Source organism: Vulpes lagopus, chromosome 7 (genome assembly GCF_018345385.1).
Source record: "Vulpes lagopus strain Blue_001 chromosome 7, ASM1834538v1, whole genome shotgun sequence".
Taxonomy (NCBI): domain Eukaryota; kingdom Metazoa; phylum Chordata; class Mammalia; order Carnivora; family Canidae; genus Vulpes; species Vulpes lagopus.
In genome coordinates this window covers 14,806,740-14,950,341 of record NC_054830.1, presented here as the reverse complement: position 1 = coordinate 14,950,341, position 143,602 = coordinate 14,806,740, and the positions used below count along the sequence as shown (strand labels likewise).

Genomic DNA, 143,602 nt, shown 5'->3' with positions numbered 1-143,602 from the left:
ACACAGATAGAGGAAAGTAAAGAGAACAGGTAGCTGGGAGTATCATTGTTTCCTCACTGTTTTCCGACCTTTATATAATGTGGTTATAATGTAATATACTGAATGTTTATAACATATGATATATTTTTTTCATATTTTCATTTTTAAAAATTTTTTTAAAGATTTTATTTATTTATTCATGAGGGACACAGAGAGAGAGGCAGAGACATAAGCAGACGGAGAAGCAGGCTCCCCAAAGTGAGCCTGATTCAGGACTTGATCCCAGGAACCCTGGATCATGACCTGAGCCAAAGGCAGACGCTCAACCACTGAGCCACCCAGGTGCCCCTGTTTTGAACATTTTTAAATACGTAACACTTTTATTATTCTATGAGGGCAATAAAACACACAGACAAAATTTCCCCTTATTTTAATGTTACAAACCCATGCTATTGTTTATATATGTTACAAACCCATATTATCACAAATGTACAGACCCATATCATCTCTCATATATAAATACCTTATAGCTGATCGAGTTAGGTGTGCAAGTCCAATGATGTATTCCTCTAACTGCTAAAAAAACAAAAATTATCCCAAACCGCAGTGTCCTGTGTTGTTTATCCTGAACGATCACAGCAGGATTTTGTTAACTAAACTGAAGGATGGGGCAGGAGATCATTGTGTGTGAAAGACAGTGCTTTGGACTCAGTTTCCAAAATAATTTTCACTCCTTAGAAAATATAAATATATTCAAAGAAGGAAGCTTCAGAGAAATCGAGAACAAATCAATTTGAGCTAATTTCAAATACAGAAAAAAATAATAATAATTTCAAATACAGAAAAGGGTATGGCACAGAATATCAGCTATGTTATATGAATATAACATATTCATAATATGTTATAGCATGTTCATACGCGTTTATAAAACATGGATCTTGGGATACCTGGGTGGCTCTTGGGATACGGTTGAGCGTATGCCTTCGGCTCAGGCCGTGATCCTGGGGTCCTAGGATCGAGTCCTACGTTGCGCTCCCTGCAGGGAGCCACCCTCTGTCTATGTCTCTGCCTCTCTCTATATGTCTCTCATGAAAAATAAACAAAATATTTTTAAATGCATCTTTTTTTTTAAAGACTTTATTTATTTATTTGAGAGAGAGCACGACAGGGGGTGGGGGAGAACAGAGGGAGAAGGAGAGGCGTTGAGTGTGGAGCCTGACGTGTGGGACTCTATCTGACCTGAGTTGAAATCATGAGTCAGGCACTTAATCGACAGAGCCACCCAGGCACCCCAAAACATGCATCTTTAAGAAGAAGCTCAACTGAACATTTTTCTCAAGATAAAATAGATTTGCATCATATATTCTCTTATGTTCAAAGGAGGAACCCAGCCTCCATAAGGAGAGATGCCACTAGTTCTGAGCCTCTCCCCTGTGCTAGGTACTTTTCTTGTTGCTGGTTAAATAGCAGTAAATAGGACAGAAAATAACAATTGTTATCTTTTCTTCCCAAATTCCAATTGTCCAAAAAGTCAGCAAATCAGTCTAGAAAACACAGGAACTGACTGTCCCTCTGAATGAAGGAGAGGTGTCGGAGCCTGTGGCCCGTGTTGGAAGATTGGGCAGAGGGCAGGTTGCCAGGACACAGGGCTACGGTGGTACAACTTTGCAGGAAACTACTTGTCCCCCCTCCAAACAGATCCTCGTCTTCTCCCTTTGAAGACTTTCCCTTCTCCCTTCTCCCTTTGTTATTGCCTTCCCCGCAGACCAGACAAAGCCGGGAGGCCCCCACCTCTGGCTGAAACCCCAGAGAGTGTCACCCACTGTTGTACACAGCGGCGGGCTTAGAACGCACACCTTGAAGACTGGGCCTCGCCCAGCTCTCACTTTACCTGGTGTTCTTCTTGGGCTGTTCACTAGCCACGCCGCTCAGTTCCCCAACAGCAGTCAACAGATTCTGCTCCTGACATGCAAGGCTTATAGGAAGAGTAATTTTTAGTAAAAGCATGAAAATGCACATTATTCTTTCTGGGAGCATCACTGCCCAGCACAAAAGGCTTAAACAAAAGGGGAATCCTATCTCCTAGGGGAAACTAACCCTTTTTGTAGAAACCAAGGACCCTTCCGCAGAGCCAACTCAGGCAGGGCAGGTAGTAAGTCCAGCAGAGCAGCCCTCAGGTGAGCACTTCCGTGGACAGACAGACAGACACTGAGTTGGGTGCATTTATCAGAGTATCCCTTCTACACGGGTACCACGGACTCCCCTGCTCAGGTGGGGAAACCAAGGCCAAGTCTGAATGATGACCTGCCCAGCTGGAAATACGCAGGTAGTAGGTTCGGGTATCTTGAGGCTGTGTTTACATCTTTTCCAACCTGGTTTTATTCATTGTTGGAAACAACAGACAAAGCTTCCAGAAACCTATTCAGCCACAGTGCCTAATGCAAAGTACGGCTCTGCTCAGGCAACTTACCTCCGCGAGGGCCGTTCTGCTGACTGCGTCTCGCAGCGCCCTCCCCCCTGGCCGTGTCAGACGCAGGAAGCGCATAGGTCGTTCCCATAACAGGCATCCCTGATTTCCCCCCCAAAAGGTAAGAGGCCAAATTACTTGGAAAGTGTTTTAAAATAGGAATCTGATGGTGGCTCCTTATTCTCGACAGACGTCCCCGACCCGATCTCCTAGCGGGGATGATGAGTCGTCCCTGTGGCAGGGGCTCGCACCGGGGCGAAGCTCCCCGGGGCCCCCGCGGCCGCACCTGCCCATCTCCACCCAAGACTCCCCAGGTGAGTTCTTGGCATCTTCCTCGGGGTCCCGCTTGCCCCGAGGAGAATGCCAGGCGGGTCTAGTGTGTCCGAGGCGCATCAGAAAATAAAAGTCTGCAGGTTTGAGGTGTTAAGAGCCACCGTGGAGAAAGCCAGCTTCGTGGCCCCGAACTGAGCGGCGTGGCCTGGTTCCGGCTCGCGCGGTGGCCTCGGGGAGGCCCTCGCTCGGCCTCAGTTTCCCCTTGCGCAGACGAGAGTGGTGCAGGTGAGCCCCAAGGCGACACGTCGCAAGGGCATCGTCCCCCGCGGGGCCGCAGCTGTGCCCCGAGCCCGCTCCTGCGCCCGGAGTCCGAGGCCCCGCCGCGCTAGCGACCCTCGCCCCGCTCGTGCCCGCGCCGGCCCGGGCCCCAGCCTCGCCCTCGCGTGCAGCCCCGCCCTCGGCGGAGCCTCGGCCGGGAGGGGCGGGGCGGGGCGGGGCGGGGCGGGAGGGGAGGGGCGGGGCGGGGCGGGGCGGGGCGCGGCGCGGGAGGCGGAGCCGAGCCGGGGAATCCTGCTGCCGGCGAGCGCCGGGCCCCGCAGAGCCGCCCGGCCGTCCGAGGGCGCCCGCTCCGGGGGCGGCGGGGAACCCCAGACGCAGCCGGGCCGGGAGGGATCCCCGCGCCGAGCGAGGAGCCGCCGCCGCCGCCGCCGGGAGCCGGGAGCCGCGAGCCGGGAGCCGGGAGCCGCGAGCCGCGAGCCCGAGCGCCCCCGCCCCGCCCCGCCCCGCCCCGCCGGGCCCCGCCGTCCGCTCTCCGGGCCCCGCCGTGCGCCATGCAGCCGCCGCCCGCCCCGCGCGCGTAGGCGCCCGCCGCAGGCCATGCTGCTCCCGCTCGCCGCGCTGCTGGCCGCCGCCTGCCCGCTGCCGCCGGGCCTCGGCGGGGCGCCCCCCAACGCCTCGGTGAACGCGTCGTCCGGCGAGCCCGCCGCCCCGCGCCTGCTGGCCTCGGCGCCCCCCGCGCCCCCCGCGCCCCCCGAGCGCCCGGGCCCGGAGGCGGCGGCGGCGGCGCCGTGCAACATCAGCGTGCAGCGGCAGATGCTGAGCTCGCTGCTCGTGCGCTGGGGCCGCCCGCGGGGCTTGCAGTGCGACCTGCTGCTCTTCTCCACCAACGCGCACGGCCGCGCCTTCTTCGCCGCCGCCTTCCACCGCGTCGGGCCGCCGCTGCTCATCGAGCACCTGGGGCTGGCGGCGGGCGGCGCGCAGCAGGACCTGCGCCTGTGCGTGGGCTGCGGCTGGGTGCGCGGCCGCCGCCCCGGCCGCCTCCGGCCCGCCGCCCCCGCCCCCGCCCCCGCCCCCGCCGCCGCCGCCGCCGCCGGGGCGCCCACCGCGCTGCCCGCCTACCCCGCCGCCGAGCCCGGGCCGCTGTGGCTGCAGGGCGAGCCGCTGCACTTCTGCTGCCTGGACTTCAGCCTGGAGGAGCTGCAGGGCGAGCCGGGCTGGCGGCTGAACCGCAAGCCCATCGAGTCCACGCTGGTCGCCTGCTTCATGACCCTGGTCATCGTGGTGTGGAGCGTGGCCGCCCTCATCTGGCCGGTGCCCATCATCGCCGGCTTCCTGCCCAACGGCATGGAGCAGCGCCGGGCCGCCCCCGCCGCCGTGCCCGCGGGGACCACCGCCGCCGCCGCCGCCGCCGCCGCCGCCGCCGCCGCCGCCGTCACCGTCACCTCGGGGGCGGCGGCCAAGTGACCCGCCGCGCCCCCGCGCCCCCGCGCCCCCGCGCTCCCCCGGGGCGCGCCGGCCGCTGTGCTTCGAGCCCTAGTGACCGCCAGGTCCTCCTCTCCCGGGCCCCGGGCAGGGGCCTCCGGGGGCCCCGGCGCCTCCGCCCCGCAGGCAGGTGCCAGCCCGGCGCCCAGGGGTGGCCCAGAGGAGCGAAACCGGGGCCCGCTCCCCTCCGATGTACCCCCCAGCGCTCCCCTCCCCGCACCCACGTGCCCTAGATTCTTGGCAGAAAACGACCAAATCCTGTGTATTCGTTTTATATATTTAATAACTGTTTTAAATGAAAGTTTTAGTAAAAAAAAAAAAAAAGAAAAAATCCAAATTGCTATTGCTGTAGTAAGAGAAGCTCTTTGTATCCAGACATAGTATTTGAAGTTTGTTGTTTTTTCTTTTTTTAATTTATTTAAAAGGGGTGGGGAGGGGCATGGGAAGGATTTCACACCCACATATTGTTACGGCTAAAAATGAACTTTTATGAACCTTTTCCAAGTCGATCTATCCAGTGACGTGGCCTGGTGGGCGTTTCTTGTACTTCTGTGTTTTTTTGTTTTTTGGTTCTTTTTTTCTGTTTTGGTTTGGTTTTTTGGCTTTTAATACAGACTTTTTCCTCCAGAGATGCGTACGTAGCTTTTTCTTTATTTGATTTAGGAAAAGGAATCCAGGAATTATACAAGATGTTGCCCTGAAAACGGAGGGAGGGATTCTCCAGAGTCAGAGAGGGGTTAATAATGCCTGTCTAGGAGAAGTAGGAGATGAAAACTATATTACCTGCCCTAATGGCCATTGTTTCAGGGCTCACCAGGCTGCCCCCCAACACCCACCCATCCTCACCCCACCCTCCTCCTCACTGACCTTCCTCAAGATGGCATACAGGGTTTTATGCGATTTGTCTTTTTTGTCCCTTCCCTCACAGGCTGTGAAACACCCAGTAAAATGCCAAACTGGCAAAGTCCATAAATTCCCCTGTGCTAGGTATCTTTCACTGAAATGGCTCATTTTATTATTTATTTATTTATTTATTTATTTGTTTAAATGGCTCATTTTAAAAAGCACATAGATTTCCTTTGTGCAGAAACGTTAACCTATGAGCACATTTCAAAAGCTAGTTTTAAAACCTATGGTACTGTTTTGGCATTAATAAGATTTTTTTTTTTCTTTTAAGGTAAACTCTTGGCAGCTTAGTAGGTCTTACAACCACGAGGCTTTCCTCACTCCTGGTGTCCATGTTATTAAGGTGTCTTCTGGGCAGTAGTTTCAGATTCTTCCCGGTTTTCAGAAGAAGGATAAAAGAAAAATCCTTAAATTGACTCCATATAAAAACCATTTTAAAAGCCTTTTAAAAAGATTTTGAAAGCTACTTTCCCTTCCTCCGGTTCCCCCCATTTTTGAATGAATAATTGATACTATTCCAGAGCTGTAGATCTCAGTGAGATCTCTGGACCAGCAACATCAGCATTACCTGGGAACTTTTCAGAGATGCAAAACTGAGGCCCCATCCAGGACCAACTGGATCAGAAACTCTGGGTGGGGCCCGGCAATCTGTGTTTTAGGAGGCCCTCCAGGGGATCCTGGTGTGTTTCAAGTTTGAGAACTACTGTGTACTAGCAGAAGGGAACCTTCAAAATATGTAGCCTCCTTTTATCTCGGGATGTCCCTATCATTTTTTTTTCCCTATCATTTTTTTTTCCCTATCATATTAAAGACATGAGACCCCTTTCCACAGGAAACTGAAGGAGAGGTTGGGTCATTGCCCTGCAGCTTCAACTGCCCATCTGGCTCTTTGGAATCCAGGGCTGTCTCCAGCCAAGGCCAACCAAGAGAGAGGAGGGGGCGAGGGTGATGGCCTTCCCCTATTCCTGGTCCAGCTACTTAAGTTCAATGTGATGTAAATCTGCTAGCCTTGCAAGTCACCGAAAGTCTTTCGCTCCAAAGTGAGGTGGTCCATGAGCTGCATTCTTTTCTAACCCTGCAGTATCTAGCAGGAGAAAGCCAGCAACTGCTAACGTTGGTCAATTTTCACATAATCACAGTGCTTGTGATTCTGGAAGGCACATTAAGTGTTCCTGGTATAACACATACACACAGGGATGCCTGGGTGGCTCAGTGGTTGAGCGTCTGCCTTCAGCTCAGGTCATGATCCCAGGGTCCTGGGATGGAGTCCCACACTGGGCTCCCTGCAGGGAGCCTGCTTCTCCCTCTGCCTCTTTCTGTCTCTCATAAATAAATAAAAATCTTAAAGCAAAAACAAACACACACACATACACACACTCACTCTCCCTACTTTTTCCCAAGATAGAAACTGAGGACCAGAGAGGTTCAGCATTTTGTCTACAGTCACACAACTACATGATCGTGGAGGCAGAGCTGAGACTAAGCTTTGCTCTTCTGCTTTCCTAACTGGTATTTTTTCATCAGCAAAAACTTCCTTTCTCAGAATTAGGAGCTAGTCACTCAAGGTCTGCTCCTCTGTCCACCCCAACCCCCGTCACCATCAGATTCTGTGCAGCCATATGCCCAAAGAAGCCAGAGAGCATTTATTTTAAATAAGACACTCAGGCACTTAACAAAAAAAATATACGTGTGTGTATAATATATGCACACTATAGATACACAGACATGCAAACATACATAGGATGGGCCCTAATGTATACTTTATTAGGGTGGAGTTGAACTAACAGTATCTATTGCTGCAAAAATAGACCTTCCTAAGGGGACGTTTCCAGAATTGCTCATGGAACCCGCATGTGCGTCTCTACATGCATATATGTTCTGCATATATAAAACTGATGGACAGGATGATTCCTTTTTATGCCGACTTTCGCTGCCCTCTGAGGGCCAGAGCCCCAAGCAGGAGGTTACAAAGTCAGGATGAAACCAGTGTCCTTTTGGTCTCTGTTTAGTTGGGATTGCCCACCAGGCAGAGTCAGTAGGGCCCAGCAGGTGCAGCGGTGGGATCTGTGCCCTCTGGCGATTTTGACTTGCATCATCTCAGTAGTGAAACACTCCCAAGTACGCATTTTACTAAAGGCCAGCCGGTATGTGTGCATGCGAACCGAATCCCCAGATTCCAGCCCATTCTTCAAGCCTCCTAAGGACATCTTGAGCTGTTAGTGACATAGCTAAGTCCCCAGGATAAAGCATCACTCCCAGTTATTTTTGCTTCTCTTGAGAGAGTTTACCCCCGAGGATCATCCATACCCACCCTCCAAAATCCGGCCACTGCTGTAGGCTGCCCTGAGTTCTGCGTCCATCATGAGAGCAACCCCTGGGCTGGATCTGAATGCCCTGGTCTCCCCTAGCGCCTGTGGCAGCTGAAGAGAACCACCTAGTCCAAAGCCACACCCTCTTCCTAGGGCACCGTGTCCAGTGACCCATCAACATAGACACCTGGCCCTCTAGGGAGAGCTCTGAAGGGTCCTTCCACCTTTAGAACCCCTGGTAGCGTTGGCTGAAGCTTCCACAGAGACTCCAGGGACACTTGGCTTCTCCCTCTGCCCACTCCCGCCTCCTCCTACCCCTTCCCTCCCGCGGGCTGTGAATCCAACACCACCACCTAACAAACCTCCTGCACACTGATCTCTAGCTCACAACCCGCTTCTTCGGGAACCCAACCTGTGCTGGACAATTTACCTAATGAGATGCAGAATTGTTCCAGCCACAAGGAACATCCAAGCAGCAGATCTCATAAGTGATTATCATTTGTATTCCTTTTGCACAGATCATGCATTTCTACTTTTTCTCTCCCATTCGGATGGTTCTGTAATATCCACAATCAGCGATGATAAGGGCAATATCCCCTAATGCCAATGCTTGTTTAATCATCACATCTCCTAGATACACATGTCAAAAGAAAGCCTGTTTCTTTTCCCTCTCAGATGATGGTATCAGTCAGGATAGGCTGGGTTACACTGTGGTACTTTGCAATCCCAACACCTCATATGCTTAACACAATTAAAACAGGGCAGCAGTTTTGCCCTTTGGAATCACTCAGGGATTGAGGTTAAGCGTGACTTTGGCCTCAAATACGGTCACATTGTCTAGTTAGGAGGAAGGAAATTCTGGAGGCTCTCACATAGGTGAGAGCTGCGCTCTCAATGCTCCAGCCAAGAAGTCCCATCCTTTTCGCTCATTGATTGGAACGAGTCATATGGCCTCACCCAATGACAGAGAAGCCAAGAAGGTCATGTTTCCAGTCCCCAGAGGAGAGGAGAACCTAGGGGTGGCGGTGGTGATGGACAGCATTGATGCGAACAACACCCAATACCACTGTGACCTACGGGCCACGCAGGAGAACTCCAGGACTACACTGAGTAGACAAAGGGTTCACCCCAGAAGTGCCATCCCGAGACTCTCCTCCTGTGACACCTATATCACCTGCCCACACTGGCAGCTAGCCTGTTTCTAGCGATTTTACAAATGAAGGGGAACATCATCCTCGTGGCTGCTCCAATGTTTGGACAAAGTGGGTCCCCCAAGAGATCAATCTGGAAGGTTTGGACAGAAATGCTCTCTGGATCCCCATGATATAGGAGTCATCCAGGAAGCAAGATGGGAGAAAAGTTTGAATAAAATGGGGAGAAAGGAATGGAGAGGTCAGAGCAGACACCCCTCACCCTGGACCTAGACCCTCCCCCCGCTGCACAGAAATGGTTAATTCACTGACCTTCAAGGTAAGAAAGGGGCTGGGCTTCACTGGGGAGAAATCATCCATTTCCCAGTTAGAAGAAGAGGTGTAAAGTTATAGGGACTGGGAGAGCTAAGAGCAAGGCAGACTTTTGGGCTGAGCCTTTTCCTGGGAGCACTGAGAGGTCAGGAGGGCAGAGACCAGCGCCCTAGACCCCCCGGGTTGCTGTGGGCTGGCTGCTGCAGTACACACCTCGTACCTTGTCCTGGGTGCTCGGGGAGCTGTCTGTCCCCTGCCTGGTCTCCTGCCAGTGGCCCTTCTGTCGCTCCCACTTGCACTCCAGGGCAAGCCTCTAAAGATGGTGCGTTGGCCTTCCCTGGCTGTGCCGCACCTCTTCCAGGGGGCATCTCCCAGGGCAGCATTCGGTCCTCCTGGGTGACAGTGCCACACCACTTTGCAGCGTGGGAGGACTGCTCCGGGGGCACACAGTGGAACAGAACACAGGCCTCTTGCTGCACTTGCTATGGGCAGGCACTGACCAGGCTTCACCTTCTCTCCCTGGCTCTTCCCTGCTCGGGCTCTGGTTTAAGGGCAAACTGCTCCAATCAGCCAGCTCATACTCGACATCACCTCGGAGACCCCGAGGTCCTCCAGACCTTCCTTGCCAGGTATTGGTCTCTGGGACTTCTTTTACTCTCTGTCTTCCCTGGGCTCTACCCTGAGGACTAGATCCCTACTGGTCTCTAGCTCTCAGGAATTTTCAAGAATCCACTTTTCTCTGGGCCTATGCCCTTCCCATCAGCTCTGAATAACTCCTTCTCAGCAGTTATCCTGATGCCCCACCTGGCCAAGGGCTCTGAAGCAGCAGACTCATTCTCCTTTATCTGCCTCCTGAGAAGCACCTCCTTCTCTCACCCCTTCTCTTCCAGCTAGCAGCCCAGCCTCGGCATCCCCCACACCAGCGCTGACACCGGTGATTTCTGCCGCACTCAGGACAGGACGGGTCCAAGAATGTTTCAAGCAGGGTGAGGAGTCCCTGTGGTCCCCTAAGGACTGGTGGCATGCCTGCTGCACACCCCGGACAATTAAAGCTCTCTCCTCACCGTGCACTTAGCATTTTCCTGGTGTTCTCACTGCCTGAGTATTCCCAGAACCATCTCCCAAAGTCCTGGAGTGAGCGTCTGTGCTGCTGAGGACGTGTTCTCTCCTGGGCTTGCATAGGGGCAGTGATGAAAATCAAAATACTTCGCATCTTGATAACACCTAAGGCCCCATTTGGATTCTGTGTGCAAATTGTCTCCCACTAAGCTTTTCTGACACTCAAGGAAAAAAGCTACCTCCATTTGGGGTGCCTACCAGGACCCGCTTTTTGGCTCTGTGACCAGAGTCCTTGCTGGGCAGTTCCATCAGACTTCCTGAGGTCTACCGGGCATGGGGTGGAGGGGCAACCGATTGCCAGCCGCTTAGCTCTCCGCCCCTCCCAGATCTGACCCCTGGGTTGCAGCTTTGAACCCTATTGAGAACTTTAAAGAACGCCCACTCCTTGGCTGTGAGGCAGCTTCTCTGAGATCCTGCTGTTCCCCAGCAGTCTGCAGCAGCACGGTGGCTCTAGTCCCGAGATCCGATCGTGAATGCCAGCCTTCCTCTTGGGCTTTCTTCCTTGTATGCTAGCCATCCTGGACTTAAGTCGTGATGCACGCTGGGTCATGATCTAGATAGAATAGCAATGTTATCATTAGAGTACTTTGGAATCTTATTGCAGAATATTTTATGATCACAGGTATGTTCTGGTTCAGGTTAAACTCTGGTTCTTCGAGTAAGAAAGATCTTGATTTTCTGACCATAGGCTTTCACACTATACGGTCCATACATCAACCCCCATGTTCCTAGAACACTCTGCGGCTGCTAAAGAACTACACTGGCAACAACAATAATATTATTTGTAATGGTTATTTTGGACTGGAGTGGTAAGGAGAAGGAAAAGCAATAAGAAGAGAAGAGAGAAAGAAAATTAAAACATCAGCTTTAACAACAGAAGGATGATCGCCCCTCAGATCCCATCCCCCTCCTATACACACACACCCAAAGTAAAAGACCCCATAAGCTGAGGCAGGTGGAAGATGGAGAGAAGGAACAGCATCCTGGGGACTGACATGGGGATGGCTGCTGGCTGGAGGACACAGGGATGACAGTTAGGAGTGGGTTCTGCTGGTTTCCCTCCTACCAGAGCTACCCCTATGGGGACCGCTCCATCAGCTGTCCTCTGCCCCCAAACAGTTCTCTCCTTCAGCCCTGGAAGGCTCGAATCTCCAAGTGCAAGAAAGGAGTCTCGCCCAGCCTGAGAGGCACAGCCCAAGGTGTCAACTCCTCGCTGTCACCATGTCGCCAAGAAGGCTCTTGTGTTGGTTAGCGAGTCTCAGAAAGGACACTTGGCTCCAGAGCATCATCTTTGCACCCTTGCTTGAGCACAGATCATGTATATTCATTGAAGAAGAAGTATTAGAAATGTTGACAAATAAAAAAGAAAAGAAAGAGAGCTCATGTTTCCACTACCCAAAAATAAGCCCTGTAAGCATCTTGGCGCAATTACTCCCGGTCTATTTTTACATGTGTATGTGTGTCTGTGACTGATTATTTATATTAAAAACTGGAATTATGCTATGCTTGACTGTCTTTAAAAACTTTATTATACAAGTGCTACACTATAGAAAAATGAGAGGATACCCTTCATTAGATAAATGATCAATATTAGCAACAAAGTCATACTGGCAAGCACAGATTTATTTATTTTTATTTATTGACAGATGGTCAAATGTGTCTGCTATATTTTAACCCTGGGGTGCCTGCCTCTCAACGCTCTGCTTTCTGCACTCAGGGCTCTTTGGTGGTCCCCTGCCTCTGCAGAAGGTAATGCAGGCCTTCTGAGGGCAGGTGGTATATAAAGGTTGATTCCTAAAAAGTGGGGTGGAAAGTGGCCATACAGGATATTGAAACCTATCCAAGGGCCAAAGGCCTGATGGAGTGCGTGTGTGTGTGTGTGTGCGTGTGTGTGTGTGTGTGTGTGTGTGTGTGTAAGGGGGTGGGGAGGTTTGTTATCTTTCTCATCCCAAGTTTATCATCTCCAGACACATATCAAAGCCAGATCAAACTTCCCACCCCTGCTGGAGCAATGCGTCCACTTTGTGACTAAGGTTCCAGATGAGGCTGATAAGGAACACAACTTTAGAGTATGAACAATGTGATTCATCTCCTCAGGTCATAACCACGGAGCTGCCATGTATGGTCTGGGTTTATTTGATGTCTTTGCTACGAAAATGAATTCTGAGATTCAGTAAGCAGGAAGGATATTGCTCCTGTAGAATGCTGTCCCCCAAAGCTGTCCCGGCTCCACATGGCCAAGCAAAGCCACACAGATGCCCTGATGCAGGGGCAAGTGCTAAAGATAGAACATCTGGGGAGAGGCCCTGAGATCCGGCCAGCGACGGGCAAGGGGGCCAAAGACAGGAACCATCTGTGGGTCAAAATGTATTCAGCGTCACTCTTGATAATGGGACTGTGTCGAGGTCTTCTGTGATGACTCTTGTCTAGGACTGGGTTCCCTAGAGGCGGGGTCTGAGGTGGAGAGACTCACACATGGAATTTATGGAGATGTGCTCTCAGGAGGAGGGGAGTGAGGGACACAGGATGAGGCAGGGGAAGGAGCAAAGTGAGGATGTGTCCTCAGCCAGGGTCAGCTCTGGCCTGATCCCACGGGAGCCCTGGAACAGGAATTGTACTACAGCATTGCCCCACCTCGATGCACCGGCCTGGTCTTTTGTATTCCCATATCAGACAATTGCTGGCCAAGGTCTGGGTGCAGGGGTGGCATTAGCCTCCCTGTGCAGTCACATAAAGGGAATCTGGGCAGACCACCCACAGGATTCATCGCACACCTCCCCTTACCTCTGAGTCCCACACAACGGCGGTGTGGGGTGGCGGGGGGTGAAGCTCAGACTTGTTTAAACTCCAAACTCCCTGTCCCACTTGTGTGCTGACCTCTAGGCCGTTGCCAGTCTCAAGTGAGGCCTGGCTGGCTGGCTTTGCCTCTGGGTGTCTTGCACTTGTGCCAACTGAGGTACAGCTGGCTCTGTCATGCTGGCACCCCCTGATAAAATCTGAAGTGCCTGCCTTTGCCTCTGTGTTCAAGTCTTGACTCCCCAACACTTGCATACAAGGGAAGTCCCACAGAATTAGTACTGGTACTAGCATTAGCATTAGTATTAGAGACAGTGCTACTATCTCCAGGGGAAGTTGAATTTGGGGATGCCACTCACACTCTGCTGGGGAAGGAGAGACAACCACCCTAAAGATTGTTCTAGGTAATTCTGTCTCCCTCCAGAGTCCCGATGGGCTCTGTTCTGCACTAGGGGTTGACAATGTTTTACTGGAAAGGGCCAAACAGGGAATATTTTTAGCTGTGCGGGCCATACAGTCTCTCATTACTCAGCCTTGCCATTGGAGCTCAAAAACAGCCACAAATCATATGTAAATGGATGAGTGTGGCTATGCTCTAGTCAAACTTTATTTAGGAACACAGAAATTTTAATCTCATATAAATTTCACATCATGAATTATTTTTCTTTTTATTTTTTTGCACCTATTAAAAATGCAAAAAGAGGTTTGCCTGTGTGGCTTAGTGGTCGAGCATCTGCCTTAGGCTCAGGTAGTGATCCCAGAGTCCTGGGATCGAGTCCTGCATCGGGCTCCCCATGGGGAGTCTGCTTCTCCCTCTGCCTCTCTCTGTGTGTCTCTCACAAATAAATACGTAAAATCTTTAAAAATAAATAAATAAAAATAAAAATGCAAAAAGTATTCTCAGCTCACAGGTTGTACAAAACAAGCCCATAGGTCATTTGCTATAGTTTGGGGACCCGTGCTCTATACCACTTCCAAGGTTCAGATGATCGAGGAATCACACAACCAGGCAAAGAGCTGAGAGCAGTGAGGAAAATAGTGTTTGCACACAGCATTCGATTAGCAATAAAGGCCATGGGAAAACATCTGATCCTTCCCTACAACATGAATCTCCTGCCCATTAAGATACTCAGAGCGCTCGGCTTCTGTGTGTTGATAGATCCTGTGATACGACCTTTTTTTTTTTTTTTTAAGATTTTATTTTTAAGTAATCTCTACGCCCACCGTGGAGCTCAAACCTACAACCCTGAGATCAAGAGTCGCACCACCAACTGAGCCAGCCAGACGCCCTGATCCTACAGTATAATCTTTAACTTTGGTGAAGCTCCAGGCAGCGTGTTTAGAAGCTCTGTGTCCTTTTCTGTCTGCCTGGCTGGTAGATTACAACATGGGACACGGCCGACGAGCCACACCACGCACAGACACCAGCTCTCTGCCAGGCGTACGTGACCTGAGCATCAGACAAGAGCCTGGTTGCTCAGTGAGCAGCACGGGCAACGACGGCAGGAGCTGGCAGCCAGACACATGGGTGTGACGGTATAATGATGCAGCGAATTAGTTCTCAAACTCATCCACAGTGGAGAATGCCCCTCCATCCCGGGGCATCTGTTGTTATCGAATACTGCCTTTTGCAAGGGGGTGGTTTTCCTAATATTTATCTTTTATTTTTAAAATTTATGCAAAATTTGTTTGCTACCCCACAGTCTGTTTGTTTTCACAAAATGGAAGTATTTTACTTTATCATCAAAGAGTAAAATCTGTTTCTCTCCAAGCGCACCATCGATGCCCGGGCATCGGAATCCAGGCACGAGGACCCACATGGGCTATAGAGCCAGACGGATGTGGGTCAGGACTGGAACTGACACTGTTGATGACTCTGGAGAAGTTAGTTAATCCTTCTGAAGCCCAGTTGTCTCATCCATAAAACAGGATTGACAAGCATATCTACAGAGATTATAACATGTGGCTTCTCCATCGGAACAGGGTGAACCACGCAGGGCATCCAACTTGAAGGGGAAGAGATTTTAAAATGTGTTCTCAGGGCGCCTGCATGGCTCGGTCAGTTAAATGTCTGACTCCTGATTTCAGCTCAGGTCATGAGCTCAGGGTCCGGGGTCCGCTCCATGCTCAGCACGGAGTCTGCTTCTCCTTCTCCTTTTGCTCCTCCCCCCTGCTCTCTTTTTCTCTCTCTCTCTCTCTCAAAAAAAAAAATCTTTAAAAAAATAAAATGTGTTCTCTTCCCCTCTCTTTTATTTTTTACATTTAATCAATTTACTTACGTAGGGCACAGGAATTTGTATTGTCCTGGTTTGTCTGGGTATAGTTTATGTGCAACGAGATCACAGGTGCACAATCAGTTTTGACAAATGCATCCACGTAACCCAGACCCTATTAAGATTCAGAACAGTTCCATCACCTCAAAAAGCTCCCCCGTGTCTCTAACCTTAGCCATAATCCCCATGCCATACAACCCCATGTGCACACAACACACACATGTGGGAATAACCACTATTCCCGTCTATTGCCATTGGTTGGTTTACCCTTTTCTAGAATTTCATGTAAATGTGATCATACTATGGGCTCTTCTGCATCTCTTTTGCCCAACACATCTCTGAGATTCAACTATGTTGCTATGCATTTCACTATTTTGTTTTTTATTGCTGAGAGGGATTCCATTTCATAGCTGGACCACAGTACACCCATTCTCCAGCTGATGGACAAGACACCTGAGCTATTTCCAGTTTTGAGTTACTTTATTAAAGCTGCCATGGAAACTTACATACGTGGACATATGTTTTCATTTTTCTTGGGTAATACCTGGAAGTGGAATCGGAAGTCATAGGGTAGACATAGGTTTATGTTTGTCTATAAGAATTCCATTTTTCCCAACATTTTTGTATCGTTTTACACTCTTATCAGCAATATATGAGTTTGGTGTGCTCCAGCATCCTCAACATTCGGTGTTGCCAGTCTTAATTTTAGCGTCCTGATGGATGTGTAGCACTTTCTCGTTGTGGTTTTAATTTGCATTTCTTGAATGACTGATTAGATTCAGGTTTTTTTTTTTTTTTAATGATTATTGGCCATTCATGTATCTTCCTTTGTAAAGACTCTTGTCCAATTTTTAGAAATTAGTTTGCCTCCCCTTTGCTTTTGAATCCAAGTCCAAGGGTCTGATATTTTCACAAGATAGAAAACCATACACAGCACTGTTGGCCCTATGGTCATTAAGTTTGGGGTTTCTCTGCAATATTGGCTGTTCAAATCCACCTTCTGGGAGCTTCATGGCCCTCCAATGAGAGTCTGACCTGATATATAAGATGTAGGGAATCTGGATCACCCTAAAGAACAACATCAAAATTAAATGTGAGGCTCGGGAAGCTGGAATGGTGGGAAATATCCAGAAACCAAGTGGAGTGTTAAAATCAAATCAAGCTAAAAAGTTCAACCCCAGGACACCTGGGTGGCTCAGTCAGTTAAGCATCTGCCTTCAGGTCAGGTCATGATTCTGGGATTCTGGGATTGACCCCCACATCTTGAGCTCCCTGCTCAGTGGGGCACCTGTTTCTCCCTCTCCTTCTGCTCCCCCAGTTTGTGCTCTCTCTGTGTGTCAAACAAATAAACAAAATCTTAAAAAAAAAAACATTCAACTCCAAAGAAACAAATTCAAAATCTTCCTTTATGACCCTTTAGGTGAATGAGTAATTGATGTGATGAGAGAAAGGACTGGAACAGACCTGTAGAAGACCCTGTCATCTAGAAATTTCTCATGTAAATGTGCCTCTTCAGCTCAGACTTGAAGTAGGGGAAGCCCATTTTGGTCACTTGACACCATCCTATCTCCCCAGAGCCTGCAACCTGGAAGGTGTCTCTCTTCTCCATCACTGGGAACACCGCGGTGTCCTGGCTGCTCCAGTGAGGGCCCCGCCACACTGGTGCCCTGACCCAGCATCAGAGATCCTATGGGACCGGGGCAGATGTGGCGTGGGCACCTCTGCAGCAGGAAGGGGTGTCCAGTAGAGAATGAAAGATGGATACCATCGGCACTGGAGGCTGGGACAGAGGACCCAGAGGGGAGGCGCAATCCTAGCAAGCCAGGGGGCGCCCAGAGTCTGGTGTCTGGGGGCAGAAACAGGCAGAGGCCCAGGCCGGAAGGTGGCAGGGCTTTAGAGGTAAGAACAAGGCAGGGGCACCTCGTAGGGCAGGGGAGACAGCAGGCAAAGAAGAGGGTGCGCACCCTGACCGGCTATAAGCTCTTGCTTCCCCCCGAAGGACTCGGTTGGCTCCAGAACCTGGGTGGTGGGGGGCTCTGAGGCAGGGTCCAGCCACACTCCCTTACGCCCTTCCCCTGAACGCACCACTAACCCTCACTGCCCAGCACGTGCTAGGCCAGGCAGCCAGGCAGCCAGGCTCTGTGCTAAATACAGAAGTCTCCCGTCTAGCCTCGGAGAACCCTGTGAGGGAGTTCCTAGCATTACCTGGATTTGCAGATAAGGGACCCAGGGCACAGAATGGTTAAGCAGCTTGCCTAAAAAGGTTTCCAGGTGTAGCAAATAAAAATACAGGGTGCCCCGTTAAATTTTAATTTCAGGGCAGCCCAGGTGGCTCAGCAGTTTAGCACTGCCTTCGGCCCAGGGCCTGATCCTGGAGACCCGGGATCGAATCCCACGTCAGGCTCCCTGCATGGAGCCTGCTTCTCCCTCTGCCTGTGTTTCTGTCTTTCTCTGTCCCTCTCTGTCTCTCTCTGTGTGTCTATCATGAATAAATAAATAGAATCTTAAAAAGAAAAAGAATTTCAGATAAACAGCATATCATTTTTTAGTATAAGTATATCTCACTCAACATTTGGGATATACTTGTATCGAAATAACTGTTTACTTAAAATTTAGATTCAACGGGGCACCCTGTACTTTATCAGACAAACCCACTTGTAACTGCTCTGCCACATCAAAATTAAGGATGGCAGTAACTGCCATAGGCTGAGAACTCAGGAGTATGTCACCTCCCGCGCCAGCGTCACTCAGCCTCACCTCCCACCCTGTGACGACAAGGGAGAGGCTCTGAGACCTCATGTCCCTTCCTCAAGGCTACTTCACTGATAAGAAATAGAACCAGGACCAAGGCCAAGTGTGTGACTCCAAAACCCAACGTGGGACAATAAGCCCCTCCCTGAGTGTAGTAATAATCCCAGAATTTTGCCACCTTGGAGTGCTAGAGATGTGCCCACAGCGAGCTCTCCGGAACACTGTTGAATTGAATTAGAAGCAAGAATCTTATACACCAGTGGTTTCTTTCCTTCCAAAATCTTCCCAGCCCAGGCTCCAAGAACATTCTGTGGAATTCCTCTGTGGCCTCTTTGACCCTCAGGTTTTGTTTGTTTGGGTTTTTTTTTTTTTTTTAAGACTATACAACATTTGGGCTCTTGAATTCTTCTTTTTATTTATTTATTTGTTTGTTTGTTTGTTTATTTATTTATTAGAAATCTCTACACCCAACATGGGGCTCAAACCCACAGTCTTGAGTTCAAGAGTCATACACTCTTCTGACTGAGCCAGCCAGGTTGTTTTCTTTTTGAGAGCCCCTATGCCTCCGTGAGGGCTGGCATTCCTACTGGACACCCTTCCAGGTAGGCCCTTGCAAAGAAAGGGGAGCTGCCCTGGCCTGGCTGCTCTATGAAGCCTCACCTGGATTGGAGCACCTAGAGGCAGACACAGGTATGCCTTCCACTCGGGGCTGCCAGAGAGCCAGTCCTGAGAAACTAGAGGAGCTCTGGACTGCTGTGGATGGCCCCAGGATGGCCTCTCTCCATCATCTCCCACCCAGGATGCCACAGACCCACCCCTATCCCGCACACACACACCCCACCAGCACTGACATGCCTACCTGCCCGGAGATACAGCAGCCCCCTGAGGCACCTCCCCAGGAGGCAGAGGAGCAGGGGTATACCCGAGTGTGGGTTTTAGCTCAGCATTTCACCCCATAAGTTTAGTTTCCTCATCTGTAAAAGGCGGAACGTGATACCTGTGTTGCAGCAGGAGAGCCTGAGATGGGTTCCTTCTGAAGAGTCCACAGGCGGCCCCTGGCATGGACACAGGCTCAGTGAATGCAGCTTATTATTGCTGGATTATTGTTTGTTGTTGTTGTTGTTGTTGTTGTTGTTGGAAAATCATCCAGAACAGTCATCCCTGACCTTTTGGAAGCACTCTCTCTCCCACTGCCTGGAGTCTGGCTCACCCCGGGGGCAAAGGGGATGCAGAGGGAGGGGTATTTCTGCCTTTCCCTTGATAACTCTGCTGAAATGGGGAGTCCTGGCACCTGTAGGGCTCAGAGGGAGCTTCTGGGCTGAGGGAAGTGCCTGCAAGGTTCCTGCTTCTTCGATGTGGGGAGAGGGCTTCAGGTTCTCCTCTGGTTGATGATGAGTATTTCTGCTGTGCGGAAGGCAGCAAACAGACAGGGGCTCCTGCAGGAATGCCCCAGGCCCATCTCGTGCAGCGTCCCAGCCCGTTCTAAATATAGATGCATGACCAGAGTAGTTACGGGGTTCAAAATGAGCCCGAGTTTCTTATGACTCACATCTGCCTCATCCAGGAGCCCCCAAATCATACTTAATTAGCCAGATGAGATGGCAAGATCCCTCTGGACTCCCTTCATCCATCTGCACTCAGAGGGAAGCCAAAGACCCAGCAATGTTTGACATTTAGCTGGTGAAGGGATTCCTACAGAATGGTATGAGAAATGGGGTCCATCAGGGGGGCAGAGGTGGTGGGCAGTGAGCCAGACCAGTCATGTCCAATACTGGCCCTGCCACTTGCTAGGCCTCAGTTTCCTTGTCTGTAAAATGGGAAGCATAAAAGTACCTCCTCGTAGGTATTGTTGTAAGGATTTTAAACAATAACATACCAAAGCATTTACTTCCTCTCCACACTCTTCCAGGAGCACAGATTCCGACTGGAATCCTGGGTGCTGTGTACTACCTCGGGTTAAATACTCAAACTCCGATTTCTTGTCTATAAAACAGGCACAATCATGCCTCTTATTGCCAGGCTGTAGGGAGGAGGAGTGGAAATATCTGTGAGGCACCAGGCACACGTAGGACTCAACAAACAGTGCTGGTTGTGCTATTACACCAAAGCGGCAAATCACTCCCTGTCCATAATCAGAAAGTACTTCCTGAGTATCACTGTGGGCTCAATAGGTGGGTACAGAGTGTCTCCAGCAGCTCTGGACCTTGCTGTCATGGGACATGCAGCCTGTCCTAGTCACCTCCAAGGACCAAACGTTAACTCCATGCTTACGGGTAATGGATGGAAACACGTGTACGTTACTCTCACGCTGTTCGCTGTTCTCAGAAGCCTCACCAAAGGGTGTCAGTGACACCGGCGGCCTCAGTGGCCTGAGTGAGCCGGGACCGGCGCTGCGACTGTCCTATGGGAGCTGAAGTGTCTTCTTTGTCTCTTTCTTTCTAAAGTGTATAGTTGGGTGTAGATGTCGGGAAAGCTTCACCACCATCATGATCAATGAATAAACAAAATGTGGCATAAACATACAAGGAATTATTATCCGACCTTAAAAAGGAGAGATATTCTGGGGTGCCTGGGTGGCGCAGTTGGTTGAGGGCCCGACTCTTGGTTTTGGCTCAGGTTGTGATCTCGGGGTTGTGGGATCGAGCCCTGCATCAGGCTCCACGCTCAGCACAGAATCTGCTCACGTTTCCCTCTCCCTCTGTCCTTCCCCTTTCCCCAATAAATAAATAAATAAACCTTAAAATTTAAAAAAAAAAGGAGAGACATTCTGACATCTGTGACAACATGAAGGAACCTTGAAGACTCTATGGTGAGTAAAATAAGCTGGTCACAAAAAGACAAATAAAAAGACAAAAGTGATTGAACTTACATGAGGTACTTTGAGTAGTCTGGGTCTTAGAGGCAGAAGTTACTAGAGGCTGGAGGAAGGAGGCAGTGGGACTTATTGATGAATGGGTACAGGGTTTTCGTTTGGGGTGATAAAAACGTTTTGGAAACAGAGTGGCGATGGTTTCAAAATACTGTAAATGTGATTAATGCCACTGAAAAATGGTTAAAATGGCAGATTTTATGTTATTTATATTTTACCACAATAAAATATATTTTTAAAATAATGAAAATAAAGGCTTATCTGGCTCCAACTGAGAATTGAACTTAAAAGATGAGTTTTGCCCTCCACCCAGTGGATTGGAGCAGAACCCTGCTCCCTGAAGGGAGCTCCACCTGCCTACCCCTCCCCTAGCTGCTCCCCACACACCCACCCCCACCACGACAGGAACAAGGGAGCTGGGGCTCCTCTTTTCTGGTCTCCAGCACTGACCTGGGGTGTGACATTCTGGAAGGAGAGCTGAGCAGACCCTTTATTCCGGTCCCTCACGCAGAAATGAGACCCTGGGTTTCTGGCTCCTGATGGACCTGCCACAGGCCCTGTGGGCAGGCAGCTCCCAAGGTCAGGGTTGCCACGCCCAGAAGCCAGTGAGAGTGGGTCACAGCTTCTCCTACTTCCACTAATTCCTTCTTCTTTTCTCTCGGGTCTGAATCGTGCAGGAAAAAAAATGATAAAACTATTCCCTCACTCTCTCCTGCCATGGAGAACTATTCCTTTTGTTATTATTCCAAGACTCCCAAAGAGTCCCGGGAGCTGGAAGCAGCTGTGGGGCTTGGGTGGAGTTCATCACCGGGGGCAGACCCAGACCCAGGGCAGAACATAAAAGATTCAGGTTTGACATTTCACAGATGGAAACAAATTTCTGCACAGTCATGGCTGGGCTCAGAGAGAAAGCACAGGATGAAAACTCCCTACGATCCTGGTGCAGGTGGGAGCAGCAGTACCTGCCCCCGAGACACCAATGCTGGTGTCATCTGATGTGACCTTAAGGCAAAGCTCTCACACTCTGGGAGCCTCAGTTTCCTTGTCTATAAAATGGAGGACACCAAACCCCAACTTGTAGGGTGATGGGCATCTAGCATCCCCCACGGCACACAGTGTAGCTGTAGCCCCTTCTAGTTTATCAGCCATGTCACACTTTGGGTGGACAAGGGGGCCTTCACTGGCCCCCTGAAGTGTACTATTATTAATAGTGGTTGTTTATTGAGATGTTACATCACCCCACTCTGCTCTGCGAATCAAAAAATACGTACATAGAAGATTTTGGGAGTTCCCCTACCCGTACCACCTCCCCATGCATGTTGGCCCAACTTCCAAATGTGGTCGTTTCTGAATCTGTCCTAGGACACTCTCTGGCTGCTGGAGCCCACTGTGTCCCAGCACTGGATAAGCCGGAAGAGCTGAGGCATCAAGACACCCCAGGGGCAGCTTCAATCAGGGACTGCTGGGCATCAGTGCGGACAAGCCCCAGCTCCCTCGAGCCTCAGGCCAGCTAGTGCTGAGAAGGACCCAGTGCCTGGTGTCCCAGTGGCAACACACGCGCTGGATGTGCCACTCCCGCCGTCTTCTTCCTCTCTCCCTTCAAGTGGTATGTCCTGAGATTCCCTCCCCAACAAACTCTCGGGATCTGCTTTGGGGGAACCCAAACTCAGATAATGCATAATCTCATTTTTTTTCTTTGCAAAGAACTCAGGGAGGTAGGTCCTTTGATCTGTCCTTTACAGGTAAGAAACTGAAGTTTAGAGACGCCTGGCAACTTGTCTTAGGTCCCGCGGTGGTTAAGCTGGGGCTCCAATGCTAGCATCTGGCTCCAGCGCCCCCAGCCAAGCCCTCAATCATGGCAAGTCAGCAAAGGCGCCCGAGGCAGTGGCTTGCCAGGGAGGTCTGAGGCTGCAGAGGGTCAATCTCCACCACCTGCCCCCCAGTCCCTTTGGTCCCCACCTCCCCTGACACCAGCTGCGCAAGAGGAGAAAGAGACAGGGAGGAAAGAGCTCCCACCCACCCCACCCCACCCCACCCCACCCCCGCCCGCAGAGCACCCACCACCAGGTGGCGCCCTGCAAGGAGGCCCACAGACAACCCAGATGCAAGCGCGTGGTGGCGATTCCACCTGACCCAGCTGCTTGGAAGAACCAAGCTGTCCCTCCTGTGCCTCTGCGCAGAAGGCAGGACCTGAATTTGGAAGTGTCTTTGAATTCTCAGAGCTTCCAGGGCTTCTGAGCTGTTCAGGCAACACACACACACACACACACACACACACACACACACACACACACACTTCCTCCAGCTGTTGCTGTGGAGGGCAGAGCACACTCTGCTATCTGAAGCTGCCCAGAGGGGCCAGTGCTCTAGGAAGCCCCCTGAGGTCATGCAGGGCAGCCCCAAACCCCATCTCCATTCAGCCCTTGCACTGTGAGACGTAGGCACCCCCACTTTGCTTCCTCCTCCCTCTTGGCCCGGGGGGACCTGGAGTGTGCGCTGGATGAGTCCGGTGCGTCGGCACCGTTATTTCTATTCCCTTTGAGCTACTCACCTCACCTGCGCCCTGTGAAGAGCCATGGAGAGGCTCAGGGAAGCCCACTCCCCATCCTCTGAGCGGGTTCCGGCCCCCCCAGAAGTGACCCTCTGTGACTTCCAGGGATCCCACCTGCTGTTCCAGTTCCACTCCCAGCTGATGTGCCAAGGGAAACGAGCCTGGCTTTATTTTTTTACTTAATTAGCTGTTCAAACCAACTCAAATTCCTAAGTACACCCACAGAGCCTGCTATTTTTTCAAATTTATTTTAACATTAAAAAATGTAACACTGGCTGTCTTAGGTCAGGCTCCCCAAGCAGACGTTGAGATGAGCTAAGTGTGTAAGTGACTGATGAAGGATGTGCCCTCAGGGAAGACACCCACCCCCCACCAGGCAACATCCCCTGGAGGGTGGTGGCTTCAGTTTGGTCCCATAGGGAGCGCTGCAGTGCAAGTGGCGCCTCAGGACCCCCTCCCAGGCCTGCCCTTAGTGCACCTAGACAAGACCTGCATGTTCTCACACCCCACAAGTCATTGGTTCAGGGTCACCGTAGAGAGGTCTGAATCCTCAGGTAATAATTTTCCTAATGGCCCAAGACTGGATGTCCGAAGAAGAGGCACAGGGACTGGCTGTTGGAAATGGTGGTGGAAACATACACACAACACAACACCTACACACCAGTAAAAGGGGATCTAAGGATTCTGGGCAGAGCAGCAACCTTGTCCTGTAAACCTGTCTTATTCCATACGGGAATCAAGATGGGTTAACAAAATTAAGCACAATACAAAGAAATGAAAATGGTTAGGGGTGCCTGAGTAGCTCAGTTGGTTAAGCATCTGCCTTTAGCTCAGGTTGTGATCCCAGGTCCTGGAATGGAGCCTCACATTAGGCTCCCTACTTAGCAGGAAGCTTGCTTCTCCCTCTCCCTCTGCCTTGTGGGCTCCATCTCTCTCTCTCTCTCTCTCTCTCTCTCTCTCTGTCAAATAAATAAAATTTAAAAAAAAAAGAAATGAAAATGATTGTTGGAATTGAGGCAACAGAAAAGATACATGGTAAATACATCCAGAAAGAAATTTAGAATATTAAGATATGCCTAGATAAAGATCACCCTATTGGCACTGAGCTTCCCAGTGGCCAAAGCAAAGAGGAAAAATTAACCAAATGCAAGATTTATGATGCCTACAGGATATAGACCCTCTTGCTGGCCCTAGGGTTAAGATTTTTCTAAACACCAAGTCCTTGCACACAGGAGAGGCTGGATAAGAGCTGTCCAATGGACATAGAATGCACATGACAAGTGCGATTTTGAAATTTCTGATAGCCATATTTCAAAAAAGAAAAATGAAGCAGGCTCCCAAAACTCCACAATGAGGGGGGGGGGTCAGGTGTCAAAGGGATGAGAGCAAACTGAGAGAGCTTCCAATGGCCAAAGCTAGAACAATTTGAGCAACAACCTGAATAAAGTAGTATCCAATAACAATATAAAGAATAAAATAAATATCCATGAGGCCATATTGATACTAATAAATGATTGAATAAATAGATATTTGAGGGAGAAGAGACATATGTCCCCTCCAGAAAACCCATTACCCCAGTCTAGTCATGAGAAAACATCAGATAAATTCCCCCTGAGGAACACACTAAGACTACATGACCAGTACTCCTCAAAATGATCAGGGTCATCAAAAACAAGGAGAGTCTGAGAAATTGTCACAGCGAAGAGAAGACTGTGGACACATGGCAACTAAATGTGATGTGGTAACCTAGTTGGGATCCTGGGACAAAAAAATATCATTAGATAAAAACAGAGAAAATTTGAATAAAAGATTAGCCAATAATAATGTATCAATACTGGCTCATTCATTGTGATAAAAATATTATACTATTGTTAAAACACTCATAATAGAGAAATGGGACATGAGGCATATGGGACTTCTCCATATTATCTTTGTAATCTTCCTGCAAATCTAAAAGTACTCTAAAATTAAAAGTTTATTTTTAAAAAGAAGTAGGTGCCATTAATTGTAATGACGTATTTTACTTAACCCTATATATCCACAATATTATCATTATAACCATTATCAATATAAAATATTTACTAGGGCAGCCTGGGTGGCTCAGCGGTTTGGCACCTGCCTTCAGCCCAGGATAATGGTCCTGGAGACCCAGGATCGAGTCCCACATCAGGCTCCCTGCATGTAGCCTGCTTCTCCTTCTGCCTGTGTCTCTGCCTCGCTCTCTCTCTGTATCTCTCATGAATAAATAAATAAAATCTTTAAAAAATAAAAAATTTAAAAATAAATAAAATAAAATATTTACTAATAGGGTAGCTTGCATCCTTTTTTCATACTGAGTCTTTTAAATGCAGTGTGCATTCCACACAGTACATCTCAATTTGGATGCTAAATAGTCATTGGAAATATTTAGCTGTATTTAGTTAGGTTTCATAAAAGTTATAGTTAAAAAAATAGTTATAGTTATTACTATTTATAGTTAAAAACTCACATACTGGAGTTGTTCCAAACATACCAAAAAGTTTTCCCATGGGACGCCTGTGTGGCTCAGTGGTTGAGCGTCTGATCCCAGTCCAGGGATCAAGTCCCACGTCAGGCTCCCTATGAGGAGCTTGCTTCTCCCTCTGTCTCTTTCTGCCTCTTTCTGTGTGTCTGTCATGACTAAATAAATAAATAAAATCTTTTTTTAAAAAAGTTTTCCCATAACTGAATCAAATATCAGTTTTTAAATTAATTAAAAATTTAAAAATACATTAAAAATTTCATTCCGTAGCCGTACTGGCTCAATAGCCACTATATGACTAGTGGGTGCCATTTTGGACAATGTAGGTATGAATAGCTAATAATAATATGTCCCAGCTTTTCTGGAATAGTCCTGATTCCAAACATTCTTCCCAAGGTCAACTTGCTCTGCTCTGTCTTGATTTCCCTGGCTCCAAGGAAGATAGCAATGTCTTCTATTCTGTGTAGGACCCAGACCAGAACAATGAGGCCTACTGAGCTGTTCCAGAAGGCATTTTGTCATTACATATCGAAAGCCTTGATGGGGCATTTGGGTGATTAAGCGTCTGCCTTCAGCTCAGGTCCTGATCCCAAGGTTCTGGGATTGAGCCCAGGAGGTCCACCCACCCCACCCCAGGCCCCATGTGGCATCCTGCTCAGTGAGGAGTCTGTGTCTCCCTCTCCCTCTGCCTCTCCCTCCTCGTGCTCTCTCTCTCTCTCTTTCTCTCTCATATAAAAAATAAAATCTTAAAAAAAAAAGCCTTGAATATCTGCACAACCAAGGAACCTAAGAGGTTCCTTTGTACGAGTTTAACCCAAGAAACTAGAAAGGTATACTGAGATTCATGAGCAAGCATTGTTCACACGAAGATGAGTTTAATGAAAACCAAATTGAACATAATCTAAATAAATTAAGTAAATGTGTTAACTAAATGATGGTGCATCCATCCCAGCAAATCTTATGCAGCCATTAAAAATCATGAAATGGTACTAGGAGGAAAAGCAAGAATGTCAATATTGTAGGTCAAAATAGTCAATGAGAAAGAGGCTGTAGTTTCAGGATGACAGATTTGTATCTAAATCAGGCCATCCCCTCCCCTCCAACCACCCTTCCCCTGGACAATTGCAAAAACAGGTCTGGCTACAGAGTGAAAAACACCAGAGCAAGTGTCATTCTGGGGCCAAAGACAAGGTCTACAACAAATCAAACCATATCTGAGCCTTCAGCATCAATAATCTGAGAAGTCCCTGACCCACTGTCCTTTATCCCCTCAGTCAGCAGCAGCTCTGGAGGCTGTGGGAAGGAAAGTTATGTCCCTGGGGAGAAATAAACAGGGGAAGAAGAAGATGATGATGCTGAAGGGAGGTTGTAAATCCGTGGCTTCAGCACTTTTGTTAACAAGCACTGGGCAGTGCAGAAATCCTTGTCAAATGGTGGCTGTGTTCTGCCCCCATTTTATGGCACTTAAAAAGCACATGAGAAAAACCTCATATATTGGAGATTTGTAATCAAATGTTGAGGGAAGTTGAACTGATCACGCTTGAGTCAATATTTAAGCATTTGGGGAAATCAAATTTGTTAACTTCATATATTTTCTATTTGAGCGGTAATGACTACTGTGAACATTTAGAACTATTAATTGTTTAATGCTAATAAAGTAACAAAGTGGTGGGTGTTCCTTCCTACAAGCAAAAGCGCCTTATACATTACAGAGTCCTGCCCACAAACAAGATGCACAAGTGTGCGATCACAGTAACACACGCCAGCAAACAACACACACAGAAAACCGACAGGAAGGAAATAAACCAAGATGGGAACACTGGCTGTCTATGGTTTGAGAGATGATGGGTTGATTTTTATTTTCAATTTTACAGTGCTGTGCCCCAAACTCTCTAAAATGAAACCCTAGTACCATTATAATTGGGAAAAAAATGGAAGATGTTACTATAAAAGTCACAAGCATCTTGTGAAGGTGGAATTTGCGCAGATGTGCAAAGTGGGGCTGCCAATAAAATCCCAGTCAGCTCCTGAGGCCCCGTTTCCACTGCAGGCAAAAGACTTGTTCTTACCATTATGGTACCTCAGACTCTCCTGGGGTAAGATTATGTTTTGCATAATTGCTTTGTCTTTGGGTTTCTCCACACCTGCGAAGGATTTCCTTCTCCCTCTTCATTCCAAGATGGCAACTGGTTGCAGGGGAAGCTTTGGTATCATCAGATCTTGCGGCTCAAGTATATGACGCCTGAAGGTTGGAGGCTCTTCCTGGAGGCCTTGGCCTTTTCTGGCTCTCACTGAGACTCCTGATTCCTGGAGGACTGTATGGGAAAGCCATTTGACCCCCAGTTTGGGAAGTCCATCCTGCAGCTTTGGTCACTTTGCCACTTGCCATGGTGATGTCCTAGTGAACTCACCAGGTAATACCCCAGCTACTTTTTGGGTCCCCTGATGGCACACAGGAGCCTCTGGACCTCCTCCGCATTTCATACTGGAACATACATTATGAACTGGGGGTGCTACCTCACACCCAACCTGCCAAGCACCTCTCTCAACCATTTCTACTCCATGACTTGGGTGCCATGATGGATTCGATGTCAGGCTGACCCAAAGGCTCCACTGAAAGATGCAACAACTCCTTAGGCTACAAGCAGGAAGGTAAGGCACCAGCCCTGATGTTTTTGGAGACTTTAAAACAACCTGGGTATTTTTACTCTCCCTTCCCTACTGGGGTTTGCTCTGGATGGGTAGGGTGGGGAGAACCAGCACCTCAGAACCTGACGCTGGCTTGCCTTTTCTTGCCCTGTTCCTCATTTCTTTTCCCCAGTCACAAAACAGCTGTTCTTCCTGTGAGGCAGAGACTTCCCTTTTGTCATATCTGTGTTCTGCCCTCCTCTATGATTCACCAAATGATCGCTCAACTCTTCTGAGCTTTGATTTTTTGATGTGTGAAAATTCCAGCCTTGGCAGTTTTAAGAAAACCCGTTCTCTCTCCGAAAAGTCTGGCTTTTAAGACCATTGTCTTGCTATGAGATTTTAAGCAGCTTCAAAACTCAAAGCAGAGAAATGACGTCTTTGATTCACACTGTGGCCGCCTTCCTCTCCTTTGGAGAGCCCTGCCTCTGCCTCCTGGCCCACACTTACTGGCACAAGGCACTAAGGAGGGAGAGAATGGGCTATGGAGAAACGAATATGGGGGCACCTCGGTGACTCAGTCAGTTAAGCATCTGCCTTCGGCTCAGGTCATGATCCCGGGGTCCTGGGATCAGGCCCCACATCTGGCTCCCTGCTCCTCAGGGAGCCTGCTTCTCCCTCCCCCTCTGCCTGCTGCTCCCCCTGCTTGTGCTCTCTCTCTGTCAAATAAATAAAATTTTTTTTAAAAAAAAGGGAGAGAGAAAGAGAGAAATGAATATGTAGTAGGTGATATCCAAAGCATTATCCCATCGCATTATTTAAAAACAGATATAAATGCAAACAAAAGCCAGCTATAAATATCACTTAGTGATATCCTCAGATAAGGAAAGGGTTGTTAAAAATCTTCCTATCTAATGCTGGTGAGAATGTGCTGATGCAGGCCCTGGTGAGAGCATAAATTTGTGAAAGCAGCTCGGCATCTAATTTAGCAATACGCGTTACTAGCAAACTCCTCCAAGGCGAACAGACAGACATACCCTTTGCAGGATAGAGATACCCTTTGCAGGAACGGATGCTCCTGGGAAACAGATCTGTCTTTATTTTCAAGCAGAACACCCATGGGCTAGGGCTGTTTTATTCCACCCCTTACACCTGCGGAGTGCACAGGTCTGTAGCCAGAGTCTTCAAAACATCTGGGGTTGCAGAGGCAGTAATAGGAGACATAAACCCGCTCACCCCTCCATGAGGACAGCAGAGGGCTTGTCGTGCCAGCAGAGCCCTTGCCCTGTGAGGCTGTCCCTGTGAGGACTCAGGGGACTGGGGGAAGCCTTACCCCTCTCTCTGGAGGCGGCTGGGGTGCCTCCTGGTCTCCGTGACGAATCCCGCCTGTTTCCACAACCGTCATCACTGCAGAGACTTTACTTTCTCCACCCATGTCTGCTGCATCTTTCCATTGGACATTTCACATCCTGTGGTGATGCAGGTCACAGTGGCTTCTTGACACAGCCTTCCTGACAAGACTGTCTTGGGGGGCTCCTGAAAAGACTGGGCTCCTACAAACAAGTGGTCAGTAAAGTCTCCAGCCATAACCGTGGGGAAATATTGAAAACTAGATCTGCCCCTGCAATTACAACCATATAATCCACATTCCCATCAATGCCTGAATTGCTGTCAGCCTCATCGGGGTTCCCAGAAATGCTTCATCATCCCTGTCAGATAAACCAGCACCTAAGATAAGAAACCCCAGGTCAGTGAGTGTGTTTCCTGGTGTTACTCTGGTTACATTCATTTGATCTGTTCATTGAGCAAACACCTACTCATTGAACACCAGCTAAATTCTTTTTCTCTTTCTCTCTCTCTCCTTTTTAATTCTCTGTCTTAATCGTTGTGGAGCAGGTACTCGGGCTGAGGCCGAGCCTGCTTTTGGATGACCTGGATGATCAGAAGGGAAGTGGGTGAAGAGGTGGGCCAACCTGACTCACTCTTTTAAATCTTGAATGAATATTTCTACTTTCTTCAAGCCAAAAGTCTGAATTCACCTTTGCAGGAAGTCTGCTTCTTTGGGTGGGCAGGGGAGGACTTTCATGGATGTATTAGTCAGGACTTTTTTGATCCTCGAGACCATAAACCTATTTCAAACCAGCCTGGGCCAAAAGGGGAATTTGCTGGATTAAGTGATTCAAGCCCAGGAAGTAAGTGGGACCTGCCACGGGCGAAACAGAAGCTAAGACTCACTACTCTCTCCCTCTGTTCATTGTGCCTGCTGTTTTCAGTTCCTTGGCTTCCCCTACAAGGACAGAACCAACTTCACAACCACCCTTCTCTTCTTGGTCCCCACACCTGCACATTCCAGAAGAGGTGGAGGGAATGCCTATTTTCCATTCTTTGTGAGAGATAGAGAAGGTGAAGCAGTTCCAGCAGTGACAGTAGCTGAGGGCAGAGGTGAGTTAGGGGACAAATGGAGAGCGTCTCTAGGTCTCACGGGCTCCACAGAGCCCCAGGAGCTGAGGTGAGGATCAGGGCTGCCATGGACTGTTGTGTAGGTCATGCACTACACAACCCTAGGTACACCCATGCTGGTGAGGGCTGAACCAATCTCTCTGGAAGAAGTTCCATAATTTGCCCATGCTGAGAAAACAGACTACAGATGACACAAGCCACAGACACTTGAGCAGGGTATGCAGCAACAAGAGCCAATGCCCAAAGCTGGGTCAGCTGAGCTATCCCTCCACCCAGACCAGTGGGAGCCTGCAAAGGACAACTCTGTGGAACCCTCCTCAACTGCTCTCATACTGAGAGAAAAAGACTGGGCTAGAGGCCTTCCTGAGGGGACAGGACCCTCATTAGGGAGTGTGAACTCTAAACTGGCCGAACGACATAGTTGTATGCAAAGTTTTTGGCCAAGTTTTTTTTTTTTTTTAAGATTTTATTTATTTATTCATGAGAGACACAGAGAGAGAGAGAGACAGAGACAGAGACAGGCAGGGGGAGAAGCAGGCTCCACGCTGGGAGCCCGACATGGGACTCGATCCCAGGTCCCCAGGATCATGCCCTGGGCCAAAGGCAAGGGCTAAACCACTGAGCCACCCAGGGATCCCCCTTGGCCAAGTTTTTATTAAAGGATCAGAAAAGTGCACCAATCATAAGTGACCAGTTTGACGCGTTTACATGACAGAATGAACACAGGCATGTATCAGCACGCAGACCGACACTCGGAACCAGCAGCTCCCCGCGGCCCCTAGGTCGGGAGTACCCTCTTCTGTATGGACGAGACAGTTCAGTGAGAAGTCAGACAGCGTACAATATAAATTTATACAGTTTGAGCTTTATACAATAGAAGGTGCAGTCGGTATTCTTTCGTGACTGGCTCTAAGGCGCCCTGAAACGGTCATGGGGTGCGCCCCCCCGTGTGAGGGCCCCACCTGTCGCGGGATGCGCCAGGGCTCCTGCATCCCACCCCCTGCTGTGTGGCATCTCGCGAAGGGGTCCGGCTCTGCTCAGGCCGCTGCAACAAAATACCACAGGCCTGCGGCCCTGCACAGCACAAGGCTATTCTGGGGGCTGGAGGTGAGACCAAGGGGCCGCACAGTCACTTTCTTCTGAGGCCTCGCCCCGGGGTTTGCAAGACCAACCAGAGCCTTCTCGCCGTGTCCCCCGTGTGTCCCTCTGCGTGTGTCCCAATCTCCCCTGAGAAGGACGCGGGGCAGACCCGCCCAGGTACATGCAAACAGTCCCTCTTTAACTAGACTACCTCTTTAAGGCCCCATCCTTAAATACAATCACCTGCGAGGTCCTGGGGGGATGAGGACTTCAACATAGGAAGTTGGGGTGCAGCCCACCGCCGTGCCTTCCATAGTGCTAAAGCCATGGGCCAGTTTTTGGTTTCCAGCAATTACAGGCAGGGCTACATTGTTGTGCTTTTTTTTTTTTTTTTTTTCCAGACATAGGCACCCACTTCGGCTCACCCTGTACCTTGGAGGGGCATTTCTGGGGCAAATGGTCTGCACGTCCTCAGCTTTAGAGAACAACGACTAGCAGTTGTGCAGCACGTTCCAGTCCCACCGTGCTCCTGGGCGGGGGGGGGGGGGGGGGGGGGCGGGGGGACGGGGGACGTCCAGGTGCCCGGTTCTCACCAACACTTGGAAGTGTCTCCTATCCCTTTAGCCAGTCCGGTGGCTGTCGAGTGGCATTTTATCAGGGTTCTCTGTTGAGCCTTGGATGGGCTGAGGTGTGTTCCCTCCAAAATCACAGGCCTAAGCCTCAGCCCCAGTGTGACTGTGTTTGGAGTGAGGGCGCATAAGGAGGTAATTAAGGGAAAATGAGGTCATCAGGATGGGGCCCTGAAGCAACTGGGTTGGTGTGTCCTAAGAAGAGACCCAGAGAGGATCTCTCCTCTCTCCCTCCTCCTCCTCCTCCCTCTCCCTTCCCCTCCCTCCCCTCTCTGCCTCCCCCTTCCTTCCCTCTCCCTCTCCTCCTTCCTCTCCCTTCCTCCCTCCCCTCTCTCCCCCCTCTTCTTTCCCTCTCACTCTCCCTCTACCATGTAAAGACAGGGCAACAAGCTAGTCACCTACAAGCCAAAAAAGAGAGCTCTCACCAGAAACCAAATCAGTGGGGCACCCCGATCTTTCACTTCCCAGCCTCAGAACTGTAAAAAATAAGTTTTATTTGTATTATTATTTATATTTATTTATAATTTAAGCCACCCAGGCTAGAACGTTCCGCTATGGCTCCTGGAACTAATACCAGCCCCCATTTGTTTATGTATTGAACATTTTAATTTTCTCTTTGGAAAGTGCCAGTCCAAGCCATTTGTCTATTTTTCTACTGAGCCGTCAATTTTATCTATTGACATGTATGAGTTTTTTTTTATGTATTTTGAAACCTCTGTTGGATATACTTATTACAAATATCCTCTCTCAGTCTGTAACTTCTTTTTCACACTGTTGAGGGTATCTTTTGATGATCAGAAGCTCTCCATTTTAATGCACTTCAATTTATGCAATTTCCCCCTCATGGCTAGTGCTTTTTGTGTTATATTTAAGAAATTTTTCCCTCTTTCCAAGCCTGTTAATTTTAAATGCAATCTTAAATATAAAGAAATGAAGTTTCAAAGCAGAATGAATCATTTAGAGAGAAAATTCTCAGTAACATTTTTATGTACATCTGAGTTGTAATGTGAAATTTCTAACTGCACAACATCTATTTTAGACTTAATTAGATTCCGAGAATGAAGTTAACCGGGTAGGCACTTTTTAAAGATTAATCACAGAATATAGGGTTGTGAGAAGTTAAAAGTCTTGCCTTGCATCAATTTGATTCAGATCAACAAATATCCAGTGAGCACAGCTCTGTGCTAGGCTGGCTGCTGGGAAGTAGGAATGTTAGCAAGGAGGGGAGTGGCTGAGTCTGCAGGGCCTGGGGCCTGGCGGGGGAGGCAGTGTACACCAATTCATCCCACGTGGGTGCCCAGGGAGAGCCTCTGTGGCCCAGGCACTGCATAGCCTCAGAGGAGAAAGACATATCTGCCTGAGAAGGGAGGCCTCCCGTGAATACGGAGGGCATTTCTGGCCAGGGAGAGAGAATGAGGTGATCCATGTTGTGTGTTCAGAAGGGGCTGGATTTGAATGGGGCACATGGAGTCTGCCTTCCAAGGCTCCTGGGTGCCTCACTGACCAAGACTCCACAGCAAAACTGCCACCCATCCCTTCCTAAGCCTGTGATGGCAGCAGGTGACCGGCTAGGCAATCTGGGATCCCGGATCCAAGGACCAAAGTCAGGATGCTGAGTGGGCTACGTCCCTGACTCATCGCCAAGATCTGCTCCTTGCGGGGAGCAGATGAATTTTCAACTCACCCCGGGAAGACCCCCTGGCAGAGAGGTTGGTTTGGAAGGCCCAGACATAAAAAGAAAACTGTGGAGAGGAAACTTCCTCTGCTAAATCCCCCAGAGAGATAATTACCTGCCCTTTGAGATAACCATGTTTTGATGGTAAATGCCTTGCTTTTTAAATAAGGCACACCTGGCAAAAGAAATAAATTCAAGACTGGTTGCAAAATGAAACAAAGACGCTCAGTGGTAAATGAAGAGGAAACGGGAAGAGGGTTTGATTAAGCACCAGTTGGATCCAAGGCTCTTCTAAATGCTTTATTTATATTTTCTCATTTTACCAGAACAAAGGTAGGGCATAATGTTGACCATTTTACAGTTTCCAGGAGCAAGCAGAGATTCAGAGATGTTAAGTGACTTCCCCAAAGTCACACAGCTCGGAAGATGACAGAGCCAGAAATCACACTTGGGTCTGAGCCCCACGTTCTCTGGCTAGAATTACAAAGAAACAAAAGGGCGGGATGCCTGTGGGGCCTAGTTGTTTCAATGCCACCTGAAAAAAAGGATAAACACCCCAGGGAGGAGAGGGTGGCAGCTTAGTGTGACTTCAGGAGACATAAATGATTCCATAAACTGGTCTCTTCTGGCCAGAGGCACCTGGTTTCTATGAGTCCACCCTTCCTAAGAGCCACATGGGACTATCCTTGCCTTTCTGCTGTCCTGCCTCTGAAGGACCCCGTCTTGACCTTTCGTTTATCATCATTCTCTAGGCTTCTACATAGGATCTCTTTTTTGTTGATAAAATAATAACATTTAAAATAATTAATTTTATTTTTATTATTTTTAAAGGTTTTGATTCTAGGCCTGTTGCATATGATTATCCTTAACTGTGCTGCATGACAATTGGTGCTGAATCACTTACAGGCCATCTGGGACTGTCCTGACATGCCTCGGGCTTGGAAAACAGGCCCTGAGAGTTTCTGCTGGTCTCCAAGTCATTTTTTTCTCCCTGGGTTCACCCCCAGCCTTTCACTCCCCCGTCCTCCCCATCCGCTCAGCCGCCGTGTAATTAAGTGTCTCACTGGTGTGTGCCATGCTCAGATCAAAGTACACGCAGGATGTTCCCATCAGCCAAGTGTCCCCGAGCTGCCCCGCATCCCCGTCAGCCTTCTGATGGGTTTCTGCACGGTCTTCCCTCTTGAGAACTGTTAGCTCAAACCCTTTTTTGGGAAAATCTCACCCAGCTGGAAAGCAGGAGAGCTGAAGAGGCTTTGTGTCTGAGGCCCTGCATATTAAACAGGGTTCAGGAAGAAATGAGCCTGGGAGAGGAGTGGAAATTCAAGCAGGTAGGAAAGGTGGCTGCATGCTGATCAGGAAGGAGCAGAGTCACAGACCCAGGCTGTCTTAAAAGAAGCCGGCCTTGGACGAAGGCTCAAAACAATGATTTTGCCGTGCGTGGAAAAGGTGGTTGTGGCTATATTCTCAAAGACGGATGCAACAATGTCTCCTATCCCTCTTTGTCCCCCTTGTGCTTCTAAAACCTTGCCCCACCCATCAAGAGTGGGGTTCTAGGGGCACCTGGGTGGCTCAGTGTTTGAGCGTCTGCCTTTGGCTCAGGTTGTGATCCCGGGGTCCTGGGATTAAGTCCTGCATCGGGCTCCCTGAAGGGAGTCTGCTTCTCCCTCCACCTGTGTCTCTGCCTCTCTCTGTGTAAAATAAATAAATAAATAAATAAATAAATAAATAAATAAATACCTTAAAAAAAAAAAAAAGAGCTGGGGTCTGATTCCCCTCCCCTTGAGCTTTTGTGACTGGTTCAATGAATGATGTTTCCTTGAAATGATGCTGCGTGAGACTTCCCAGGCTGGGCCCTACCTAAAAGGTGATCCATATTCCACCTGTAGCCCTCACTTGTATGTGTGGGGTTCTTTGAAGATTTTATTTATTTATTCATGAGAGAGATTGTTAGAGGGAGAGGGAGAAGCAGTCTTCCTCTTCTGCAGGTAGCTGATGCAGGACTTGATCCAAGAACTATGGGATCCTGACCTGAGCCAAAGTAGATGCTTAACTGACTGAGCCACCCAGGGGCCCTATAGTCCTCGCTTCTGAAGCCTTCAACCAACTGGAAGCATCTTGACCACCCTGAGGCCACCATGCTGTAAGGAAACCTAAACTAGGCTGTAAGGAGAGGCCACACAGAGGCCCCGATACCACCTGAAAGGAGAGAGGTGCCTGGCCAGACACCTGCTTCTCCAGCCACTGTCTGACAACAACCAGGTAAGAGACTAGGAATCCCATGGGGGCACCCTCCTGGGCCTCCTAACATACTGTGATTTCTAACCCTCCCCTCCTCACTTCCTGCCCCAGCTCCCCCTCCTCCCGGTCAGGGGTCATTGCTAACAAGGCTGTTCGATGGAGCCTCCCCACGGCCACTGCCCAATTTCAGACACCAAGGTGCAAACCATGGGCATGCCATCAGTGGTTCCTGGGCAGAGGCCAGTCCTTTCCATAGCCAGCACCCCAACCCCATTGTACTCTCTGGCCCCGAGGCAGTTGCAATTGGATTCAAGTCCTCAGACTCTCTCCCTTGAGCAGCCTCAGTCTCGAATCCCTTTCTCTCTCCAAAGTCAAAGAACAGGTGCCATAGCATCCTTCCCGCAATCCTTGTGTCCCCTCGAGCCTGTCTCCAAATAAAACCCATTCTTCCCCCCTCCATACAGATCAGAGTTCCCATGTATCCAAGAGACACAGGATGGGAGCAGAATGTTGTTTGAGCACCCAGGCCCTGCACAGCCCACCAACCCTGCTCTCCTAATCAGAAACATCTCAACTAATGGCCTCGTCTCCACGGTGCACAGCAGACCCCGAGGAACCAGAAACCAGAAAAGCACTATCTAAATTGCATTTCATGAAACGAGGGTGAAGGAATGGAGATGTGCTGGCTCCCAGTTCCGGGAAGCTTTCCTGGTGGGTATCCTGGGAGCCTTGTTGCAAGTTTCATTTGAGACTGTCACGGACACCAGTGCCATGATGGGGAACCTAGAGGGACAGAGTTATCTGCAAATGACTCGATTTCTAAATGCATGCAAAAGATGGCCTGCAGACAGGGATGACTACAGTGGCGTGGACTGGCAGTCGGTTCTGAGCAGGTTAACCAGTCAAGGTCTGCATGACTGGTTGGATCCATGGGTGGGAAGGAATTTCCATTCTTTCAGGGTGCCAGGGGCCCGAGAGGGCTCCTGTGACTGGACCAGACGTCTTTACACCCCTGCAGAATCTGAGCCGAAATCTGCAGCTGCTTCCCACTTGGAGTGTCTAGACCAGACACTAAAGATGATGAAAGTATTTCTTGAGACCTTCAGAAAATTAAAGACACACTAAAGGAATGAAAAGTGGAGAGAGCTTTAAAGAATCCGTGACAAGGAAGGATGCATCCGGTGTTAGAGGAAGTTGCTGGAACAGGAATTGGAATGGAAATGCCGAAGCAGAACCAGCTGTGATCAGACTGCAAACGAAATCTCATCAGTGAGTCTCCCCGGGTGAGAAGCAGCATAGTCACCGCAGCTTATGCTCACGGCCACTCACACTGCATTTCCCCAGCCTCTACCTGCCCCGAGGCTTTTGAAGAAATAACCAGAAGGTCCTAAGAACAGGGAGAGCTGTCCGTCGCCCCCCCTTCCCTCTCCTTCCTGGGCCGAGCTCTGTGTACCCCGCCCCCACCATCTTCATCACCTGAAGACCAGTAAATTGAGTGTCACCGTGGCACATGTGGCTGCTGACCCAATCACTCGTCCAAGAAAATCCACTTTTATCCTGGTGGCCACCTCCCTCTGTGGCAGCTACATGATCCATCAGTCTCTGGCCGGTGTCGGTGACGCCATTGGTTGGTTTGGGAAGGAACACATGATACAATTCCATCCAGGGAGAAATGAGCAAAAGTTTATAGGGGGCTTGGGGGTGCTATTTTGTCGCTGGTTAGAAGGGATTCATGGCAAGAGATGCCACTCGCTGTCATCACTGGACGCTGTTGGGTCCGCTCCTGCTGCTGCTGGAATTGAGGTGACCAGCCTGGGACGAAGCGAGGCTGAAGATGGAAAGAAGCTGGGTCTTCAGTAGTGTCATTGAGCTGCTGAATTATCACCCTTGGAGACATCCACACTTGGGTATTTTTATTGCTAAATCCACTTCCAGTTGGTATTTCTGTTGCTGGTATTTGGAAGTAGATTCACTGACAGAACCAATTCACTTGCCTTCCCTTCCATTCTTCCGGCTTATGCCCGGTTGCCTTGGGGGAAGGGGTACAGGTGCTCCATCTCTTCTTCATTTTTTATTCCTTTTGTGAACCCAAAGATGGCTCTATTAATTGCTGATAGGTCTAGGTGACACCTCACCCTTCTGCCTCTTTCATAGAAATAGAGACTTTAAGTTTTAAATTGAAACAGGACATCCAACTTCAAAGCTTGAGCTCTCATTTCAAAGGTCACAGACACCTTTGAAAATCTGGTAAGAGCTAAGAAGGAGTGCCTTAGAGAAATGTGTGTGTCCACACAGCATGGCCATAGGCTGAAGCTTTCAGAGAGACTCAGGAACCACTATTATTGAGAATCTCCATGGTTGCAAGATGGTCATGGTGCTGTGTGCCCAGCCGGTCCTAGATGTTCTTATTCGAGAGATAGGATGGTGATGGTCACCTGGGTGGCTCAGTGGCTGAGTGTCTGCCTTTGGCTCAGGTTGTGATCCCAGGGTCCTGGGATCAAGTCCCACAACAGGCTCCCTACAGGGAGCCTGTTTTTCCCTCTGCCTGTGTCTCTGCCTCTCTTTGTGTCTCTCATGAATAAATAAATAAAAATCTAAAAAGAAAAAAAAGAAAAAAGAAAAGAAATGGGATGGGATGGGATGGGATGGGATAGGATGGAATGGCTAAAATTTTCTTCAGCAGAATTCAGGAGAAGGTTTTAAAACAGAGCAAGGGGTCAGAGGCGGGCAGGGGCATACTGTTCTTATGAGAGAAGTCATAGGGAGACGGAAGTGCATTCTCCAAGGGTCTGTAGGGGATGGGGTGTGAGAGGAGGAGAGAAGAACCCTGGAAGACAACCTAGTGGTAAGGGGGATACCTGGAGCCCCCCAGACAGCAGATGGCCACGCTGCAATGAACTTCTCTGGATAACCCCCCAAATCTTCAGCGACATCTCTAAACCTCCACACCCATGCAATGTGGGGAAAGGTGGGCTTTCCTACGGAAAGGAGGATGGGCTAAGGTTTCTGGGATTGATCCTTGCGCCAATACACACACGATGGCGCCTGGGGACAGAGAGAAGCATAAAGGAAAAGCATTAAAAAACAAGGATTTGGAATTGGGATTTGCAGTAACTATGAGAAAAACTCTGAATTATCTAACCCATCACATAAAATGTTTAAGTCAAATGTGACAAACCCCCAGGGGTTGGGCAGGGCAGCCCCCAGTGGTATTTGGATCACACACAGCCCTGAGTTAAACAATGTGCCCAGAACGACAACGGTTCTCAAGTGACGAGCTGGGGTCGCAACTCATTCTCAGATCCACCAAACCAGACAGAGATGTTCCCAGAGTTCCTTGTCTTCGCTACTGGCATTGCCACAATATTACCTTCTGGTTTTAGCATCACAGTGCAGTAATTTGGCTACGTGTATCACTCTTGCCCCCGTATTAATTAAGAGTCTATTCTTTGTGTAACAGATTCAAGGTTGGGTTTCGGTTTTCAGATCCTGACATTCCTCTCTTCTCCCTCTGGGATCTCACACCGAAGCATCTGTGTTCACCAGGAAGGAGAACCAACTGGGAAACCAGATACTGCTGTGTGAGTCTGGGTGACTGGGTGCCCTGGTTTGCATGGAACATGCCCAGTTTGTATCTGTTTCCCCAGGGTCAGTATGAAACCCGTCTTTCTCTCTCAAAATGCCTGATTTGGGTGACGAGTTCTAGAGGGGCTCAGCTGAGACTCCCAGTGCAGAGTTCAGGTACCAGCTGCTCTGAGGGAGGCAGTTCAGATGAGCAAACCTACACGGACACTTGGTCCTCACCTCTCAACCCCCGGATTTCAGGCACCTGGATCTACAGCCTTCCTACTGGGAGAAAAGTGGGCCAGAACGAAAGGCCAGCCTTGTCAGACGCGACTCGTGCATGGAACAGAAAGTGAAAGAGGATGGGTGGGAGCCTACCCTGGGAGAAAACAGGTTTGCTCCATCCTACTCACCACATGGAAATGGGACAGGAAGGAGGAAAGTCACTGATGTGCCCTCACCTCTGATGGCAAAATGTCTCCCCAGCAGTAACAGTTATGAGTTGTGCCAATCAGATTTCCTAAGTCTTGAGTACCAACAGAAAAGGCCAGTGAATGGAAGAAGAGAGGGGAACAGGCCCACAGCGGGTGCCCAGTTCTGGTAGGGGAGAGGCCTAACTCCTCCTGTTGTGGCCTCAGACATACTTGCGTGGATTCTGGCCTTGGCAGACCAATTTCATGGTTTCCGTAGACCTGGATTTGGGCTTCCTTGACTTCCTGAGTGGGTGATTCCTTGCAGTAACTGCACTCTGCCCTACTTGAGAAGATGCGAGGCTGTTTATTTTTCTTGGAATCCAGGGTGTCCCCACCTCTGTCCCCACCCTGCAATGCAGTAGAGCCCAGCAGGATGAGCAGTGCCAGCATGGTTATGAGCTCCTGAGGAGACCCGGGCAAGTGCCTTCCTCTCTTTCTGCCTGGTGTCCTGGAGCCGGACAAAGGCTGACTGCCACACACACTACCTGGGGTGGGATGCAGGTAGAATGGGATGCGGTGGCTCATACAATGTCTCTGACCTATGAAAAATCTAAGGAGATAGGATGATTAGAAGGCCAGTGGAATGGGGTGACTATGGCTGAATGCCACTCATGCTTTCTTTTTGTTTTTGTTTTGCTTTTTAAAGATTTTATTTATTTATTCATGAGATGCACAGAGGAAGAGGCAGAGACATAGGCAGAGGGAGAAGCAGACTCTCTGTGGGGAGCCTGATGCAGGACTCGATCCCAGGACCTTGGGATCAAGACCTGAGCCAAAGGCAGATGCTCAACCACTGAGCCACCCAAGTGTCCCACCACTCGTGTTTGAAGAGAAAAAATAATAGGCTGAGGGCAAGTGATCATCAGTTCAAAACATGAAAGCCAGAGGGTCTCTCCCCACCCCCACCCTGTAAGCAAAGTGTAGATGGAGCTGGGGAGTAGACATAGGATCTTACTGTAGGAGCAACAGAACTTCAGCCTGGAGAAACTCAGGATGGGATTCTGGAGGCAGATAGGTGCATTTCAAAGACTTGACCTCTGATTCTCTTGAACCCATCGTGCCTGCAAGAGTGCCTCACTTCCCCTCTTTAGAAGATGCTTCTCCCCTCATGGCAGGGTACAGAAGTCTCCCAGGAGACAGAGGCCTTAGGAGGCAGTGGCTGCCCTCTTCGGGAATCTGTCCCAACTGCCCAGCCACCAGACCTACCAGGAGGGTCCTGATAGCTTGACAGGTACCAGCTTAGCTTGAATGTTAGCATAGCTGCTTTGTTGGCCCCATGAAGTGAGAAGAGGGACTGTGTGCTGGGGAGCTACAGGACTGGGCCAAGACATCCACGCAGATCTGGGAGACGGTGCCTGGAAGGAGATCCTCAAGACGCTAGATCAAAGGGGTCAGAATGAAGTCCAAGAAGGAAGAGTTTGTCGATGTGAACATAGGCTTTAACACCCAGAGAAGGTCCCAGGGGCTTGAACTGATACTCTGTCAGGATGACTCTTGGAAGCCTGGAAAAAGCAATGCCCACATTAAGTGAAAACAATATGTCAAAACTGATGTGGAAGATTCTAGAGAAATGGATCAGAGGCCTCAGGAAGTGAGCAGCTAGCATGGATCTAAGATATGAGGCCCTCCCCCAACCCCCTGCCCCCAGCTGATTACGTTCCTTGGAAGGCCTGGAGGTCACCCCATTTACCAAAGCAGTAAGAAATGTTCTGGTAGGGGCACCTGTATTGAAGCTTAGTGCTGGCTGTCCACAGCAGGTAGGGGATAGATGTAAGAGGTCTTATTACAGACCTAGGTTCCCTAGTCACAGTGGGGGTGATGAGATCTGGGGGTAGTAGAGGTCAGGGGCTAGCGCTCAGCCATCCAAATCAAGTTGGGAGTGATTACCAACATGCATGGCCAAGTTAGAATGGCAACCAAGAGTGCCTGAGTGTGGATATCCATAACGAAGATAATGCCCTTAGGCCTAGTGAAGATGGGTGGGCAGCCTTATATATCCAATCAGAAGTGCCCAAGGTTGAGCAGAAGGCCAAAGTCAGCCACTTCATATACAGTCACAATCCCTTGCTCAGCTTCCAGATTTGAACAAGTTCTTAGACTCAGAACCCATCTCCCACCAGGCATAAACAGGACCAGAGGATACAAGTGAGCCTCATATGCAGGTGGCACAGACGTCACCCATCTCTGCTCTGCTCATGTCTCTCCCTCAGCTCACCCTTGCGGCCCTGTGACCAGCTGCCAGAAGAGGAAAGGCCCACACCCGGTTCATGTGGGGGTTGGTCAGAGTGTGGATCCTGTGGCACTGCAGCCCCCGTAGGGGTGAAAGACACCAGAGAAAGGAATTTTTCCTGATGGGCGGGGCTTGGGCAAAGTAAGCCGATCATCCACCAGTGTGGACAGGAGAATATACACAGACCCGTGAGCAGTGCCAACTGGCTTAGCTGGTTGATCGGTGTCTGGGAGGAGCAGGATTGGAAGATGGGGGACAAGGAGGTCCCAGGAGGAGGCATAAGATGGGCCTACTGGTATAGGCACGGTGGTGAGGATTTCTGTGCCACATGTTCATGCCCATCAGAGAATATCTGCTGCAGAAGAGGCACTACTAATTCAGTGACCAGAATGGCTCAGCCAGTAGATGTCCTTTGGTGCCTGTCCCCAACCACCCAGGGTTTACACAAACAGCCATGTGGCAGAAATAGGTGTCTGCATGGGCCAATAGTATGACCTTATTCTTCCCAAAGCTCATTCAGCATCTCCTGCTGCTGCTGAGGTCTACTTGCCAGCAATAAGCACCAACTGAGACCCCAACGTGGTAGTAGCCCTGCAGGAGGGCAAGTAGCCACTTGGGGGGCAGTTGACTCCCTAGAGGGGTCAGTGACCCACGTTGTCCAGGATGGACACAGATTCCAGATATGCACTTACCCTGCCTGCCTGAAGGGTCTCAGCAAGCACCACAGCTATTCACGGCCCTTGACAATGTCCATTATAGGAAGCCCCGAAAGGCTCTATCTAACTTAGTTCCAGAGATTCATTTCAGGGGTGAATAGGGGACAGGAGATAAAGAAGTAGAGAGTTGAGATCCCAGGAGATTTTTTTTAAAGATTTTATTTGTTTATTCATGAGCGAGAGAGAGAGAGAGGCAGAGACACAGGCAGAGGGAGAAGCAGGCTCCATGCAGGGAGCCCAACGTGGGACTCCATCCCGGGTCTCCAGGATCACACCCTGGATCTAGGATCACACCGGAAGGCGGTGCTAAACCGCTGAATCCCCCAGGCTGCCCGAGATCCCAGGAGATCTTAAAAGGACTCCACTTTCTCTTGAAAGATATAAACTCCAGGGCCCTGGGTGGCTCGGCCAGTTAAGCGTCTGCCTTTGGCTCAGGCTATGATTTTGGGGTCTTGGGATCGAGTCCCACGTCGGGCTTCCTGCTCAGTGGGGAGTCTGCTTCTCCCTCTCCCTCTGGTCCTCTACTCATGCCCTTTCTCTCAAATAAATAAACATAATCATCAAAAAAAAAAAAAAGGAAAGACATAAATTCTGGCAGAGGGTTTTGATGGTGTGCTCCACCCTTCCTGGGGCTTTCACCAAAACCACATCAACTGAGTTAAGTGCAAGCCCATGTTTATTGTCAGCTCTTGTGAGCTGAGGCAGAGGTTTGCCTGTTTCGTGGAGTATTTCAAGCCAAAACATTCTGTGGACATGAATTATCCCAATACCCATGTCAACGCTTCAGTTCTACTCACTGGAGAAGACTTGGTCTTTGTAAAGCAAGCAGTTAAGAAAGAAGAGAAAGGATTTCTATTTTTTATTCTCTAAAAGGTTTTATTTATTTATTTGAGAGAGAGAGAGAGAGAGCCCTAGAGAGATAGAGCAAGTACAAGTGGGGGGGAGGGGGAGAGGGAGAAGCAGACTCCCCACTGAGCAGGGAAGCTGATGCAGGGCTGGATCCCAGGACCCCAAGATCATGACTTGAGTTGAAGGCGGACACTTAACATACTAAGCCACCCAGGTGACCTATAAAAAGGGACTTTTAAATATATTTCAATGGAATGTTAAAAAAAAAAAAAGTGCTCAATGCCTACCCATGCATATGCGTATGTATGGTGTTTGTAGCTACGGTGTAAAAACATGGCTGGAAAGGACTGGCACTGACTTTGGGGTAGGGGTCACCTCTGGGCAAGGAGGGACAGAAATGTATGGTTACTTCTTATTTCTGAAATACAATAACGTGTGGAGCCAATGTGGCACTATCTTAACTTTCGGGAAATCTGAGCAGTTGGTATATAATTTTCTGTATATTTGAAGTATTTTGTGACTTAAATGTATTCTTAAAAGTGTATCAAAACTTGCAGATGGATAGTATTAAAATAAGGGAGGCTCTCTGGTGGATGGGTAGCGCAAGGCCCCTACTGACCATTTCTTTCTCTGTATAACAGAGAAAGCTTCACGGCTTGCTCACAGCATCTAGCGCGGTCTTTCTTTCTTTCTTTTTATTTATTTATTTTTATTTTTTTTTTTTCTATTTATGATAGTTACAGAGAGAGAGAGAGAGAGGCAGAGACAGAAGCAGGCTCCATGTACTGGGAGCCAGACGTGGGATTCGATCCCGGGTCTCCAGGATCACGCCCTGGGCCAAAGGCAGGCGCTAAACCACTGCGCCACCCAGGGATCCCAGCGCGGTCTTTCTTTAATGCAAATCTGACCACATTAATTCCCTACTTAAAAACCTTCCGTGGCTCCCTGCTGTCCTCAGGATAAGCTGATATGCTTTGGGTGCAGCAAACGCAGCCCTCGATGATGGCCTCCTGACCTCAGGAATGTCACCTTTCACCACGCTGCCCTGCCCAGCCACCTGCACTGCATCCTCCCCAGAGGCCCGAGCTCCCTGAGTGTGCTCTGGCTTGCAGACTCTCTCACCTCCTCCTCCTCCTCCTCCTCCTCCTCTTCCTCCTCCTCCTCCTCCTCCTCCTCTTCTTCTCTCTCTCTCTCCTTCTTCTTCTTCTTCTTCTTCTTCTTCTTCTCCTTCTTCTTCTTCTTCTTCTTCTTCTTCTTCTTCTTCTTCTTCTTCTTCTTCTTCTTCTTCTTCTTCTTCTTCTTCTTCTTCTTCTTCTTCTTCTTCTTCTTCTTTTAATTTTAGAAAGATTTTTATTTATTCATGAGAGATAGAGGCAGAGACACAGGCAGAGGGAGAAGCAGGCTCCCCATGGGGAACCCGATGTGGGACTCAATCCCTGGACCCCAGGTCACGCCATGAGCCCAGGATCACGCCCAGATGCTCAACCACTGAGCCACCCAGGTCTCCCCTCCCTCGTGCTTCTTCCACCAATCTGTCTCAACATCATTACTCAAATCTTTCTCTTCATTCTTCATCTTAGACATCTCCTCCTCCAGGAAGTCTTCTCAGATAGAGCCTCCTGGTTGCTTGTCTGACCACCCAGCACCCATTCACCCTGCCTCCGCAGCTCAGTTCTGGTGCATCTGGTGGGGCAAGGCTGCCACCAGCCCCGCTGGGACCATGCTTGGCCACCAGGACGGCCTCTGGTACTGAGCACAGTGGGACGCCAGGCAGCTTTGACTGAGTCAGAAACAGCCATCAGACCTGGAGCTGGGAGAGGGGGAGGCTCTCTCATCTGCCCCCTGGAGATCCCAGGAGGGAGCCCGTGGGAGCATCGGGCAAAGGTGAGGGGAGAGTAAAACCACAGAGCAGGTCGGGGGGGGGGGGGGGGGGGGGGGGGGGGAGGGCGGGGGGGGGGGGCGTGGGGGCGTGGTTGGGGGGGCATTCAAGCCGTGATGAAAGTGCCCCCGAAGGGGATCTACCTCTGGATCCTCGTCTTATTTAGCCAGTTACTCCCTGCACATGTGCCCACATCCACCTTTTCTGTAAACCAGTTTACTCGAGATTTCTATCACTTGCCATGAAAACGCTTGGCCCAGTATCCTCGCACTGCCTGCCTCCCTACAGACAGTGGTTCCCAGGCTGCTCCATGCCCATCCCCGGACCTGGTACCACATTTCTTTGTTTTCCTACAAACTAATGTGATGCTAAGCTCCTTTACCTGAACTATGTGCCCTATCACTCATCTCCGTGCCTCCTTGGGGCTCTATCAAAATTCCAAGGTGTGTGTAGTCCCAGGAAATGTAGTCCCAGTCTTGGTCCCTGGGAGCACCCACATGACTGTGACTACCTGAGGCTACTACTGGAGAGCACACTGTGCTCTCAACCACCCCCTTCCCCACCCATCCAGCCTGGCGCTGCTGCTTCAGTGACCAGGGATGCCTATCACAGCTGTGTCTCCTGGGAAACCTGCCTGGGAGGCCTCACTATGCACCAGCCTCACTTAATGCCCAGCCTCCAGTCGCCCCACCAGCTACTCCCCTGGCCCAAGGGGGGAGCTTCCATAGGCCCAGGCCCTCCAGGCCACCGCCACATATGCTCCTTGGTGGGAAGAAAGGCCTTAGAGAGCCTCCTTACCCCTCAGAGGGGCCCTGAACCAGAGAAAGGCTGCTAATGGTGTGTGTGTGTGTGTGTGTGGATGGAGGCAGATGGTTGTTGGTTTTTTGGTTTTGAGGGTTTTTTTGAGATGAGATTTACATAATATAAAATTAACCATTTTTAAATGAACAGCTCAGTGGCATTTAGTACATTCACAACGCTGTACACCATCACCTCTATCTAGCTCCAGAACTTTTTCAAAACCTCAAAATAAAACCTGTTCCCATTACGTATTCATTCTCCATCCCCCTCTCCCCTAGCCCCCAGCAACCGCCAGCCTGGTTTTTGTCTCTGCAGATTTATTTGCCTGTCCTGGACATTTCATATAAATGGAATCATATAATATGTGGCCTTTTGCAACTGGCATCTCTCATTCAGTGCAATGTTCTTGAGGCTCACCCACCTTGTATTGTAGCACAAGTCAGGGCTATGATATTCCTTTCTGTGGCCAAGTAACATTCTATTGTTGGGATATGCCACTTTGCTATCCATTCATCCACTGATGGACACAGATGGGGTGTTGGGGGTCAAAAATCATCTCTACAATTTCTTTAAATGAGCTCCCAGCATTTGCATGTCCCACGATGCCATCTAGATGTCCAGCTATGTTTGGAAAATCAGACCTTGCAACCTGGGGCCCAACAGACCGCCAGGACGATCCTAGGGGTCGGAGCAGTTCTTCAGCACCCCCCACCCCACCCCGCCAGGCTTCCCCATCCTGGATTTCATTCTCAGTCCCTTGCCCGGCCCCACAAGCTCTCTACAACTCTGCCCCAAGATAGGGGCTTTGGGCGGGGGGGGGGGGGGGGGCAGCGGCAGAGACTGCCCTGGCCAGGCCTAGCCAGGGAGTCAGCCAGGGCCACATCCATTCTGCCAACCGTGTCTTGTCCCCACGGGAGGTAGCACCCAGGTGTGGCCCTGCACAAACTTCCATGAGCCCCCAACCCCCTCCCAGCACATCATGATTTCTCGCTCTTGCTCAATTCAGAGGCACGGAAAAGGAAGATCAACTTCTGGGTTGGGGACTTGCACACCCCACCCCACCCCTTCCTTGAGGCCTGTCTCTTCATGCGCCCCTCCTCCCCCACTGCTTTTCTCATGAGCTTCCCTCCCTGCACCAGGTTTGGCATCACATTTTCCCAGCCAGTGGCTGGAAAAGTAAGAACATGATCATATTATTATTATTGTTTTAAAGATTTTATTTATTTGAGAGAGAGAGAGCAAGATAGGGAGTACAGAAGCTGGGGCGCAGGGAGGGGCAGAGAGAGAGAGAGAGGGAGAAGCAGACTCCCCACTGAGCAGGGAGCCTAACACGAGGCTCAATCTTGGGACTCCAGGATCATGACCTGCACCAAAGGCTTAATCGACTGAACCACCCAAGCACCCCAAGAACATACCCATATTATTAAGACAAAGGCTGTTGAGTGCACTCTTCTGAGAGGGAAGAAGCAGTGGAAAGACCTAGAAACAGAGTCTGCACCTCAGGTCCTGAGTCCAGCAGCAAGCCCTCATTGTGAGGGAGCTCCTGAACGGAGGCCCCAGGAAAACCAGGCCAGGCTCTGGAAGGGCTGGGCTTCCCTGAGACCCTCTGCACCCCCCGCCACGCCCCCCCCCCCCCCCCCCCCCCCCGGGCCTCTGACAAGCCTAGCCACCCTCTGGGCACGAGGCATTAGCTAATGAATGTGTTCACACTCAGCAGTAATTACAGGGCTGTCTCTACAGAGACCTACTCAGAGCAGCTCACTTTTTAAATAAGAGCAGGAAATTGCCCTCCAGGGGAGGAGCAGTGCCTGGAAAAACACCAACCTTGTAAAATTAGGGGGCCTTTCCTTCAACCAGTTGCTGAAAATGGTACCTTTTGAGGAGGACTTGTGTGTCTATGACTTAATTTCCCAAAATGCACCCAACAGGGCCCCACAGAGCTCTTTATCCCCCTTCAGAATGGAGTCCTAAAATCCTGATCTTCACTTTCCTAGAGGCAGAGGGGAGCTAATCCCAGTGAAAGCCCCAGGACCTGGTAGCTGGGATACTCACCCCTGTACTGCCTGAGACCTTGGTCTCCTCCGAAGACAGAATTTCCCCACTTCACTGGGCGGATTTGAGGCTCAAAGATGGTCAGCAACTTGCCCAGGGTCTTCCAGCTGCTATGAGTCAGAGTCGGCCTCGTCCCCCCACCTACAGAGCCAACTGGCCGGGCTTGCCTGCTCAGCAGTAGCCCTCAGCCTCCTTTGGTTTGGGCATAAAAACGCATCTGCAGTTCCATTAACTATGTATCTCGTCTGGAAGCCTATGGTCTGGGCTTGTGTCTTTTTCTTTCAACAGGTGGATTCCCATATGGAAAGCCTCTCTGGGCAGATGGACCCAATGAACCTGCTCGGGACTGAGCCTCTACTTCCCCAACCCCAGCCTCTTCCTTAGATCTGGAGCTCCATTTAAAAGAAAAAGTGCATGTCATGTCCACAGGGCTAGTGAGAACAGTGGCTTAGGGACTTCGTAATGGAGGGCAGGGGTCCTGATGCGACACAGATGCTCCTGGCTCCTATGCAAGTGGGGTGACTCTGGCCCCAGCCCCACCTGGTCCATTAACCTGTTCTGGTGGTGGCTCTGAGCCAGCAGCCCGGGGCTGGGTGCATGGAGAGATGGTCGGACAGGGCTTCCATCCCCGCCAGGCTGCCATCAGCATGTCCCGCCAGCACACTGCTAGGGCAGGAGAAAATGATGCCAGCCCCCAGGAGGGAAGACACGGGGATACAGAGCCCCCTGCTCTTCACCACAACCCTATGCACCCATTTTCCAGATGGAACTCAAGTAACCTGCCCCATGCCACCCAGCTAAGGCCAAAGAGCAGGTGCCTGAAGCCCCAGGGGAAAAGGGAAGCAGGAGGCTAGATTCTCTCAACCTCAGGTAAATGTCCTCTAAGGCAGATCCCAGGGTAAGGACTGATGGCCTAAGTCTTAGGGGGGCAGATATCCTGATGGCCCCAAATCCAGTGCCTCGTGCAGGGCTCCACGTCCCAGGTCGTCTGTATGTGGTTGGTGGCAGAATATCAGAAGAAAAGAGGCCTTGACCACTTGTGGCTGGAATGCCTGTTCCCACGGGCTCCATATGAAGCTCCATTGTCCATCTCTTTCTTTCCAGATTCCCCAGCTCCCGGGGGGGCAGCTCTCCACCCTAAGAGAAACTGAGACATGGGTGAGTCAGGACATTCCTGCCCTGCCGACTCACCCAGCCTGCCTGGGATCAGAATCAGCCAACACCCATCCTGAACATACTGGTTTCACCGCCCAGCTGCCACCCTGATTCCCACTCAGCTCTGCTTTTAAAGGTGCCACCTGCCTTGCTATTCCTCAGGGGCCCATGCTCTCTCCGAGGCTTTACGGGTCCACTTCAACCCTCCCCCAGAAGCACAGATCCAAAGATCCTGGCTCCTGGGAAGCACCTCCAGTTCTCAGGAGCTGGGTAAGTGAGGACTGGTTTCTACTCCACATGCTTCCAAAAGGACCAAAGTCAGCTGTCTGCAATAAGAAACAAAGAGGTGATCTACTATTGAAGCCAAGAATGAAAAAAAACAATAACAATGTAAGGAAGTCCATTAGTGTCTGCTTGGCGGGAGGCAAGAATCTCTTGTATCAGAAATCTTGGTTTAGAGAGAGCACTGCAATTTTCAGAAAATCTTGCTCTGAGCCTCCTAGCAGGCAAGGTGAAAAGTGATTTGTGTTGCTCTCATTACAAAAAAAAAAGCCATATCTTCTCAAGGACCCAAACTTCCAGCAAATTTTCTAACCCAGAAAGAGTCTTCAAAAAAGTAAGTGAGGAGAGGAAGAAAGGGAAGCAAACTTACTCCTAGCTTTGATGCCCCGAGTACGAAAATCTGACTACTACTAAATTAATTACCACTTAGAGAGAGTGTTAAGTAAACATAGGCAGCGGCATTTATGGAAAGTTTTACAAAATAAGCCGGGTTACTTTCCCTATGCAGTTTCAAAATCGAGTATGGAGCCTGGGAAAATGCAAATCGCTGACCCCAACCCTGGACCTCTAAAATCAGATCTGGAGGGAGGGACATTTTCCCTTGTATTCCCCTGTGAAATTCTCGGGCACCCTAAAATTACAGAACTGATTTAGAACTTCCTTTCCTTTAGCAACTGTCTTCTAAGTTGGACCCAGGGAGAGGAGATCCCCTTCCACCCCCTCCCCAACTATTACGGTTTTGAGCCGCAAAAGAGAACCCCACTCCCAGGACCATGCCCACTGTGAGGACACTAGAGGTTTGTCAAGCCTGCCCACACTGTGCTCTCCACCCCCAGCCCTGCCTGCTGTGTTAGTCCAGGCCCTCTGAGAAGCGGATGCCAAGAAGGGATTAATGTGCAAAGATTTCATTAGGGGAATTGCATGTGTGGCAGGAAACAGAGAACAGAGGAGTCTGCAAAGTGAGTCGGATCCCAAGTAGGGTCACAGGATTTAGCAAATAGCATGCGCAGGGAAATAAGAATTTCAGGTTAACAGCAGATTTTTTTTTATTTTAATAAGCATGTCCCATGCAGTATTTGGGACATACTTATGCCAAGAATTGGCTGTGGTTTATCTGAGATTCACATTTAGCTGGGTGACCCATGTTGTTTCTGGCTACCTAACTCCGAGTAAAGGAGAAATGTTGGCAGAGCACCTTAGATTGCTGTGCTTTCAAATGGAGTTTCCAAAAAACCATCAGGAAGTTGTGAGACAAAGTTAGGGGACCTCCATGGCATCCATGGGCCAGCCTTGGTATCCCTTCTGTACTCAGTATTGATGGATACCTGGGAAGCCTCATGGCCACGGCACAGATGAGGGGGTGGATTCAAGAGCCAGCAACCAAGAGCCCTTGGTTGGTTTACTCCCTGTGGTTGGAGGTCTTCCAGGGGCTTGATCGCAGAAGGATCAGCCGCAGCTGCCTTGGGACATCTGTCTTCTAGCCTCAGCCTGACCTCCTTGAGGGCCCCACCTCACAAGGACTCTAGAAAGAGAAATGGGTGATATGGATGAGTACTTCTTCACCCTCGGGTCAGTGTAGGTGTGTGTTGACTGGATCAGCCTAGTCCAGAACCAAGTCTCTGGTGGGGACTGGGGCTTTGAGCAGGGACGCTGACTCAGCCCTTCGGAGACTTCCCCCTGCATCCTTGGCAGATGTGACCACACCGAACCTCTTTCCTACAGACGTGGAACCCCAGGTCTCTGAGCTATTGCATCTGTCTCTGGGAACTGAGATACCAAGGGAAGCAGAGAAGAGAGGTCCAGAGGTCAGAGCTGTCAGTGTTCCAGGCCTGAGCAATGCCCCCCCCCCATAAAATAAATAAATACATCTTTTTCTTTTAAGATTTAATTAATTTATTTATTTGAGAGAGACAGACAGCGAGTGAGAGCACGAGCAGGGAGGAGAGAGAGAAGCAGGCTCCCCACTGAGCAAGAAGCACCAACTCAGGGCTCAATCCTGGGACCCTGGGATCATGACCTGAGCTGAAGGCAGATGAGCCACAACTAAGCCCCCCAGGTGCTCGTAAATAAGTCTTTACGAGAAGAAGAAGAAGGAAAAAGAAGGAAGAAGGAGGAGAAGGAGGAGAAGGAGGAGAAGAAGGAGAAGGAGGAGAAGGAGGAGAAGGAGGAGAAGGAGGAGAAGAAGGAGAAGAAGGAGAAGGAGAAGGAGAAGGAGGAGGAGGAGGAGGAGAGGAGAAGGAGAAGGAGAAGGAGAAGGAGAAGGAGAAGGAGAAGGAGAAGGAGAAGGAGAAGGAGAAGAAGAAGAAGAAGAAATGATACTGTGTGATGCCCAAGACTGATAATAAAAGGCATTATGGCTTCCTCCTTGCTTTCTCTCTTGGACCGCTGCCCAGGGGGAAGCCAGCTGCCCTACCAAGGACGTACTCAAGCTGCCCTGTGGAAAGCCCAGTGGAAGGGACCTGAGCCTCCAGTTGCCCCTGGCCTGAGTGAGCCTGGTTGGTATTGGCCCCTCCACCCCCAGTCAAGCCTTCAGATGACTGCAGCCCAGCGATCACTGTGAGAACAACATCGAGAGGGGAATCTGAGCCAGAACCACCCAGGGAAGCTGCTCCCAGAGTCTTGGCCCACAGAAACCATGACAGTCAATGTCTGTCGTTCTAAGCCACTGGGTTTTGCGATGATTTGTTATGCAGCATTAGATAACACATATCAGTACTACTGTCCCAAGTTCAAATCCCAGCTCTACTTAGCAGCTCTGTGCCCTGGGATGAGGTAGCTAACCTCTCCGTTCCTTCTGGCTGTCCCCAAACAGCAGAGGGAAGCCACCACTTGATCTTCATGTCCCAAAGTATGCACCAAGCTGGAGTCAGAGCTGGCCAGCTAGGGTGCCCTGAGGACAGGGGCCTTCCCAGACACCTCTCCTGGTTCCTTTAGGGAAAGGAGAGAGATCCCGTCTCCTTCCAAGTATCTCCCATCTTACACCTAACAAGGTCTTTCATACTAGAAAGTTAAAACGTCATCAACTTTATTCTCTGACAAGGCAACGGGTCCTGGGCCCAGCAGCCTGGGCTTGGGGACGGCCCTTGGAATACAAGTGGGGAAATTCAAGATCATGCATCCAAATCTTTCATCAGCTCTGTGCATCCTTCCCCTAGGTTCTGCATGCTTTGAGGGGCTGACCCTGCAATGCTCAGAAGATTGTCTCCTTGCACCAGAGCCATTCTGCCCTTATGCAGAACTAGAGGAGCCTGGGAGCCCGTCATCTTCTTTCCTCCTGGCAGCCTGAGGCCAATAACTGACTTATGTGAAGGATAAAGCACCAGCTCCTTTGCCTCTGGGTGAAACAAGCCCAGAACTCCCCCAAAAGGATCAGGCCAAGGCTACTACTTCACGCAAACTCTTCCTTTGGGGGAGCTTCCTCCCCTTCCCTGCGTGCTGTTCCCAAGTTCTCCTGAGAACACTCCCTTAATAAACTGATGGCACATAAATCGTTAGCCCAGGTTCTGGAAGAATCTGGCCTGAGACTGTGGGGAATGCACTTCCCAGGCGTCATGCCAAGAGTTACCACTATTGGACACATCCATCTGAGCTGGGCTGTGCCCTCCAACTTTACAGCTGAATGTCAACAGCAGCACTTGGGGTTCCAAGTCACATCTGGAGAAACTGGGCATTCCAGGGTTTAAGAGAAAAGCCCAGGGCCCCACGGCAAAGCCAAGTGCCAGGACTCTGTCTCAGATCTGTTCCCCCAAAGCCACACTCCGGGCTGCACTTCACCGCCTCCCCCATCTAGGCTGGTTGGGAGGTATTTCTATGTGTTTGCTTTCTTAACCCAGAAGAAACACCAGCCCACTCATCCGGTTGCCACTAAAACCACACACATGCCAAGGAAGAGGCAGCCTTCAAAACCCAGCCCATTCCCAGCGCTGCTGGGATCTCAGAGGGCTGGTTCCATCCCCGGCAGAGTGCCAGAGGCAATGCTGCCACCCGTTCCCTGCGGGATGGAGCCTGGTGTTAAATGTGGCTGCTGGTGATGGCGGACGCCCCAACACCATGCCCCAAAGGCCCTGGCAGGGCAGAGAAGCACGCTTTCAAAGGAGGCAGCCAATGGGATCCCTGGGTGGCGCAGCGGTTTGGCCCCTGCCTTTGGCCCAGGGCGCGATCCTGGAGACCCGGGATCGAATCCCACATCAGGCTCCCGGTGCATGGAGCCTGCTTCTCCCTCTGCCTGTGTCTCTGCCTCTCTCTCTCTCTCTCTCTCTCTCTCTCTCTCTCTGTGACTATCATAAATAAATAAAAATTAAAAAAAAAAACAAACAAAGGAGGCAGCCAAGCCCAGCTCCAGACTCCCTAGGGAGAAGTTCTCAGCTGGAGGCAGCCCCCCACAGGCACTGGGAATGTCTCAGGGGAGAGGCTGAGCCTTCTCCTTCCCTGAGTCTCCCCAGGTAATCTTGGCACCCTCATGCTCATCTCCACGATCTCTCTCCCACTGTGTCCTCCAGTGACTCTGAGCACAGAGCACAGTGCTGCTTCCTCCTCTGGGTCCTTGGTTGGGCTGTTCCTCTTGCCTGCAGGACCCTCACCGTGCTTCACTCTGCAAACACCTCCTGAGCTGTTTATTATGCTGATGGTATTGTGATGTACCGGTTAAGGGCTTTCCAGAGATGAAAAAGATGCAAAGGCACATAGCTTTCTAATGGTGCATTTTCAGGCACCTGCGGGCCAGAAGAGAAGCTGCTTTTGGGAGTAGGGACCTCCCCAGTGAGTTGGAAAATCAAGACCTGGATGATTCAACTTGGATGGTCTCACATAAACCAGATTCTGGGCTCAGCCAAAGCTCCACCAGTCCATCAGCAAGGAACTCCATGCAACCTGGGCATTCAGGGTAAAGAACTCTTGATAAAATAAAGCTTCCATTCAGGAAAAGCTGTATGTGGAACTATGCCAGGCCCTTCTATGTTTTACAGTGGCCCAATTACACTCACAACTCTGCAAAGCAGATGCCATTATGCCCATTTTACAGATGAGGGAACTGAAGCACAGAGGCATGGCCACCTGCCCAAGGATATGCACTCCATTCCTGGTGGTGCCAGGACTCCAACCCAGAGTGGACGTTCCCAGGATGAAAAATAACAACTGTGACTTGCTGCATGTTACAAATCTTTCTCTCTGTGTCGTCTGATTTGATCTCTTTTTTTTAAAGATTTTTAAAAATATTTAATTTATTTATTCACAAGAGACACAGAGAGAAAGGCAGAGACACAGGCAGAGGGAGGAGGAGCAGATTCCATGCAAGGAGCCTGATGTGGGACTCAATCCCAGGACTCCAGGATCACGCCCTGAGCCAAAGGCAGACGCTCAACCACTGAGCCACCCAGGCGTCCCTTTCTTAAGATTTTATTTATTTATTCATGAGAGACATAGAGACATAGGTAGAGGGAGAAGCAACCCAGGACCCCGGGATCATGACCTGAGTTGAAGGCTCAGGAGCTCCAGCCCTGGAGCCAACTGGTGATCATTTCCCTAGCCCTCAGATGAATGACGTGAATGGATCTACTTGGGGGTAAGAGCCCTTCCTGGTGCCCTGGCCTGGGGGGTGGAAGCTAATGTGAAAGAAAAGACCGAATGGAAACCCCTGAAAGTGCTCCCCCCAAAAGTGCTCCCCACCCTCATCACATCCCTACGAGCATGGCAGACTGGTGCTGCTCTTAACATGGTAAAAGCTGTAAGGATGGTGGTGCCCTACAAAAGCCAGATAAACTCTGGAAGATGACAGTGAACTTCCCCAAACTCAACCAAGTAGTAGCGCCAACTGCTGTTGCCAAATGGTCTTGCTTGAGCAGATTAAGAAGAGCTTACATACATGATATGCAGCATTAGTCTGACAAACACATTCTCCTTGCCCCCCAGACTTAGCAGAAATGATTCAGGTGGTCATAAATAAATGATTCTACCTGCAACAAACTTCTTCCTACCTGGAACTTTTTCCAAAAGCAGAATGACTTCCTCAGGCCAGATTCCTGGAAGAGAAATGACTTGTCCGAGGTTGTGGGGATTCTTATGCCTCTGGATATTCAATCTTTGTCAAATGACCAGAGACTTTATTTTGGTTTTTTGTTGTTGTTGTTGTTGTTTGTTTTTTCTTTTTTTTTAGAGACTTTATTTTGAATTGCAATTGTTGTAGTTGCTGCCATTATCGTTGTGAAAATACAGAGCAAATAACAATCACCCATATTTTCCCCCATCTAAAGATAATCACTATCAGTAACATGTTGGTGTATTTTTTTCCTGTATTTATTTTTCTTTGTGTAAGTTTCAGGGTTTATTTGTTTCAGTGCATGCGCGAATTAACATTTAATTATAGTGGTACTCTCTATAAATCGGAGATCACAATTTTCTTTGAACATTATGGCGAAGCATTTTCCATTTATTGCAAACTCTTCATCAATACCAAGTTTAAGAAATGCATAATTTCCACTTGGGGAGACAAATCCTCATTTACTTGCCAATTATCCTATTTGGGGCACTTAAACTGATACCCAATTTTTGCTTTTAAAAACATTTTCTATGAATAAATTTACAAGTTACGACTTAAAAAGCAATTTGTAAGTTGGGTAAATAGAAAAATTATGGAAACTCATAATAGAAGAGTTGACTAATTGGTCTTGATTGTGGAAAAGATTAATTTAAAAACTCTTTCCTTAGACTCACAAGTAGAATCTGAATAACCAAGGGTGGTTTTTTATTTTGGGTTTTTGGTCTTATCTCATTTTCTGACAATCAAAGCAAACCACTGATGAGGAGTCAGGACACCTCTTTTCCCAGTAGCTATACCTCCTGCGGTATGACCTTGGGCAAGTCACAAGTACCCCCCCACCCCCAGCACCACCCCTGACCTGATCAAATGAGCAAATGGATGGTGCTGACCCTAAGCACGGCACTCTCCCTGGCTGGTTCCCTTTCCTGTGACCACATCTTTGTAGACAGTGCCTTTGCTAAGCTCTCCTAGACTGCCACATTTGAGCTGCCATCTGCCTCTGGCCCCCTGTGACTTACACGGCAGCCTGGGGACACAGGGCCACAGTCTGCAGGCCTGGGGACAGATGGCAGCAGTGCCCCAGAGCAGAAAGTGTACTCGATGCACAAGTCATTAAAAATGATTCACGTTGCTTCCTCTGTACAGACACGGAAAGATAAGCAAGAATCTTGTTATGCTGGAAGAAAGGAAAAACCCGAGGGGCAGAACAGGTGATAGCGCGCTGTCATTTGTACACAAATAAAATAGAGCCAGAGACACACAACACATAGTCTTAAAAATGAGGAGCTCAGGACTGGGAAAGCAACAAAGGGTGACACAGTCACCAGCGACAACCGCGGAAAATGTGGGTACTTGTTCCCCAGGTAATCACTTTATTTTACACATGGATGACAGTGTGCTCACTGAAGGGGTCCCCTGGGAAATGACAGGCATGGTTGGACAAAACAAAGGCAGTTTCCCCAAATGCTTCCTGGACCCCCAGGCTGACCTGTGGCTGAGACCCCCACCCCTACCCCACCACCCCCGACGCTTGCCCAGCCCTATCAGCAGGTCCAGATGCAGAGCCCTTAGAAACCATATCGAGGGGTGCCTCAGTGGCTCAGTTGGCTAAGTGTCTGACTTTAGCTCAGGTCATGATCTCAGAGTCCTGGGATCGAGCCCCTTATCAGGCTCCCTGCTCAGCAGAAAGTCTGCTCCTCCCTCTCCCCCTGCCCCTCTCCTTGCTCATTCTCTCTCTCTCTCTCTCAAGTAAATAAATAAAATCCTAAAAAACAAAAAACAAAACAAAACAAAAAAAACGACAACAACTATAAAGAGCTGGAAGGAGAGAGAAAGGGACAGGACCGGGGAGAGAAAGAGTAGGCATGGGGGAGGAAAGGGAGTGAGAAGGAGAGATGTTGGCCATCTTTTGAACAACCAGAAAGATCTTGGTAAAGCTTCGATGATGTGTCATTTAGGATGAGCTTATTAAAGCTATATTCTTTTTTTTTTTTTTTTTTTTAAGACTTGTGTAGGGACACCTGGGTGGCTCAGCGGTTGAGCATCTGCCTTTGGCCCAGGGCGTGATCCTGGGATCCAGGATCGAGTCCCACATCATCAGGCTCCTTGCAGGGAGCCTGCTTCTCCCTTAGCCTATGTCTCTGCCTCTCTCTCTCTCTCTCTCTCTCTGTGTGTCTCTCATGAATAAGTAAATAAAAATCTTTAAAACATAAAAAAAAAAAAAGACTTGTGTATTATTATTTTAGAGACAGAGCACGTGGACAAGGCGGGAGGGGAAGGAGCAGAGGGAAAGCCTTCTCAAGCAGGCTCTGCACTGAGTGTGGAGCCCAACACAGAGCTGGATCTTGCAACCCTGAGATCATGACCTGAGCCGAAACCAAGAGCCAGACACTTAGCTGACTGAGGCACTCGGGTGCCCCTTAAAGTTCTATTCTTTAAAGGCAGCCTGCCTCTGGGGATGTCTTTCTATCTCTTAGCAGCTCAGAAAGGCAGGGACTGCTCCTGGCTGGAATGGGACCAGAGGCCTCCAGGCCTGGCTCTTGCCTCTCCTGCACAGCAACAGGTGAGCAGGCCCTGCCAGCATCCAGCCTCGGGCAGAGCTCAGCACCAGACCCCTGTTAGCTCACCTGCCGAAACGAGCCACTCCAACAACCTCACAAAGCTCTGGAACAAAGCTGAATGTGCTGAAGGCCCCCAGAGGGAGGCTAAGAAGTAATAGAGTCAATAGTCTCCAGATGTCTTTTTCTTATCTGTTGGGATTAATCTCTGATGACAGAGCAATTAAATTGGACAGAACACATGGGGCAATGAATAGAAAGCAGCCCTCCTGAATAACAAGGAGAGGAGGTGGGAACCCAGGCGAGAGCGTGAGTGGACAGAGTCCTGCCCAAGGCAGCGTACACCCCAAAAGGGGACCCCAAAGAAAATTGTTCCCTTGGGGCCTAAAAGCCACTGCTTTTGACTCTTCTGGCGGCCGTTTTGACAGCCTCTTCCACTCAAGGGGCTGGGCCTGCCAGAAGAGAATCACTTTCTTGCTTTCTCCCTTCACTTCCCAGCTGGGGCCAACTCTGCTGGGTGGTCCAGCAGGCCCGAGGAGAACCCAGAGTGAGGAAACATCGTGCTTGTCCCAGCTTGCTCAGGAGTTGGCAACTGGCCATCCTATCACTGAGTTTCTGCAGCTTGGAGTCAGAAGCATCCAGTGCAGCCCCAGGTGACGGACACCCAGCATCTGTTGCTGACTTTTCATATCCTTGGGAGATGGCCCTCTCCACCACTCTTGATTACCTCTCTTGACAAGCAGCTCATCCTTGAACCAAGCTAAAAGCCTCCTTCTACAACATCCCAACCATGCCCAGAACTCTGCTGTGGAGAGGTACAAACATGAATTCTAGTCTTGCCTCAAGAAAACAGCCCTTCAGACACCAAAATCAATCCTCACGTGTCCCAAACCTGCTGTGATCTGGGCTAATGACCCTCATTTTCTCAAGTGCTGCCTATGTTGCCTGTTCCAGCCTCTCATTACCCTTTCTGGGTTCCTCCATGGACAATCATTACATCGCCAGGTACCAGAGTGACAGCCACGTGTCCACCAGGCCCTGAGTTCTGTCTCTACCCTATAACACTGAAAAACAGACATTGTGATGAACATATAAGGAAGCTGAAGATCAGAGCTGTACGGTAACTTGTCCAGAACCACACAGCAGGAAGTCGGTGGAACTGGGACTCAGACCCAGGCCTGCCTGACTCCAGGACTCATCTCCCCAGATCTCCCCTGCTGGTCCTTCCCAGAGGCTTCCCGGACAGCAGACACTCTGATCATCCCAGAAGCAGTGGAACCTCCCTTGGCTGAGAGACTCTCCTAATCTAATCAAACATGAGATTGGCTTAATCATTTCTGTAATGGCCAACCCCCGAAACCCCAGAAGGCCCAACCAGATAAACACTCCCAAAAGAAATAAACTCTGCCACCGATCGCCTCATCTCCCCTACTCCACCTTGGGGGCTGTAAAGATTGTCTGACTTTTCCTCCCCCAAACTTCCCTCTTTTTGCCACTTCTTTTTCCTGCACTTTCCTTGGAACTAGCCTCGGATCCTTCGAATATACTTTATTATTTGGAAAATGCAAACAACAGCCCTAGAAAGCAAAACTAAGCCGTCCATGAAATAATGAAAATGTTCTGGAATTAGATAGTGGTTTGATGCACAATTTTGTGAAAACTCACAAAAAAAAAAAAAAACCCCAAAACAAAACAAACTAAAAAAAACACTGAGTTGTACATTTTAAAATATACATTAAAAAGTGGTGTACATTTTAGGGCACCTTGGTGGCTCAGTCAGTTAAGTATCTGCCTTTGGCTCAGGTCTTGATCTGAGAGTCCAGGGTCCTGGGATCAAGTCCCACATTTGGGCTCCTTCCTCAGTGGGGAGTCTGCATCTCCTTCTACCTCTCCCCCTTACTTGTGCTGCTCTCTCTCTCAAATAAATAAATAAATAAATAAATAAAAATATTTTAAAAAAAAGAATTGTGCATTTTAAATTACTTTTTTAAAGATTTTATTTATTTATTCATGAGAGGCACAGGGAGAGAGAGGGAGGCAGAGACATAAGCAGAGGGAGAAGCAGGCTTCCTGAAGAGAGCCTGATGTGGGACTCGGTCCCTGAGCTCCAGGATCACACCCTGAGCTGAAAGCAGAGCTTACCCACTGAGCAATCCAGGTGTCCCAAATTACATTTATATGAGTTATACTCTATGATATATGAACAATATCTCAAGAGAACTATTAGTTTGGGTTTTTTTAATAGCCCATATTTTAAGGGATTACAGTGAATTTGGAAAAGTCTGGAAAGAATGAATGAATATAAACCTTGTGAAATCCTTAAATACTATTACACAGGAACATGTTCTGTTTGTATAAGTTAATATTGCAAAGCTGGCCATCCCTAACATCCCCTCAATACATAAAGGAATATTCATTCTGGTCGTTGTGTAAAGTAGAGAAGGCTGGGGCAGCATGCCCTGTGAATCTAGGTTGAAAAATCAACTGAAGAATACCTAAAACCAGGGAGGCATAATATCTAAGCAGGGAGAAGTGGGGTCTGAGGACCAGGCAGGCTGAGTTTCTTTCTTTTTTTTTTAAAGATTTATTTTTTTTAATTTTATTTATTTATGAGAGACAGAGAGAGAGAGAGAGAGAGAGAGAGAATGAGGCAGAGGCACAGGCAGAGGGAGAAGCAGGCTGCATGCAGGGAGCCTGATGTGGGACTCGATCCTGGGACTTCAGGATCACGCCCTGGGCTGAATGCAGGTGCTAAACCACCGAGCCACCCAGGGATCCCCCACAGGCTGAGTTTCTTAATAGAGTTTCCACTTTTCACTGGTTCTGAAGAATATCCATAGTTGTGCCATGAATACTGCATTTCCAGGGCCCCTGGGTGACTCAGTCAGTTAAGCGTCCAACTCTTGATCTCAGCTCAGGTCTTGACCTCAGGGTTATGAGTTCGAGCCCCACTTTAGGCTCCACGCTGGGTGTGGTGCCTACTTAAAAAAAATACTGCATTTCCTCAAACCTCAAATACCATCAGATATATCTGATGCCATGACTGTAGGAACTTCTAAGAAAGAAAAGACATATTATTTTCTTACCTAATCAGCTGTAAGATGCACCCTAATTTTGGAAATGTTAACGTGTGAGGACAAACGTGTGTGTCTTTGAATCAATGGAGTATGATAAAAGGCCTCAAGGTGAAATACCTTTGGGGAACTTTTGAGTTGAACAGGCCTCCTTATTGCAGGACTTGTCAGAGCTTTTATTTTTTTTTTTAATTTTTATTTGTTTATGATAGTCACACACACACACACACACACACACACACACACAGAGAGACAGGCAGAGACATAGGCAGAGGGAGAAGCAGGCTCCATGCACCGGGAGCCCGACGTGGGATTCGATCCCGGGTCTCCAGGATCGCGCCCTGGGCCAAAGGCAGGCGCCAAACCGCTGCGCCACCCAGGGATCCCTTGTCAGAGCTTTTAATATGTTTACATGCACTAGAAGTCACTATGGATGGGTGAGGAATGAGCTAGTTTCTGCATACATTGCCCTATAGAACCCTTTCTAACTGAGTATCCCAGAGAAGGGGAATTCTGTAGGGCCAATTCAGAAAAATTTTTCTTTAAGGAAAAGAGAAGCATATAGGGACTGAGCCAAAAACCTGGGAATCTTTATATCTAAAGAGAAAAAATATCAAACATATGTTGAAAGAAAGACTTCGGAAACAAGACTTTTGGAGAGCAAGGGAAGGAAGAAAAGATGGAGAGAAACACCGGAGGCTGATCCTTAAAAAGAAATCCAAGCTCCACCCTAACTGAAAGCGAGCATAACTCCCTATTGCCTAAGTGCAGGCTGAGAAAAGTGACTTCCTTCCCAAGAGTACTGCATGGGACGGTGGGGGCAGGGAGAGAAATCTGACACACACACCCTCAGCCAGGCAGCCAGGAGTCACATTAACAGTGCTACGTCATGTTGATCATTTAGACCCTTGACAAGATGTGCTGCAAATGCCATTTTACCTCTGTGATCTTCCTCCCCCAAACTGGTCTAACATCCTCAGGGGAAAAAAATCAGACAAATCCCACTACAGGGGCATCTTACTGTACACCTGACCAATACTCCTCAAAACTGTCAAGGTCATCAAGAGCAAGGAAAGTAAAAGAAATTGCACAGCCAAGAGGAGTCTGAGGAGACAGAGAACTGTAACGTGGGACCCCAAATAGGAACAGAAAAGGGAAACTAAGGAACTCTGAATATGGATGTTAGTTAACAACGTACTTACTCCTATAGCTGTGAGAAACATAGCAGAGTAATAAAACATATTAACAGGGGGATACAGCAGGGGGTGGGGTGTACGTGGGAATTTTCTGTACTATCTGCTCAATTTTTCCATATAAAACTGTTCAACAACAGGGATCCCTGGGTGGCACAGTGGTTTAGCGCCTGCCTTTGGCCCAGGGCGCGATCCTGGAGACCTGGGATCGAATCCCACATCGGGCTCCCAGTGCATGGAGCCTGCTTCTCCCTCTGCCTGTGTCTCTGCTTCTCTGTGTGTGTGTGACTGTCATAAATAAATAAAAAATTAAAAAAAAAACAACTGTTCAACACATAAGATCTGCTAATAAAAAGAAAGAAGGCAGGAAGGAAGGAATCCAAGGAAATGATTGTTTGCCCTGTGGGAAGAAAAAGGAAATGATAGAGCTCCTTAAACATAACTAGAAATCACCCACTCTGGTGTGGATCTTTCGTGGCTCAGGCAAATCTTCTGGTTGAGTCCTCAGAAGTCCATGGAGGAAAAGGGACCATGGTTACAGGGTTGTAACTACCGTGTAACTACTGTAACTACCGTGACTGTGTCTTCTGATTCAAAAATCCAGTCAGGTCCCCTAAAAATAAGGTTATCTTAGATCAGGATCCTTGTAGAAAATCTAAGGTGGACAGTTGAGCATATTTATTACTCAAGTGGAAAAGAAACCAGTCACGTGGCATAGCAGTGGGAGATTTCAGCTTAGCTACGAACATCTGCAGAGATGTGATGAGAATCAGGACAGCAAATTAACACGTTAAGAAAGGGAACTGATTTGGGTTTTCAAAAATTTATTCCCACTAGACCTTGTTCCCAGAAGATGCTCATTAAATATATATTGATTGACTGTTGGCTTTATTCCTCTGACAAATATTTTTGAAATAGTCATAAGCACTGAGCTAAGTTCTATGGGGAGGTCACCCAGACAAATAAAATGAGATTTATGCCAGACATATAAGCAGAAACTCTGTGTTTCATCATTTCCAAGACACATGGTTTTAAAATTTCTAGTATCTCTAAAACTGGGCGGCATCCTGTTGCCCACCAATGGCAGCCCTGGCATGGCCTTGACTGTATACACACACACACACACACACACACTTGGCCAGAACTGTTCATATCACGTCACCTTCGAACGAATGACAGGCATGGTTGGTTCTATGCTTATGGAGTTCAATCACCATTTTTTAAAAAGTCTTTATTTATTTATTTATTCATGAGAGACACAGAGATAGAGAGGCAGAGACATCAGCAGAGGGAGAAGCAGGCTCCATGAAGAGAGCATGATGCAGGACTCGATCCTGAGACCCCAGGATCACGCCCTGGGCCAGAGGCAGGCGCTCAACCACTGAGCCATCCAGGCCTCCCTTAATCACCATTTAAAATAACATCCAAGGGGCACCTGGGTGGCTTAGTTGGTTAAGCATCGACTCTTGATGTCAGCTCAGGTCTGGACCTCAGAGTTATGAGTTCAAGCCCCACATGGGCCCCACACTGCACACGGTGCCTACTTAAAAAATAAGTAAAATAAAATAACATCCCAAAGATCACAACACGATTCAGTAGGGAAACAAAATGTTGATATAGGCACAGAAAGACACAGAAACTGGGAAATAGGGTACAAATTAAATAGAATAGCAAATATTTGTCATTATAGCAGTGATCGCAATTCCTTATTTTCCTACAAAGCTATAACCAAGTGCAGTGGGTCTTAAGAAACAGAAGAAACAGAATGAGATCAGGCTGTTTTGTCACCAAGAAGTGTGCAAACAGAGAGCAGAGCACACACCAACAAGGCGAGGGTGGGCGGAGGAACTGCTGACTCCAGTGGGATGATGAAGGCCCCCATCCGCTGCACCCCAGGAAGGCGGGAGTGATGGATGCCCCTTCAGTCCAGGCGGCCCCAAGTGCAGATGTCCAGCTGTCAGAGGTGGCCTTGCTGACTTTGACTGGACTCCCAGCATGTGCAATTCATCTGAGGAAAGAGTAAACCTCTGAGTTAGTGAAAAAGGAAAATGCTAAACCAACCTTGGTATTCTTCTGCTTGCCTCAAAATCACACTGACGATGGAGAAGGTCCAAGTGGTAAGAAGCATGGTGCCATAGATTAATTCATATAGTTTTTGTCTTAGCTGCATAAGATAATGGTGTTTCTGGCCAAAAGTGGTGACTTTGATTTACTGAGATCTACTGTGTGATGGGGGTGGAAAACTATCTTCATTAAGGAAACACTATGATAAGGTAAGTCCTGAGACTCGAAAGGTGTTGGTACAGAGGTAACACAGTGAGCTCCAAAGCAGCTAACATCACAAAAAGGAGACAACTGGTGGCTCCTGACAGAAGTCCCCATCCCCACCCCGTCCTGTTGAGAAACCAGCTGTGAATCAGGCCAGGCACCTAGATCCAAATATCCGTTTACAGCAGCCATCAAAAGCAAAGACCCTGAGAAATATTACCAAAGACCTGATTTCTTCAAAAATAAATTTTGGAGGGGAAAAAAAACAAGAAAGATGGGGGAATTTGTTGACTAAAATGGATTTAAAAGACGTATCACAGACTTAAGTGATTTGCTTTCAAGGAACGGAGCAGGGAAATGGGAAGATAGTAACTTTTGATGGAAGAGCCTAGAGAAGCCGTGTAGCCAAGCAATGAAGAACACTACCAGTGATGTGTGGTGTGTGATCACCTCCCCCACACAGGAGAGATAAGGGGGCTCCCCCTTTGTGGTGTTCTTACCAAAAACCCACATCCCCAGTGTAATCATGAGGTAGTCGCCAGGCAGACTCAGATCCAGGGACATCCTGCAGGATGCCTGTCCAGCGCTCGAGACTGCCAAGGCATGAAGAATGAGCAAAGACTCAGAACTACTCGCAGATCAGAGAAGACCAAGGAGATATGAGGACTAAATAAATAAATGCAATGTGGGATCCAAGATGGAATCTTGGGATAGAAAAAAGATTTTAGTGGAAAACCTGGTTGAAGCCCAAATAAAATCGAGTTTAGCTAATAGTAAAGTACTGGTGTTAATTTCTCAGTTTTGATGAAAGAATCATGGTTTGCAAGACGTTCACATGAGAAGAATATGAAAGAAAAGTACATGGCATTTCTCTGTGCAATTTTGGCAACTTTTCTGTAAATGTGAAATTATTCCAAAATAAATGGCTTATTAAAAAAAAAAAAAAACAGCAATATACCAGGCAGCCCGGGTGGCTCAGCGGTTTAGTGCCACCTTCAGCCCAGGGTCTGATCCTGGAGACACGGGATCAAGTCCCACGTCAGGCTCCCCGCACGGAGCCTGCTTCTCCCTCTGCCTGTGTCTCTGCCTCTCTCTCTCTCTGTCTCTTATGGATAAATAAAATCTTTTAAATAAATAAATAATTAAAAAAAAAACATACCAACCAACTACAATAACAAAAAAAGTAGATTGTTGGGTGAGGACTGGGCAGGAGTTGGAGACTTGAATCTGGATGATGAGCGCATACAGGTTCATAGTCTTATTTTCCCTATTTTTGCATATTTTTAAAGTTCTACATAAGACAAAAAAAAAATCACAGTGACAAGGATAATGAAGCCAATCTCAGTTTTCCTGCTGGCAGATCAAAGAGGGACAGAGCACATGTGTGCATGAGACGGAGAAGAGTCTTCCCAGGGGGGTGCATATGGATTGGATTCTTAGACCATTAAGTGGCTGTCGGATAGGAGGGCACTGCAGGCAAAGGTGGGGACCAATGGCTTCCGTGTTGTTTGGTTAACCCTGTCTTAGCCTGATCAGCCCAGTCTTAGCCCCTCGCACCTCCTGAACTAGTCCTGGATGAGGCAGCAGGAACGTCAGAGCCTCAGCCCACAACCCTTCCTCACCCTTTCCTCCTTCTGAACCCATCTTCCTGTCCCCAGACATGGTGGCACCAAGGGGAGGGGCTTTGGCCATTCTGGGGAGGAAAGTGTCCGCAGAGCAATGGGGGTGGAAGCCAAGCTGCAAAGGGCTGAGAGGTCAGGGGCAGGTGGCAGCATGGTGAGTGCAAGCAGAGGGCAGAAGGATACTGGCCAGCCCGAAGTGCCAGCAGAATTGGACCAGGATTATTTAGGAAGGAGAACTCATGGGCTCCTGGATGGACATCTGGATTCTGCTCCAAAGGTCACTTGCTGGGTGACTTGTGTCCCACACCCCCCTGAGACTCCATCTAGCAGGAGATGACAACTAGATGAGCTCCAAAGCCTCCAGCTCAATGATTACATGACTCAATCCCTTCTCCAAGGGGAAGAAAATCCCTGAAAGCATTTAGAAAGGCCTTTCCCCTCTGAAACTCCAAGTGGAAACGTAGAAAAGAAAGAAGCAAGGCAGGCAGGCACAGGCTTGACGTGGGTATGGGTCATATCCGAGGGTGGTGCTCCACGAGGAAGGGCAGGATGCCTTTCTTTGCCCTGCAGGCAAGTGACTTACAGGGAACCGCTTGCATAAGCCTAAAGAAGGGAAGAGCTGAGAGCGCTGGCTCCGGGTCCACTTTCCCATCTTTCCGCAGCTTGACGTTCACCTTGACCTCCTCAGTGGCATCACTGGGAGGTGACAGGATTATGCATCCCTGGCCCCCGCCCCATAGGCACAAAAGTGCTCCCCTCACTACCTGCTTAGTGAGTCCCTGAGTCTGTGGCAGCGTGACTAGCTGCTCAAAATCCTCCGTCTTACTCAGCCTAGGACTGAAATTGTTCCACGTGGTCACCCTCGGGCAAATGACTTGGCTGCCCAGGTCATCCCTTCCACCCCCACCCTCCCCGAAACACCCATCTCATCCCAAGACCACAGCAAACTCCTCTGTTTCAAGACTCACAAAGGGGCTTCTGCCCAAACTGTGCCTGGACGGTTTTCTCCCTGAAACAGTAGTCGGTGTTGCGATGACAGTAGGGGCTGTTTGTGCCCTGGAAGAATCTCCACTTTGTTAACTTGCTTAATTGCCTGGAAAGCAAAGTCTCAGAGAAACTGCCTGATTCAGACAGATGTTCCTCCCACCCTCTGTTCAAACCAGATGAAGTCCTGGCACACCAGACACTGGCCAATCCCACAAGGCCAGGGTTGCTGCCAGACACCTGGTGTGAGCCACAAAGGCCTCATTCTGGAAGCCAGGGGCCCCAGCCCTTTTCCAAATGAACGGTGCATTCATCCTTTCAGGGTCCCAGTTTCCAGGAGCTCCCCAGGCTCAGCTGGCTGGGTTGGCGGGGCAATCCACGCATTCATTGGCTTGACGAATCCATTCATTCCTCAAGTATTTGTTGAGCGCTGATTAGGTACCAAGCGCTGTTTTGGGCACCAGGGAACATCCAGATGAGTAAAGCGGAGACGGCTTCCTGCCTTAGGGAGCTGGCACTTGCACGCTTGAGTGAAACCGTGAAGGTGTTTGTCTCCAGACCTCTTGTTCCAGAACTCTCTCTTCCACCTCCATAGCTTCCACTCTCACCAAGCAGAAACTCACTTTCCTGCCAACCCCCAGGGCAAAGGCAATCTCAGCCAGCCTCACTGTGCATTTACCACATGCCAAGGACTGTGCTAGATGCATATTACATGCACTGTCTCACAAATCCTTACGACACCCCAGGAAGGACGCCCTCTCGCAGTCCCAGTGTACAGATAAGGAAACAGAGGCACACAGGGAGTTGCATGTGCCTGTAAGTAGCAGAGCCTGTATTTGAACCCAGGACATCTGACTGCAGATGTAATCGCAGTGTCATTGAGCTTCAGCCACTTAGGTCAGGGTCCTTTTTGTAGTGATTCACTTGGGTCTGCTCTCCCTTAAATGTGCCACGGCACCAGAAAAACCTACTGTGTTTGCCTTAGGATGAGGTTCAGTTACAAGAGACTAGAAGCCCAAACTCAAATAAGCTTTAAAGAGAGAAGTTTATTCCTCTTTTGTGTGAATACCCTGGTCAGTGTCCAGAGCTGGCGTGTCACTCCATGGTGCTGGCTCCTTGTCTCTTTTTGCCCAGCTGTATGTGGCTCCGGTGCCTCTGGAAAGCACAAGTATGCTGTGGGGTGAAGCCACACATCTTGGCCAAAGACCATTATTATTTGAGCATTGCATCCATAAAAATAATGCTCCAGTTGACTTCATTTTGTCCATCTGTTCACTTGGGAGGGGACTCCCCCCACCCCCCGCTCACTATCCCTGGTCACACATTTTACAAACTGACTCAGTCTGGACTCAACTCTAGGCTTTCACGTCGCTCTGAGGATTTCTGGCCTCTCCTTGCCACTGGATCTTGTGCTTCCTATGTGCACAGGCAAATATACCATGAAGTTAAGAAAACTCAAAGGTCACTTTGCAGCCCCCTCCAAGGGCATGTGCTCACCTGGTCAGATGTTTCTTGTACAATTTGCAAAGGCACATATCTCAACTGCAAAGAAAGTGCTCCCCCACCTCCCCTTCATCACACTTCCCTTATGCAATGCAGCACTGACTAGTTGTGGGCATTTGGGGTCTGGCTAAGGAGAAGTGGAATTAAAAATACATTTAGGGATGCCTGGGTGGTTCAGGGGTTGAGCATCTGCCCTCAGCTCAGGGCATGATCGTGAGGTTCAGGATCAAGTCCCTCATTGGGCTCCTTGTGGGGAGCCTACTTCTCCCTCTGCCTATGTCTCTGCCTCTCTCTGGGTCTCTCATGACTAAATAAATAAAATCTTTTAAAAAAAATAAAAATACATTTAATTGGGATTTAGTAAGATATAATGTAACTGATTCACAGTCACTTCCCTGTACAGTTAAATCGTTACTTATCCTTATGTAGCAGTGGCTTCCAGGAATACACCCACCCACTTGGCTGACTCAACAGGTGAGGTGACCAAAAGGAATAAAGTCAGAGGTGGTATCCCATTATGAACCTGTCCTACAGTGCCCAACTGGAAATATGTAGGTAGTGGAGGAGGAGTCAAGTTTGACCTGTGCAGAGCCAGAAGCCCATCTGTGGAAAATTCTTCCAACCATCAAAACCAAAATTTTAAGCAGAAAATTCTCCCGATTATCAAATCCCAAATTTTGAGACACCTGGGTGTCTCAGTGGTTGAGTGTCTGCCTTCAGTTCAGGGCATGATCCTGGGTCCCGGGATCAAGCCCCACATCAGGCTGCCCACAGGGAGCCTGCTTCTCCCTCTCCCTCTACCTATGTTTCTGCCTCTCTCTCTCTGCATCTCTCATGAATAAATAAATAAAATCTTAAAAAAAAAACACCAAAATTTTAAGCAGAATATTCAGTTCTCATTATGCCTTATGAAAAAATGGAAAGGTTTTTTTCTGTCAGAAATAAATGGATTCTGCTGCACATAAACTTATAAACGTGCCATACTAATTTGTTCTTTATATTTAATTAGAATCACATAAATATAATCTGCCAGAATTCTGGTATTTGTAGGGCACAACAGTGTAGTGTTTCTATGAACAGTGAGTATTTCTGTATAAATTCAACACAATAAATCAAGACGGCATCTTAGCTTAGCTGATGCATCTTGTCGTGATAAAGTCTGGCAGTTCAAGAAGAAAAGAGCACACACAACAAGGAAGCAAAATGACTTGAAGAAATGAATGATATTGAGCTGCACCTGTGAGTTCATAGTAGAGACACCAGGTTATTTTGCTGGATCTTGTGACATTGGTGGTATTTTTCCTTTTTTTTTTTTTTCGAGTTTTTAATTTGTGGTGATTTCTTTCCTTGTTCTATATAGTCACTTTTCATTTTGTTTGTAACTCTGTATTCTCTTTCTTAAGGTGACAAGTTCAGCCCCACAAACCTATATCCACTCATTTCTCTGTTTTATGCATTTCTTCTTTTAATGGAACACAGCCTGCAGTATTCTTCTGACAAAAGGTATGTGGGAGGGGCTCCTGGCTAGCTCAGTCAGTAGAGCATGTGACTCTTGATCTTGGGGTTGTGAGTTCAAGCCCCACATTGGCTGTAGAACTTACTTGAAAATAATAGAATCTTTTATTATTTTTTTTAAAAAGGTGTGTGGGAGTTTGATGTTTGGGGTTGTTTGTCTTAGATCCTGGATATCTAAAACTGCCCTTTTTCTACCTTATTATTAATTGGTAGTGTAGCTGGGTATAGAATTCTTGGTTGGAAGTTGTTAAACCTTCAGCATCTGGAAACTATTGCTTTATTATCTTCTAGCTTCCAGGGCTGCTTATGAGAAATCCAAATCCATTTTGATTTCTGTTCCTTTGCATGAGACCCATTTCTTGTCTCTGGAAGTTATAGAATTTTCTTTTTGATCATAGGTTTCCATGCCTTGATGTGAGCCTATTTTATCCATTATGCTGGACATTCCATGAATCTTTAAATTTGGAAACTCACATCAGGCAGGCTTGAGGGATTTCTTGAATTATATCACTAATGATGTCTTCTCTGTTTCATTTGCTCTCTCTTCTTAGCATTATCATTACTTGAGAGATTATTCAGATGCTGGCTTTCCTGAACTGGATCTCTAAATCCTTAATTTTTCTTTTCTATTTTTTCTTTTTGTCCTTCTACTTTGCTTTCTAGGAAATCTTCTAACCTCCTATTTATTTGTTAATATCAATTATCTTTTTTTTTAATTTCCAAGAACTCTTTTGTAGATATCTGAATCTTCATGTTTCATAACATCCTGTTCCTTGCTTCATAGATATAATGCTGCCAGCTATCTCTCTAAGGAAGTTAGCAACTGTTTTTGTTTTGCTTTATTTTGTTTTCTTCTTCTTATATAGTCACTTTCCTCCAAGTTACTTTTATGTGTTTGGCTAGTTGGTTGATTTTGACTACATGTTAGAAACTTTCCTCAGATGTCTGTAAATTTTAATTGGTCATATTTTTTTAAAATTTTAATTAATTAATTTGAGAGAGAGAGAGAGAGAACACAAGCAGGGGAACAACAGGCAGAGGAAGAGGGAGAAGCAGTCTCCTCACTGAGCAGGGAACTGATGTGGGATTTGAGCCCTGGACCCTGAGATCATGACCTAAGCCAAAGGCAGACATTTAACTGACTGAGCCACCCAGGCACCCCTGTCTGGTCATATTTAAAAGAGAGATTAAAAAACTGAGTTGGCGGGAGTTACCATCTGGGAGCCTCATAACTGTGCTCTGGTTACCCTGCTGATGGGGACAAATGTCCCTATCTTCAGCTGTCTCCTCTTGGGCTGGTCAGATTCTCCAGGAGAGGACTCCATCTCCAGGATGGATGATAAAGTCCTCTCTGTTGCATTCTGGGAGGCAAGTTGGGGCCAGGCAGCTGGAGTGTTCAGCATTCAGAACGCATAGGCATACGCTCCTTTTATCTACCTGTTATTCAGAATGATTCCTAGGCCTTCAGCTATGCCTGGCCCTTCTGATCCAGATCCCTTTGTTTTAACCTCTCCAGCAAACAACACTTCAGACTTCTGCTGCTGCAGAGGGCCACTGGCCCAGCCAGGAAGAATAGAGGAAAGGTTCCAGGGATTGAACAACAGCACTTCTCAGATAGTTTTCTGCCAGTTTTCCTTGTTTTAGCTCTCTTTTATGGTCCTATTCCATACCTTATGCTACTACTTCCTAAGTTGTTTTTTATTTTACAGGTTTTTGTGGGGGTTTTCTGGGTTTTTTGTTTGTTTTGGGTTTTGTGGGTTTTGTGGGGTTTTTTGCTTTGTTTTTTAGTTTTGATTGTTCCATGGTATAAATCATACTATTTCTCACTTCCCCACCACCACTACCACCACCAGCTTAGGGTTCTCCTGCCTCCAGGCTCCTATGGCAGTTACTGCTTATCATGCTTTCCAGCTTCTAAGAGGATCTTGCCATTATCTTCCCTCTGTTCTCTTGTCTTTCTTTGTAGGCTTAGGTTGTTGTTGTTGTTGTTGTTGTTGTTGTTGTTGTTTTAAGCTCTGTTTTGTAGCATGTGTAGAGTTTCTGGAGGGTCCAAATTAGATGGAATAGTTTGTTTTAAAATTCACCCTTCCATCTGTCATTTTTCTCTGGCAATAGACGTGGCTGCCTATATTTCTTTCCAGCTCAGAAATAACCTTTGAAAACTGACTCCTTCCATTCAGCCACGTTCATAAAACAAAACATTTCCATACCTTGACAATGCTTTGCTCACATTCCACTCCAAGAGCCAAGACTTTCCTCAAGATATCTTGACTTCAACTGTGTAGTTGGGTTTTCATGCAAAGGATGCAGGAATACCTCCCTGCTTTGCTCACCTCTTTCTCATTGCTGCCACTGCTGTTTGCGACCATCATCAATCCTTCATATCTGAGAATTATCAACACCATTGACGGAAAGTTGGTGTCACTATCCTGGGGAAGACATTTAAGCAAACCTCAGAGAAGTAAGACAGTAATGAAGTAATTTGTTCCTTAGGCTTAAACTTGTCAAGCAGTCATTATGATATTTTGAATTCAATATACCACCACTCTAATATTATTATTATTATTATTATTATTATTATTATTATTATTATTATATGTGGGAAACAATGGTGCTGTGGATGCTAGGAGATCGTGCTGGGGTATAGAATTAGGAAAACACACAAAATCTGTTTTCACTCTCTGGGTCAGCATAAATATTTTGAAAGAGTATTGGAACACCTGGGTGGCTCAGTCAGTTGAGCATCTGCCTTTTGGTCAAGGCTCAGGTCATGATCTCACAGTCGTGGGATTGAGCCCCATGTGGGGCTCTGTGCTCAATGCAAAGTCCCTTCAGATTATTTCTCTCTCTTCCTCCCCTCTACCCCTCACTGTCACACCCATGTGTGTTTGCTCTCTGACTCTCTCTCTCAAATAAATAAATAAAATCTTAAAAAAAAAAAAAAACAACAGGGTAGCCCAGGTAGCTCAGCAGTTTAGTGCTGCCTTCAGCCCAGGGCATGATCCTGGAGTCCCAAGATCGAATCCCATGTCAGGCTCCCTGCATGGAGCCTACTTCTCCCTCTGCCTGTGTCTCTGCCTCTGTGTGTGTGTGTGTGTGTGTGTGTGTGTGTGTGTCATGAATACATAAATAAAATATTTTTTAAAAATCTAAAGGGTGTTTAGATTTCTCTGAGCTTGCCCTCAGCTCATGGGGAGAACCAAGATTTTCCCTACTCTTCTCATCTTCCTTCTCCTCTCTAGGCCTGTTTCCCTAACTATCTACCTGATGAGAAAAGTGGAGCAGAAGATGAGCTCAGAGGTCCATGAAAGCTCACAGTCCAGGCCTTTCTAGGAAGAGTAAAGGGTGGGGTCCATGCCCTCAGTCTGGACATCTCTGCCTCCCTAGTGGACTGTGGGCTCCAGAGGACAGAGTTTGCTTTATTCTCATCAGGGAAGACACAAAGAAGAAAGGGCAAGAAGCTCCTAAGAGGTGACTTCTTACCCCATGTATAAGGAGAGCGGGGGCTGCTGGGAGATGCCCACTGAAGTGCCCCCAGGTATTAGACAGAAGTTGGGGCTGAACAGTAGGATGATGGTATTGCCTGGGCTGGGATTCCCCTCCCAGCTCTCCTAGGCTACTCTGGATGACCCTGGCCCAGCCTCCGGCTGCCCATTGGCACAGGTAGCTGGGGGGGGGGGGGGGGAGCATGGAGTCATTCTTGGAGACCCTTAGTCTGCCAGCTGAGTCCCTGAACGTCTACTGCCTTTCCCTGCAGCCACCTGCCCCTACGCTTGGTGTGTGGCCTACAGGGTGGAAGGAGAACCCACAAGACCAGGGAAGCCAAACACAGGAAGCACACAGGCAGCTGGGAGGAGGCAAAGGACCCAGGGCAGTTGATTTTTACAGCCCCACGACTGGCTTGGAGGCTCTGTGCCCAGACCACACATACTACTCCACACACAATTCAAGGAAGGTGCCCTGTGGACGTGTTTAGATTTCTTCTCTTGGACCTTTCCAGCCTCATGCATTCATTCATTCACTCATTCGTTCGTTCTTCAAACACCTACGTTCTTCAAAGCAACTTCGTTTGTGGAAAACCCTCCCTGCGCTGTCAACCCCTGCCTCTGTATATGCCTAACTGGCCTTGGGCAGCGTGTCTCCTCGTAGTGTGGCAGGGGTGCTGTGAGCTTTAGAGACGCGCCAGGCGAGGTGCCCGAGGCTGCAGACTCGCAGCTCCGCAGCCAAATCCCGTAGGAGGCCCACAGGAAATCGGGTCTTGGGTGATCCACAAGTATGATTCCCTTGCAAAACAGGGCTCACAAGGGCTTCCTCGTGGGCCGGACAGCGAAGGCGGAGAGCGGCCGGCTTCCCCGAGGGCGACCTCCGCGCCTGTCGACTGAAAGACTTGCAGGCTCGGCCTTGGGAGGGAGGAATCACCCGGGAGAGCGGCCACAGGTCCCCGCGCCCTGGAGGGAGGGGCGGGCGCTGCGGCGGGAAGGGGCGGAGGCGGCAGAGGAGGGGACAGGCTGGGCCGGCTCGGGCTCCGGGGCGCAGGGCGGAGCCCAGGCCGGCCCGCCCGCGCGCAGGTGAGCTAGCCGGGGCGGAGCGCAGCGCAGCGCAGCCCGTGCCAGGCCCGCGCGCCCGCGGCCGCCGCTCCGAGCCGGTCTCCCGCCGAGGCCCAGGCGCCGCCGAGCCATGGGCGGCCAGAGGCGCGGGGTCGCGCTCGCGCTGCTGGGGGTCCTGCTGCTGGGCGCCGGGCGCCTGCCGCGCCGAGCCGGTGAGTGCGCTGCGGCCCGGGGTGGCGCGCAGTGGGGACGGGCCCCGGAGGAGGCGTCCCGCGGAGCCCAGGGGTGCCGGGTCCGGGTGACGGCAGGGGGGGCGCGGCCGGGACGCCCTGACTGGACGGCCAGGGTCCCCGGCACCACCGGCTCCGGGGCGCGCCGCGAAGGGGGTGGCCGTGCGCTCCCGGTTCCGAGCGCCGCGGTACCTGGGAGTGTCCCGGGGGCGGGGGGAGCTCGGCCGTGGGGGGGGGGGGGGATGAGCGCCGCGCGCGCCGACGGCGCAGGAGGAAGTAAGGTGCGTGCGCCCGGCCGAGGCCCGGGGACCTGCGGCGCGCCCGGGGCTTCACCTGGGGGCGCAGGGAGGAGGTGCAAGGCCACTGTGGCTCGGCGCCCCGTAGCCCGGCGGATCCCCCCTCCCCGGCCCGCGCTCCCCGTCCTCAGCTCCCCCGACGTTCGGGAACTTTGATTTGAAAATGAAAGCGCGGGGCTGGGGAAGGCCGCCGGGCGGTAGTGCCCCGGGGGCGCCGCAGGCCCGCCCCGCCCCGCGCCTCGCCTCGCCTCGCCGTCGGGTCTGCGCTCTGCGGGCCCGAGGGGGTCGGCGAGGGGGCGCCCCCGAGGAGTGTGTGGGTCCCCAGCTATCCCGGCTGCGGGGAGGGCACCGCCGCCCCCCCCCCGCTGCCGCAGCGCTGCCGGTGCCCGCGGGGAGGTGCCCTGCGGGTCCTGCGGGCATCGGAGCAACCGAGAACCAGGGGTCTTCGTGTAGGGACTTGAGGCCTCGCCAGCGCAGGTGCCGTGATTTTCAAAGAGCTGTCCAGGAAGCGATTGTGGCCTTTGGTTATTCTTTGCGGCGCCTAAGGGGGGAGGGGGTGTAGTTGGCGGGCAGGTAGGTTAGTGTGAATTAAATTAAGGAAAAAAAAAAAAAAAAAAAAACCAAGCGGGTGCGCTGGACTTTGGCGTTCTGGCAGCTGCCAGCATCGTACACGCAGGGAAGGCTTCCTGGTTCCTTGCTCCGACAGCATCGGGGTGACATTGCTGCACATTCCATGGGACGTCTTAAGGCCTCGTTTGAAACCTCCTGCACGTATGCATGTTTACTGTGACACACGTTCCCTGTCAGCCTTGACTTTCCAGATTTCCTTTGGAGACGAAAATCGGTTTAAGAATAAAGAGGTGGTTTCGCTAGTGAAGACACGGGTCCTTGTGTGTGAGAGAAGGAAAAAGTGCATGTGTCCAATCGCACTTGGGAGCTGTGCGGAAACTGGGGACGGTTTGAGAGGTTTTGCATTGTCTGTGATACCCTGAACTCCTCCGGGAGGGAGGAATGTGCTGTAACTGAAGGCATTACTCCTGACAAAGACGACGGGCTGCCCCGAACTGGCCTGTGTTAATGCGTCTCCTCTGCTCCCCTGTGGCCTGGAGAGGCTCCATCTTGATCTCCGGAAGCTCCCGCAGGGTCCCTTCCTTCCAGGAAGTTCCTGACGCTCCGGTGTAAATACCGGGAGGCCGAGGACCTCCCAGCTCACTTTCTTAAATCCTTCCTGTGGTCCCCAGACCTGGCTCTGTGTGGCCAGGTCACTGGGCCGAGCCGAGGGCCGCGTCTTGGAGGCTAGAGCTGCTGCTGTGGGGTGCAGGGGCTTTGCCTGAGGTCTTGGAGCTGGCCTAACGGTTCGGGGCCTTTGCGGAGTCACTGGGGTCTGTCCAGAAAAGATGGAGAAAGCCCCGGAGCCCCGCACAGTGGATGGGTTTTTTAAATCCCTGAACTTGCCACGCAAAGACTCAGCCGAGTGAAAGTGAACTTGGTGTCCCTGCAGAACCGTAGCGCAGAGGGACGTTTGTGTCTTAGGGCGCTGTGTTTGGGTGGGTTTGGTGTGACCAACTGCTCTCCCACTTCCACGAGTGAAGAACTGGCTAAGCTGGAGTCATAACCTTGTTAAAACCTCAACTGGGGGGATCCCTGGGTGGCGCAGCGGTTTGGCGCCTGCCTTTGGCCCAGGGCGCGATCCTGGAGACCCGGGATCGAATCCCACATCAGGCTCCTGGTGCATGGAGCCTGCTTCTCCCTCTGCCTGTGTCTCTGCCTCTCTCTCTCTCTCTGTGACTATCATAAAATTAAAAAAAAAAAAAAAAACCTCAACTGGGGTGGCTTTTTGAGAACTGCGGAGATACCAGAGTCTGGGTCAGCGACCCCATTCTTGCCGCCATGGTTTGTTGTCGGAGCTGTGAGTAGACGTCAGAGGATGTGTTCACTCCCCCTGGATGAGTGTGTGTTCATCATTCTTCACACTCAGATGAGGAGCTGGCAGCTGTTGTCTGGAATGTGTAACTGGTAGGACCGAGCAGCCTCCCTCAGCCCCACAGATTTTCGTGACTTACTGTCAGACGGCTGCTCTGCTGACTGTAGGGATGTGCTCTGGTGCTGGCCCATCAGCCTCCGGGCTCCCCTCAGATGCTGCCATTTTGTCTCGAAGACCTGCCCTGCCCCCACTGTGCTCCCCTGGGGGTTCTCCCAGGCTCTCAAGGTAGGGGAAGGAAGTTGAAAACAGCAATTACATGTTTCAAGTAATATATACTTATTGTAGAAAAATTGGTAAAAAATATATATATATAACCAAAATAAAAAATAATCATCGGTGAGCAAAGCACCTTGGTCACTTTGGTGCAATCTTATCATCTGTGTGTGTGTGTGTGTGTGTGTGTGTGTAAAGCCAAAACTGGGACCAGCCATTGTATGGCTTTAACTAGTCCCCCATCGTTGGACATTTAGGTTGCTTTCCATTTCTCCTGCTCAAAAGACAGAACGTGTCGGACGATAGGGGACTACTTGTATCAATTTTGATAAGACATTAAAAATTACATAGCACAGTTCATATACTGACATAAAATGGTGTCATCTTTGTGTTGTCGAGGTTATAAAATAGTATAAGCTGGATAATCCCATTTTGATATATCTGAGAACAGGTTCTTGTTTACTGTATTATTCTGCACTTTCTCGATGATTCTGTCCCACTGAAACTCTAGAAGTGGAATTCCTGGCGTGAAAAGTAGAGAAGATGTTAGGGAGGTTGGACACCTCCTCCCCTTTGGCCCTGTGGTGAGCTCATCCTGTGGTCCTGGTGTACGTTCCAGCCCACGTGTGCAAGTGTGCGGTTTCCACACTCGCAGGCTATCCTCACTGTTTCAGTGACATCTATAGAAGAAGCCTTTTCCTCCCTCTAGTTCAGCAAGCAGGGTCTGACAGTGTTGGCAGATGTTCAAGAATCTTAGGGGCACCCCAGCTAGATGGTACTAATAGTCCAACAGTGATTTTTTTTTCTTTCTTTTTTTGCCAAAAACTAACCAACCAAACAAAAACCCAGGGGTCCTGGGTGGCTCAGTCGGTTAAGTCTCTGCCTTTCATTTCAGGTGATGATCTCAGGGTCCTGGGATCAAGCCCTGTTCAACAGGGAGTCTGCCTCTCTCTCTCTCCCTCTGCCCTTCCCCCCACTCGTCTGCTCTCTCTCTCTCTCTCTCTCTCTCTGTCTCTCAAATAAATAAATAAAATCTTTTAAAAAAAAAAACCCAGAACTGAATCCCCTGGCTTATAACACAAGCCTCACCTGGGACTCTGACTTGGGGTTAGGTCAGGGAGGGGATGGAGTTTGCTGGTCAGAAGGATTCCTGATTGAGCTCAAGGTAGGTGGAGCGGTAGGGGTGACAGGACCCCTGATGTGTGAGACCCATGGCTAAGGCTCTCCACCTGAGTGATTAAGAAAAGTTCATACCCTCTAATTATCATTCTAAATTATAAAAATTATCCCACAATCAAATTATTTCAAACCACTTCCGACAGCCTTGTAATTAGCCCTTCACCTTCTCCCAGGCAGCTGGCAACGTTCTAGACAAGCAGGCTAGGAGAGCCAAGTTTCCTACCTCACCTCCCTGTAGCCTTGGGTTTGTATTCAGTACATCATTTTTTAAAATCACTAACTACTACTTGTCATAGCTAACACATATTGAGCATCTGCTCTGTGCCAGCCACTCTTCTGAATATTTTATATGTCAGCATGGCTTGCTTACCATCAGTAAGTAATTCATTCTTTAAAACCAGACATTCTGCATGAAAATACTAACCGATGCCCTATGTCTCATTATTTCATATGGGAAAAACAATAACAACCCAATGCACGACAACCTAACCCCCCCACACACACACACATTTTGGACACACACATTATGTCCAAAAGCATAATGAAACACAGAAAGACACCCATCTATAATTAACACCCAATTTTATTCAGTGTGAAATACATAAGACATCACTTCCGGATTGCCAAACCGTGTATATGGTTCTTTGCAGACAGCTGCTTTGTGTGTAGGAACTTGCTGTACCCCCACCCCCACAGGCACTCGGGGCATCTCCACTAGATCCTGACACTCCACCTATTGTATTTGCATTGTAGATTGAGACCTTCTGAGTTCCATTTTGTTTAAAATGTTGTGTTTGAATCTGTAAATATTCATGTTTCCTCTATAGACACCCAGAAAGAACTATGATGGAGGAAACAAGGTTTGAGTAATAACAGCTCCCCTGCTTTCTCCTGAGAAAATGTAGATTGAGGAGGTGCTCTTGAGTAAACCTACTAGTGTTTTGCCTCTTCATCCTCAAGCAAGTACCCCCATGAAGACCCCTGTATTGAGCACAGAGAGGTGAAGTAACTTGCCCAGGGTTACCCAGCTGGTAGGTAGTGGTGCTGAGATGGCAGCCCAGGTAGCGGGACTGCAGAGCCCAGCTCCTGTCACTGGTGTGCCGTAACCCCTTTTGCACAGTGGGGCTCCTGAAGGCAGCATTCGCTAGTGCTCTCAGAGGACTACACATCTGCGCTCCAGACGTGTCTTTTCATTTAAAACCAAACAAGCAACACTTATCAAGTGCTGTGTTCATATTTGTTCTGGGGATGTGTATGTGCTTTTAATATTCAAAGAATTTAAGGACTGTGCTTTGAAAACACCTGGACATGGTAACAAAAATTCAAAGAGTAGGAAAGGGCACATGGGAAGAAGTACATCCCTGTCCACCACTGACCCCAGGCTTTCTCGCAGAGGCAGCCATGGTTTCCTGTGCATTGTTCTTGAGCTATTCTATGCACGTACACACTTACAAATGTACGTACCTCCCTTCTTTACACAGCAGGAGCATAACCATAGTATATGGAATAGGATGTGTCTCACATGCTGCTTGATTTTGTTCATTTTTTGTGATTTTGTCCATCCCGTGCTCACTCCAGATTAGAACACATTCTTTTTGCCGGTTGCATAATATTCCTTGTCATGGGTGCACCATGATATATTTCACCAGCCCCTGACTGATAGGTTGTTTCCAGTCTTTTGTTCTTATTTATTTAATTTTTTAAAAAAGACTTTACTTATTTATTTGAGAGAGAGAGAGCGTGAGCAGAGGGAGGGAAAAGCAGACTCCCCACTGAGTGTGGAGCCCAACGTGAGGCTTGATCCCAGAACCCTGAGATCATGACCTGAGCCAAAGGCTTAACCCACTGGGCCAGCCAGACACCCTGGCCTTTTATTTTTATAATCAGAGCTTCAGTGACCGTACTTGCAGTTGACTTCATTAGGCATATAGACAAGTTTACCTGTGAGTGAAATTCCTGGAGGAGGGAATTACTGGGTCAAAGGATTTGTATAGAAAGTATCAAAGAACAAATGGAGCGAAGTGAGTAACAGAAGTGAGATAACCTGCCCAGGGTCACAGCTAATGAGTGGTGGCTTGGATCTCTGAATCTGGGCAGACTTGTTCCAGAGTGCAGACTCGGTACCTCCTCACGCTGGGGTTTACTCCTTCCTTTAGTCTTTCCAGTTCAAACTAACCATAAGTTTTAGGGGAGAGAAACGTTTTTAACTTCCTTCTAAGTATCTACTTTCCCCTAAGCACTCAGCCTGCCAGGAGTCCTGCAGATAGAGGCTCTGATAGCACCTCATGTTGACACTGAAGAGTGATTTGTTTTTTACTGACTTTTTACATAGGTGAGTCTCATGGTTAAGGTATAACACACTCTAAGCTGCTGTAACACAAAAACCCAAACATGGGTAATGGCTTGACCACATCAGGTGTGTATTTATTTCTCATCTAAGATCCCAAACAGGGGATCTTCTCCAAGCAGTGATGAGAACCCAGACTCCTTCACCTTCTGGCTCATCCACATCAAACTGATGGAAGACAGAGGACTGCAAAGCAGCTCACGTGGAAGGGTTTTATGGCCTGAGCGTGGGGGTTGTTTCACATCGTTTGTGCTGCCTTTCTCTTGGCTAGAACTCAGTGGCATGGCCCCATCTCCCTGGAAAGGAGACAGAAATGTAGTCCAGATGTGACCCTGGAAGAAGTTAGCCTTGTCCAATTGGCAAGGCAGTGGGCAGGGTAGGAAGAGTACCAGACTTAAGAGTCAGGGGCGCATGGTGGTGACCTCAAGTCTTGTTAACGGTGAGCTTTCAGACATGAAAAAGTTGCCTCGTCTCTCTGGGTCCCGGTTTTCCAATCTTTAATGTAGGGATTTGGACCATAAAGAGGAAGCACCAGCCCTAATGTTGTATGATCTGATTTAAACCAAAGCTGATCTGTGGACTCCTGGAGATCCCTGAGTTGGAGGAACAGATCAGACCGGTTCATATCCAACCCCCATGAGTTTAGCGGGTGGAACTGACTGGCACATGGCTGGCATTTAATAAATTATGTGTGGAATGAATAGACGGGTACTCCAGGTCAACCCTCAAGCGAGTCTTTTTAGGAGGCAACAAGCTCCAGAAGTTAGATGACTTCTTTGGGTCACATTGTTGGAAGGGGCTGAGGGCCGGAAATAGTTGTTTTTTTTTTTTTTTTAAGATTTTGTTTATTTATCCATGAGAGACACACACAGAGAGGCAGAGACATAGGCAGAGGGAGAAGCAGGCTCCATGGAGGGAGCCCGATGTGGGACTCGATCCTGGGACTCTGGGATCAGGCCCTGAGCCAAAGGCAGATGCTCAACCCCTGAGACACCCAGGTGTCCCAAGGGCCAGAAGTTCTAAACCTTGGGTCTTCTGGCTCCAGATCCAAGGCAGATCACACAGAAGGGGAGGAAGAGGGAGGCTCGGTCCTGGAGAGTAGAAAACAAGAGAATGTGGATTGACAGAGAGAACCATAGCTCTCTGTGTTCCTGCAGAGGGTAGAGGAGACCTCCCTGGTGATCCAGGTCCTCGGCCTCTCACCAGGACCTGGGGCCTTCACTGCATAGAACATGTGCTAAGTCTCTGCTGGTCCCCTGAAACCTGTGCTCAGGAAGCAGTGGGTGGGGTTGGCAGTGGATCCACCGAATGCAAACTCCCTCCTGGAAACTTGCCAGGGAATCACCAGAAAATGATGAGGACTTGCTTGTGATGCAGTGAAGGAAGCAGGGAGTAAAGTTGTGTGCGTGTGTGTTTGTGTGTGCGCATGTGCACGCAAACATGACTCATGTCATCTTACTATCTTTCTGTCCATCTTATGTGAGCTCAGGAAAAGAGACTGGAAGGAAAGAAGTCCCACCAGAAGTGCCTGGCCTCCCTCTCTGTGGACGGTTTGCTGGTGGCAGTAATGATCGTGACAAGGACTTTGTATTGTCCTGTATGTTCTCCCCATTTGAGCCATATTGCCCCCACAGCATCCTAACTGGGTGGTTTGGTTCGCTTTGGTTTTCTCTAAATAGCGATCCTGGAATCTGTGAGAGAACACAATAGAAAATCAGAATTTGCCTTACAGAGATTCGCTTCACAAACTTGTATGAAATTAAAAGTTCTTTCTTCAACTGCTAGACTTAGAAAAAGTAGTCTGCCCTTCTCGAATCTCTCCTGAGCAGAGGAGCCCAGGGCCGGGGCACCTCTGACGGCCTTACTGGCCTGACTTTGCCCGGGAGGGGCCGTCCTCTTGCATCAGCCATCCAGTGCAAACACCACTCAGCAATATGACTCCAAAGCCATTACATGTCCCACTTCACAGGAGGAGCATCTTTAAGTAATAAATTTGGAAATATCTTGAAAGAATAAAATAAAACCTTTCCATAAACACAGACGATGTAGCTTTCTTTAAGTTTTAAGTGAAGTGCAGATACTTCTGACCCTCTGTGACAGAAGACCAGAGGATTCTGGGTGAAATATGCCATTTCTGCAAAAATATGCGAAGTACCAATCTGCTGCCTGTGTCTGCGATGATAGAACATAGTCTCCAGAAATGAGTTTCATCAAATTTTATGAGTCCCAAAAATCACATGGAGCATAAGTTAAGCTGTTGTTTTGGGTGTCGGGTCAGCCACGTGGCCATGCACGATACCACACAGTGCTTGAAGCCACGAGGAGCCTTCTGTAGCACTCGATAATGTGTGGTCCAGCTGGGAGGTGACCTGGGATAGTGTCTGTCCAGGCACATGCTGTTCATCCAAACAGATACCTTATCTTCTGCTACTGATCTGGTGGCAGGAACATCAGGCTATTTCAAACAGAAATGTTTGGCTAAAAACAGCGTTGAACCTGAAAACCATTCGCAAATGTTTGGTGAGAGGTCCAGGGACATCATGAGGGATGCAGAGATAAAGCCCCTGATGGGAAGAGCTCAGAGCATCTCCTGGACCGAGATAGACACCTAGCTCTTGTGTGGAGTGGTACAGCACCATGGAGGTGAGGCCAAGAGCCAGCAGTGTAGGGGGAGGCATTATTATATGTGCTGTTCCCGCTGGAAGCCTCTGCTTTGCTGGAGGCCTCCGACAGCTGCGAACACGGTCCTCAGGAGGATTCAGCAGTGGTGATGGGCTGTCCTCACTGCTGAGCGCCATGTGACAAGTCTGACTGGAGCTGGCCTTGAAGCATCTCCAAGTCATAAACCCAGCACTGCTCAGTCACCATTGGCTTCTGGGTTCTTGCTCACCTCTGCATTTCTCACGTCCTCAGACCATGCATCCCCAAGGGCCCAGGAAACTGGCAGAGGGAGAGGGGAGCAGAGAAATGGAAGGATTTGAACCAGAGGTCTTAATGGGCTCATGGTTACCTGCTGGCTTTTCAGAAGCAATCTCATTCAGACAAGCATTGGGATAGGGCAAAGCTTGGTTCAAATCCTGACTCCCCCACCTCCTAACTAGGTGGCTTGGGCTAGTTACTTAGCCTCTTTTAAGACTCAATGTCCTCAGTTCCAAACAGGGACCCAGCAGCACCTCGTGGGTAGCTGGAGGTCAGAATGAAATCATGTCTGTAAATCACTTAGCACCGTGTCTGGCCTGGAACAGATTCCTCAGCTAATGAGAATTGCTATTTCTTTGATTATTTGACTTGAGCCCAAGAAGAACTTGGAGATTTTCAAGAGCAGACAGTCTGGATGTAGCTACCAAGCCATAGCCTCTGTAACCAGGTCACTCGTGAGAGACATTTAGGTAGTTCTCAGGCCTCTGCTACCATATGCTGTGCTTGGGTTTCTATCCCAGCACAGTTGACTTTGGGCATGTGTGAGGGCATCTCATGGGAAGTTCCTAGCAGTGAAGCTGCTGGATTTAAAATTGAAAGAAGTCATTGTCAGTGACACTAGAACAAGTTTTTAAAAATTGCAAGTGAGCACCTACACACACATACACACATTGTATGTGTATTTCTTGTTAGCCAAGGAACTGACCAGACCAGTTTTATATAACTTTAATGCCATGCTCAATTACTCTGAGGAATGAATGAGAACACCCCAGTAGGCTTCTGAGGATTATAGCTATTCTTGTGAGCAGGTGTCATACCCCGAGACCTGCCAAGCTGTGGAAGCAGAGCTGGACCCCTGCCTTTAATCCCCTCCCAGAGATGAAGAATTACCCAACCAGCCTAGAAGTTGCTGACAATCTTATCAGGCACTTCAGCCTTGGGCTAAATCTATCAGGAGCAAGTTCTCAACTTGTCAGAACATGGAAGACTTTTTCAAATTGTAAACAGTGCTTGGGTCGTCTTATAAGAGCCCATCACTGAACACTTGCATCAACATCTTCCAGCCTCCCTGGTCTGTGCCTGTGTGGGGAATACAATCCAAGTTCAAGCCAGGACCCTGGGACCCCGGGAAGGTGTGTGTCACTGGCACCTTGAAACTCTAGATAAGCATCTAGATAAGCTCCTTGTCCTGGTAGCTAGAGACTGGGAAAAACCCAAATGTCCATCATTAGAAGCCTGGTTAAATAGATCATGGTACATTGCAACAGTAGAATGCTATGTAGCCATTTAAGGCAATTGGGTAGCTTTTAATATACTGATGTGGAGCGACATCAAGATATATCATGGACCAAAAAAACGTAAGATTCAGAACAGTGAGTATAGCATGTTGCCTTTAGCAAAAGAAAATGAAATGAAATAAAATCAGGGTGGCATATAGATATATCTTACATATTCACAGATTCCCTGTGTAAGGACACACACGAAGCTGGTATCAGTGGTTGCGCCTGTAGATTCAAGATAAAAGTAAGGCTTTTTACTGATCAAAAGACTCGTTTTTTCTTTGTGCTTCATGTATTATTTATCTAAATGTAAAAGATATCTTTCAGCCTTATTAAGATATAAGATAAAGCCATAAAATTAAGCTCTAAAATACACGGCACAAGATTCACCAATCACAATGGCACTATTCCATGAGTCCTGTCAAATGCAGGATAAACATCCCTACCACCCTGCAAAGTACCTCCAGACCCCTCTGCAGTCAATTTCCAGGCAACCACTGATTGGCCTTTAGCCTTCTATCACCAAAGTTTTGCTTTAAAAATAATTTTAGGGCACATGGGTGGCTCAGTCGGCTAAGCATCTGCCTTTGGCTCAGGTCATGGTCTCAGGATCCAGCCCCATATTGGGCTCCCTGCTCAGTGGGGAATCTGCTCCTCTCTCTTCCTCTGCCTGCCACTCCCCCTGCTTGTGCTCTTTCTCTGTCAAATAAATAAATAAAATCTTTCAAAAATAATAATAATTCTAAATTTAAAAAAATTTAAAGCCAGGTATGAGTATAGCAATCAATAGTTTTGTTAAAAAACAGATCTTGTGGGCACCCTGGGTGGCTCAGCGGTTTAGCGCCACCTTCAATCCAGGGCATGATCCTGGAGACCCGGGATCGAGGCCCACATCAGGCTCCCTGCATGGAGCCTACTTCTCCCTCTGCCTGTGTCTCTGCCTCTCTCTCTCTCTCTCTCTCTCTTTCTCTCTGTCTCTCATGAATAAATAAATAAAAATCTTAATAAAAAAAAGAGATTAAAAAAAAACAGATCTTGTGAATATAGATACTGTCTGCATGAAGCCTACAGTTGCTTCCTGCAAGAATTTGGTTGTGTAGAAAGATTGCAGTAAAGGACAGTAAAAATTCCTGTCACTGGGAATTAGGGAACTAATGACGAAAGCTACCTTCTCCACTTGGAGCAACTTTTCTTGAAGAGCAAATTGCTGCATTTCTCCCCCAATGCACTCTTAGAGTCTAGTACTGAGCAGGCCTAGAGAATTTGATTTTTGCCTAGGAAGTCTTTGAAAAATCTTGTCCAGCCTTAAGCCATTTAGTAATAAGTCCCAACCATTCCACAGACCTTGTAGGGCCCCTGTGCTAGATGGTAGATATACAGAGGTAGGAAACTTGAGTCCCTTGCTCTGCAGAGACTCACCATCTAAAAGGGATTCAAACATGTAAACTGGGGGCTGCAAATAAGAGATCTCGGCTTGATGTGTTTTGAAATAAAGCTGAATCACAAAGTATTTAGTAGAGCATGCACCCTCTGATTCTGCAAATACCCCATGTTGGCTTTTCCTCGTTTACTCTGCCTGCCTGTGCCCCAAAAGCTGAGTTTGAGACACTGTCCAATGTGATAAGTACATTTGAAAGATATATGTATAAAAACTGCAGTGAAGTTTGGGGATGGAGACTAGCTTTCATAGGCAGGAAAAGAGAAGAAGGAAGACAAGGTGTTCTCGTGTCTGAGGTCTGTGGGACGTCACAACAAACCGTGAGGTTGGCTCTGTCATTCATTAACAATCCCACAGTGTTGTTTTGACATTTCCAGAGCATTTTCCCACCATCTCTGAAAAGACAACTTGCTAACTGATCCACTATCTGAAAAAACGTAATTAAAGGTGATCCTTCAACATCCAGATGGCCAACAGACACACGAAAAGATGCTCAATATCACTCGTCATCAGGGAAAGGCAAATCAAAACTACAGTGAAATACCACCTTACACCATCAGAATGACTTAAATCAAAACCACGAGAAACAACAGGTGTTGGCGAGGATGCAGAGAAAAGGGAACCCTCTTGCACCGTTGGTGGGAATGCAAACTGGTGCAGCCACTCTGGAAAACAGTATGGAAGTCCCTCAAAAAGCTAAAAATAGAACTACCCTAGGATCCAGCAATCATACTACTAGGTATTCACCCAAACAATACAAAAGCGCTAATTCAAAGAGATACAAGCACCCTGATGTTTACAGCAGTAGTATCTACAACAGCTAAATTATGGAAGCAGCTCAAGTATCCATCGATTGATAAATAGGTAAAGAAGATATGGTAGAGATATAGATATCTATAGATACACACACACAATGGAATATTACTCGGTCATAAAAAAGAGTGAAATCTTGCCATTTACAAAACATTGATGGAGCTAGAGAATACCATGTTAAGTGAAATAAGTCAGCCAGGGAAAGACAAATACCGTATGATTTCACTCATATGTGGAATTTAAAAAACAAAACAAACAAGCAAAGGGGAAAAAAAAAAGAGAGAGACACACCAAGAAACAGACTCAACTATAGAGAATAAACTGATGGTTACCAGAGGGTAGGGGAGATGGGGGGGGGGGAATGAGTGAAGTAGGTGAAGGGGATTAAGGAGCGCATTTGTCTCGATGAGCACCCAGTACTGTATGGAAGTGTTAAACCACTATATTGTATACCTGCAACTAATATTACACTATGCGTTAACTAACTGGAATTTTAAAACTTTAAAAAAAATCATGATCCTTCAATGTATGATTTATAATTGGAGACCAGCTCTAGGAGCAAAACAGAATGTAGTTGAATGAGGATTAAATGCCCTGTTGCTCTGGGAATTTCTAGCTGGTTTTGTTTCCATCCTCCTCTTACTTCCTGATAATAACACTTAACAGTAGGATCAACTCCTGTTGTACGGAAGGAATGTGGCTCATGAAATGCAAAGTGCTCAGAACCACAGTGTCTTCTCTCCCTTTCAGGAATAACCATCTGCTTTTTTCTTCCACCTGCCAACACAATGTGTTTTGGGGCCAGGCTCCTCAAAACCCTCATCTTGGTATTCTTGATCCCTCAATGCTGTTTTTTTATCTCCCTGAATGTTTAGCATGATTACCTTAAGATCACTGGCTAGTCCCAATACTGGCACTGTCCAGGTGTCAATACACCTAGCCTTGTTGATGTAACTTTTTCCATGATGGTTGAACCCCTATAATATCCATTCTTATTGGTTTAAGACCTTCCATGTCAATATCTTCTGTAACATCCCTCCTTGTGGACATAACACTTTTCTGTAACAACCACCGTTCTCCTATAGTGGTCTCCTCAGTGATGAGACATCTTCCATAACAGTTAATCTTGTTGACACAACACTTCCCATAATCACCACCTTCTGATGTAATGTATCCTATAATGGCCCTCCTCATTGACATAACACTTCTTGGAAGCTGTCCTAGCCCCAAGGTGAGGAAAGCATATGCCTGTCTGGCCCCAAAGATTTCCGGGAATGTGCAGCCTTCCTTCACTGAGCTATTTTACCCTGGGCCACCTGGTGTGCCAAAGAAATCACTTTATTGACCTGGCCTGTGGTCATTTGAGATAGCCTCATCCAGAGACTTGTGTTGACACCCCCTTGCCCTTTAAGAATGCCCTTTAATAACAGCAAGAGGTACTGATCCCTAATCACCAAACAGAAGGTTGTATTCCCTGTAGGTTGCCCTGGCTTCTGCCATGGTGATACACGCACTCTCCCTAGTTATATCCCCATGAATAACCAAGAGTTTGGGCTTTTGCAGTAAAGAAACTGGTAGACCTAAGGCCCCCAAAAGACCCATTTCACCACCACCCCCTCAGCTGCCACTTGGTGACAGCTGACATGCCCTGGCTGCACATGCTGCTGTCTGTCCTTCTGGTTGCAGCAAGGATGGAGTGAGGGGTGAGTCAGCTAGTCACCCTCCAGACTGTGATAAAGACAGAGTAGATCAGGAATAAAGGTAGGGAAGGAGGTGGTGAAGATGTCAGAGATGGCAGGGTGAGTGGACGTCATTCTTTGCCTAGGACTTGTCCTTCATGAGGAGAATTGGGATCAGGGCTCTGAGGGGCAAAATGACAGGCCAAGAAAGGGACTCAAACAGGGCAATCAGGCTTGTTTTGGATGACTAGGCTCCTGCCTACCTACAGAACATAGCCTGTGTCACAGGGGCCTCTACACCAGGGCAAAGGGTAGTATTGATATTCAGAGTGGGTGTTGGAAAAGCAAACATGACACTTCTCTGTGTTGGTGGTGCTGAGTGCTATAACTGAAGCAGGTCCCTCCCCGGATGGGGTTGGGGCAAATGCTTGGTTTACCCCAACCTACCCAGCAGCCTGTGACCTTGAGTGTGATATCTTGGAGTAGCAGGCATGCTTGGGCTTTGGAGTCAGGCAGTCCTGGGTTTGAATCTCAGCAATGCATCTTCCTAGCTGTGAATGTGAACAGTTTACCAAAAGGATATATAGAGAAAGTACCCAGCATGTGGCAAATATTGAACACATGAAGGTGGTAGCATACTCTTCTTACTTTTGCTCAGCCCACTGGGCCAGGTGAGATGACCAGTCATTAGCTCTCTTGACCACAGCATCACCTTCCCTCTGACCCACTCACCTGTCTCCCTGTCACCTTCCAGCATCTGGACACTAAAGTTTTACAGTAAATACAATGTGTTTGGACATCCTCATTGATGTACACTTCCAGACAAGCAGTCCACTTGACAAGCACCATAATGGTAACTCAGCTCAGAAGGGAAAGCTCCAGAGCACCTGAGTGATTCAATTGGTTGAGCATCTGACTCTTGATTTTGGCTCAGGTCATGATCTTAAGATTGTGAGTTTGAGCCGTGTATCAGGCTCTGCGCTTAGCAGAGTCTTCTTCTCTCCCTCTGCCCCTCCCTGCATACTGTCTCTCTCTCTTAAATAAATAAATTGAAGAAGAAGAAAGAAGAAAAAAGAAGAAGAAAGAAAGAAAGAAAGAAAGAAAGAAAGAAAGAAAGAAAGAAAGAAAGAAGAAGAAGAGGAAGAAGAAGAGGAGGAGGAGGAAAAAAGAAGAATGTTTGTGGGGTTTATTTGTGGGTAGTGGAAGGATGAGTACTCTCTTCCTTTTTTTATTTTTCACCACAATTAAGTGAAGCACCCCTATGGTCCCAAGCCTTGCTTTGTAACATGTACCTACCAGCATAGGTAGGAAGTCTTGACACACCCCACAGGGTCCCTCCCACATGGATGCACAAGCCTAACTCATTGCACACCAGGTTCAGACCACTACTCAGGCTTCAATCAGAGTCCAACAGGTTTTCATCCTCCTTCTTCGGAGTCGAATAAACAACAGTTTGTTGGGATGCCTGGGTGGCTCAGTGGTTTAGCGGCTGCCTTCAGCCCAGGGCATGATCCTGGAGTCCTGGGATTGAGTCCCACATCGGGCCCCTTGCATGAAGCCTGCTTCTCCCTCTATGTCTCTGTTTCTATCTGTATCTCTCAGGAATAAATAAATAAAAATCTTAAAAAAAAAAAAAAGTTTGTTGTAGCCAGAAGTGTGAAACTCTGCAAGAGCCTAAGACCTGGAGGGCAGAGATTTTGAATTGTTTGTGGACAAGACCTGGTGCTCAGCACTCTGCAAGCACAAAAAGGGACTCAGAAGAGGTTTGGTACATGCCCAAGACAGAAGGGGGCCGGGGTAGAGTGTTTGAGTCTCTCATCAGGGCAGGTTTCAAATAGCCTTTTGGGGGTGGGAGATTAAAAACTATTTTTTGAGGCATAAAAAATACATAAAAAGTGTACAGCTTGATACATTTTCCATATGTATATACATACATACGTATTTATGTGTGGGTGTATGTGTGTGTGTGTACTTCCAGTACCCCAGAGTTTTTCCTTCCTTGTTAATACCTGTCTCTCAGAGGATCACTGTTCTGACTTATATAAGTACAGGTTGGTTTTTCTTCCAGAACTTGATACAAATGGATTCCTACAACATGTAGTCTTTTGTGTATGGATTCTTGTGCAGTCATCTCTCTGCTTAGAGAGAGACTGCTAACTTTTGTTTGTTTTTGTTTGTTTTAAAGATTTTATTTATTCATGAGACACCCACACAGAGAGAGAAAGGCAGAGACACAGGCAGAGGGAGAAGCAGGCTCCATGCAGGGAGCCCGACACAGGACTCGATCCCGGGTCTCCAGGATTAGGTCCTGGGCTGAAGGTGGCACTAAACCGCTGAGCCACCCGGGCTGCCCAACTCTCTGCTGACTTTGTATCAGAAGAACCTGGACAACTAATCTCCATTGGCAAGGCAGGGCCATGGGAACAAAGTACTTTAGGGCTGGAACACTAAGGAAATTAGAGATCCAGCAACTGCTAAGCATTTGGCAGTTGGGCAAGGGGAACTCTGGGTCCACTGTCCTGTGTTTGTCCGTGAGCATGCATACAGATGGGTTCTTCAACTTGCTTCTTTGGTTCTTCCCCATCCATCCATGGGATCTTTAGTGACTTTCACAGTCATGGTAACTCACACTTCAGGGTCTAACAAAATGAATCTTTTTAACATTTCATAAAATGTAAATGTGATTTAAACTGGCCTTATGGCATGTTAGCATATCATGAATTATTCATAGTGGTCATAAGCTGAGTTATGTTTGTTGTTTAATTCTGCGATTCCCATGTTCGAAGTCTGTTATGATGCAACTTTTTCTCCCTCTGTAGCCCTCTTTGAAATTATTCCTTCACGCAGTGCGATTTGCTTCAATCTGGAATTAAATGTGAAAGCCCGTGTTTGGGGTTGGCCACAGTCCCAGAGAGATTTATGTGTAGATGGATTCATTTGTTCCAGACTGTGGTGTGGAGGATAGTCCGCAGCCTAGTTGGGGGTCTCTAACATGCATCTCTAAAATGGGGTGTGTCTTTGATCATAAAAGGGAAGAATACAGCAGAAGGGTTTGGATATGCACACCCATCACCATTTTGGAAAAATAATTCAAATCACAAGCCCTGCAGACAGTTGATTGCTCGTGTCCTCTTCAGAGGATCATTTGGTTACTTTAGAAAATGAACAACTGGGAAGCCCGGGTGGCTCAGCGGTTTAGCGCTGCCTTCAGCCCAGGGTGTGATCCTGGAGTCCCAGGATCAAGTCCCACGTCAGGCTCCCTGCATGGAGCCTGCTTCTCCCTCTGCCTGTGTCTCTGACTCTCTCTCTCTCTTTCTGTGTCTCTCATGAATAAATAAATAAAATCTTTAAAAAAAAATGAACAACTTGCATCTGTGTGTATAAATTTCTGTCTTAAAGAGTTTGGGAATCAAGAGTAGGAAGTGAATGGGTAGACATAACCGTCCCCTGTTTTGACCAACTATTTCAGCAAGTTGGATTGACTCGGGTTACACACAGGTTGCTTTTCACATTGCTCTTTGAACTTTAGTTTATCTTGTCCTCTGGAATTACTCTAAGAGCCATGGAAATGGTAAACTATTTTAAAGATACCTGTGGGTCTCTTTCACTGAGGGGGTGGGAATGTAACGTCCTTGGAACCCTGAAATCCCCAGATGTGACTCAGGAAGGCACCTGGCCTGGACAGTGGCTCATCATTACCTTGGGTCATATGGCCAGAAATCAGCCTTCATCAAAACTGCAACACCAAGTTGTCTTTGGCCCTTCCACTGTTGCTGCGCTTGCCGTCTTCCCTGCCCTGACCTCCCCAGTGAGGTCCTATGTCACAGTCCTACCCTTTCCCTGGTGGGAGGTGGTGCTTATTCACCCCCAGGCCTTTTATTTATAACTGTGGTCAATGTCCAGCCTTTGCAGGTAGGTTAGCTGTTCACTGCAGTGTTTAGTACATGAGCTTAAAGTGAGACCCTTACCTTTGGAGAACCTGTAAGCTCTAATGGGGCCATGGTCAGTGAGTTCTTGTGGCCACCATGGCCCAGCATCCTCAGTTAGGAGGTACCCATGCTGTTTGGAGCTGGAGAATGGTCACCTGTCCTGTTACCCACCCCCTCCTCTGGACTTCCAATAGTAGCCTGAAGCATTCCCCCAGCCCAACCCCAACCACCACACTTGCCCCAGCATCTTTGGGGCATGTTAGCGTATCATGAATTATTCATAGTGGTCATAAGCTGAGTTATGTTTGTATCGAAAAGCTTCGATAAGGCACAAGTGGGGTGCCTTGTGGGCAGCCATCATTCCATATCCCTTTGTCCTGCTGCCTCAACAGGCTGCTTTGTCCCAGCCAGTCTGGGGAGTGAGGCTGCTGGAGTGGAAAGGGAGATTAAGTAGTGGTGGGAGGTGTTGGTGTGCCTTATCAGGGCTTGCTTGATTTCCAAACCAATGAAGAATGGGTGAGGGTCCCTATCCAGGAGCAGATATTCCCTGCCAAGCCAAACTGGAGGCCTGGGTTGAGATTCATCCACTCCAACTAAACAAGAAGGAAATTCAGTAGATGGGGACTTGGGGAATTCTCCTGAATTTGCCTATTGAGTCTGAATTTGCCTGCTGAATCTGACAGTGGCCTCAAGAAGTGCGCCCAAAGGGTCCAGACGTCTGCAGGATGCTTTTCCACCAAGACCTGGCATTAGCTCTTTATACCCAGTGCTTTCTACCAGAAATGTGGCTGCTCTTTCTTTACCACCAGCGTGGCCACATGCTCCCATCCCACTACCCCTAGGCAGACCCCACAGAGCTGCCAAACCGTTAGCACCTAAACATGCCAATTTCCTTTCCTTGTGTCTTTGCGCTGAGACCTGTCCAAGAAGATGCACATAAAGAGAACCACATCCCAAACATTTTGAGCTCCAGGGAGCTTTAAATCTTACGTTTAAATTCAGACTAGAGTTGCAAATTACTTTGACATGATGAATGATTTCTGCTAATGCAGGGTGGCTATTAAGCCATTTTAAACAAACATCTTTCCCTTTTGATAATCCTGGAGATCCCCTGGAGACCCAGCAGCCAGAGCATGTTTTATTCCGTCCTGATTGGCAGTGAGAACAAACCATTCTCACAAAGTCCCTGGCTGAGTGTGGAGGTCCTTGGGCAGAGCCAGCTCCGCAGAGTGGTCGTCTCTCACGCTGGGTGTCCTGCTGGGCTCCAGTGTCATACCACTTGGACACAGAACCCGGCCTCGCCTCTTACTAATCATATACCCCTGAGCAGATTACTTAAGCTTTCAGAGCCTCAACTTCTTTGTTTGTAAAATGGGCATTAACATTAGAACCACTCTGTGGGGGTGGTGGGGATTTATAAATACTTTTACCGAATATGAGCAGAGACTGCACGTACTCATCACTCATTGGGTGTTCATCATAATTATTATGTAGGCATGCCTGGTGCCTAGAGTCCAGAGGCTTCTCATCCAAGAGAGACTGGTTAGTTCCAGAAACAGCAACTTCCATTGTGTTCTGTTTTATGTAACTGTGAACGGTTAATTCTTTCCAGGTGGGCAGACAGGCGACCTCCTACCTTGCTAAGACTTTCCCTTCAGCTGACCAGGATGTAAATAGACCTGGCCAAGCAGATGCCAGGGGGACTTGGGGTGTCAAAACCAGATGTCCCTCCTCTGTCTGCTGGCCTTACTGCCCCAGGTCCATGGGATTAGTAAGATTCTGAATTTGGTGGTGTGACAGTCCAATACCCCCTCCCCACAGCAGACCCCATTAAAGGGGTTATGTTGTTGGTGATGCCTAGCCCCTGGTGTCAATCAGCAACTCCATGCACTTCCTAAGGACAGCGGTACTTCGGCCAACCTTGACAGCTTCCCAGAGGGCAGCTCAGGGGGTCCCTTGGGGCGAGCAGCCAGCACAGGGGTGCTGGGGTCAAAGCAGAGTGTCCCGGCTCATCAGAGTGTTCATCAGACATGGGGAAGCAAGGTCATATCTCTGAGCTGCAAAGGGTTACTGGATCCCACAAGTCAACACACATAGAAAAGCTTCGATAAGCAGTGAATAGGGCCAAGCCAGGGCAAGGAAGGCGTGGAAAAGCTAGGGAGGCCTCCACGGTTGCACAACCCTGAGAGGGAAGGCTTCCTTCAAGCTTGCCCCAAGGTGCCTCACCTGCCTCACCCTCGTCCCCGCCCAGCCCTGGGCTTTCAACTATCAACAATAATAGCAGCTAACCTTGATCTCTACCTGGCACCGTTCTAAGCAACTTCATAGGTATTAACTCTTTTAGTCCTTACAATAATGCCAGTATTCTCTCCATTTGCAGATGAGGAATCTGAGGTACAGAAAAGTTAAGGAATTTGCCCAAGGAGACACAGTTAGTGAGTGATAGAGCCAGGAATCCATCCCAAGCAGTCAGATTCTAGAATCTAAGCTCTTAACTATCATGCAAAGCTGCTAAGTTATGCTAGTCCACAGAGGGAAGCCCAAACTGCATGGCCATGACCACGCCCCTTCCCAGCCTGTCCCCTGCCTGTCTCCAGCCTCTTCTACCCACATATTTCTTGCCCTCCAGCCAGAACAAATACCTTGGATCCATGTTCTTCATACCACTGTGTCTTTGCACCTGCTGTTCCCTCCACCTATCCTTCCTGACACCCATCTCACTATCCCTGGCTGGCAAACTTCTACTGATTTTTCAAGATCCACCTTAAGTTGTGCCTCCAATGGGAAACCTTCCTTGACCACCACCCCTAGACTGTGAATAGCTGACCCTCAGTGTCTTCAGAGTTCCTCGATTTTCCCCGGTGCCTTCAAGTCGCTGGCTATCAGGTGGGGTCTGGCGGGGCAGGCAGGCAAATGTATACTCAGCTTACATGAATTCAGCAACTGCTTTCTGCAGGGACTAAAAGCAGAAGAGACTGTATAAAAGGTGTGAATGTCGCCACAGGGTGGATGTGAGGTGGAGAGGTGTGAGGCTCTCTTTATTTGAGAGCACTGTCCCTTCTGCTAATGTCACTTCCTCAGGCTCTCGTGGTCTGAGCATCCCATGCCCTGAGGGATCATCTACAGTTTAACAAAATGTATTTTGCAAACCTGGCGCCTAAAATCAAATCCTTACTTTGCCTGGTGCTCAACCCGAGAAGCAGGGTTCCGCTCCACGGATGAGCAAACAACAGCCAGAGCCAATGGACTTGAGAGAGGGGTGTGGACGTGCAATGAGACATCTTCCTAAGAGAGGATGGGGATGGGGCTGTTTTGGCCAGAAAGACTCTTCCCCTTATAGGCAGACTTGCTTTGGAATCTGACTCCCACATAGGCTGTGACTGATCAGCCACGCTGATTCATGATCATACCATTCGGCTTCTGCATTTTGTCTCCCTCGACATCCTGGGCTCTCCTGCAAGACATCATCCATCTAAATAGGTGTCCCCTCCTGCCTGGGCTGGACCCAGGCCTGCTGGGAGCTGCTTGGTCTGTCTTTGGTGGACGGAGAGTGAATGGAAGTCAAGCTCCTGCCAAGGAACCACACCCAAGAATTGAGGCCGCTGGTTCTGACCCATCTAAAAAAATTTTAAAGCACATTTGTCAGTCTTTTAAACTGTTCTTGACAAATCTGAGAGCAAATAACTTCCCCAATTTATGTCTGTTGGAATCCTTTTCTCGGAGTCTCTATTCCTTGGATGCATGTCCCTTGCAAAGAAAGAAATAGGACAGCAGGGCAAAGATATAACAGGGGCATTTGTATAATATCCTGTGATATGGTGATTAATGAATGGTGAATAATGAATGGTGATTAAAACTATCAGAAATTCCCGCCAGAGAAGCTGCCGGTGAGGCAGAAACTAGCAAAGTTGTCCTAATAAGGAGAGGTCGGAAGGCAGGAGAGTGAAGAAGAGAGGTGTGATTCATGAGCACCAGCTGGGAGCCTGGGAGCCCACACACTGCTTCCGCGAGGCTTGGCTTGGATGTCTTTCAACCCGGAAGACCTCGAAATCATGCCAGAATTTAGAGCATTGTCTGAGTTTCTGTGAACCTAGATTATAGATCTTCCCAAATACTACTCCAGAGAAATACCAAGTTTCTGGGGAGGCAAAAGAAAGAGATGCTGAAGGAGAAAACATCCAATCACTTTCTTTAAATTACACTGCATTTGTCAAGCCCTCACATGTGCTGACCTGGTTGGGGGTGGCTGTGGTGGATGGCTGAGATTTATTCCACAGTTTTGGGATTTCCGGATTCAAGGTAGGATTAATGATGGTGAGTGTAGAAGAGGGAAATATGCAAGCAACATGTCATTCTCAAACTCAGAGCATCTGTGATGAGTTATGTTATTTTACTCAAGCCATGAGGGTCTCTCTGCTACGGAATGGTGGAGCTGGGTGTAAGGGGAGTCTAGAAATCAAGCATGTCCATGGTTGGATCTTTAGCCTCTCACTCCCCATCTGCCCCCTCTGCTAACATATATATCATTGAGGATGAGGGAGGCAGTCCCATGGGTGATGTGTCCTTGGCCATGACCCCAGGAAACAGCCTGTCACGTAAATCGTCCCCTCCTATTGCAAAAGTGGGTGAGCTTTGGCTTTACTGTGTGTGTGTTTCCTCTGGACAGTGAGCTGGGAAGCTGGGTAGGGATTCTCTGATCTGGGGTACTGAGGAGAGCTGTGAACCATGGCTGAGTGGTTCAGTGTACTGGGTTGGCCACTGAGGAGGCAGAAGAAACATGGTGAGATGATAAAAAAATAATGCTCACCTGAAGTGACCCATTGATCCCTTTCAATGGTTCATCTTCTTGGTTGACAAAATGAGTTAGAATGAAAATCTCGGTTTTTTTTTTTTTAAGATTTTATTTATTTATTCATGAGAGACACAGAGAGAGAAAGAGAGAGAGAGAAGCAGAGACACAGGCAGAGGGAGAAGCAGGCTCCATGCAGGGAGCCTGATGTGGGACTTGATCCCCAGACTCCAGGATCACGCCCTGGGCCGAAAAGGCAGGTGCCAAACCACTGAGCCACCCAGGGATCCCCGAAAATCTCGGTTATTTTGACCCAAAATTAAAAATATAAATAAACAGGTAGCATTCGCAATTCATGAAGGAAGGATTGGTGTGTTCAGTAACTAGAGTTGGGACAGTTGGCTTTCCATATGAGAAAAAAATAGTAAAAATGAATCCCTACCTCCTAGCACAAAGGGGAAAAAAGTGTTTCCAATACAGATTCCTAGGTCTTGTGGTGAGCATCCTGGACCTTGGGATTTTATCATTCTTGAAGCCTTCCAGAGACCATTTAGAAACCCCTGGGTGGCTCAGTCGGTTGAGTGTCTGACTGGTTTCTGCTCAGGTCATGATCTCAGGGTTGGAGGATGGAGCCCCACATTGGGCTCTGAGTTCAGAAGGGAATCTGCTTGAGATTTTCTCTCTCCCCCTCTGCCCCTCCTCCCAATTTCTCTCTCAAGTAAATAAATAAATAAATCTTTAAAAAACAAAAACCAAAACGGCAGCCCTGGTGGCTCAGCGGTTTAACACCGCCTTCTGCCCAGGACCTGATCCTGGAGACCTGGGACCGAGTCCCACGTCGGGCTCCCTGCATGGAGCCTGCTTCTCCCTCTGCCTGTGTCTCTGCCTCTCTCTCTTTCTCTCTCTCTCTCTCTCTCTCTCTCTCTCTGTGTGTCTCTCATGAATAAATAAATAAAATGTTGGGAAAAACAACAACAACAAAAAGGCAAAACAAAAGAAACCCCTCATCTAGACTATTAACTCCCTGGGGGCGGGAACTCCAGAGATTTTTGTCATTAAATCATTTGCATCAGGCATGGGCCCCTAGAACATATTATGAACCCAGACAATTCTAAAGATTCTAAAAGATTCTAAAAGAAAAACAATTTTTCTTTTCTTTTAAGATACTTTATTTTAAAAAAAAAGATTATTTATTTGAGAGCAAGAGAGAGAGAGCACAAGCAGAGGGAGAAGCAGAACCTCCCACTGAGCAGGGAGCCTGATGCAGGGCTCGATCCCAGGATCCTCCCAACTGACTGAGCCACCCAGGCACCCTGAAAAATAATTTTCTAAAAGAGATTATCCATTTTTCTTTGGCTGTCATCAAGAATAGAACAGATTGTTATACACCCAGAATTAGTTGGGGGTACAGGCCTGTAGGAAGGAAACGCTGAGCAGAGACATTGTAGTGAGATCAGCCTTGTTCTTGAAATCTAATTTAAAGATATTTGAAAATATCACTCATACCGTGTGAGAAACAAGGCCCACTCCAAATATTATTAAACCATATTTTAACTATGGTCATGACAACCCTTTGTTTGTTTCATTTATTAAGTGCCTACTTTGTGTAAAAACACAATCTTCCTAATTACATGTTTTTTCCCCTTTTTTTTGTTTATTAAGGTATAATTTACATCTATAATCAACTTCACCAATTTTAACTGTACAGTTTGATGAATTGTGGCATTTGCATACAATGTGTAATCACCTCCATGGTCAAGATACAGAGTGGTTCTTTCATCCTGCAAAGGCTCCTCTCCCCCTGGTGCCTCTATCCTCTGCCCCCACCCCCCCACCCCTACATCCCCATCAGGCAACTGCTGATCTGCTTAGAGTCTAACACTTAATTTGAATTTTTTTTTAATTTATTTTGAGAGAGCGAGCTTGCTCAAGCACATGCATTGGTAAAGGGGCTGGGGGAAGGGCAGGGAGAGAGGGAGAGAATCCCAAGCAGAGTCCCCACTCAGCATGGAGCCCAATGCAGTCTCATCTCAAGACCCTGAAATCATGACCTGAGCTGAAATCAAGAGCCAGATGCATGACTGACTGAGCCACCCAGGTGCCTCGAGTGAGGAATTTTTAAATAATGCTGTGGCCATGGGCAGCCCTGGTGGCTCAGCGGTTTAGCGCTGCCTTCAGTTCAGGGCCTGACCCTGGAGACCCCAGATCGAGTCCCACGTCGGGCTCTCTGCATGGAGCCTGCTTCTCCCTCTGCCTGTGTCTCTGCCTCTCTTTCTCTCTCTGTGCCTCTCATTAATAAATAGATGAAATCTTTAAAAAATAATAATAATAATGCTGTGGCCAACGGGGGTAAACACAAGGGAGAAATAAGAATGGAGAAGAAATTGATAACCTAGCTAGCTGGGCTGCAGTCCTGAGACTAGACACAGCTTCCCTTGACGGTGATTTAGCCCGACTGGAGCTTCGGGGTTGGAGGCCACGAGAGAGCATGCCATGCCTTCCCGAGACTGAGTGTCCCAAGAATTTTTTGCAAATAGCATGGTAAAGACACTTTACAATTATAGAAAAAGAACAGAAGGTTGACATATACCGCTTGAATATCAGTCTGACAACTGAGTTTCTGAACACGGATCTAGATTCATTTTCATCTGGTGTTTTAAAGAACCCCTGGGCCTTCAGCTCTCATCTCGGAAGATTCTAAATGGCTACACGGCTTGAAAATGAAGCATTGGAGTAAATAAACCTCTGCCTCAGAGAGTGTTTTCACGGTTAATTAAGAAGCTCGGAGCCCCTGGTTCCCACCAAGATTTATTAGCCCAGACTGAAATCCTGGAGCGGTGGTATGTCTGTGAGATACATCCAGAGGCAGCCAAGACAAGTATTTGGAGACTTTCGTTTTCCCCGGAGCTGCCGAGAGGCTTGTGACTTCTGCTTCCACATGGGCACAAGGCACTGGCTGGATCCTGAGGCTACCACTGAAAAAGGCAGGCAAATTCTTGCTGCCTTCCGGTAGGAAGGAGCTCACATTCTGATCATGGACAGCAAGAACGAATGAACAAGTAACAACGTGCTCTCAAAGACTAGAGCAGAGAGGGACATAAAGCAGGAAGACTGGAGGTGGGAGGTGAGGGGAGCCCTTGAGGGGGCTGGTCAGGGAAGGCTGCTCTGAGGAGATGACCTTTGAGCTGAGACTGGAATGACAAAAAGGACCCAAGTCTTGCTAGAGAAAGAACATTTTAGAAATCAGGACCCAGAGCGCCAGAGTGGTTCAGTTGGTTAAGCCTTCAGCTCAGGTCATGATCTTGGGGTCCTGGGATCAAGCCCCATGTCAGGCTCCCTGCTCAGTGGCAAATAAATAAATAAATAAATAAATAAATAAATAAATAAGTCTTTAAAAAAGAAAGAAATCAGAACCAGCATGTGCAAAGGCCCTGGGGATGGGAGAGAGGTTAGTGGGGTTTTGTTTTTGTTTTTGTTTTGGAGGTTAGTGTTTTCAAGAAAGAAAGCGAAGGTGGCCTGAGCACAGTGATCAAAGAAGAGAGGGAGTACAAGCTAAAGGTGGAGAGATTGGGACATTCTGCTCCAAAAAATGCACCTAAGCCATCTTGAAAGCAAAATCAGGGAGGCACCTGAGCTGGTGCCCTGGCGCTCTGAGACATGTGTCACTGCTGGGCAGTGGTTTGGAATGCTTACAGTTGCAAAGTCACTTCTCACTTAGTCAGATACTAGTCATAGACTGGGAGCTGGCAGGAAATGTAAGTAGAGTTATTCTAACCCAACCCCCTCATTTTACGAATAAGGAACAGAGGCCCAAAGAGGGTAAAGGTCTTACTGGTAAAATGGAGAGAATATTTGCAGTTCGTTATCACAGATCAATTCCCACACTATATAAAGAGCTGCTGGCTGGCCAAGCTACAGCAGAGCGAACAAGGGAAAGAGGTTCAAGAAGACGTTGACAGTAGTCCCAATGTATGATCACACACAGCAGCTGGCCTGGGGAATACAAGTGTGCTCATACCTTCCCGTGAGAGGAAAAATGTATATGACACTCATGCAGGCTAGTAGTTTGGATAACATTAAAGCACATGGCTGGTCAAAAACTAGAAAACCTGAAATGTCACTCATCAGGTGCATGGATAAATAAATCGTAGTTTATGGTGATGATGGAATACTACGTATCAGTAAAAAGAAACACACTACCTATCCCTGCGGAAATGTGGATTAAACTCACAAGCGTGCTGGGCAAAGAAACCTGGTACAAAAGAGAATACACTGTAGGATTCTGTTTATATGAGGGTCTAGATCAGGCAATGGATAGTTTTCTGGGACCAAAAGCCAAGGTTGACCATAAAGGGACATGAAAAGGGGTCATGAAAAGTTTTTATATCTAGACTATTGTACTGGTCACATGTATATTCATTTGTTACAACTCTTAAAATGAGTTGTAACGTATATATGTTTTAACGTATATAAATTCTATCTCAAGTTGATTTTAAGGAATAAATTTTTAGGGGCACTTGGGTGGCTCAGTTGGTTAAGCGTGTGCTTTCAGCTCAGGTCATGATCCCAGGGTCCTGGGATCAAGCCTTGCGTGGGTGTCCCTCCTCAGCAAGGAGCCTGCTTCTCCCTCTCCCTCTGCCCCTCCCCCTGCTTGTGCTCTCTCACTCTCTCAAATAAGTAAATAAAATCTTTTTAAAAACAAAATAGGGAGCAGCCTGGGTGGCTCAGCGGTTTAGCGCCAACTTTGGCCTAGGGCATGATCCTGGAGTCCCGGGGTCGAGTCCCATGTCGGGCTCCCTGCGTGGAGCCTGCTTCTCCCTCTGCCTGTGCCTCTGCCTCTTTTTCTCTCTGTGTCTCTCACGAATGAATAAATAAATCTTTAAAATTAAATAAATAAAAATAAAAATAAATAAAATAAGTAACTTTTTAGGGGCATCTGGGTGACTCAGTTGGTTAAGCATCTGACTCTTCTTGGTTTCTGCCCAGATCATGATCTTGAGGTGCTTGGGATCAGCCCCAGTCCCTCTCCCTGCTCTGGGAAGAGTCTGCTTCTCCCTCTCCTTCTACCCCTCCCCACTGCTCTCTCAAATAAATAAATAAAATCTTTAAAAAAAATTTTTTTCTTAAAAAAAAAACAAAAAAAAATATTTTTTTTTCTTCCCAGCCTCCACTATGGTTTACATGTATATACTGGGCATGTAAAGCTCTCAGAGCAGGAGACAGCAGCTCTTTGCCAACAAATATGTCCCTATATAGATAGACGGTTTCTGTACATGGACTTTCATCTAGTCATATCAGAAGAGGTGTGACAGTTTCTCTGATGGCTATTTAATGCTACACAGATGGGGTATCTGTGCTCACTGCTCAAAACATTGAGGATGTGGTCCGGCGTTTTTAAGTTTTAGAAAAAATAATGCAAATGAGACACTTGTCAACACCCCATCAGCAATAGCCTGCTTCTTTCCCATTGGTCAGGATAGCACTGTCATGTTACATCACCTCCCTTCTCAGACCAGGAGGGAGGGAACAAAGTTGTCAAAGAGGGTGTATCCTTCCTGGACCAACAGAGGGGACGGCAGTAAGTTTGGAGACCTAAATTGTCCTGCTCACTCCATGTTTCTTCTTTCCTCCAGAAGCTTCTGAGATTGCCCTGCCACAAGGAAGTGGCATTACAGTTTTCATAAAGCCTGGGACCCCAGCTCTGCCAGTGAAGCCCTGTTACATCATCAATTCTAAAAGACATAAAACCACGTTGACCATCAAATCTGGAGAAAAAGAGATCTTTTCCTTCAGCTGCCAGGACCCAGAGAATCACTTTGTCATTGATATCCAGAAGAATATTGGTAAGTACACACTCACCAACTGTTTGGCCTCCCTGCCTCTCTTTCTGGGGCTAAACCAGCCTCAAATGCTGAAACCCCATGCTCTATTTAGCTGGTATGTGGCTGTTTGTGGTTCTCAGTGCTTTCCACGGTTTAAGTTGTTGAATCTACAAAACAGCCCTCTGAGAAACTCACAAAAACTCACCTAAGTTAGCATGGCTAATGAGTCACAGCAGGACAAGAACCCAGGTATGCTGGCCCCAGGTTTTACCTGCCACCCCTGTGCCACACTGTTCCTTGACAGAGCTAAGGATCTTCCTTCAGGTCTGGGATGCTCCAGCTGAGGTGCTGTAAGTTTTTAAACTAAAGTTTAAAGTTGTTAAACTAAAACTTCAAAGCTAATTTAGTTCAGGGGCACCTGGGTGGCTCAAACCGTTAAGTGTCTGCCTTTAGCTCAGGTCATGATCCCAGAGTCCTGGGATTGAATTCTGCATCAGGCTCCCTGCTCAGTGGGGAGCCTGCTTCTCCCTCTCCCTCTGCTCCTGCCCCTGCTCATGCTCCCTCTCTCACTCACTCCCTCTCAAACAAATAAATAAAATCTTTTTTTAAAAAAAGTTTTGGGGCAGCCCTGGTGGCGAAGCAGTTTAGCACCACCTGCAGCCCAGGGTGTGATCCTGGGGACCCAAGATCAAGTCCCACATCAGGCTCCTTGCATGGAGCTTGCTTCTCCCTCTGCCTGTGTCTCAGCCTCTGTGTGTGTGTGTGTGTCTCTCTCATGAATAAATAAATAAGATCTTAAAAAAAAAAAAAAAAGTTTTGGGGATCCCTGGGTGGCTCAGTGGTTTAGCTCCTGCCTTTGGCCGGGCGTGATCCTGGAGTCCTGGGATCAAGTGCCACATCAGGCTCCCTGCATGGAGCCTGCTTCTCCCTCTGCCTGTGTCTTTGTGTGTGTGTCTCTCTCTCTCTCTCTCTCTCTCTGTCTCTCATGAATAAATAAATAAAATCTTAAAAAAAAAAAAAGATTGTTTAAAAAAATGTTTTAAACCTAATTCAATTCAAATTTAAATTAACTAATTTAATTTTAAGCTAAAATGTTGCTGATGAAGAGCAAAAAAGGAAGGGAGGGGCAGCCCAGGTGGCTCAGCGGTTTAGCGCTGCCTTCAGCCCAGGGCGCGATGCTGGAGACCCAGGATCGAGTCCCTCGGGCTCCCTGCATGGGGCCTGCTTCTCCTCCCGCCTGTGTCTCTGCCTCTGTGTGTGTGTGTGTGTGTGTGTGTGTGTGTGTGTGTCTCATGAATAAATAAATAAAATATTTTTTTAAAAAAAGCAAGGGAGTTGAAAGACAAAGAAATTGGGGGCGCCCAGGTGGCTCAATTGGTGGAGCCTATGACTCTTGATCTCCGGGTTGTAGGGTAAAGTTTCACACTGGGTGTAGAGATTACTTAAAAATCTTTAAAAAAAAGAAAGAAATTGGAAGGTTGAGGACTTAAGTGTGGTAAGGTGGGTCCGAGAGACACAATGGGGTAAACAGTAGCTTCAAGGCTGAGAGAGCTAGATCTGGCTTCAAGCTTTAGGCTTCTGATCATGTGAGCTCATCACGTGGCTTTGAATGAGTCACTTAACTGCTTTGTGACTTGGTTTTTTTTCAACTGTAAAATAAGTCATTGTACCAACCAACAGGGCTTTCTTGAGGGTGAAATAAACTAATGGACTCAAAATGTTTGACACACAAGGTAACAAACCATGGCTATTTGGGATTATTGTTATTCCTTATAATTTGAATTTAGGATAGGAGATTGACATAAGGTATAATCACCAGGCAGAAAGAATTAAATCTATCATTTCCCAATTGCTTTAGGTGGGCATGTTGGCTAGGAACCTAGATGTCATAACAACAAGGAGAACACTATTTGAGATCCAATCAAAGCCATACCCAGAAAAATTTCTTTTGCCTTTCACTGAAAATAAATGAATCGGGCAATAGATAAGAAAAGGGAATAAAATAAACCTTAAAAAAAAGAAGTTCAGAAAAACAAAAGGAGTAATTAAAGTATTACCAGCAGCTTTAGGACTACATCTGATAACTCAAGCTAAGGCATGGTTTTTATAAAAACTAATTAAATAGACAAATCTTGACTAGTCCTCTAGAAAAAAAGAAAGAGAAAAATACAAATATACAGCATTGAAAGGATAAATGTTGATTGAATGACATTTACAGAGCCAATTTCTAAAAGAGACTATGTACAACATTATTATAATAAGTATGAAAATCTGAATAAAAGGAATAATTTGCAGGGAAATGGTGAGCCAGATTGACTCATAGAAAATTAGGGAACCTGAAAAAATAAATAATGGAAGAGGAGATTGGAAACCACGTCCAAGAGGGGGGAAAGCAGGGTTTGGGTTAGTTAGACATGGTTTCATAGAGGATCCTGTAAAACTTCAGGAAGATAAGTTCTTGTGATATTGAAACCATTCGAGGAGGTAAAAACTGAATAGTAAATATCTCAGATCATCTTTGTCTCAACCACTGGGCTCCACTGTTGCAGCGTGAGTCGGCCACTGGTAGTAGGGAAATGCCTGGGCAGTAACATCCCACATCTTTATGCTCGGTGGGATAGGGATTGTGCTGAACTGGGCTCATGAGCTGTGACTTGCTGACCCCTGTTCGAGAACACAGAAAGAGGTGGATTTTCTTAGTTCATGTAATGAGGCTCTTAAAACCCCAATATCAAAATGTGCCAGAGCATAAAAAAGAAAATCACTGCCTAAAGAGGGTGAAGGGGTACGCCTGGGCAGCTCAGCGGTTGGGCATCTGCCTTCAGCTCAGGGCGTGATCCTGGTGTCCAGGGATCGAGTCCCGCATCGGGCTCCCTGCATAGAGCCTGCTTCTCCCTCTGCCTATGTCTCTGTCTCTCTCTATGTATCTCTCGTGAATAAACAGATAAAATCTTTTTTAAAAATTAAAAAAAATAAAAAGGATGAAGAGATCTCACGAGACCCCCAGCAGGAGCTAATCCATGTGGCCCTGGGCACTTGGAGGTATGGATGGATGGAAAGCTCTGAAAAAGGTGGCTTTTTTTTTTTTTTTTAAGATTTTATTTGTTCATCTGAGAGAAAGAGAGAGAGAGAGCGTGAGAGCACAAGCTGGTGGGAGGGGCCAGGGGGAGAAGCAGACTCCTTGGTGGACAGGGAGCCTGACGTAGGACTGGAATCCAGGCCCGGGATCATGACCTGAGCCGAAAGCAGATACTTAACCTACTGAGCCACCCAGGCGCCCCAAAGGTGTCTTGATATCATGAAGTCTCCATGAGCTCCTAAAAATAGGTCCTATCTTTACCCATACACAAAATCTAATTTTAGCCACCTTTGTCACCTTATCATCTCACCCCATTTCATGGGTTAGGCAACACAATGTGTTGCAAGAACTCAGGCAGACCAAACACAGCCTGAGCTTTCGCCCTGGGATTGTGTGCGCTGCAAACATGCTGGTCACCCAGATTCCAAGGAGTACTTTGCAAAATTGAGAGTTTGAGTGTGAGTGACCCCAGAGGTCCTAGCCAGCTCTGAAATTCTCCCATAATCCCACTTCAAGTTGGCGGTCCTTTCAGACACCCCACTGGAGCAGCACTAGGGGCAGGAAGATCCCTGCAACAGGGGCCTGAAGCCACTGCACCTTTCAGATTCCCCACACTGAACACAACCAAGTCTCCCTGTTCCATCTGCCTTCATCACTTCTTCCACAGGCCCATTTCTTCCTTGCGAGCAACATTTCTTGCTTTGTTTTAAAAGGCTTAGGAAACAAAATACATCAAAGGATGTCATTTGGCTATTAGCTTTTAAAAAAGGAAAAATTCAACTGCAGTGGTGGTAAAACAGCAGCATTACAGCCACGAGGCAGGACAATCACTGGGCCTCCGGGCTCCAGCCATTAAGGGGGGGCGTTGTAAGTTCAGAGTGTTCTCAGTGTGTTGAGGAGTATGTGGATGGGAAAACCAGTTTTGAGAGGTGGAACTCGGTACTGTGCCTTTGAAACTGTGAAACCGTGACTGTCTCAGACCCTGGGGACCTGGGCTAGCCCATCGCACTGGTTCTGTCACAAAGGGTCTCCGTCTGGCTTCCAGGAAGGCCTCGCCAGGTTGTGTCACTCGAAGGGAGGAGGTCAGGCTTGGCTGGTTCACCCCTGCCTTGCGGGCGGTGACTGGCTGTGGGCTGCTACCCACCATGGGAGGGGAAGCAGGTGCAGGGCGACCCCTCAGGCTCTCTAGTCCAAAGGGGCTCCCCCAGCCCGAGCACACATACGCCCCCCAAGAAGAGTGAGCTAGCTCTGGGCCACTGACATGGGCACAGCCAGGAGATCATGCATCTGCCTGCCGGGGGGGCCCCCAGCAATCGCCCTAGGGGTCAGGGGAGGCAGTGAGTGGCCCCGTAGTGTTTGTGACCAAGCGAGCTTTTGCGACTGTGTTTCAGACTGCATGGCAGGCCCCTGTCCGTTTGGCGAGGTTCAGCTCCAGCCCTCAACATCGACGCTGCCTACCCTCAACAGAACTTTCATCTGGGACGTGAGAGCTCACAAGAGCATTGGTCTAGAGCTACAGTTCGCCCTGCCGCGCCTGAGGCAGATCGGGCCCGGGGAGAGCTGCCCCGACGGGGTCACTCACTCCATCAGCGGCCGCATCGATGCCACCGCTGTCAAGATCGGGACTTTCTGCAGCAACGGCACTGTGTCCCGCATCAAAATGCAAGAAGGGGTGAAGATGGCCTTACACTTGCCCTGGTTTCACAATAGGAACATCTCCGGCTTCAGCATCGCAAACCGATCTTCTATAAAACGTGAGCACGCCCCTCCATCCCCACTGTTTGCTGAGGCTGAGACACACACACACACACACACACACACACACACACACGGTTCTAGGTCAGAAACGGGCAGATGTCAGTGCTCTCCTATGACTACCTTGAAGGAAGATCCCACTCTTCCAGAAGTGGTACGGATCTCCTGGTGTGAACCCACCCTTCTCAGTGAAACAAACTGTGCACCCACTCTCTTTTCTTGGTCCTTTGTGCTGTGAGGCTTGTTTTCAAACCATGAAGTGGGACTGGCCCTCCACACCTCCCTGTGTCTCATGTCTTAGTCCCAAGTTGTAGCCCTTTCACCTTTTCTATGATTGTATCTGTGGTGTGCTGGATCTGGTTCGCACCAGTTCACGACAGCTGACGGTTGAATGTTCAGGAATTCTGTGAGCTGATGCTAAACAGGGCCGTTAACAAAAATGAAATTAGGCAGACTTACAGTTAAAATAAATTCGTTTAGGGGGGATCCCTGGGTGGCTCAGCGGTTTGGCACCTGCCCTCGGCCCAGGGTGATCCTGGAGTCCCAGGATCGAGTCCCACATCGGGCTTCCTGCTCGGAATCTGCTTCTCCCTCTGCCTGTGTCTCTGCCTCTCTCTCTCTCTCTCTCTCTCTCTCTCTCTCATAAAAAAAATAAAATCTTTTTAAATAAATAAATTAATTAATTAATTTTAAAAATTCGTTTACAAGCAAAGGTAATAAAGACTCAAAACTCATCACTTCCAAATGAGTTCACTACATTTTACTGTTACCTGTGCTCTTGAGGTTATGTCAAATACACCTCTATTGTGGAAATGCCATACAATGGGGAGCTACTGCCCATCTGCTCCAGACTCCACATTCATGTCATGTTGGCAGCTTGAAATCAGCCATGGTGGGAACATTTACAGCAAGGAAATGGACAGACACTACAAATTAAGGCTCCCCCGCCCCCATCTCTGGGTTGGTCATTAAGCATTTAGTCACCCGCCTCTGATGTATCCTCATTGGAGATAAGACAACGCCCAGAGCTCAGGACCTGAGAATTGCTCTCAACGCTTCCTAACCCTGCTGCCTCTCAGCCATGAGCAACCAGGGCACGTTCTAACCACCTCTTATTCTTTCTCATTTGGGTCCTCCTCCCAATAGGACTGTGCATCATCGAATCTGTGTTTGAGGGTGAAGGCTCAGCAACCCTGATGTCTGCCAACTACCCAGATGGCTTCCCGGAGGACGAGCTCATGACGTGGCAGTTTGTCATCCCCGCGCACCTGCGGGCCAGCGTCTCCTTCCTTCGCTTCAATGTCTCCAACTGCGAGAAGAAGGAGGAGCGGGTGGAGTACTACATCCCGGGCTCCACCACCAACCCCGAGGTGTTCAGGCTGCAGGACAAACAGCCCGGGAACATGGCTGGGAACTTCAACCTCTCTCTGCAGGGCTGTGACCAAGATGCCCAAAATCCGGGGATCCTCCGGCTGCAATTTCAAGTTTTGGTCCAACATCCACAGAACGAAAGCAGTAAGTGAGCCCCACCTTCTTTTCCCCTCCTCCTCCAGCTCTTTTCCTTCCTGGATAGTCTGCTTGGCATGAGGTTCCCTTCCTATTGCTCATCTATGGCTTCTGGAACACTTGGACTCTGGACCCTGTAAGAGTATCAGGAAGTGCATTGCCAGGCAATAAGACAGGCTCTTGGGTGAACGCCTGGCATGCTGCTCCATTTCAACACAGTGAGAAGCAAACGAGAACTTGCATTCAGGCTGTTGTTTTTAATGAAAGTGTTGGAAGGTCACTTTTTTTTTTCCTTAGAGCACGAGCAGTGCGGGGGAGGGGCAGAGGGAGAGGAAGAGAGAGCATCTTCAGCAGGCCCCATGCACAGCGGAGAGCCTGACGTGGGGCTCAATCTCAGGACCCTGAGATCATGACCTGAGCCAGAATCAAGAGTCAGAGGTTAGCTCAACCTACTGAGCCACCCAAGTTCCCAGAAGATTACTTTCTAAATTACATATCTTAACTCTCAGTGTAAATCAGGATGGTCTCAGCACCATCAGTAGTGATAATGATCATGAACCCTGTTTAATTGGCTGAGTGCCCCATACCACGCACGCATACTCCGTGCCGAGCCCTGATCTAAGCATACCACTTAGCCTCAGCTAATCCTTATGACAGCCCTATAGGGGAGGCAGGAGTTATCCTCAATTACTGCTGAAAAACCAGGAGGTTCAGAGAGCTTATTGAACTAGCCCAACATCACATAGTTTGTCAGGAGCAGAGCAAGCTCAGAACCCAATGCCTGTGCTCTGGATCATTCTGAATCCCATGTGGGCTGTTGAGAATGAGGTTGCACATCACTCTACACACATTTTACAGAGATGCCATGAACCCAGAAAAGGTTGAGTCAGGGCCAGGGTTAGAGCAAAGTGCCCAGCATGCAACATTGAAGGAGGCATCCGCTCTGAGGTGCTTGCTCTTCAGGAGGTACTCACCCTCAAGATCATGTAAGTGCAAAAAAAAAGAAAAAAAAAAGATCATGTAAGTGCAAGGCCAGCTCCTGAGAGTAAGTGCCTCCTTAAACTTTGCTCCATGAGGAGTTGCGCGGGTCTTGAAATAAAAGGTACAAGATGGGGACACCTGAGTGGCTCAGTCGGTTAAGCGTCTACCTTCAGCTCAGGTCATGATCCTGGGGTCCTAGGCAACGAGCCCCAAGTCAGGCTCTCTGCTCAGTGGGGAACCTACTTCTCCCTCTCCCTCTGCCCCTCCCCCTGCTCGTGCTCTCCCTCTCTCAAATAAATAAATAAAATCTTTAAAAAAAAAAAAAAAAAGGTACAAGATGAGTTCAGAGTGACTGTTCCTGGGGCCCATCTGTAACCTGGAGTCTGCAAAGGAGCAAGTGTGTGACAAGTGCTCTTGAACCTGTGACATGTGCTCAGGAAAGGTTCTATCCCAAGGACTGATTCTCAGCCTTATTTTGATTAGTATTTACCTCCAGGAACCAGGTGCAGACCCAGGCAGAAAAATAAATGGAAGAGTAATATTCATTTTAGTAGAGCTGATAAAACATCTGGAAAGCGACAGTGTGGGACCCGCCTGTGGGGTTGCCTGGCTGGCCTTGCCTCAGCAATTCCCACTGGGTTTTTCCAGAAGCTGTAGCCCTGGCGTAACCTGACCAAGATGCCTTTTGATTTACAGTAACCATGTAGAAGTAACTGTGTGTGTGTGTGCGGATGCGTGTGTGTGCCTGCTGACACATTTTTATGATTCCACTGTCACAATTTCATCATCGGAATGTTGAAAACAGCCACATAAGAATCTGGAGATGGTGTGGGTTTGAGGTTAGGAGACAAAGGGATCCGTTGATCATCTCAGCTATGGTGAGTGCTGCCGATTTATTGCATTTCCTGGAAGAAGAGCTGAGCTGATTTCCGCAACTAATCAAATTCTTAAACAGGCTTTAACCAGCATCCATCCAGAAGGGCATGGCTTTAGTTTCCAGATAAGAAAAGAGCAGTTAACTGCAATGTAAAGCCATTTGGTGGTGTCACAGCTTCACATAAAGTGTAGGGTCTGCCCACGTGGATTTGAATCCTGGTTCCTCTACTTACCAAGTGATTGTGGGCAAGGCCCTTAACATTTGTGTGACTCGGTCCCTCGTCTTAAAATAGAGGATAGGCCCACCCTCGTTAGGGGTGTTTTAAGGATAAAATAAGGTACACAGTGCCTGGCAGGTAGTAAGTACTCTTTGAGTGTTATCCTGCAGGGTTCTAGATCAGGGAAGGGACACAGGGGTGAAAAAGACACAGTGCTTGCCCTTAGAGATAGACTACAACCCAGTCACTTCCCAGGAGTTTCACTGGTATGCCATGGGTTCAAGGCAGGGTACACACAGCAGGCTGGTAGGAGTTTCATGGAGAGACTCGTGGCAGAGCCTGGCACTTTCCAACCTACCTGGGAGGCCCCGGAGGGTTGGTGCCCCTCATTGCCACTGGAAGGGGCTCTGTGTATTGTTTCTGCTCTTTCTGCCTTGGACATGAGAAAGAAGCAGCTGCAAGGAGTGCTTCCAGAGACTGAGTCCCTTGTGTAGGAGCCTCTGCCCTTCCTTCCCCCAAGAGTGTGAAGGCAAACCTGGGGCTGGTCTCCTGCTGTCCCTCCCTGAACCCAGGCCAGGGCCTCATGCCCCTCACTTGTCCCCCTTTGCCCCCAGTGGGGGAAACGACTACCCAAACCAAAGCCACTACACCAAGAGTGCTCCTGTGGGGAGTTTGCATTCATCATATACCCTGTTGTATTTATCTGACTGCACATCTGTGTCCCACTAAACTCCTCCCAATCAGGAACCTGTTTTATTCTTCTATCTGCCTACACTCACCACAGTTTCTGGCACATTTCAGGCCCTTTGTAAGTTCTTATCAAATCTCAAGAGGCAGCCTCTTGCCCAAAGTGGCTCAAGAACCAGATACCATCCAATGGCACAGCCCATCAGAAGGGGTAAGATGGTTATGCTTCACTGGGGGCACCCGGGAGAGTGGCTGTTCCAGGAAGTCAGATGAGGGGAAGAGCTTGAGAAAGAAGAGCAGGAGACCTTCTCAAGCCTGGAGATTGATTATCATAGCAACTGTGCAAAGCCAAAGCCTCAGCAAGGGCCGAGGCAGCCATCAGAGCCCCAGCAGCACCTATAGCCCTCATCATCCACAGCAGGACCTGACCATGCTGGGCCCACACTGAAAAAAAAAAAAAAAAAAAATTCTGAAGGTGGAAAACAAGCAGGTGTTGCTTTGAACCTCATTGTGTCTACCCCCCAAAACCTTACTATAAATGGTCTCTCGACCTTGCTCAAGAATATCAGATAGGCTCAAACTTTAGAGCCAGAGGAGCTCTAAGGCGTGTCTTTCCATGGCTTGACCATAAATATTCTATGTTGGGATGGGTGATGGACAGGCTGCCCTGGGCCTGAGGAGTAACCCATCTGGCTTGCTATAAGTATGTTTGTGAGCACTGACAGCTTCTGCTGCCCAAAGCACACAGCTCCACCAGAGCTCAAACCATATTCATCTCTACCAAACAAATCTTGTTTTTCAGTGTTCCATTCTGCACTCACTTTTTTATTTTTTATTTGTTGATAGTACAATACAGGTCCTGTATAACACAGGTCTAAACTGCACAGGTCTACTCATACAGACTTTTTTTATTTCAATAAATACAATATAACGCGTAAAAGTATTTTCTCTTCCCTTTTGATTTTCTTTTTTTAATATTTTGTTTATTTATTTATCTATCTGACAGAGAGAGAGCATAAGCAGGGGGAAGGACAGAGGAAGAGGGAGAAGCAGGCCCCCCACAGAGCAGGGAGCCCAACGTGGGGCTCAATCCCAGGACCCTGGGATCATGACCTGAACCGAAGGCAGATGCTTAACTGACTGAACCACCCATGATCCCCCCTCCTTATGATTTTCTTAATAACATTTTCTTTTCTCTAAATGACTTTATTGCAAGGATATAGTACATGGTACCTATGACATACAAAATATATGTTAATAGACTGTTTATGGTATTGATAAGGCTTCTGGTCAACAATAGTTAGTAGTTGGGATCCCTGGGTGGCTCAACGGTTTAGCACCTGCTTTCGGCCCAGCGCGCGATCCTGGAGACCCAGGATTGAGTCCCACATCAGGCTCCTTGCATGGAGCCTGCTTCTCCCTCTGCCTGTGTCTCTGCCTTTCTCTCTCTCTCTCTCTCTCTCTCTCTGTGTGTGTGTGTGTGTGTGTCTCATGAATAAATAAATAAAATATTTTTAAAAAAACAATAGTAGTTAAATTTTGGGAGAGTCAAAAGTTACAGAGACATTTTCAACAGTGGGGCAGGAGGTCAGCACCCCTAACCCCACATCATTCAAGGGTCAATTGTACTACCGTGTCATACCTGGTGGTATTGCCACATCATTACCTGGAGTTTCATCTGATAGTCACATAGAGAGACAATGTCTCTGTTGTCTCCTGCAAACTGTTCCTTTTTTATATCATTTCTGCAAGATTCAAGTGGCCCTGCTGATGCCGAATCCTACAAGTTAATAGTCGTCTCCCTAAGTACATGGTTCCCTTTAGCCAGAGCAGACCGCTAGCCTACTGCTTTACACATCCTCCTACGGCTGTTAGGAGGTATGTTCACTTGCTCTGAAAGCACCAAACAGACTAGTATCTTCAAAACCCATGGGCTTCTGGGTTATCATGACTTATATAAGGTAGACAAACAGGAGCTTCCAGCTTGTTACACCATGTGTTTCAATGAGCCTCAACACCAGTCTGAGTAAATGCTGGTTGGGGAAGCAGTTGTATTGCTTCTTCTTCATCAAGACCCCGACCCACCTGGAGCCTTTACCTCAAGGTTGACTTTGTTTTTGTCTTTTGTTGGATAACTCATGCTCTGTGGGACTTAAATTTATCCTGGCAGAATTGACACATATCGTAGCCCCTTATTCCCATGGAGCACATTTTTATTTTAAAGTAAGGAATCTCGGGGCACCTCAGTGACTCAGTTGGTTGAGCCTCCGACTGTTGATTTAGGCTCAGGTCGTGATCTCAGAATCGTGGGATTGAGCCCAGCGTCAGGCTCTGCACAAGTGTGGAGCCTGCTTAAGATTCTCTCTCTCTCCCTCTCCCTCTGCCCCTTCCTACCTTGCTCTCTCTCTCTCTCTCTCCCTCTCTAAAAAAAAAAAAGAAAGAAAGAAAGAAAGAAATGAAGTAGAGAAATCTCTATCTACAGATTCCACAAAAATAGGGGCTTTTTTGAAACTTCAGTCAATAAGCTAATCCCTGTGTCAATAAATACCAAATAGTGAAAGGTTGTCTTTTTTGCAGGGGGAGGTGTCTTCTCAAATCTCCAGCTCAAGGATTTATTATAGGAAGGAAACATCTGTAGTGTTGTAGAAAGAATATGGGATTCTCTTGCAGTAGGAAACTATCCATTGGGTTCCTAGATTTGAGCAAATACGTGGAGCCTCTCTGAGGTCTCTTTCAGCCATAAACTGGTGACTGACACACCTACCCCTCCTTCTCCTGGTGTGAATAGGCTAAGGCAACTTATCAAAGCACAGAAGACCCTGAGTAAAATCTGTCTTATTTTTCCATAGATTTACAAATGTAAATAGTGACAATTCTATTTAAAGCACACCACCTGTGACAGGTGAGGGCCACATAACTTCCCTCCTGCCCAGACTGCTGAAGCCACTTATGAACACATACCTTAGGCAGCATGGGAATTTACTGGGTCTACCCCTGCATCTCCCCTGAGAGCCAACCAAAATAAGTATGGAAAGAAGCCGCATCCAATGACTAATGAATGGGATGTGTCTACAGAACTGGAAAGCCAGACACATGTGGTGTGAACACAGAGGCCAGGGTCCTCCTGATGTTCCCCTCAATACAAGGTCCATCTTGCACCAAAATCAGAATCATTTTCCTCAACAAACTCCACTCTCTGTTTTGGCTCAATTGCAGTACGTCTCATCACTGTCCCTTGATTATTCTACAGTGACCTTCAAAGTAAATATGAATCATAAAACCACAGTACCATTCCACACCTACCAGAATGGCTAAAATGAGGAAGGCTGGCGACACCAAATGTTGGCAAGAACATAGGGCACTGGAATCTGGACTTGCTGCTGGCAAGAGGGTAAAAGGACGAAATCACTTGGGAGAACAACCTGCCAGTTTCTCACAAACTTATACCTACCTATGACCCAGAAATTTCCCTCCTAGGTAATTATCCTAGAGAAATGAAACCATAGGTTTACTCAAAGATCTATAAAAGAATATATATACAGCAGTTTTATTCATAATCAGAAACAACCTAACTCTCCATCAATCTAGAAACAAACAAGTGTGGTATCTTTGTTCTACGGAATACCACTCAGTAATGACAAGGGTAAAGGGGCTGATATCCACAATAACATGGATGAGCCTGAAATACATTTTCCTTTTCTTTTTAGATTTTATTTATTTATTAATGAGAGGCACACACAAAAAGAGAGGCAGAGACACAGGCAGAGGGAGGAGAAGCAGGCTCCATGCAAGGACCCTGATGTGGGACTCGATCCTGGAAATCTGGGATCAGGCCCTGAGCCAAAGGCAGATGCTCAACTGCTGAGCCACCCAGGTGTCCCTAAGTACATTTTCCTGAGGGGAAAAAGAGTACAAAGGAGAGTACATACTGTATGATTCCATTTATAGGAAGTTCCAGAACAGGTGAAATCTACAATGAGAAGCCATGGCCTTTGGCGGGGCATGACTAGTAGAAGTCAAGCAGAATCGACTAGAAAGGAGCACAAAGGAACTTTCTGGGATAATAGGAATATTCTAGGGGCAGCCCCAGTGGCTCAGCGGTTTAGCACTGCCTTCAGCCCAGGGCCTGATCCTGGAGACCTGGGATCAAGTCCCACGTCAGGCTCCCTGCATGGAGCCTGCTTCTCCCTCTGCCTGTGTCTCTGCCTCTGTGTGTGTGTGTGTGTGTGTGTGTGTGTGTGTCTCATGAATAAATAAATAAAATCTTTTTTTAAAAAAGGAATATTCTAGATCTTGCTTTGGGTGATAGAAACAATAGAAATATAAAGATGCCAAAGCTCACCAAACTGAACACATAAGATCCGTACATTTTATTATATGTAAATTATATGTCAAAGAAGTCAAGGGAAGCTATAGTTAGTGGTTAGTGGAGTCAGACTACTTTGGGCCTCACTTACTAGCAAACTATGTGACTTTGGACAAGTTGCTTAACCTTTCCAAGCTTCAACTTTGTAGTTTATAAAATTGGGATGATAAAAGCAGTATTACCTTAAACAAATCAAAACCTTGAACTTCCCAAAAGAAAGGTCCATTTATGGTTGCATACCATCACTGGAGTACAGTGTTGGTCATAAAAACAGGCCCTCCATCAATACTTGAAGAAGTATCCTTGAATTAATGCAAGTCTAATAAATTTGGTGCATTTCTAATGCATATCAAGGAACTATTTTGCTCTCATCTTGAGATCAGATGGCTGTTGGTAGGTTTTTTCAGAGGGGGCATTGACCATATGTGAGCTGCGGGAAGCCAGGCCAGGGGTTCCCATGGCTTCTTGTCTCCTCGGCACAGCCACCAGCTAGACAAGAGGAAGCTGATGTCCACAGAGGCCACAAGTGTTGTAGAAACAGCACAGGCTTTGTAATCCAGAGGTTGTGGATGGTTGGGTCCTAGCCCCACCATCTCCCAGCCTTAGATTCCCTGTCAATCAAATGGAGTTGATGAAGCCTACTATGCTAGATTGAATATTTGTTCCAAAATCTTCACCACCCCTCCTGGGAGAGGATTAGCTTTGCTGCCCCCATTGGCTACAGGGTTGGCCGTGTGAGTTTGCTTTGGCCAAGGAAGCAGAAGTGAGCGTGCCCCTTCCAAGCAGAAGCTTCAGCACCCATCCTGTGATTCACCTTTCAAACTCTGTCTTGAGACTTGCGTGTCACAGAGGCTTCTCCTTCAGTCTATATCTCAGAATTAAAAAGACATGCACCTGCAGTCAACCCACAATGGATATGTAAGGTGAATGAAGAATAAATCTTTGTTATTCTGACCGTTCAGATCTGGGGACCATGTGTTACTGCAGCATAATTTAGCCTGAGCTGACTGACACGTTCCCTCTCAAGGATATCATGAGCATCAACAACCTATCACATCATGGACTCTCGACCATGTGCCACATATGCAGCTTATGGAGATCCACGAAGCTCCCTTTCTGGTGGGAAAAACAGACAAGTAATTGGAAAACGAAGACTTTCCAGTAGAGAAAGATTCACTTCCTTCTTGAACCACATCATAATGGAATTTAAAGCATTTCTAAAAGCATAAATTCCAAGGGAAATGATGAATGTAAAGGAAACAATATTCTAGCATTTCTTGGCATGGGGCAGAGAGGGGTAACTGATTCAGCCAGCAGATCTAAAAGTGCAGAATCCAATCCCACAGTGGAAAACACCAAAAAGAAACTTTCAAAGGCCCAGGAATTGGCAGCAAGTCACCTCCAGAACCAGGGCTAAAAGTGGAAGAAGCCCTGCCAGCCCCAGACCCACCAAACAGCCCAGGAACACTCCTCCCCCAGGCAACAGAAGATAGGAGTTTCTTCCCTGGAGAAGGGAAGTTTTTGCATCAAGATCCCGGTTGCATTGAAGGTAGAGGTGCTAGGCTGAACCCAGGGGGCTTGAATAAGGTTGATGTGCTGGCTCTCAAGGCCCCATCCTGCTTCCTTCTTGAGAAGCCCTGAGGGTGTTTCCTCTACTTGGTGGATGGTGGGTTCTTCTCTGGAGGAATCCAACCAACCCAAGAGAAGAGACTTAAACATGCAGGTGTTACGGGTTCCACAGGAAGCTATCTGGTCAGACCACCCTCCAGAGAAGCTCGGTCAACAAGCAGAAGTATTCCAAATAGTGTGCGGTGCCCCACTCTTAGGCCCCTCTCCGGTGATGACCACATTACAGATTTGTTGTATTTCTCTCCAGATCTTGTTTCTCTTCATTTACATACATAGTATATACACATAGATAAACTATTACTTTGGATGCAGAGATTTTTTTTAAAAAATTTTTATTTATTTATGATAGTAACACAGAGAGAGAGAGAGAGAGAGAGAGAGAGAGGCAGAGACATAGGCAGAGGGAGAAGCAGGCTCCATGCACCGGGAGCCCGATGTGGGATTCGATCCCGGGTCTCCAAGATCGCGCCCTGGGCCAAAGGCAGGCACCAAACCGCTGCGCCACCCAGGGATCCCCCAGAGATTTTTTTTTTTAAGTTGTTCTTTTTCTTATTATTTTATTTACTTATTTATTTGACAGAGAGAGAGAGAGAGAGAGAGAGAACTAGCACAAGCAGTGGGGACCTGCGGTGGGAGAGGAAGAAGCAGACTTCCGAACCAAGCAGGGAGCCTGTTGTGGGGCTCGATCCCAGGAGCCGGGATCATGTCCTGAGCCAAAGGCAGACACCCAACCAACTGAGCTACCCAGGCGCCCGATGCAGGGATTTTATAATAAATGGTGTCACAGCCTACATATTATTCTACACTTGCTGTTCTAGTCAATCCTGAATCTTGGAAGTTCTTAGAGCAGAGTATATTTAGATCTCCCTCTTTCTTTCTAACTGCTAAATAATACTCCGTTCATGAATGTTCCACAGTGTATTTAACCCTTCCCGTGTTATGTGGTGTCTGGCTTTCCACAGTTCCACACCTGTGGTACAAACAAGGGTGCAGGGGTGGGGGCTTTCATCTTCATCCTCTACGCTGTGTTTTAATTTGCTTTTCTGTGATGACAAGTGATACTAAGAACTCTTTGTACTTTGAGTCTGTGAACATTTCAGTTTTCCTCTCTGTGAACTGCTCAATCCATCTGTCTTACAAATATTTTCTCCCGATGTGTCCCTTGTCCTTCAACATTTTGGAACTTCCTGTCAGTTATCTATATTTTCTTTCTTTCATAATTTGCACCCCACATTTGTAAGGATATTCTCTTTGCTGTGAAATACCAGTCTAGTTTTATTCTTTTACTAAGGGGAGAAATAGTTCTAGGTGAGCCAGCAGTGGTTCATCTTTTTCTCACTTATTTGAAATATAGCATTTATTAGAGACTAAGTTATAATATCGGTGGATATTAATAACACCTATGAATCTTCTATCCCTGTGCTGATGCCACACTGCTGCTAATTACTACGGATAGCAGGAGAATATTTAAATAAACAGTGGTGAATCTCACTTATTAACTATCCCGCAGCCACTAAATTACTGAATATTTTCAAAGACTCGTGAATATGAAAACTATATGGAAAAATAAGTAAACCTGTGTGAAGTAATAAAGCAAAAGCTGAGTATAAAACTTTATATATACCATACTTTGAAGCAGCTGAAAATATGCAAATATGAAAATATAAGGATTAAGATGAACTTGAATTCATTTTGGCCTGAATGAATTCAGGCCATTTTTTTTCTTTCTAAATTTCTTCTAGGGGCCCCTGGGTGGTTCCGTCAGTTAAGCATCTGCCTTCAGCTCAGGTCATGATCCCAGGGTCCTAGGATCGAGTCTCACATCCGGCTCCCTGCTCAGTGAGGAGTCTGCTTCTCCCTCTCCTTCTGCTTCTTCCCCAGCTTGTGCTCTCTCTCTCTCTCTTTCTCTCGCTCTCTCTCAAATAAATAAAATCTTTTGAATAAATAATAAATTTATTTCTTCTAGATTCTTACACATTCTCTTAATAATAAAACACGTTTCCAACATTCCCCAGCCACAAGACATTTTGTGCTAATTTTTGCCCTTTCGTAGGGTGGCTTCTCATCCATACTTCAGACCTGTTTTCTCCTCGTGGTTTCAGATAAAATCTACCTGGTCGACTTGAGTAACGAGCAAGCCATGTCGCTTACCATCGAGCCACGGCCCATCAAGCTTAGCCGCAAGTTTGTCCCTGGCTGCTTTGTGTGTCTGGAGTCACGGACCTGTAGCACCAACCTCACCCTGACAGCCGGCTCCAAACACAAGATCTCTTTCCTTTGTGATAACCTGACTCGCCTGTGGATGAACGCCGAGAAAACCATAAGTACGTCCCCTTAGTTAGCACCGTCCTCCGGGGCCCATGGGCAAATCTCCCTGCCCCGCCTTATCTTCTTAATGGGGTCTGCTGAGTAGGTTGTAATAGTGTGATCAGAGATGCCCCCTGCAGTGCAGGGTGAGCAAGGGCAACCAAGCAGCGAATGGTGAGGTGGAGACGTCCCCCACTAGGACCAGAGCCTCAGCTGGAACGGGTATCCTTCAGAAGTGCATTGCACTTCCAACTTCATGCTTGTGTCCTCTGCTTAGCCTTCCAGCATCTTTCATGAGATCCTCTCCTCTGTGTAACCACCCCACCACCCCACCCCACCCCCGCTTCCATGTTCAATGAGCCCTTGTCTCCTCTTGCATGAGATTGAGTCTTGAGGTCAAGACTGTGGCTTGTTCCATTTTTTTGTCCCTGTGTCTCCTGGTAGTGCTGGACATGTATTAATCATGAAATAAATGTTTGATGAATGGAGGGCAGCAAAACCCCTTGTCACCTCCCCACTGGGCCACCATGACCTCTGACATGGATGTTTAGAGTTTCTACAGATGTAGCAGCAGAGGCCACAAGACAGAAGACAGCCAGCCATGCTAAGAAGTGACAGATATCTCCCCAACTCCATCCCTGCTCTGCCTGCTGCACAGAGCCACCTCCCCAGAGTCAGTCGGGGATGCTGGGAAGCAGGGTGGAGGAAAAACCTATGCCCTGCCCATACTTAGCATCTTAGACTCAGATACAGAGAAGAGAGGCTGACACACAGGAAGAGAACATTTCGACCCTAAATACTCCTCAGAGGTTGGTCTGCCAATTTAGGGCAGAATAAGAATGTGAGAGGGTGGGCCAGAGGGGCAGCTAGAAAAGGAGCATGGAGAGAAGGAGGCCAGGAGAATGGAGGACAGAGTGGGTGGGGAGAGACCAAAGGGAAAAGCCAGAAAGTCTAGGATGGTCTCTACAGCTGGGGAGGATGCACTCCCACTCTCCTCCCTGCTGGTAGCACGAGCCCCTCTTTTCCAGGCTGCCTGGACCACCGGAACTGCCGGAGGAGGCCCCACTCCCTCCAAGTGCCTGTGGACATCCTCCAGCTGCCTGTGCAGCTGCACGACTTCTCCTGGAAGCTGCTGGTGCCCAAGGACAAGCTCAGCCTGGCACTGGTGCCTTCCCAGAAGCTGCAGCAGCACACGCAAGAGAAGTTCTGCAACACGAGCTTCAGCTACCTGGTGGCCAGCGCCGTCCCCGGCCAGGATCTTTACTTCGGCTCCTTCTGCCCTGGAGGCTCCATCGAGCAGATCCAGGTGAAGCAGAACATCTCGGTGACCCTCCGCACCTTTGCCCCCAACTTCCAACAAGAGGTTTCCAGGCAGGGCCTGACCGTGTCCTTTATACCATACTTCAAAGGTAAGGAGGTCTCCCTCTCTCTATCTCTCCCCATCTCCCTGCCCCTTTCTTGTTTGGGGCATCCATCTTATTTTGGTTTTGTGATTGTCTTAATTAAGCTGTCAACTTGAAGAGTAGGGAGAGATGAGTGGGTTGGTCCTCTCACAAGATCCTCATCCCAACTCTTCCATTAACCTACTGTGGAAAAATCCCAGGAGTCAGAAATAAGACTCTGAAAGTGGGAGGTGACAGTTGGCAGCAGCAGAACAAATAATCAGGTTCAAGCCTTTTTTGGAAGCAGGCAGGGGCATACATGAGAGCTAACCAGATATTCCCGAATCTTGGATTTTTTTAAGGTGGGAGCATAAAAATCCTTATGCAGGCATTTCTGTGAGTCCACTTTGACAATTCGGAAGGTGGTGTGGAGTGCACAGAGGAAGGCAGGTGGGGGAGAGATGGGTCTCCAGAGTGCCAGGGTCCTGTTCCCAGCAAAGGGGCACAGCCCCTCCTGCCAGGCAAGTGTTTGATCTTCAGGGTGCTGGACAGCCAATGGGATCTAAATCCTTTGCAACAGGAAGCTCTCCATGGTTGGTTTTCAAAGTCACAGTCGCCATTACAAGTTGCTCAAAGTCAGAGGCCACTTAAAAATTGACCAAGACTTTTATCTGAGGTTTACTTCAGATTTTGTTCCCAGAGGCCTTAGTGGGGAGGGAGAAGAATTCTTTGGCCATAAGATTTAGGTCAGTCCAGGCTGCCTGATATGTCCGCAGCTACCCAAAGAACTCCTCCTGGGGAGTCTTTGAAAACAAGACATACCTTCCTCAGTGTAGACTGTTGGAGTTCATCTCACCTGAAGGCCAGGTGACATGTTGGGGGTCTATTGCTTTGCAATTCTGTTCTTCCCAGAACCGGAAGTGGTTTAATCTCTGAAACAGAAACCACTCCCTACCAGTCCCACTGTAGAGCAGAGCATCAGGTGGATGTTAGCTACGTCGAGGGCGTTTCTGAAAGGAAGCTTTCAGAAATAACCAGCAGTTTGGCAAACTAGCCTTGGGTTATTTTTTTTTGGTTGATTGGATGGTTGGTTGGTTGGTTGGTTGGTTGATCGATTTTGTTCAAAAGACCTGAGCACTTAACCTGAGACTCTCACCTTGTGCTGACCAACAGTTACTAGCCACGTGTGGCAATTTCTGTTTAAATTAATAACAAAATTTAAAATGTAGCTCCTCTGTCAAACACATTTTGGGTCTTCTACAGACACACATGGCAGTAGCTACTTGCTTGGACAGCATGAATTGGGTACCCAGGAGATAATGCGGGTTTGGTTTCAGACCACTGCAATAAAGCAAGTGAAATTAGTTTTTTGGTTTCTTGGTGCATATAAAAGTTATATTTACACCATATGGTAGCTTAGTAAGTGTGCAATAGCACTGTGTTTAAGAAAACAGTATGCATACCTTAATTTAAAAATTCTTTATTGCTGAGGTGCGTGGCTCACTCAGTTGGCAAGAACATGCAACTCTTGATTGCAGGGTTCTAAGGTCAAGCCCCACATTGGGTGTAGAGATTATTTAAAACTAAAATCTTAAAAAAAAATAAAAATAAAAAAAAAATAAAACTAAAATCTTCATAAGCAAAACAAAAAACAAAAAAACAAAAAAAAAATTCATTGCTAAAAAATGCTCACCATCATTTGAGCTTTCTGTGAGTTGCAATCACTGATCACAGATCACCATAGCAAATACAATAATAAAAAAGTTTGAAATGTTGCAAGAATCACCAAGATGTGACACAGAGTCAAAGAGTGGCAAATGCTATTGGGAAAAAAATGGCGCCACAGATTTGCCCAACACAGGGTTGCCACAAACCTTCAATTTGTAAAAAAAAACAAAAATAAAAAAAGCGGAATCCACAAAGCATAATAAGATGAGGTGAACCTGTGAAGAACATCTGTGTCATTGCAAAAAAACTCTGTTGAACAGTGCTCATCTAGGCAGGTTGACATCCATTTTGATTCAGTGAAATATCTTGTGTGGATTCCCTCCCCTGTTTCTGCAGAGGAAGGTGTTTTCACGGTGACCCCAGACACAAAAAGCAAGGTCTACCTGAGGAGCCCTAACTGGGACCGGGGCCTGCCATCCCTTACCTCGGTGTCTTGGAACATCAGTGTGCCCAGCAACCAGGTGGCTTGCTTGACCTTCCTAAAGGAGAGGACGGGCGTTGTCTGCCAGACAGGGCGTGCCTTCATGATCATCCAGGAGCAGCGGAGCAAAGCTGAGGAGATCTTCAGCCTAGAAGACGAGGTGCTCCCCAAGCCAAGCTTCCACCACCACAGCTTCTGGGTCAACATCTCCAACTGCAGCCCTGTGAGTGGCAAGCAGCTGGACCTGTTTTTCTGGGTGTTGCTTACCCCAAGGACTGTAGGTAAGGGCCTGCAAGGTCTTGTGGGGGTGGGGGAGGACCACAAATTGGCAGCCGGAGGGTAGGTGCAAGCCTGGGAGGCGAGTCAGAAAACATGGGTTTGAGTCCTGGCTGGCAGGTCAGTTTTTGCAACGGTAATGCTGCAAAACAAACCACCCCAGAACTTAGTGGCTTAAAGACAGCTATTTGTTATTGCTTACATGTTGGCTGGGCAATTCTGGTGTAAGTTGGGCTTATCTGGGTTCACTTATTCATGAACCTGTGGACAGCTGCAGGTTGCTAGAGGACTCTGCTGCTCTTGGCCACACACACTCACTAGGTTCCTTGGCTCTCCTTCCCACGGTCCCTTACACTCCAGCCTGGACCTTGTCCTCATGGCAGAAGCAGAGAGATCCAAGAGAGTCTGGAGGAAGCATGTAAGGTCTCTTGATGCTTGGGTTAGGAACTCACACACCAGCCCTTTTGCAGGTCTTCTTTGGGCCTGCCCAAAGTCAAGGGGTGGACAATAGGCTCCACCTGTTAGTGGGAGGAGCTGCAGAGTCATGTAGTAAAAGATGTGATTCAGGGAGTGGGGAGAACTAGGGGAAGTTTTATAGTCCATCTATCACTGTCATTTACTATTAATCTCTCTCTAGTGTAGGGGAGGGCTCTTCAAAACTCCTTTAACCTTCCTCATTTTAGAGGGTAGATAGATGATAATAACTACTTCGTAGAAGTATCATTGGGAGTTCAAGTGCTGGAGATTCAAATGTGGGGACCTGAAAAGTGTGACAAAGATACTTGGTGCTAGCATTTTTTAAAGATTTTATTTATTTATTTATTTTAGAGAGTGTGTGCATGCACAAGCAGGGGAAGGGAGCAGAGGGAAAGAGAGAGAATGCAGAGCCTGATGCAGGGCTCAATCTCATGACCCTAAGATCAAGACCTGAGCTGAAATCAAGAGTCAGACACTTAAGTGCACCCCCTGGTTGGCCCAGGGCACGATCCTGGAGACCCGGGATCGAATCCCACGTCGGGCTCCCAGTGCATGGAGCCTGCTTCTCCCTCTGCCTGTGTCTCTGCCTCTCTCTCTCTCTCTGTGTGACTATCATAAATCAATAAAAATTTTAAAAAAAACTTAAAAAAAAATAAGTGCACCCCCTGGCACTGGCATTTTTTACTCAGTCCAGTGAAACATGAGAATCCATGTAATGCCCTTGGTGGCAGGCCTTATGCTCAAAGTTGCAGGATCTACTCAAGAGTCTCCAGTGAGGAAATGCATGTGTGACAGGGCAGTCGTGGTGGGGCCACATTTGCCTTTATTCCAAGGTAGTCACAGAGCACCACACAGTGTTGGAACCAGAGGGACCATGGAGGACGTTCCTCCTGGCCCTTTCTCTTTGTGGTACTCAGAGAGACTAACAACTGGTTAGCAGCAAGAGAATTGAGAAGTGAGAGGCTCTCCCAAACTCAGGTTAGCTCCTGAGTTTTCTGACTCTCTTACATTCATTTTCTGTCATTTATTTCTATTTCCTTTTTTTTTTTAAGTTTACTTAACTTATTTGTTTAAGTGATCTCTACACCCAGTGTGGGGCTCGAACTCACGACCCTGAGATCAAGAGCTGGACACTCTTCTGACTGAGCCAACTAGATGCCCCACTTCTTTCTATTTCTATTTCTCTCTTAATTTCTCCTTTCGTTTTCTTGAACAGGCATCTAAATCTCTGTTTGGTGCAGGGCTCTCTCTCTATCTCCTTTACAACTGTAGGAAAAGGACAGCACAGATGAAACCACCCTGTCCTTAATGCCCTCACTTCTGACTTTTGCTACCCTTCTCACCCAGTTAGACTGTGACACCTGAGTGGACACACCTGGGGGGTAGGCCTAGAGTAGCCTTTGAAGGGGATCTAGTAGGGCACCTGATTTGTTTTAGTTATCCGTACTGCATAACAAACAGTCCCAAGATTCAGTAGCTTATACAATAACCATTTTGTTTGCTCACAATTCCGTGGGTTAGGAATTTAGACAGGACACAGCAGCATGGCTCTTATCTGCTCTTAGATATCAGGAGCTGCCACCAGATACCTTGAACAGTGAGAGGGTAGCTGGGATGGTTCACCTGGGGACAGACACCTACAGCCTTGGTACTTTCAGCTGACTTCCTTAGTCTGTTTTCCTCACGGAGTCTCCGCGTGGTTGGCTTGGGCTTCCTCCCAGCATGGCGGCCTCAGCATAGTCAGACTTCTTACGTGGTGACTGACTGGCTGTCCCAAAGACAGAAAGTGCAAGAAGTTCCCAGGCCTCTAAAAGGCCCCAGAACCAGCAAGTCAAGAAGAGTCAAGAAGAAGGGAAATAGACTCCTCTTACTGTGAAGAGCAGCGTGTGTGTACTGGGAGGGTGGGGAGGGATGCTGGCCGTCTCTGGAGACTGTCTACCCTGGTTCATCGTTGGCCACCCCCATGCCTCCTCATCCCTCTCCCTCGTGTCTTTGCTCACAGACCTGACTGTCGTCATCATCGCGGTTGTGGGAGGTGGCGCCTTACTGCTGTTTGCCCTCGGATTCATCATTTGCTTTGTGAAAAAGAAGTAGGTGGAATTTCTCAAACTGTCTTCAGCTGATCTGACGCCTCCTTAGATCATACAGACCAGAGCTGTCATTAATTACTGACTTCTTTTCTGGCTTCCCATTCCTCTCCCAAGGATCGGTGTTAAATAATATTGCCAGATGTGAGTTATACTTGGAGGGGGGTGGGGACCGAAGACTTGGTGGGTGACATTTTAGCCTGCAGCTTTTACACAGCTGTCTCACCCCAAGTCCCCTGGGAATCATTTACTGTCTGCTCATCATTCGGTGGTCATGATGGGGATGATCTTAGCAGGAAAATGCTCACATCAGCCCTGCCAGACCAGGCCGCTGAGCCTATGTCCTCTGTCGCTTTGAGAGTGAACGCATGTGGCCCCAGCTTGTTCTCCTCCGGTTTCTTAAACATTTTTGTGCTTGTGTATTGGACTCCAGACAAGCACCAAAAAGCTAGCCCTGTGGGCGAGAGGAAGAAAGACCCAGTTACCTGACTCATCTCACCTTCCACCCCCTCAGGATGACAGCTGCTGTTTTATGAAAGCAAAGTGTTGACCTTTTGAGATAGAATATGTGCTGCTACCAGATTTTATCAATTCTGCGCATATTTCTGATTAAAGCCGTGAGGGAGAGGGAAATTGCTTTCCTTTGCACGATTCAACCTTGCAACAAGCCAAAGAGAATTTCTTTTTATTAACTGGGGCCATGAGCAAACAACTGAAAGTCCTGATCAACAGTGAGACTGTCTAGAAACATCTCCACTAATGAGGAAGGGGCTGCCCATGACAGATCCAGAGAAAAGTCTCTTCTCCATGAAATGGGATTGTATAGATACCACACAGGGGGTGGAGGGGGGAAGGACTCCTTTCAACAAATTATCATTGTATGGTTTCTCTAGGAAACTTTCTTGCCTGGGGTGCAGTCTATACTGTCTGGATCAGAAAGCACGGTGTTAACATCGGGCTCGTTTCCTCATCAGGAGGGAACCAGACAAGGGAAGGGTCCAGCTCTTGCCTCCATCTCTAAACTGTCCCGTTCCTGGCAGGAGAATCCCTAGCCCTCCCCGACCTTGCTGTGGAGCCATAGTTGACAGGTTTGCTGCCAAGTTGTAGGAGGGTGGATGGGTTCTGCAGTGAGAATGGAGGACTCGTTCATTAAGCAAGGTGTTTCTGAGTGCCTCCTAGGCCCTAGGAACCATGCACAGTGCTGGGAATATAATGGTGAGCAGGACACAGTCTCTCCTCCCACTGCCCAGGGCAGGCAGAGGGACGAAAGAGGAAGGCAAATGAAGGACCGGCTTCAGAACCCCCTGGGAAGAACACTGATGGGGACAATCACAGCTCTGTGGAGCTCAAAGGAGGGGCATCCATCTCAGGGCTTCAGGCAGGAGCCTTTGGAACCCATCATCCCAGCCAGAGACTCGGAGTTACAAGCTAAATGTACTAGATTATTTTTATTTCAGAAAAGGACAGGGAGCCTGTCTACAATTAGTGAGCCGTCAGCCTGTGCATTATATGGTCCATTATGTTAATTGAGCTAATGTCCTCCATTTGAATCACCAGTCAGCTAAAAAGCCAGCGTCCCCTGTTTTTGGCTCTTGGAGATGGAGGATGGAGCTTTGTTTTCAGTGCCAGAGAGTGCTAATGCCCATCCACACCCAAGTACCAAAGAACATTACAAACCAAAGGTTAATGGTGTTATTGAGGAACTCTGGCATCCCAGCCTGAACGTTATCTTCTTTTGAGCTCTGTCCCCTTATGCAGGCTGTTACCCTCATACAGCCTCCTCCTGAAGGGACTAGATCCCTCTGCTAATACTGAGTTTCACTGTCCCCGACCCCAGCTAAAGACTAAGATACCCTGAGTCTTCTTCTCAGGGTATCTCTGTTGTGTCATTTAGAATCCAGATGGCCAGCACTTCTACCCATGCAAAAGAGGGATGATGAAGCATTAGCTACGGAAGATCCACGTCATAGAGGGTTAGCAGGGGCACGACACGACCACACCTGATGTGGTCGGGCTGGGGCACCACCCTTTCTCATGGGAAAGCAGGGCTGGTTGTCAGCTCTTTCCACCCCTGGATACCGTGCATCTACTGAGGCAAATCCAAGTGCAGACAGTGTTAAACATGCCCTCTCTAAACCACTCTCTGCTCCCTGTTTCCACTGTGAAGACTGGAGACAGAAGCTGGTCCCTTTTAAATGCTCCCGAAGAACAGTAGTTTCAGTTTCAAGGGCTAAGGGATTTGAGGGACTTGGGAGAGATGTGCGAGAACCCCTAAAGGGCCTGAGTTCCAGTAGGGATATGCCAGTGGAGCACAGCGAAGATCATCCTGTTCTTTCTGACTCTGTCTTGTTCTCCTTCTCTCAGTAGGAAAAAGAAGAAAACCAAAGGCCCACCAGTAGGCATCTACAATGGCAACGTCAACACCCAGTTGCCAATGCAGTCAAAGAAGTTTCCAAAAGGACGAAAGGACAGTGAGTCCCACGTGTACGCAGTCATTGATGACACCATGGTGTATGGGCATCTGCTACAGGATTCCAACGGCTCCTTCCTACAGCCGGAGGTGGACACCTACCGGCCCTTCCAGGGCCCCACGGGGGACTGCCCTCCCTCTCCACCCGCCATATGCTCCAGGGCCCCAACTGTAAAATTGGCCACAGATGAGCCACCCCTTGGCATCCCTGCCGAGTCTGAGAGTGAACCCTACACCTTTTCCCACCCCAACAACAGGGACACAGACATTCCATTGCTGGACACCCATGAGCCAGAGGAGCCTACAGAGTAACTTGGACCCATCCCAAAGACTTTGCCTAAAGCTCAGCACTGAGACACCCATTAGGGGTCTCGAGCAGAAATCCTAAAGAGGAATTAAATGGAAGGAACAGCAGGAGGTTTTTCAGGACACCACCAACCTCTCTGATTTCCAAGTGGATTCTGAGTCCAAGTGGATTCATTTCAATGATGAGATGTTGAAAGTGATGAATTCCGATCTGGATACAATCATCACAGTTCATGTCCTTCTAAACTCAGGTTGGGTTGTAAACCAGCCCGTAATGAGAGGGGAGAGCTGTGAGTCACCACGGTTGCAACAAGCCCTGGATTTGGATTTGGATTTGGATTTGGATTTGGATTTGGACCTCTTTGGGGCAACAATTCCAATCCCTTGGAGCTCATGCAAGGTCCCTGCTCCTGCTGGAGCCCCTGGATGAAAATGACAATGTGCCTTATTATTTTATTATTATTATTTATTTGGTGGTCCTATATATATAAGAAGTCAAATTTACAACCATATAGCTCTTTTTACCTGACACAGTAACAACTCACGCTAACTGGTTGGATGGCTGGGTTTTGACTTCTGTCGACCACCAGATAAACATGTGCCTGTCCCCTAGAAGGTGGGAATAATTTGCAATCTGTCCAGCCAAAACAGGGTGTGTATGTTTGAGGGCATTGATAAGAGACTTCCCAGTTCTCTTGCTCTGCGTGCATGTGGTCATCCCACTGCATACGTTCATCTTCAGTCCTAGAAGTAAGAAAAATTTCCTTGCATTGCCATGTGTGTGGCTGTCCCTGCTCCAGCAATACTTTGGCATTTAAACAGAAAATTAGAGAGTATTTTCAACCTCTAGAACTGTTTAAAAATATAGGCCACTATATTAGTTCCCTCTTCCTACTGTAACCAATTACCTCAAACTTGGTGGCTTAAAACAAGATAGATTGCTTATCTTATGGTTCTGGAGACCAGAAGGGCAAAATGGGTCTCAGTGGGCTAAAATCGGGGTATCAGCAGAGCTATACTCCTTCTAGAGGCTCTAGGGGGAGAATTGGCTTCCTTGCCTTTTCAAGGTTTTAGGGTCTGCTCCTTGCGTCTGATGGCTGGTCGTACTGTGGCACTTGCACCCACGATGACACTGTGACACTGATTCTCCTTCCTTCTTTCCTGTACATGGATCTTTCATTTATAAAGCCCACCCACCCAGATAATCCAGGATAATCTCCCCATCTCAAGATCTTTAATTTCATCCCACTGAAAAAGTCCCTTGTGCCAAGGAAGGTAACATATCCTCAGGTTCTGGGGAATTAGGACATGGACGTCTTTGGGGACCCATTACTCCGCCTATCACACCTTCCAGCCACTGCAGGAGAGACTAGGAAATAACCCAGGCCACAAGGTGTGTTTTGTTTGGCCTGCAGAATCTTTTTGATGAAGTAGTTACTAACATGTAAAATTATACAGTTTTTGCATAAAAATCCAGACCAGGAGATCTGGCCGTTGCTGGGGCTCACACTGTCACCTAGCAGCAGCCAGTGGGGCACCTGGTTCCCCAGTTCACCCCAGTCCCCACCACTCCCTCTCGTCTCCCTCACTGATGCTGAGTGTCTGACTACTGACGAGTGTCCCCCCACACACACAAGGGTCGCTTTGTTCATAGTGAAATGGAAAGTTTGGGACCCATGTCTTGTGTCAAAGGAGAAGACTGGCCTTGGGGCTGGTGTGTATTGTAGGAAAGTTGTTTTCTCCTGCACAGCCCGCATCCCTCATTTACACTAATGACCGGCCCAGCTCCCAGGAGCGTTTGCCCCTGTGGCCACTGCTCTCCTCTGGAGGGAGAGGGATTGTTTTCCAGCTTGCCGACACGGTCCAAAAGTCAATGTTTCTGCGGCCAAGCCTCCTTTAAAAAATAAGTGTGCTTCATTGTGTTCAGTGAATTCACCTTGGAAATGCACCGCCTAGACTTGTTCACGTGCTACTTTGCCTCCACAAAAAGGAGTTTTGCAATCTCCTAAATGGTGTGTATTCCAAGGCCTCTAAGACTCTTTCCAGAAGGAAGAGTTTGCTGTTTGGATGATAGGCTGGGTGCTGCCCTGGGCACCTTTCCCTTTTAAAAGGCAGGCTCCGGGATCCCTGGGTGGCGCAGCGGTTTAGCACCTGCCTTTGGCCCAGGGCACGATCCTGGAGACCCGGGATCGAATCCCACATCGGGCTCCCGGTGCATGGAGCCTGCTTCTCCCTCTGCCTGTGTCTCTGTCTCTCTCTCTCTGTAACTATCATACATAAATAAATTAAAAAAAATAAATAAATAAAAAATAAAAATAAAATAAAAGGCAGGCTCCTGGGCAGCCTGGGTGCCTCAGCGGTTTAGTGCTACCTTCGGCCCAGGGCCTATCCTAGAGACCCAGGATCGAGTCCTGCATCTGGCTCCCTGCATGGAGCCTGCTTCTCCCTCTGCCTATGTCTCTGTGCCTCTCTCTCCCTCTGTCTCTCATGAATAAATAAATAAAGTCTTTAAAAAAATAAAATAAAATAAAAGGCGGGCTCCTGCCCAGTTACCCTCGGCCTCTTGGCCTGAGGTGCTGGCAACACCCCCATGAAAGGCCAGAGGAGGGCTGGGGTGTCCTCTCCTCCACTGAAATTGTATTGTTACTTAAAATCCCCCCTGGAGCCCTGGCCTCCGCTCTGTGCCTTCTGTGACCTCCTGGGCTCTTCCGAAGCTCCCTCAGCCTGTGGTCTGCATCCCGCTGCCCCGCGTGGCCGGCCACCTGTGGCCTGGCTGTTGTCACAAGCACCACCTTTACGTACAAGGGTGCCATGGGCCCAGGTTCTTTTAACTGTTAGCTCAAAACTCCAGGCCCAGTTACTGTCATCCTGAGATCTCGGGAGAATTTAATGTTTTCTGGAGGTGCCAACCTGACATACACCTGGCTCTTTCTCTAAAGCCCAGACCCCACTTAGGTAAAATATTTCGGGGCCCCTGGAAGCCACTTGGACACACCTGTTGATGCCTACTGTGTGCCGGCACCAGGTCTGCGAACGCCTGGGTGGCCTCCACGGCCATCCGCAATGCTTGTGTGGAAGCCGGTGGAAGCCCGGCTGCTACAAGCCCGGGTTCTAATGCCACAGTCATTTTGTGCAGGAGAGCAACGTCTCAGGAAGAGTGGGGAGTGGAAACCCAAGTCCTTGGGGATGCAACCTTGGTCAAGGTTAGAGGACTGGTTTGTGTGGATCTGCAGTGCTTCACTGGGAATAATTTATTTCATTGTAGATACTTTTTAGCTACCATTTTATTCATTTCCTACACTTTTTTAAATAAACAAATGTACAAAAAAGAAAAATGGGCATCGCATTGTTTAAATGCTTCCGCTCTTTGTCCCCTAGTTCGGCTGAGGCCCTGATTCCCCAGTTTATTGTGGCAGGTTCAGCAGGGGATCAGCAGACATTGTCTTGACGGTGTGTTTATGGTACAAGATGCCAGGCTTTGGGCTGCCAGTGGGTAACTGAAAGGTCAGAGCCTGTTCTCTGTTGAGACACCATTGGCCTCTGTGTGTGATGACTCCCGGTACCCCCCTAAAGATCTTGGGCCATCCTTGCCATTGACTGAAATTGAGCCCTAAGCCACATGTGGGTCACCAACTACCAGAACAGAAGCAAAAGGGAAGCTGGTGAGAGAAGGAAGCTCCAATAGACCCCCCACCATTCACCTTACCCAAGTGCACCAAGGAGATAGGATGATGCTGCATAACAAACCACCCAAACTTTAGTAACTTAAGAACAACCTTTATTTTGCTCACATATCTAGCAGAACTCATCAGGAATGGCTTGTTTCTGCTTTGGGTGGCCTCTCTGGGCAGCTCAACTGGAATCTACTTCCAGATGGTGGCATCACACAGCTGTCGAGTCAGTACCAGCTGCCAGCCAGGAGTTTTGATTCCTCCTCCCTTGGACTACAGGACTTTGGGGGCTTTTACACAACACGGTGGCTGTGTTCCAAGAGCGAGTATTCTCAGAGCAGAGAGTCGGAGCTGCCAGTGTCTGGAGACTTGGGCCTGGAAGCCAGCCTGGCATCACTTCCATTCTAGTCTCCGGGCACATCCATCACTGAGCCTGCCCACACTTAAGGGGAGGAAGCAAAGACCCCAAGTCTCGGTGAGAGAGGAGTCAAAGAGTTCGCAGCCATCTGCTACTTGCGGGGGGATCAGAACCAAGTGTCCAACCCCCTAGACAGCACTAACCAACACCTGTTTTTTTTTTCTTGATCACCACGTTCACATCTAGGCCACATCCCACCTCTCTGAACCAAGTGTCCAACCCCCTAGACAGCACTAACCAACACCTGTTTTTTTTTTTTCTTGATCAGCACGTTCACATCTAGGCCACATCCCACCTCTCTGCCCTTTGTCCTGGATTTTGTGCTTGGACTTCAAGAATCAGTCTTTGGGCTTCTGGCTTTTTCTCTCAGGGTTCTTAGGGTTCTTTTCTTTTTTTAAGATTTTATTTGAGAGAGAGAGAGCATGAGCAGGTTGTGGGGTTGGGGGGAGCAGGTAGAGAGAGGGAGAGAGAGAAGCAGGCTACCCACCAAGCAGGGAGCCCAATGTAAGGCTCGATCCGAGGACCATAGGATCACAACCTGAGCAAAGGCAGACACTTAACCGACTGAGCCACCCAGATACCTTGCCCCTTGGGGGCCCTAACCGTGTCCTCTATTCTATGATGAGAGTGTCCCAGATGCTAGCTGATACCTCCCTGGGTGCCAGGCCCACATTTTCAGCAGCCTGATAGATTCATATGTCCCCATATGCCCCAAACCTGATTGCTCCAGAGGCAAATGCATTGTTTCCTCATCCCCTTGCCCTAAACCTTTACTATGAGTTGGCTTCCTGACTCTGCCCCTACCTAGCTGGGTGGTCTTGAGTTGTGTTCTGTTTTGCAAATGTCTGCTCAAGAGTAAATCTTCCAAGATCACTTCCATCTCTAAAATGCTTTGACTCGGGCAGCCTGGGTGGCTCAGTGGTTGAGCGCCTGCCTTCCACCCAAGGCATTATCCTGGAGTCCCGGGATCGAGTCCCACATTGAGCTCCCTGCATGGAGCCTGCTCCTCCCTCTGCCTGTGTCTCTGCCTCTCTCTCCCTCTCCGTCTCTCAAGAATAAATAAATAAAATCTTTTTAAAAAATAAAAATAAAAATAAAATGCTTTGACTCTTCCAGTCTCCCAGGCCCGGATATTGGTGGCCCGGACTTTAGTTCATCCCTGTCACTCACCCAGATTGCTTTAGATGCTTCTCTTCCTCTACCTTCCCATTCCCTCCCACCATACTTTTGTCATGTGACTGCCCTGCTCTCATACCTGTGCCTGCATATTTGCCCCTCAGAAGAAAATCCTTGATCTGCTGAGGAGATCCCTCCTGGTCCTCTTCACCTCTCCAGATCTCTCCCTCCATTCAACCCATGACCTCAGAGATCTGTCCCAATGGCACTCAAATGGCATCCTGGGCACTCCTGCCCGATTATTTACTCATGTCGCTGTTCCCGGAAGACTCTCTGCCAGAAGCTGTGCTTCCCACCTCCTTTCCTGTGAAGACCGTACTGGCACTTCCGAGTCTACCACAGTACCCACTTCCCCCAGGAAGACCTCCAGGCCCACCAAGCTCTCCTCAATGGCCATAGTCCTTAGGATGCCTAATAATCAGTACTGAGGTACATTAGTATCATTAGTTGGAAGTTTATACTTGCACGTGTTTTGCTTAGCATGGATGCCCTTGTCTCAGAGTAGGAGTCCATGTTTCCTACTTGGCTCATCCTCCCCGCGTTCCCCAGCACAGCAGGTGCCTAGCAGTAACATCTGTTATGTTCATTGTCAGGATAGAGACATATTGTACTTCAGCGGTGACACCAGGCAGGTATCCTACTTGAGACAGCCAGATGGAGGGAAGGAATTCAATGCCAGGCAAATTCCTTATGCTAGAAGCTCTCAAGCTTCTCTCATGGCAGCCTCTGATGATTCCAGCAGCGATGTTCCATCTCCAGTTTACTGGTGAGCAAAGGAGACCCAGTAAGATGGAGTTACTCGCCCAAGGACACAAACACACAAGAGGCAGGCAGCAGATGTACAGCCTTTGCACCATGCTCTGCTGCTCAGTTCTGCCCAGGAGGACAACTCCTGGGATCCAGGATGAGGTAAGGGGCCCCCAAAGTGGTCCAGGGTTACCATGGGATCCTTTTCTCCCCCACCCCACTCCCATCTTTTTTCCTTCCTCCAGGAGGCCATGAACTTTGATGGAAGAAGCTTCAGGGACACTGAACCCACCCATACGGCCCCTCTGGACTTTGTGTTGGCAGCTCCTCCCCAGGTCGGGGATGCCTAGGAATCTGGTGTTAGAGCCACAGAGCAAAGCACCTGTAGCCCTCCAGGCCCTGCCAAATCCAGCTCCCCCCACACTCAGCCCTGCTCTCAGCCACACCTCTGATGGATTCCTGCTCTCAACAGAAGAGGGGAGTCACACTTTACACCTGCGTGATTTCCAAGATCACTGCCAGGATATGCCACGCACCCTCAGCCCAAGTTCTACTCCAGAGGTAAGCGAATAATTCCCTACCCCAGAGCTCACTGTTCTCTGTTTGGGGATTTAGAGGGCTGCTTCTTGGCTTTAAAGGTACTTATGAGAAAACAGAAGAACACGGAATTCAGTCTAACCCCCCAAATCCCACCTTTCCTCTGGCCTTTTGAGATCCTCTTGCCAATCCGTGAGCTACAAGGCTGAGCCTATATGGCCTCTTGGCCAGCATTTGATGCAGGTAATTACCAGGAGCTAGACTATGGTCATTTCAGACCCAGACAACAAACAGGTCTAGAAAAAGATTTTCTGTAAACTGGTCTAAGGACATGGAAAGAGGGAAGACCCAGAACAGATGGCAGGAAAGAGCTCCCTCCCCAGCCTTCAGCCCAGGCCAGCCCAACAGCAGCAGCGAACACTCTGGTCTTGGCTCAGTCCCGTCTCCATTACTATTTCCAACACTTGGACCACCCAGCAGCCCTTCACAAACCCTAGAGACAGCTGTGTGTGCCACCTTGCAGTCACACGGGCCACGCGCTCAGGAGGGCCCGCACGTAGCTCAGTGCTCCTCTGTTGCCAGTTTGAAATTCTTGATTTCAAACAAGGGGCCTCGCATTTTTATTTACCCTGCAAACGATGTAACCACCTCTGCCTGGAGTTCAGGGCTGTTAGCACCCCTCATCTCAGAGGATGAAGCTGGCTTGGAGAGATTCAGGAACTCATTAGGGGCCCGCAGCTAAGTGCGCAGGAGAACCAAACTATGAGTCCTCGGGAGACTCGAGCTCTACCCCACTTTTTCAGAGTTCTGGCCTTTGCTTGCTCACACAATTCCCTTTCCCATGCACCTGACTTTTGAAACTCTACCGAAGGGCCTTTCTGTACCACTCATTTATTTTTTTTAAGAATTTATTTATTCATGAAAGATACAGAGAGAGAGAGAGGCAGACCTAGGCAGAGGGAGAAGCAGGCTGCCTGAAGGGAGCCCAATGCGGGACTCGATCCTAGAACCCCAGGATCATGACCTGAACCAAAGGCAAAGTCTCAACCACTGAGCCACTCAGGTGCCCCTCTACCACTCTTATTAACTGACTGAAACACATAATTATTAGACTGATAATCAGAAAAGAAAACATTTATAATAGGGTCACAGGATAGACTATGAACCGTCCTATCCAATACAGTAGCCACTAGTCATGTACAGCTGTTTAAATGTTAATATTACATTAATTTTAATGTAATCAAATTTTAATCAAGCTGGGTGCTAATTGGTACATCAAAACATACGGGGGCTTCCTTTTTCAAATCAAGGGTACATGGTTGTGTGTTGAAGGGACACTAAGGTTGGGGGCGGGAGGACTAGGGAAAGGGTATGGAGTTCACACTTGACTTGAATGTATACCTCAGGGTGTTTGTATAAGTTACACTTCCTCATCTTATTTTGTTTGAATGGAGTTTCACTCAGCTACAATGTTTCCGCCCCTCTTATAATGTACTTTCTCAATTGTACTGGGCACAAGTTCAAATGTTCAGTAGTCACCTGTGGGTAAGTGCTGAGTATGGGACTGCACAGGTTGGCAACATTTTCATCATCACAGAAAATTCTGCTGCACAGCACTAGTGCAGTGTGTGTGCACAAGTGTGTGTGTGTGTGTGTGTGTGTGTACAGTACCACCCTCCATGAACTGAATGCTTACTATGTACCAAGGACTCTTCCGAAGTGTTTCTATGGCCAGCTTGACGAGCAATGAACACCATCTCTCACTCTCTCCCCACTAATTTTTTTTTTCTCTTGGCCCTGATAGCCTGGGGCTTGCTGGTTTTCCTCCTTCCACTCTGGTTTTCTCCACCTTCTTCACTGGTTCCACCTTGCCTCCTCACCTCTAAACATCAGAGGGGCCTGTGGTTCAGGGTTCAGATCCCTTTTTTTTCTCCACACTCACCCCTTTAGTGACCTCCTCTAGTCACGTGACATTGAAAACCATCTACATCCTGATGGCTCCCAGGTGGACCTCGCCCCTGAATGTAGTAGATACTCTTTCTCCTAAGAGGAAAAGTGACCATCTCTACTCAACCTCTCCACTTGGCATCTAATGGGCATCTCAAATTCAAAACATCCCAAACTGGGGTGCCTGGCTGGCTCGGTCTATAGAATGTACAACTCTTAATCTCGGGGTCATGAGTTTGAGGGACACCCACCATGGTGGGTGTAGAGATTTTTTTTTTAATCTTAAAAACAACAACAACACAAATATCCAAAGCTGACCTCCTGCTGTTCCGTCTCCAAATCCACTCCTCCCATTGAGAGTAAGGGTGGAAGAAACAGGTTGCTCCAACTCAGTTGATGATGGCTCCATCCCTCCAGTTGCCCAGAGTCCTCCTTGACTCTCTTACATGTATGTTTGATCCACCATTAATCCTTTTTCTTTTTTAAGTAAACTCTACCCCTAATGTGGGGCTTGAATTCATGACCCTGAGATCAAGAGTTGCATGTTCTACTGATCAAGCCAGCCAGGTGCCCGGGGGGCCACCAATGATTTTAATGGCTCTTCCTTGTATACAGGATCCGCCATCCTCCTACCTCCACTGCTTTCACTGGTCCAAGCCACCATTACCTTTCTCCTTGATGATGCTGTCACCTCCCCATCAGTCTCTGTGCCTCCACCTTTGCCCTCTGCTGCTTCATCTCAATACAGTAACCACAGTGATTCTGTTCATATATAAGGCAGATCTCATGACTCCCCTGCTCAGAATATTCCGCATCGCCCCATCTCATTCAGAGTAGAAGTCAAAATCCCTCCTATTGCCCATGAGGCCCTGCTGGACCTGGCCCTATCACTTCTCAAACATCAGCTCTTAATACCTACCCCCTCAATCATCCTGCTGCCCCCACGCTAAGCCCTTGTTAATTCTTGAACATTTGGTCTCATTCTGGTCTCATTTGTGCTTGCGTTTCCAACTAGAATGCTCTTCCACCAGAAATACCTCTGTTCTCTCCCTTATTTCCTTTAAGTCTATATAAACATCACCTCAGTACCTTGATAAAATCCCATGTGGCTTCTGTGGCCACACTTGAAAATATTAAGGCTTCTCCCAACCTCCACACTTCATATCTGCTCCCTTGCTTTATTTTTACTCCTCAGTAATTATTACTATCCTTAGTAATTATTACTATCTAACAAACTATATGTTTTTATTTCTTTGTCTTGCTTATTGTTGCTCTTCCAACAAAATTATAAGCTTCATGGGGCATCTGAGTGGCTCAGTCAGTTAAGCCGTGTGATTCTTGGTTTCAGCTCAGGTCATGATCTTAGGAACGTGAGTTCAAGCCCTGCATTGGACTTAAAAAATTACAAGCTTCATGAGGCAGGAACTGTTGGTACGTTTTACTCATCCTCATCCCTAGTACCTGGAACAGTACCTAGCACAGGATAGGTTCAAGTTCATATAATAAAAAACAATACCTCCTGCAAGATAAAGGCCTATTTTCTCATATATAGGACATTCAGAGGGGACCGAGGTTCCTATCTTTCTCCTTCACCATCCTGGCAATGGCTTCTAACTATGAAGTTTGCTTCATGGTCTCATTATGGCTGCGGAGCTCCAGAAGCCACATATACATTCCAGGCAGGGAGCAGAGAGATGAGGAATAAAGAACTTTCCTGGGAGCTCCACTTAACTTTTTACTATATCATACCTCTCTCTTTAGGGATGACTGGAAAATTAGCTAAACACATTGATGACTCTGACAATGTAAAGGTCTATTACAGGGGAGAAATGAGAAAATGGATACGGGTTAGGCTTTGCTTCAGTTCTGGTGTTTTATGTATTTGTTTATTTATATTTGAATATGACTGTAAATCTCTCAAAAACATGCAGTGTTGTTTCCAGCATAAAGTAGTGGTCACATCTGATTTCATAGCTCGATTCTCTTCACTCAGACATTTATACATCCAGCTCATTTTTTTTCTGTTTCTTGCCTTATCAATTTAAGAACCTCTAAGGAGATTTCCCCTTATCCCCTCTCTTTCCTTAGCTGATTAGAGACCACACTAAAAAGTCACTGCGTTTTAAATCCTGTTCTTATGGACTAGAGAAATGCCTCCATTAAAAAGTATTGTGTCATTTGGCATTTACAATTTTTTTCAAAACTGAAAATGAGCATTTTTTTGGCAGGCTTCAAATGAGTGCTATCGTGTAATACAAATGCAGCCCATTATAACACCATAGAAAGATCTTGAGTCTAGCTGTAACATGATGATATTTTGTTCTGTTTCATTTTGTTTCCAAATGGGCATTAATTAACCTCAAAGTACAATTAGCCACTGAAAGTCTATGCATGTGACATAGAGCAATGGTCACCAAGGAGGCCCAAGTGAGCTGAGCTGGACAATGAACACACTAATTGGAGTCTTTCATCCATTTAGAAGCTTTCATCATATTATAGTTCATTTTTATTTTCCCCAGTTCTGAGCAGGGTCTGAGTCAGTTGAAACTCAAGGCCTCTCGAAGGCTGACTTGGGCTTCAGTGGAAAAGAAAAGCTTCTGGATCTTTTCTGCCCTGCTCTAGCTAATGTCCCATTCCAGGGCCAAGAGGGTCTCGGTGTAATTTCTTGAACCTGTGTCCAAACTGCCTAGAGTCCTTAAATCAAATGCAAATTCCCAGGCCCCATACATAACTACATAGGATCTTTAGAACTGGAATTCTGACATTCTCAACGAGCTTCCCAGTCTTTGGCCAATTGACCAAGACATTTCTTCAGAAAAGAGACTCACAGTTGAGGAGACTGGGGCCCACTTTCTAGTCCACCTGTACCACTGTTTGCTGCTCCTTGAGGGGCCTCAGAGGATCAAATGAGGAGCCAACTGGTCTTTGAGGAAAGTCACCGCTGCTACAGCCCCTCACTGAAGAGTGTTCCAGGAGTAAACCCATGGAAGAAACCACAGGCCACTTGACCACCATGTGTCGAGGAGATGAATCAGGTCTATCAATTTATGCACACAGGTTGTATATTAAACCCAGCCTATCTTGTTTTGGGGAAACATTTGTCCTCAGACTGACAACCACCTCATAATTGCTGAAAGGCAGCTCTGAAGTCCAGCTGTGTAATCCAAGCGAGCAACTTAATTCTTCTGAGCCAAAATATCCTCAATTGTAAAATATAAATTCTGATATCTACTTAACAAGATGATTACTGGGGTACGAGAGGTGTCATAAATGACAGCATCTGAATTTAGTAGCCACTCTTCATTAAATCTGCACTGAAAAGAAAAACCATTGCCAATAGTCAGTTTGTTTTGGCTTGGTCTCATCTTCAGCAAGCTGGTTGCCTTTTCCTGTGAGTTGACGGTTCTCTAGCTAACTGTGTCAAATTTGATGATGCTATTCTCCTCATCCTCTCCAAACTCATTTAGCTGTCAGCTCCAGCAAGCTGGCATGTGATCCTACAGTTTTTGTGCAGCCCTAGAAAGAGACATTCCTGGAAGAAGCATCACAGTGTGAGCTGTGGGGGCTCAACAAGCCAGAGAAGTGGAAAGTGCAGGGTCTCATTTTGTGAC

At 48.0% G+C, this 143,602-nt stretch overlaps 2 protein-coding genes across 2 annotated transcripts; both read left to right on the top strand.

The window, feature by feature from the left end:
• Positions 1–3,459: 3,459 nt before the first annotated feature.
• Positions 3,460–5,097, top strand: TMEM158 (transmembrane protein 158). The gene has a single exon (XM_041763086.1). It carries the CDS (start codon positions 3,596–3,598, stop codon positions 4,460–4,462), a length of 867 nt encoding a protein of 288 aa, XP_041619020.1. The 5' UTR covers positions 3,460–3,595; the 3' UTR covers positions 4,463–5,097.
• A 70,976-nt stretch (positions 5,098–76,073) lies between these two features.
• On the top strand, positions 76,074–133,738 carry CDCP1 (CUB domain containing protein 1). Its single transcript, XM_041763118.1, has 9 exons — positions 76,074–76,238; positions 104,756–104,965; positions 109,415–109,777; positions 110,925–111,293; positions 122,144–122,365; positions 123,377–123,757; positions 125,795–126,160; positions 128,635–128,722; positions 131,084–133,738. The coding sequence occupies exons 1-9, from the start codon at positions 76,157–76,159 to the stop codon at positions 131,499–131,501; spliced, it is 2,499 nt and encodes an 832-aa protein (XP_041619052.1). The 5' UTR covers positions 76,074–76,156; the 3' UTR covers positions 131,502–133,738.
• The last annotated feature ends 9,864 nt before the right edge of the window (positions 133,739–143,602 follow it).

Bases quoted from the DNA above. Each gene is read 5' to 3' on its own strand.
- TMEM158 (XM_041763086.1), top strand. From the start codon at position 3,596: ATGCTGCTCCCGCTCGCCGCGCTGCTGGCCGCCGCCTGCCCGCTGCCG.
- CDCP1 (XM_041763118.1), top strand. From the start codon at position 76,157: ATGGGCGGCCAGAGGCGCGGGGTCGCGCTCGCGCTGCTGGGGGTCCTG. The intron at 122,366-123,376 runs GTACGTCCCCTT...CCTCTTTTCCAG, and splicing joins GAACGCCGAGAAAACCATAA to GCTGCCTGGACCACCGGAAC. The intron at 126,161-128,634 runs GTAAGGGCCTGC...CTTTGCTCACAG, and splicing joins GCTTACCCCAAGGACTGTAG to ACCTGACTGTCGTCATCATC.